This window comes from Sciurus carolinensis, chromosome 4, assembly GCF_902686445.1.
Source record: "Sciurus carolinensis chromosome 4, mSciCar1.2, whole genome shotgun sequence".
NCBI lineage: Eukaryota > Metazoa > Chordata > Mammalia > Rodentia > Sciuridae > Sciurus > Sciurus carolinensis.
In genome coordinates, this window is record NC_062216.1 from 59,284,894 (window position 1) to 59,429,072 (window position 144,179).

The 144,179-nt window shown below is 38.6% G+C and overlaps 1 protein-coding gene across 3 annotated transcripts; it reads left to right on the forward strand.

Moving 5' to 3' along the window:
- The first annotated feature begins 1,421 nt into the window (after positions 1-1,421).
- Fut10 (fucosyltransferase 10) lies at positions 1,422-110,490 on the forward strand. Of its 3 annotated transcripts, XM_047550982.1 has the most exons (6): positions 1,452-1,493; positions 8,635-8,680; positions 11,946-12,292; positions 18,877-19,168; positions 72,005-72,840; positions 103,951-110,490. In XM_047550982.1, the coding sequence occupies exons 3-6, from the start codon at positions 12,212-12,214 to the stop codon at positions 104,182-104,184; spliced, it is 1,443 nt and encodes a 480-aa protein (XP_047406938.1). In that variant the 5' UTR covers positions 1,452-1,493; positions 8,635-8,680; positions 11,946-12,211; the 3' UTR covers positions 104,185-110,490. The 3 variants fall into 3 exon arrangements, with proteins under 3 accessions (XP_047406937.1, XP_047406938.1, XP_047406939.1); XM_047550981.1 differs by lacking the exon at positions 8,635-8,680 and having other exon boundaries at positions 1,422-1,493; XM_047550983.1 differs by lacking the exons at positions 1,452-1,493; positions 8,635-8,680 and adding an exon at positions 3,559-3,579.
- Positions 110,491-144,179: the final 33,689 nt, after the last annotated feature.

Sequence of the window (144,179 nt, forward strand, 5' to 3'; positions counted from 1 at the left end):
AACTCTAAACTGAAACTCTTAACCTCTGCTTTTGTGTTCCTACAAAAGAAAATTTAAAATCAGACACCAGAAGTCATACAAGAGAACTTTATTAGAAGTGAAAATAAAAGTGAGACTTAAGCAAAAAGCACTCTCAAGGGAGAGAGTGGACATTTTCCAGGCAGAGAATGACAAAGGAGACAATGTTGTCCCCAATTTTATTATTATTTTATGGTTAACTTGAAAATTAGGGTCCTCCTTCAGCAACCTTCACCAATCAGGTATTTAACTCCTTCTTCACATTGGGTGGTGGAATTTTTAACCTTAGTTGGTCCACTCCAAAACTGTCATGGTGGCCATCCTATTTAGGAAGCCTTCGTCTACAATTCAGTCCCATGTTAATGTGGGCATTGGGGTCAGAAGTTACCTTAGTGTGCCCGCGCTACTAAAGGAATCTTCCTTCCCAGACAAATGGAGACACTTTTAGCCGTAATTCCTAGCTTCACACCAATCTCAGTGGACCCTGTCAAGAATTGGTCCCATTAAGCCTTTTCGTGTCTTCCCATTAGCTCTTTTCTTCTGTTTATCTGCTACAAATTAACTACCACACTTTGCTTTCACATATACTTTGAAAGTAGTTTAAAGAAGACCCTAAAGTATTTTAAAGAACACTTGTGACCTTGCCTGTATTTCACTGCTCATTGCTAGCTACTTATCTAATACCCAGACTAAGGAAAATATTTTTAATTGGATTATCTGGATTTGGAACTCAGTAGCAATTTTCCTTTATCAGTGTTGTAGTCCATGTGGCTGCTGTAACAAAGTATCTTAGACTAGGCACCTTATAAGCGACTGAAATGATGTTGGAATCTGAATACTGGACTGTCAAAGGTGGAAGCTCAGGCGGACTTCCTCAGGTGATGGTAGGACCCCTGCCATCTCTGCCAGACTCCGCCCTCTTGACACCACTGTACTACGGATTCAGACTCAACAAGAATTTGGGACCACAGCAACCAGTAATACCAACTAAATGATCCTCTAGTTCATCCTTGAAACACCGAGGAAACTGATTAAAGGACTCGGATTTACAAAAAAGACTCACAATTTTCTTACATAGTAAAATTTGAACTTTAGTCCTTGTATAGTTTGGGAAGCAGAGTTTCCTGTGATTTAAGAGGACCTGAGGAGCTTCCCTTTTTAGAAGGTTTTCATGAAGAACTTTCCAAGAACTTTCAAGAAGATCTGGGTCTTTGAGCGGACTGCGCTCAAGGCGCACCAGAGAGGAGCAGACCAATGTTCTTTGAAACAAGGCCCCACTTGCTTTTATGTAAGGCATGAGTGAAAACCTGGATCCAGGATCTATCATCCTGAACGCGGTCTGAAGAATCCCTGGTAGCTGTCTCTGCCATTCCGAAAGCCTTTCCAGGTCTTCCCCCAGTCCAAGCGGGGTCTCAAACTGAAAGTGAAAAGCAGCCTGTGCAATCCGTTTAGCGAACCTCCAACGCTTTGGCGAGGTGAGTGTGGAACTCTGGGTCTTCTCTAGTTTGGGTAATAGCTTGGTGGAGGTAGGGGTTTGATGCAGAGAAAAGAAGAGACTTTTCTGGTGCCCATGGAAACTGCTGGAGCCACAGCTGGAGGAAATCTCTGTGCCAAGAAGGGAATGTGTTAAGAGAGACCGAGTTGTGCGCTAAAAGAGTACACGTCTCTCTGAGAATAGAAACCTTGGGCAGCCCTTTCCAGAGCCATGGCCTGAGATTTAAGCCGATCTGGGTGCTGAGATAACACAGATGGGTGGCTGGTGACGTGCGGGGAAATACCCGGGAATCCGGAGGAGGAGCGTGTGGTTCTGGAGCTGCTGCTGAGCTCGCGGTGCCTCTTGGACCAGGGACCTCGCGTTCTTCCCCCTGCCTGCCACGGTCTACTCCCATAACTTTGTGTAGTGTGCATTGCTTCAGTGCACTTGGGTCTTCACTGAGAATCACTTGTTGCTAGAATTTTGTGCTGAACTAGCAGCAATCCTGACTTTCCAGCCGTGGAGATTCTTATGTATATAGTAAAGTAGAAATCTTGGGAGAACCCCCAGAAGAGCAGGCTTTGGTTATCTATGTGCAAGCCATTTTTTAGGTGTTTTTGTACCCAGTTAACTCCCTTAGAGGTATATTCTATATTTTATCTAAGACATAGAATATTGTTGTGATAATAAGACATTTTTGGGGGGATCATTTCACCCTCCTCCCATACTGGGATTTTTGAACCCAGGGCTGCTTTCCTACTACATCCCCAGCCTCTTTTGTTTTTATTTTTTATTTTGAGAAAGGACCATCCTAAGTCTCCCAGGCAGACCTTGAACGTGAGATCCACCTGCCTCAGCCTCCCAAATGACTGGGATTACAGGTGTGCACCACCACACCAGTCTCGGGATCTTTTAATAATTCTTTAATACTTAGTAAATACTATGGAAAACTATTGTTTTTCTTAACATTGCAGCTCCAACTCATTGCCACTCATTGTCACAGTACCCAGAAATGTTGGGTAGAATATTTTATGCTTGAGGTGACTTGGATTGTTCATTTCATTTGTAGAATGCATGCAACTCTAGTTGGGTACAATTTTGAATAAGGAAAATTGATCTTTGGGACCTCAATGTCTTCATACATCATTCCTTCTCTCAAATGAGATCCTCCTTTCTGCAGAAGCTCATGACCAATTGTGGGCTTGCTGGTGATTTTATATAGTAAACTAGGGCCTTGTTTTTCCACAGGTCTTTTAGGTGGGGCCTGACCATCTGCATCGAATAGGCAGTCCTGGTATTAGCACACTAAAGTTTCTAAGAAACTAATATAGACAGCATCCTAGCCTCAGTCTTAGGTCTTTCTCCTTTTCTTGCCTCTAAACCAGAGGCCAAAGTTGCGGCATCAGGTGATCATTAAGATCTGTGCAAATTTTGAAATGGCTACAATAATTCTTCTTTTGCTAGCTTCCTGCTAGGTGGCAGTGTGTAACAGTGAATTAAACACACAACATCAACTGTTACTGTGCTGCTTTTATCTTTTATTCTTCAAGGAGGAAAAAAGGAGTGTGTTTTCAAGTTTTAGCTTACCAACAGAACATTTTTTGACAAAGAAATTCAAATTTGGGTTAAATTTAGGAAATAAAGAAAAAATAGTTTGCATAAACAATGTTGTTATTCATGTATGTATAAATATTGCTCAGTATGCAGACATTTCCAACCTATATTTAAATGTTTTTGTATTTGGAATGTAAAGAGTTGATTTCAGCTAGAAATGCTGAAATCTTACTCAATTATCAACATTCTACAATAAATATGTTAAAGTGTTCCTGGACATAGGTTTTTGAAAATTAAGACAAATTAAACTGGGTGTAGTGGTGGCGCATGCTTGTAATCCAAGTGACTCAGGAAGCTGAGGCAGGAGGATTACAAATTCAAGGCCAGCTTTAGCAAGTTAGTGAGACCCTCAGCAACTTAAACAAACAAACAAACAAAAACCCTGTCTCAAATTAAGAAAAAAAAAACAAACTTTATTTACAATGTTTTTCAGATGCCTTTTTCTTTGAAGATAAAATTTCAGTTTTCAAAAGGTAATGTGGAATTACTAAAAAGGAAAATGGGACTGGGGATGTAGCTCACTAATAGCGTGCTCGCTTAGCATACTTGAGGTCCTGGATTTGATCCCCAATGGGGGGCAGGGAATAATCCTAAACTTGTTACATACAAATATTTTTTTGTTTTATATTTCCAGAAATTTTAGTTTGTGATCATTTAATTTGTCTTGATGATTATCTTTACTAAATTAAACTTTCTTCTCTGGAGAGTTTTTGCACCTGGACACTATTCATGGGAATAGAGAGCTTATTTGGCAAGAAATCTCAGAAGATTGCCTGGTGTAGCCTTTGTCCATAGATGTGAAATATTAGCCATATTCTGTGCTGTTTAAATAGTTCCTCACTCTTGGTTATGTAAATTGCTAAAAGTAGATGAGGTATTTTTATTCATATCTGGAAGGTAGGAAAATTGTCACAGAGTAACCTATAGGGTCTTTTTGGAGAATGAATAATTAATTAGAAGATCTTTTAGGAAAACAAAGATGAAGAATCCCTGCCTTGGGGGATTACAAGTTCAAGGCCAGCCTTGGTCACTTTGTGAGACCCTGTCTCAAATAAAATTAAAAAAAGGTCTTGGGATGTAGCTCAGAGGTATGACTCCTGGGTTCAATCCCCACTATTGCAAACAAATAAACAAAAACAAAGATGAAGTCTCCTTGCCTCTTGAGGAGTCAACTTAGTTCTTAGTGTGATGAAAAACTTCGGCTTGTGCCACAGTCACCCCTTTTAACTCTGTTCTTTTTACTGGTGTTTTTATTCCAGTGGAGGTTATATTATTAACACTGCATAACAGTGTGTATCTGGAATCTAAGGATTTAAGAATGGCATCCCCTTCAGTCCCACAATAAAAATGTGAAAGTGCTTTGGCTGCACCCCCCCCCCCCCCCCCCCCCGTTAATTGCCCATCTTGATTCACATAACTGTCAGTGCCCCTTTCTCACTCTCTAGTCTCTTTTGGCCTTGTCTGAAATGTGTGCTTGGTTGAGCAAGATAACTTTCCCAAATAGAAATCTTTAACCCAAAAGCCTTCTTTATTATAAAAATAATTGCCTAGCAAGATCAGAAGTCCATTAAAGAGCAAGGAAATAAATGTTAATAAAATTGGGTAAAAGTTGAAATTGGAATCATCACATTGTGTTCATCAGATACTCTAGGGACAGTGGCAGGCATTAAAGAAGTCTGCAAATTAAACAATAGGTCAACTGTTGAATGTCCTCAGTTACTTTGAAGCAGCTTAAGATAGGTTTCCTAAAATCCTCCAGCTTCCTGCTTTCTCTCCACTGTCATGATAGTAAAAATGCACAATATGGATCTATAAGCTGACTTGGTCATGGGAGGGATATAATTTCCATTTCAGGTAACCTTGAGATTCTTGGGGAATGGCTGAAACAGAGAAAGAGATTCAGGTGTTCTAGATGGGCAAGAGAGCACAGAAAAGGAAGCTGCATTCCAGGAATAGCTGAGACAAAGCGTGTGAGGAGGACACCAGAAAGTAAGCCAGATTTATAGGGCGGGATACACATCCTCTATCTTTTAAGCTAACAGAGTTTGATCTTTACCTTGAGATCTTTGGAAGGCCATTGAAGGATGTCAGTCAGAGGTGATAGACCTAATCAATATTCTAGGGACATCTCTTTATAGCTGAATGGAGAATGTGTGATGGTCAGACTGGGAAGAACACTGGTTATTGGGTCTTGGGGGTAACCAGGAAGGAATGAATGAGGAGTGTTAATGAGGGGTAGGTGAAAGAAGGTAGTTGAATGTGCCTGAAGAGTGGTCCACAGCCTGCGATGGTTTATATTTGGAATGTACCTCAAAGGCTTATATATTGAAGGATTGTTCTATAGTGTAGCAATGTTCAGACTTGGGACTTTTGAGAAGTGAATTAGGGCTTTGATCTTATCAATGGGATAATCCATTAATAGATTCATAATTGAATGGACTATTGGGAGACAATGGAAATTGTAGAAGGTGGGGCCTAATTGGAGGAAGTAGGTCACTGGAGGCATGCCCTAGAAGGGTATTTCTTGCCCCTGCTCCTAACTCTCTCTCTTACTGCTTTCTGGCTATGGGGTAAACAACTTTGCTTCACCACATCCTCCTGCCATAATATTCTGCTTTGCACAGGCCCACAGCAATGGAGCCAGCTGACCGTGGACTGAAGTCTCTGAAACCACAAGCCAAAATAAATATTTCATCTTTTAAAATGGTTTTACTCAGCTGTTCTGTCATAGCAGTGGAAATCAGACTAACACAGACCCTTTGACATCTTCCCATCAGCCTACCATCTCATCTATTTCTAAGACAACCACCATTTAAAGGATGTCCTTGAGATTTATGTTATAGAGTGACAGCATCTCTTGGGAGAGTCATACTTACTGGAGAAATTATACCTTCATAGGAATAATTTTTAAATGTTTGATAATTAACTATAATATCCCCTCTGAAAGCCCTCCCTAGTATTATATTTAGCTCAGTTAAGAGAGTTGTTTATTAAAACAGTTGACTACAGGTTGCTAGATGAGAAAGAACTGAGCAGAGCAGGCTTCCCAGAGCTCCCTGCCTTCTGCCTCACCTCTTTCCTGGCAACAGGGAGAGGGGACAGGGAGGGACACAGATTGTCATTTTTCAGTCCCAGACATAGGATAGAATCACTTCTTTGTTCCAATTCTGGCCATGCACAGCCAGAATTTGAAACTGGCACCCTCAGACTGCTAATTTTCTTTGAGATACTCGATTTCTTTTCTGTTGATCTTAATTCAAAACGAAGTAGAAAATTTGGAATTACTTTAGGATGACAGCACTGCTGGTTTTGGTGGAATAGCACTTGCAGGAGCATGAGGTAGTAGCACTTAGCTCCAAACCCCACTCTGGGCAGCAGATGGCCAGCCCCGGGCAGTGCATTACAGAAGCTCAGCTTCTAGGGTCAAGAGAGTTGGTTAGTGAGAGAGAGTCCATTTCAGATGTTATCTTCCATGATTTCTGAACAAACACATTGCTGTGTACCAGAAAAAAATAGTTTGGAGCATTCTCTTGGAAGACTCTTAGATTCATCCTGCAGGCAATGCTAAGCAGAAGGGCGCTTTGCTTTTGGAGTGCCATTGAGTTGGAGATTGGTGGTCTCCATGGTTCTCTCTGCAAGGCCCATCTGTCATACCAAATGGACACTGCTGACTTGATGATGGGCTCTGGGTAATTAATACCATATATTAGGTTAGTTGTTACTGCTGTAAATGTACCCTGAGGCTTGGTTGATGGCTACATGCTACAACCCACAGTACTAGTATCTGTTCTTTAGTGGTAGCTATTTAACCACAGCTTGGTCCCTGAGATCTCACTACTCTCCTAGCTTCAGGGGTATAACCTAAGTTGAGATTTTCTAGATGCAAGGGAATTCATAGCCTTAAATTCTTCTGTTGCAGAATTTTCTTTATACAGTTCTATAAAGACCCCACAACTGACCTGAGCTATGGGGTAGCTGTAAAAACATCCCAAATTCAGTCCTCGAGTTCTCTCTCCATCTTTTGCTTTCCTTTGTCCTTGACTCTTTTTGTATTCATAACAAACATTCACTGTTTTCCCCATGTCTTTCCTTTCCTTTGATCTTGGAGTCAGGTGACCTGATTTCTAGACCCACTGTGCCTTAAAAAATATGAACCGTAGGCAAATCACTTAAACTTGCTGAAGCTCAGTTTTCTTATTTGTTGGAACTGGGAATACAAATACCTCCTTGTCTAGCTTACAAAGTGGTTATAAATAAAATTGAGTGGAGTGATAGATCTAAAACTTCTGAAAATGATTTAATTTTATTCCCTTTTAAGCTTATAATATTGTTTTACTTCTTAATCTGGGTGCATTAATTATAAAGAATTGCTTTTGTACCTAAAAAGAAAATTTAATAATTTTTCTGTTATGCAAAGGAAAGAAACAATGATAATTAACAATTATTGTTTATTATAAAAAAACTAAGACTTAGTAACTTGTCCAAATTTATGTTATGTATAAGGGAGAGAACCAGAATTAGAACCTAAGGAGCCAGCTTCACATTTTATATAGCTAATATCTAATTATCATCTACTGAATAGAAGGTAAGGAGCTTTTCACGTTCCCGTAAGATTTTTCTTCTTTTTTTTACTTGCATACTAACTTGACACCTATTCTAGATAGTTTTTGTTATTGTTGTTTATTTGTTTTTTCTCTCCTGTGATTCAGGCATATAACTGGAGTGTTAGCATTATCTGGTAGGAATTTTATAGTATTAATGTTAAAAAATAGAAAAGAGCCACGTGCAGTGGTAAAGGCCCATAATCCCAGTGACTCAGGAGACTGAGATAGGAGTATCTCAGGTTTGAGGCCAACCTCACCAACTTAGCAAGGCCCTAAGTGGCTTAGTGAAACCCTACCTCAAAATAAAATATAAAAAGGTTGTGGGCTGGGGAGATAGCTCAGTCGGTAGAGTGCTTGCCTTGCAAGCACAAGGCCCTGGGTTCAATCCCCAGCACCGCCAAAAAAAAAAAAAAGGTTGTGGTAATGTGCCCCTGGGTTCAATCTCCAGTACAGACAAGACAAAACAATACAATATAAAGAAACAAACAAAAAACCCAACCACAGACTGGTCTTTGGTTGTAGTACTTATCAAAGTTATGAAGTTATAGTCTTGGGCAATTTACCTTGCTGTCTTCAAATTCAACATTCTCACCTTTAAAAGCAAGGATAGTAGTTGCTACTTCATGCAGTTGTTTTTTGGGAGGATTGAAAGAACTTGTGTATGTGACATACTTAGGAAAGCCTTGCCCATAATAGATTATTCAATAAACATGAGCAGTCTCCTTTTCATGGTCACATCTCCTTTAGAAGTTCCAGTTGATGAGACCGCAACATTGAGAATTCTGCTTCACTTTCCATCTAATAAAAATTATAGGATAATTCCTCCCTTTGCTGATTTGCTTCTTTGTTTTTTATCTCTTCGTCATGAAATATTTTGCTGAGAATGTTCTGTAATGCTGGCTTTCTTTTTGTAAATTCTTTTAGCTTTTGTTTATCATGGAATGATTTTATTTCATCGTCAAATTTGAAGGTAAGTTTTGCTGGGTATAAGATTCTTGGTTGGCATCCATTTTCTTTCAGAGCTTGAAAAATGTTGTTCCAGGCCCTTCTAGCTTTTAGGGTCTGGATTGAAAAATCTGCTGATATCCGTATTGGCTTCCCCCTGAATGTAATTTGGTTCTTTTCTCTCACAGCCTTTAAAATTCTGTCTTTATTTTGTATGTTAGGTATTTTCATTATAATGTGCCTTGGTGTGGGTCTGTTGTAATTTTGTGTATTTGGAGTCCTATAAGCCTCTTGGACTTGATTTTCCATTTCATTCTTCAGATTTGGGAAATTTTCTGATATTATTTCTTCAAATAGATTGTTCATTCCTTTGGTTTGTTTCTCTAAGCCTTCCTCAATCCCAATAATTCTCAAATTTGGCCTTTTCATGATATCCCATAGTTCTTGGAGATTCTGTTCATGATTTCTTACCATCTTCTCTGTTTGTTCAACTTTGTTTTCGAGGTTAAATATTTTGTCTTCAATATCTGAAGTTCTGTCTTCCAGCTGTTCTATCCTATTGGTTATGCTTTCTATGGAGTTCTTAATTTGGTTTATTGTTTCCTTCATTTCAAGGATTTCTGTTTGGTTTTTTTTCAATATGTCTAACTCTTTATTGAAATGATCTTTTGCTTCCTGAATTTGCTCTGTTAACTGTCAATTGGTGCGATCGTTCAATGCCTGCATTTGCTCTTTCATCTCATCGTTTGCTTCCCTAATCATTTTAATTATGTACATTCTGAACTCCCTTTCTGTCATTTCTTCTGCCATGCTGTCGTTGGATTTTATTGATGTAACAATTTGCCAATCATACTTCAGATAGAGTGCTAATCTCCAGAATCTATAAAGAACTCAAAAAACTCTACACCAAGAATGTAAATAATCCAATTGACAAATGGGCTAAAGAAATGAATAGACACTTCACAGAAGAAGATATACAAGCAATCAACAAACATATGGAAAAATGTTCAACATCTCTAGTAATAAGAGAAATGCAAATCAAAACCACCCTAAGATTCCATCTCACCCCAATTAGAATGGCGATTATCAAGAATACAAGCAACAACAGGTGTTGGCGAGGATGTGGGGAGAAAGGTACACTCTTACATTGCTGGTGGGGCTGCAAATTAGTGCAGCCACTCTGGAAAGCAGTGTGGAGATTCCTTAGAAAACTTGGAATGGAACCACCATTTGACACAGCTATCCCACTCCTTGGCCTATACCCAAAGGACTTAAAATCAGCATATTACAGAGATACAGCCACATCAATGTTCATAGCTGCTCAGTTCACAATAGCCAGATTGTGGAACCAACCTAGATGTCCTTCAATTGATGAATGGATAAAGAAAATGTGGTATATATATATATATACAATGGAATATTACTGAGCCATAAAGAATGATAAAATTATGGCATTTGCAGGCAAATGGATGAAACTGGAGAATATCATGTTAAGTGAGATAAGCCAATCTCAAAAAACCAAAGGAAGAATGATATCGCTAATAAGTGGATGATGACACATAATGGGGGGTGGGAAGGGTTAGTGTTGGGGTTGGAGTTGGGTTTAGGGAGGGGGGCAGGAATGGAGGAAGGAAGGACTGTATAGATGGAGGGGAGGGGTGGGAGGGGTGGGGGGGAAGGGAAAAAATGGCAGAATGAATCAAACAACATTACCCTATGTAAATTTATGATTACACAAATGGTATGCCTTTATGCCATGTACAGACAGAGAAACAACATGTATCCCATTTGTTTACAATAAAAAAAACAAAAACAAAAACAAAATTATAATAATGTTTAAATGAAAGGAGAGCGTACATTATACTCCAAGCTCTTGGTAAAAGTGTTTTACCAATCTTTTATCATTCTCACAGTAACTCTGATTAGGTATCATTATCATCTGTTTTGGAAATCACATCATGATGAGCCTGGGTTATGCCAGCTGGGGAGTTGAGATTTGAATCCTGGCAGTCTGTTTTCTTAGTTACCCTATTCTGAGAATTCCCATGGATGAAAGAAGAAAAACACACATTCAGTGAGTCATTGTGTTATTGAGGAAGAAAAGTATCTTGGACTTAAAAGTAAATCAAGGGGCAGGGGTTTTGGCTCAGTGGTAGAGTGCTTGCCTAGCATGTGTGAGGCATTGGGTTTGATTCTCAGCACCACATATTAATAAGTAAATAACATAAAGGTTCATTAACAACTAATAAAATACTTTTTTAAAAAAGTAAATCAGGATGAGAGAGGGGCACACTTTCTAGACCAGAGTTCTATGTCATTCTTATAGTTCTAGTTATATCTTTAACTCTGAGTTAAGAGTCATGCCTTTGGAGCACTGTGAAGCAATACTGCCCTTCTTCTGGAAGCTGATCCGTGCTCCACTCTGACCTCCACAGGGCCATTTGCTAAGATGTGGAACTTGTGGAATCTTGAGAATAAGAGACAATCTACTGGGACCATATAGTTCCTTTAAAAAAACTTTTCAAAAACATCATCCATTCAGATAGGTGAAACCAGTCACATTGCCCAAACAGCAAGCTGCCTTATTGCACTTGCCATAAAAGATTTAAGAAAATAAATTAATAATGAGATTTCTTTATGTTTTGACTGAAGTTGGTTTTCTTGGGGTATACTGGGGCAGTTGATGATTATCCATTATAATTTTTTTTCAGTGTTGGGAATCAAACCCAGGGTCTTGTGCATGCACTTTAACACTGAGCAACACCCTAGACAATCATTATTCATTTTTGATTGAAGCCTGACCAATATTTATTTATTTATTTTTCTAAATTTTACCAGAATGGGTATGTAGTCCTCTCTTTCTTTGGGTACTTTCTTTCTTTTTTTCCCCCCTGCAGTGCTGGGGAGTGATGGAACTCAGGGCCTCATGTGTGCTCTACTCCTAGTCTCTATTCCTGGTACTTTCTGTTCTACTTCTTTTTACTCCTTTAAAACCTAGATATAGGAAAGTGACTTCATGTAAATGGCTTCTGGGATTCAGTCCTCTTATGACAGAGAAAATTAAGTGAAAGAGAATTTTAGATTTGGGACCTGATTGTAGATTTGACATGCTCTTCTAATGGGCTAGGTGACCTAAGGGGAGCCACGTCACTATGAGGTAGTAGGACTACGTGGTCTCAGAGATTCCTTTTAGTTTAAAACATTGGTGCTTCTACATGATAAACCTGTAAGACTACATTTATTAAATCTTGTGCACTATGTCTAAAAGATTATCCATTCATCCGTTACAGAATTTTTTGATGCTGCCTTGTCTGAAGAATTTCCAGCTGCTCTGATGATAGCTTAAGAAGACTGCATGCTGTTCCCTCTCGATGCCAAGCCAGGCGCACTCAGAACCTCAGATTTCAGTCCTTCATGGAGATCAGGTCCCAGCAGGAATGGCAGTGCAAGAAATTGGCACCCAGATGGTTCCTCCGTGTGAAGTTGTCTCGGGCTTTGGGCTGACTGGAGAACACCTGGTAACTGTGCTAGCCCTCTGTCAGTCACCCAGGGCAGCATGGTGCGGATTCAGAGGAGGAAGATTTTGGCATCTTGCCTGTGCATGACAGCTACTGTCTTTCTGCTCGTCACACTCCAGGTACCAAGAATTTGAGTTGCATAATGTGGATTTATTCCTGGGCCTTTGCCATCTCTTCTATGTCCCCAGCTCTATTCTCATTGTTCTCACAGAACTCCAAGTATGTTACTTTTTGCTTAATCTTTCAGGATCAGATGATTTCTATTGTCTAAAGCAGGAAAAACACTTTTTTAAAAAATTTTAATCATGTGGAATTGAGGTTGAGTGAATGGGTACAGTGAACAGGTATGTCAGGTAGAAGCAAAATCATTGAGATTGAGATCAGTGTGTGACTCTTGTAGGGTACTGGTTTTAGACAAACAAAGTTCAGACTATCTCATTGGGTCAAAGTTGAATGGCTTCCTCAAAGTTTCCTATCTGCTTTTAAAAATAGTTTTGGTGGTACTAGGGGTTGAACCTAGGACCTCACTCATGCTAGGTGAGTGCTCTACCACTGAGCTATATCCCTAGCCCTTTTTATTTTACTTTGAGACAGTAATGCCCCCCATTCTTGGTAGCTGGGATTATAGGTCCTAATCACTTTTGAAAGATGGCATTCTTGAAGAAGCAAGGACTATTCTGTGAAGAATATCTAAAAGATATTCTGTGTCTTAAAGTCAGTGCAGAATACAAACAACTGCTTAATAAATTTCCTGACATATATGACTTATTTCCTACAGTTATTCTAAACTGTTTGCTGATTTAAAATTGAAATAAAAATTGCGCCATGACGATAAAATGTAGCAGATACATTCTGTCCATTTCAACCTTAAAAAGACTTTTACAGATTGTGGATGTTAGTCTTTGAGGTGTGGGACCATGGAAAGAGGTGTTCCCTGGGCTTTTTGACTCTGCAGTATCCCCGTTCTGATGAAGATTGAATGAGATAAAGATTTTGAAAGCACTTTGGCAAACACTCTGCAGCCAGATTGGGATTCTGTTTAGAGGAAACATTTGACTGCTTCCTTGCTTGTCTTGGAGCTATCTAGGAACTGTTATGTAGGAGGGGCTAGGGTTTTCTGCTCCATTCTACAGAAAGTTATAAGGGAGCTTTGATCTTAGTAAGCATTTACTGTGACTCTTTTCTGCAGTTATGAGGAAAACCTGCATCTAAGCTAAGAGCTTTCTTTTGTTGTCAGAATAAATTGCCACCATATTTTTGATGTGTGTGTCTTTTCTAAGTTCCAGAGCAACAGAAGTGGTATGAATATTGGAACTAAACCTTAGTCTGGCTTAGTTTTGGTTTACCACCAATAGTTTGGTTTGGGTTATTTCCCAGTCTTTCCTGGCACATGGAAATGAATGTGTATTCAGAACCATTCCTGTTTTTACTGGTTTGAAGGGTAGGCAGATGAAATAATTTGCCACTTGAGTAGGGTAAAGGAAGGATAAGCAAAGAGTCATGTCATGGATCCCCTGTTAGTCTGCTAGGTATGTCATAATAAAATAACCCGACATTGGGTAACTTCAACAGCAGAAATTAATTTTCTCACAATTCTGGAGGTTGAGAGTCCAAGTTCAAGGTATTGATAGGTTGTTTCTTCTTATTCTGTCTCCTTGACTTATAGATGGCCATCTTTTCCCTGGGTCTTCATATGTTCTTCCTCTGTATTTACCTATATCCAAATGTCCCCTTTTTGTGAGGACACCAGTCATGTTGGATTGACCTCATTTTAACTTAGTCTCTTTAAAGATCCTACTTCCAAATCAGTCATATTCTAAGCTATTGAGGGTGAGGACTTCAACATATGAATTGTTGGGTGCATAGTTCAACCCATAACAGATATATAACCTATATTATTTAACTAATAATAATCTAAACTTGAAAATGCTAGGTTTACCTATAGTTAAACTAAAATACTGTTATTCTCTGGAGAAAATCATTGCTCTTAGACATTGTTATCCATTCTTATTTAACTATATTTTGTATATAGTGTCAGTAAATTCTCTGTATTTTTATTTATTTTTGAATATTTTGAATATGTAACTAAATGAATGCATATGAAATATTTTAAAGCAAATTCCAGACATTTTGCCCAGATATAGTTTGGTATTAATCTCTGAGAGATAGGAACTTTTAAAAATTTCATGTAATCATATTACTACTCTCTCACCCGACAAAGTTAACAATAATTACTCATTATCTTCTGTATCCTAGGCATGTTAAAATTTTCCCCATTTTCTTAAAAATGTCAAAAAAATTTTTTAAAATAATGGATTGTTTTGAGTCTGGAGTAAACAAATTCTACATATTATATTTGGTTGGTGTGTCTCAGGTTTTTGCTTTGTCTTTTTTTCTTTTGCAAGTTTCTTTTATCCCACATTTTATTACATGTCACAGACATGTTGAAAAAACTGAGTTATTTTTCCTTTTGAATTTTAGATTGTGGATCTGACTGATTTTTATCCTCATGGCTTTAATATGTTCCTCTGTCCCCCCCATATTTCCTGCCACCTGATAATGATATATGGGGCTGACTATAAACAAATGCACAGACACACACACACACACACACACACACACAGTTACACACATATACTGGGGATTGAACCCAGGGTCTTGCACATGCTAGGTAAGTGTACTACCACTGAGCTACATTCCCAGCCCTATCCCATGACTTTTTCTAAAAATTTATCTTTATTGTAAACAAATGGGATATATCTTGTTTCTCTGTTTGTATATGAAGTAGAGGCATACCATTTGTGTAATCATACATTTACATAGGGTAATAGTTTTGACTCATTCTGTTATTTTTTTACCTACCCCTCCCACCCCTCTTTTCTCTCTATATAATCCCTCCTTCCTCCATTCTTGCCTCCCTCCCACATCCCATTATGTGTCATCATCCACTTATCAGTGAGATCATTCATCCTTTGGTTTTTTGAGATTGGCTTATCTCACTTAACATGATATTCTCCAGTTTCATCCATTTGCCTGCAAATGCCATAATTTTATTATTCTTTATGGCTGAGTAATATTCCATTGTGTATATGTACCACAGTTTCTTTATCCATTCATCAACTGAGGGGCATCTAGGTTGGTTCCACAATCTGGCTATTGTGAATTGAGCAGCTATGAACATTGATGTGGCTGTATCTCTGTAGTATGCTGATTTTAAGTCCTTTGGGTGTAGGCCAAGGAGTGGGATAGCTGGGTCAAATGGTGGTTCCATTCCAAGTTTTCTAAGGAATCTCCACACTGCTTTCCAGAGTGGCTGCACTAATTTGTAGCCCCACCAGCAATGTATAAGTGTACCTTTTTCCCCACATCCTCGCCAACACCTATTGTTGCTTGTATTCTTGATAATCGCCATTCTAATTGGGGTGAGATGGAATCTTAGGGTGGTTTTGATTTGCATTTCTCTTATTACTAGAGATGTTGAACATTTTTTCATATGTTTGTTGATTGCCTGTAGATCTTTTGTGAAGTCTCTGTTCATTTCCTTAGCCCATTTGTTGATTGGATTATTTGTATTCTTGGTGTAGAGTTTTTTGAGTTCTTTATATGTTCTGGAAATTAGCACTCTATCTGAAGTATGAGTGGCAAAGATTTTCTCCCACTCTATAGGTTCTCTGTTCACATTGCTGATAGTCCTTGCTGAGAGAAAGCTATTTAGTTTGAATCTATCCCAGTTATTGATTCTTGCTTTTATTTCTTGTGCAATGGGAGTCCTGTTAAGGAAGTCTGATCCTAAGCCAAAAGCCATGTTTTTTTTTTTTTTTTTTCTTTTAGGTTAGTGGTTGTACATTTGCAGGGGAAGGTCAAATGAAAAGATAGTGTACAGTTATAAGTCAACTCTGTTCCATCAAGGTGCTATTATTATTATGCTAGTAATATTACAAATTTGCTGAGAAAGCTATCAGCAAGGGTTAGGCTTTAGTTTTCAGGAATTGTTTGGCTGTTTTAATGTGGGCTTTGGTGTCTTATGATTTTTCGAAGCTAAAAAAATTCCTTACTCCTTTTGGAGTACTCCTTGGCTTTCAATCTGTAGTTTCTCCTATTTTTGTTGGCCTTGGATACTTTTGAGAGTCTAATGAAATTTATGGGCCATCTCCAGGGACTTGTAGACTCCACGTCATACATTGGTGACCAGTGATAGGAGTAGCAAGCAAATTCTTGGCTGGTGGGGCCTGATGGCCACACAGAAAATGCCTCTGTGGCTGGCTGTGCAGGAGTTAATGTAGTCATCCCTTGGTGTCCACAGGGAATTGGTTCTGGGACCCTCTGTGGATACCCAGATTGGCAGATTCCCACATCCTTTATTTAAAATGGTATGTTATTTGTATTTAGCCCATATGTTTTCTCTTTTTTTTTATTGTAAACAAATGGAATACATGTTGTTTGTTTGTACATGGAGTAAAGGCATACCACTTGTGTAATCATAAATTTACATAGGGTAATGTTGTTTGATTCATTCTGTTATTTTTTCCCTTCTCCCTCTCCCCCCCTTTTCCTTCTTTACAGTCCTTCCTTCTTCCATTCTTGCCCCACTCCCTAACTCTAACTCTAACCCTAATCCCTCCCACCCCCCATTATGTGTCATCATCCACTTATCAGCAAGATCATTCGTCCTTTGGTTTTTTTGAGATTGGCTTATCTCACTTAGCATGATATTCTCCAATTTCATCCATTTGCCTGCAAATGCCATATTTATTATTCTTTATGGCTGAGTAATATTCCATTGTATATATACACCACAGTTTCTTTATCCATTCATCAATTGAAGGACATCTAGGTTGGTTCCACAATCTGGCTATTGTGAATTGAGCAGCTATGAACATTGATGTGGCTGTATCTCTGTAGTATGCTGATTTTAAGTCCTTTGGGTATAGGCCAAGGAGTGGGATAGCTGGGTCAAATGATGGTTCCATTCCAAGTTTTCTAAGGAATCTCCACACTGCTTTCCAGAGTGGCTGCACTAATTTGCAACCCCACCAGCAATGTATGAGTGTACCTTTTTCCCCACATCCTCGCCAACACCTATTGTTGCTTGTATTCTTGATAATCGCCATTCTAATTGGGGTGAGATGGAATCTTAGGGTGGTTTTGATTTGCATTTCTCTTATTTTTTGATTTGCATTTCTCTTATTTGTTTTCTTCCATATACTTTTAGTCACCTCCAGATTGCTTATAATATCCAACACAGTATAAACACTATGTGAATAGTTGTTATACTTTATTGTTTAGGGAATAATTCAAGAAAAAAAAAGTGTATACATGTTCAGTACAGATGCAAATTTTTCTTTGAATATTTTTGATCCATAGTTTGGAGAACAATTGGTCCTCAGTTTACTGTTTCTGATAGGTTATTGGTTCTCAGTTTACTGTTTCCCTCCAGATTACTCTTTCTAATGACCTGGCTGTTCAGTGACCCAGACTTAGACTATCCTGAAGTAGGTAAAAATGTGGTTTTGTGTGGAAGGGAGTGGCGATCCAGTCCTCAGTGGTTGACTAGGTTGATAACACAGGTTCCAGGGAGTTTCGCTGATATACTTTATAGTGTCAGTGCTATAATAGGTATTATTAGAAATATAACACTCATGCTATGACTTCTTTAATTGTAATAAAGGTAACCCACTGGTAATTTACAACTCTTTTTCCCTGGAGTGTCATCTTTAGTTGTAGACAGGTAAAAAACCCTATCATAGTTTTCAAGGGACAAGACCTTTCCTGGACACTATATATGCCAATGAAATGGAAGGGAAATGTGTCTAAGTGTCTAGTAGAATTATTATTTTGGAGGCTCTTTTCATGTCCCAGTGCCTGGAACCTGTGAATATATCATTTCCCATGGCAAAAGGGACTTTGCAGATGGGATTAATGTGATACACCCAGAGGGACGCGCTTTGGTGTGAGTGTATCTCTTAGAGATCATGTGTTGGGAACTTGGTCCCCAGTGCAACAGGATTGAGAGGTGGAACCTTTAAGAGGTGATTAAGTCATGAGGGCAGATGAGTGTCTTACGGTGGAAGTCAGGGAGTTATCCCTGGTGTGGGTTCCTGATCAAAAGATGAGCTTGTCTTCCTTTCCTGCTCAAGAACCCCTTGACTTTGTACTTCCTAACTTCCAGAACTATAAGAAATACATCTCAATTCTTTGTAAATTACTCAGTCTCAGGTGTTCTATTAAGGCAGCATGATATCTACTAAAACAGGAGATTATCCTGAATTATCCATGGAGGCCCAGTGTAATCACCTGAGTCATTAACAGTAGTCTTTCCAGGCTCTGATCAGACAGAGAAGTATTGTCAAAAGAGCCATAGCCTTCAATGCTGCTGGCTTGAAGATGCAGGAAGGGGGCCATGAGCCCAGAGTTGAGGGCTGCCTCCAAGAGATAGAAAAGGCAGGGAAACTGATTCTCCCAATCTCCAAACAGGAATGTAGCCCTACTGGCCCCTTGATTTTAGCCCAGTGAGTCTCATTTCAAATTTCTAATCTTCAGAACTACATAATAATAAGTGTATGCTATTTTGAAGTAGTAAGTTCATGGAAATTTGTTACAGCAGCAATAGAAAATTTGTAGGGGGCTAAATCATCAAGATGAAGGAGATGGGCTGATGGAAGTTAAGTAATGTGACTCTGATAATAATTGCCTTCACTTTTAGGTTGTGGTTGAGCTGGGAAAATTTGAAAGGAAGACATTTAAGAATTCCAATTTGCAAGATGGACTTAAAAATTCGGAGGAAGAACCTAAACATCTCAATCCATTTTTTAAGAAAGAAGCACTGACCTTGACTAGGAAGAAAAAACTGGAAATCAATAACCCCATTATGCTGTGGTGGTCCCCACTGACGGGGGAAACAGGACGGCTGGGCCAATGTGGAGCAGATGCCTGTTTCTTCACCATCAATCGGACCTACTGGCACCATCCCATGACCAGGGCGTTCCTCTTCTATGGTAAGTAGGGCTTCTGCCTTTCTCCCTTTGCCTGCTACTGCTTCACTCCAAAACTGAGTTACTGCATGTTTCCTGAGGAAGAGAGGGAGGAGCTCCCCTTGAAGACACTTAAGCACACCTGGTTTCCTGTTCACTCTGTGGAAGCCCTGAGCATTTAGCAAATATAAAGTCAAGGAAACCTGACCAGCAAAGAAATTTTTGTCCAGACCAGTTGGTATTTACGGAGGAGAAGAGATTTTTTTCTCATCTTTTCACAGTTAAGTTTTGAGCTTATTGCATCTATTATCAGGGAATTGGGTATTGCATATATGCTGACATGAATTCAAAATATCACTTGTGATGAAAGCCAGAGGTTTTGATTACAGTGACAGATGTCTAATGGTACTTACGCCAAGCATCATGTTCTTCATTTCTTTGATGTCAGATTAATCAGAAATAAAAATAAAAAGATTATTCAGTATCACCTTTCAAAAGTTCTTTAGGCTGATTACCTGTCATGCTGGGATTGAAGGGCAACCAAACCCCAATGGATGGAGTTAGCAGGATACAAGCAGAGGTTGGGAATACAGAGCTTCTGGGTGATGAGAGGTGGGTCAAGGGAGACCATTTAGCAGATTGACCAAATGCATGTGAAGCTAATTGCTTCAGTTAGGAAGTCAATGAAAGGAAATCTGTTTTAGAGTGGTTATGAATGTATACATATGTGTGTGTCTATTGCTGGTTCTGGAGAGGTAGGACTGTCCTCAATGTTCTGCCTAACAACAGTTTAAGTAATACAGAAAATGAGTTCATGAGAAACCAGGTGGAATGTATGCTCCACTAGTTGGTCAGGGCAATGTCCTGCTGAAGGTAAGCATTCAGGGAAATTCCAGATACTTAAAAATCAAGAGAAATTCCAAGTACAGGCTAAGTATCTCTTACCTGAAATTCTTGGGCTCAGAAGTGTTTCAGACTTTTTAATTTTCTCAGATTTTGGACTGTTTGTATGTACATGAGTATTATCTTGGGGATGGAATCCAGATCTAAACACAAAATTTATTTATGTTTCAGATATAGCTCAGACATATAGCTTAGAGGTAATTTATACAATTTTTTTTTTTTCCAATACTGGGGAAGGAATCCAAGGGCATTATACCACTGAACTACACTCCCAGCCCTTTTTAGTTATTTTGATTTTTTATTAGTTCATTATAGTTATGTATAATATTAAGGTTATTTTTGGCACAATTATACATATGTGGAATTTAATTTGCTCCAAGTCAGTCCCTAGTACTTTACCTATCCCTCTCCTCCTCGCTCTGCCTGCTCCCTTCCCAGGGGGTTCTACTGGTCTTTCTTCTTTTTATTTAACTGGTCTTCCCTTTTTCCATTCCTCCCCCTTTTCCCTTAATCCCCTTCCTTTACTCCACTGATCTCTCTTCTATTTTCATGGGATTCTCCTGTCTCCCACCTTTTCCCCGCCTTATTTTGCTCTAGTTTCCACATATGAGAAAAAATATTTGATCCTTGATTTTCTGTGTCTAGCTTATTTTTTTTCATTTAAAATATTTTGTTCTTTTTAAGTATACATGACAATAGAATGTATTTTGATGTGTTATAAATACACGGAGTGTATTCTAATTAGGATCCCATTCTTGTGGTTATACATGATGTGGAGTTACACTGGTCATTTATTCATCCATGAACACAAGAAAGTTATGTCCAATTTATTCTACTGTCTTTCTTATTTCCAACCCCCCCTTCCTTCCCTTCCTTCCCCTTTGTCTAATCCAGTGAATTTCTATTCTTTCCTCCCTGACCCACTTATGTGTTAGCATCCACATATCAGAGAGAACATTTGGCCTTTGGGTTTTTGGAATTGACTTATTTCACTTAGCATGATGCTCTCTAGGCTTATTCATTCTTCTTTATGACTGAGTAAAACTCCATTGTGCTTATATACCACATTTTCTTTATCCATTCTTCTGTTGATGGGCATCTGAGCTGATTCATAACCTGGCTATTGCAAATTGTGCTATTATAAACATTGACGTGACTGTATCACTATAGTATGCTGATTTTAGAGTTTTTGGATATATAGCAAGGAGTGGGATAACTGGGTCATATGGTGGTTCCATTCCTAGTTTTTTGAGGAATCTTCATACTGCTTTCCAGGGTGGTTGTACTAATTTACAGTCCCACCAACAATATATAAGTATACCTTTCCCCCGACATCCTCACCAGCATTTGTTATTATTTGTATTTTTTTTCTTTTTATTTTTACAGACTGCATTTTGATTCATTGTACACAAATGGGGTACATCTTTACGTTTCTATGGATGATGATATCATTTGTATTCTTGATAATTGCCATTCTGATTGGAGTAGATGAAATTTCAGTGTACTTTTGATTTGCATTTGCCTGATTGCTAGAGATATTGAACATCTTTTCATTTATTTTTTGGCCATTTGTATTTCTTCTTTTGAGAAGTATATGTTTAGTTCTTTTGCCCATTTATTAATTGCTTTATTTAAAATTTTTTTTTGTTTTTTATTGTTAGGCTTTTAGAGTTGTTTAAATATTCTTGATACTATTCACCTGTCTGAGGAGTTGGTGGCAAAGATCTGCTCCCATTCTGTAGGCTCTCTTCATGCTCTTAATTGTTTCCTTTGCTCTGCAGAAGCTTTTTAATGTGATCCCATCCCACTTATTGATTCTAAGTTTTATTTCTGGCACTTTAGAAATCTTGCTAAGGAAGTCAGTGCCTGTGCCAGTAGTTAGAGTGTTGGAACTGCACTTTCTTCTTGCACTTGCAGAATTTTCTGGACTAATTCCCAGGTCTTTGATCCACATTGAGTTAAGTTTTGTGCAGGTTGAGAGATAGAGGTCAAATTTCATTCTTCTGCTTATGAATATTTAGTTTTTCTGATACCTTTTGATTAAAAGGCTATCTTTTCTCAAATGTATGTTTTTAGTATCTTTGTCATGTATCAGATATCTGTATCTATATGGATTTTTGTCTTTGTGTCTTCTTTTTTAGTCTCTTGGCCTTCATGTTTGTTTTGGTGCTAATACCATGCTGTTTTTGTTACTATAGCTCTGTAGTATTATTTGAAGTCCAGTATTGTCATGCCTTCAACATTGCTTTTCTTGCTTAGGATTGCTTTGTCTATTCTGGGCCTTTTATTCTGCCAAATGAATTTTAGGACTATTTTTTCTAGTTCTGTGAAGAATGTCATTGGTATTTTGGTGGGGATTGTATTGAATCTGTATATTGCTTTTGGTAGTATGATCATTTTGATGGTATTAATTTTACCTATCCAAAAACATAGGAGGTTTTTCCATCTTTTAAGGTCTTCAATTTCTTTCTTCAGCATTGTATAGTTTTCATTGTAGAGGTCTTTCTTCACCTTGGTTAGATTTATTTCCAAATATATATACATATATATATATATATATATATATATATGTATATATATTTGAGGTTATTGAGAATGGGATAGTCACCATTTTTGGCATAAGTCACAAATATTCCTAACTTGGCACCATTGTTTATCCAGTTTCTATATCCTAAAGTGTCCTTTTATATTTGTCCTATCAGACTAATCTAGGGAATACCCTTCATTTGTTTGGCAATGTAGGTTAATAATATAACTTTAAAGATATTACCCAGCAGTACTGCAGAGCCAGTCACTATATGTACCACAAGAGAAACGTCATCAACTCTTTTGGGATTTCAGAGGTGGGAGGGAGCGCACATGATTGGAGGAATTAAGAAACGTTTTATAAAAAAAAAAAAAAAAGAAAAGAAAAATGCTTTTTAAGGTCTCCTTCAGAAACTAGGAGAAGGGTTAAGGGTATAACTCTATAGTAAAGTATGTGCTTAGCATGCCTGAGGCCCTATGTTTAGTCCCCAGTACCAAAAATAAAAAGTATTTGTACATACACACACACACACACACACACACATACACACACTCTCCTCCATACATATGTGGCGAAATTTGAAATTACCCTGAGAAATCATGGAATTGGACCATATTAGGATTGGTGGGTATTTCAGTATGAAGAAGAATGGCATAAGTGGTGCTTGGAGGGAGGAGTGAAAAGTAATATCTGAAGTATAACAAGGAGATTGGCTAGAGCATAGCTCTATATAAGGGAAACATAAGGATCGAAAGATATATTGAAAACAGAGCATGGATAAGCTTGAATGTTGGCTTATGATTTTGCTTCCAATTAGAGTATTGGGGAGTTAGTGAAAGTTGAGCGACCTTTTTAAAGTATTTGAAACTTACCTGATTTAAGATGAAGTCTCTCTTCTCTAAACACCCATAGGGCATGTATATCATTTAATTGAATATCTACTATATACCATGCACAATTCCAGTGATGGAATAGAGAATCAGGAATAGAGAGGATAAATGAAGTAACTGTGTCATTTGGTTTTGTACAGTATGACCTTCTCTTCCCTAATAGATGATGGGGCAACATCAGTTTATACTTATACCTCTTCCCACCCTCATATCAAGCACAGTGCTTTGTATGGGATAGGTGCTCAGAAAATGCTCGTAGATACTTACAGCCATAAAGGACCATGGAGTCTAACCTCTTCTTTGTAAAGAAAAGACTGAGGCTCTGGAGGCTTGGGAATGTGCCAAGATTGCACAGCAGTTGGCAGCAGAGTTGGGCAAGGCACCAACCCACTTTTCTGTCTGAGGACTCCGAATTCTTATTAAGTAGGTCACTTAAACTGCAGTGGGACTCTGGTGTAGCAGGATTGAAAAGGAAAAGGCAGAAAGAATGATTATGGTATTAAAAGCTGACCTAATTAAGAGAAAAGGAAACTCGAAGGATTATGTGATCTCAAAGCTTCTGTTAACCAGAACATCTTTTGTTTGTCACCTTTGTAGCCTATTTTCTCTTTCTTCTTCCTTGAGGTGACTTATTTGCTTAATAGAAGTATATTTCTTGTGGCAAGAAAGACTTTAATCAGTGAAATATATTGAATATTGGGTCTGCTTTGAACCATTTGAAAAATGTAAGGATTTAGCTGCATTGACAATTGACTGAAAGAAAAATTATGTGGTCACAAGTGAATAAATTAGGTTTTTTTTGGGGGGGGATGTTGGATATAAAAACCAGAGTCTCACGTTTATGAAGCACATATTCTACCACTGAGCTATATGCCCCCAGCCAGAAATGGCTTGTGGTGTTGGGGAAGACTTCTTGAAGGACATGAGTCATGAGGAAGGGTTTATAAAAGAAGTTGTGGATAAAAGAGGAGAGAGTGGATTCAGACATGAAATATCACCAGCAAGGCAGCAAAGACCAGCATTAGTGACAGGTGACAGAACATGTTAGTGTTTTGGTTGTAAAGGTCCCCTGAATGTTGTTATCTATACCATATATGCATTTCTAGTTTTTAGAGAGTTATGCGATTCATTTAGAATAAACGATAGCAAATACAGGAGAGGCTTTCTTTGTTTCAGGGGATACTTTGGGATTTCTCAGTGTCTTGGTGTAATCATTATAGTTAAAGAGAGGGAGGTAGCAGGAGAGCCCAGCTGTTCAGACAGGGTCACTCAAGGTTAGTCCTCTGGTGCAATCCTCATCCCTCTATGTGTAGTCTTTTTTTTTTTTCAGTTCACCAAGAATCTATCAGACCTTAATCAACTTGAATTGTGTTGATCTAAACAGGAGATTCATGTTTACAACAAAAAACTGATTTACTGGTCACAGGAGTCCTGTTCATTGTTCAAGGAATTTACTCCTAATGATCAAGTTAGTTTGCAAATGGAATTATGATCATTTGGTTGCTTAGTGATCTTGAAATTATAGTAAACAAAGTCTTGAGCGATAGATCATCCAAAATATGAGAAAGCCTCCTTAACTTCCTCTGTCCCTAACAGAATAGTGGGAGCCCTCATCACTGTCAATAATCAGTATATGCTCTGTGCTAGGCATAAAGAAACACTCTCCATGTATTCTTTTATTTAAAATGTCCATAACACCTTGTATTACCCTAGGTATGATTACCATTTTAGAGAGAGGTAAGTATTTATAGAGAATGTCAGTGACTTGAATAAGGTCACATGGATGGTAAATGCCTGGACATGTATCCAAATCCGAACATTTGATTCTATAACTCTTATTTTAGCTATTCATATTTTACCACACCAGTGCAGCAGAGGCCATAAACATGTGTATCAGTCCCAGTGTTGTTGAACTTAAGTGTCCCCTAAAAGCTCATGTGTTGAAGTCTTGGTCCCCATCCAGTGGTGCTATTGGGAGGTAATGGAACCTTTAGGAGGTGGGGCATAGTGGAATTATGTTAGGTCATTGAAGGTATGCCCTTGTAGGGGATATTGGAACCCCAGTCCCTATTTGCCTCCCGGTCACCTAGAAGTGATCAGTTTTGCTCCACTACGTGCTCCCTGGTGTGATGTTCTGCCTTGCCACAGGTCAAAGTGATGGACTCAAGTGACTTAGACTGAAGCCTCTGAAATAAATAAGCCAAACCAAATCTTTTCCTCCCTATATGTTGCTTTATCTTAGGTATTTTATCACAACTGCAGAAACCTAGCACACCCAGCATCTTTCTCCTTTGTAGCTGTTAAACAGTGAATTCTGTTCCTGTTTATTTCTCCCTCATTTGGGTTTCATGCAAGATATTTTTTTTATTTATTCATGGCCTGTATGATAAGCGAACATGATGTGTAGAATAAGATCAACACACATTCTTTGTGTTTTTAATTTTGTGCCTTTAAAAATATCAAGGAAGTTAATTCACCTCTCCAGAATTAATTTTCAACTCTAGCTGATCTCCTGCTTTTGTGTTCCCTCTTAGGAATGACAATCTTTTGATCACTTTAAATTGCAAAAACAGTTTCAGATTTAGTAAATGCAGTATTCAGTCTCATGTAGAATCCAAGCTTCAAGCATGCCTAGTTGTATGTTCTTGTATTTCCCAGCTCAGATCCCTGTATTCTGGAAGACTGCTTTGGACTTTTTGCTCTGTCCTCACTCCTTGATGCTCTTCTCTCTTCCTCACTAGCTGCTTTGTGGAGCCAACCAGAGTTGCAATGAGGAAAGCTGGGGAGAATAGGGTATCTCTTACTTAGATTGGTAGCTTCATGTCCTCTGACTCTACCAGATGGTTAAAGCTGATATCCTCAGAGGACCTGGCAAATGATAAGAGTGTACTTTTTTCCATTCTGGGTCTTTTTCCTAATACTTAGAATTTCCTTTTTGGACTTCTACCTTTTTTAGTTTCCTTTCCCTTTCTGCTCTGGGTAGTCATGTGGGAAAGCTTCCCAGCTACTGGCATCCTGTAGAACACACCCAGCATTTTTCTCTGGAGCCCTTGTTGTCTCTCCCAGTACTTTTTTAGGAGGACCAAGACCCCCCACATGTGCCTGTAAAACGTGCTCACCTACCTCTCACACCCACCAGCTTTGGTGGCTCAGCAATCATCCTGGCGTCACCTTATTCCCTCCGCTTTCCTGAGAAGATGTGCCACGCCGCAGTATTCCTGAGCTGCATCAGACATGTAGGCACCAGTCCTGTCTCTGCACTGCACAATTCTTTAGGTAGCCCCTTTGAAACCAGGGATTCAAGGCCGGGCAACAGCACTTTCCATGGAAACTCTCCCTGGTCTCCTCACAGACTCTTCTCTCCCACCCTTTCTACATTCTTGACCTCATTGAGCAATCTGTGAACTGTGGAATAGGTTCTCCTTCATCCTTTCTATAAATTCTGTGAGTGGAGGCAAGTTGGAGTTTCTGTCTCATAATGACCTTGAAACCTTGATATTTGTCTGCTTGGTTCGTTCCGATATCCAGTTTTGTCTCTTTTGAGAGTTGTCACTTGCCACCAAGCCCCTTCTATGATAGAGATGCATGGAAAACAAGCAGATACAGTACCACAGTTCTTTTATTGTTGATACAGTGCCAGCTGTGGTAGATTGCTTATGCTTCTCACCCTGGTGGGTGTCTCCAAAGACGTATCTATGAACCAATCTCAGCGACTGATCTCACCCATTGCATACACTAGTTTTTCACTCCAGAGGTTAACTTTATCTCAAACTCTGTGCATTATTAAATGCAGATAGTATATAATTGTCAATAACATGCTTGATTTATTATACCTTATTTGGGAGATGGTAAAGAAATGGGCTGAACTGGATTGTTGGTCAGTAACCAAACTGAACATGGAAAAGAAGGTCCTAAGTGAGTGATAGATTCAACCTATCTGCTATAATCGAACCCCTTCTTTTAAATAGATATTCCATTTTAACTTACACAAATGATTATGTGTTGTTTTAGTTAACATGATTATCTTCACTGGGTCTTGAGATGTTATATAAGGTAATGCTCTCATGAAGCTCTACTCAGAACTTCTCCAGTGATCTCCCATCTCATTAAAACTCCAGGTCTTTGCTGTGGCCTGTGAAACTCTGCTTATTGTCCCCCCAACCCCTGCCCTGACCTACCCCACTGCACCACACTACATTCTTCAAGTTCCCTTCCAGGTCTTCCTCCCTTGCTCACCCCACCCTCCACTGCTTTACTGAGCCTCTCAAAGATAGACATGCAGGTGTTCTCTAGCCTCAGAACCTGTCATTATCTTCCTGCACCTGGGATGTGCTTCCAGCTTGCTCCTTCACACTAGCCACACACAGCTCTACCTAGATGACACTTTCCTCACCTCCTTTCTGGAATAGTATTCTATTTCTGTAGTACTCTCTGATGGTGTAAACCCTTACCCTGCTTAATTTTTTGTTTCCTAACCCTGTCTGTCACCCACTGAACTTCTCTTTCTCATTTGCTGACTGATTTGAACTGGGCCTCGGGTTCATTGTAGTAGCTCTACTGCTGAGAACTGTGCCTGGCGTGCATCAGGCTTCAGGCAACATTGTTGAATGAGTGAGTGAATAAGTGACCCGGCTTGATCCTCACATAGAGTTGAGGAGGAGATGGGAAAATTTTAAATTTTATCTTCGTTGGGGTTTGAGATATTCCCTTAGTTATTGTACCTGACATTCATCACACAGGAGTTCATCAGACCCTATAACTAAAACCCTGTTTTATTTAAATTGTATTTTGCTACACTTATTCACTTATGAAGTTGAGCATATGTTTGGGAATAAGGCTTATTTCCAGCAAACAGATTAATCTGCTCCTGTTTTCCAGTCCCTAGAAGCAATCATTTTCAATTCTAGTTATTTTCTAAGTAATATCTTATATTACTTATAAGAACTGAGCTTCCCAATACCTTGTCTATAAATGATCACTTAATTCTTTTTTCAGCACTGTCCTCCTGACCTTAACTGGTCATTGAACCTGCAGCCCAAGACCCCTTTCTTTTGCCTCCTAAAGACCAGGTTGGGGAAGTAACTGTTGCTCACGTGCATGAAATTTAGTTGTCTGTTAAACTAGCATTTAAAAATTCTTTGTACTTAGTCCCATCATCACCTGTACTTTTGGACACAGCTAATGCTTCCAGATTCTTGAGCATTGGTGGGGGACGTTTGGGTAGACTAGGTTGTTCATTGGCCTTCCCCACTGTGGGTTTTAGATTCATCCTTCTTGAGTCTGGCAAGATAGTAAATCCTACCACTGTTCTTTTCATAGAGATCATGTGTAGTTACCCCTTCTTATCTCTCTGGGCTTATATCTTTAAAAAGCCCACAAAAACCCTCTATCACTAACTGAGCATGGTTGGTGCATGCCTGTAATCCCAGCTACTCTGGAGGCTGAGGCAGGAGCATAGCAAGTTCAAGGCCAGCCTGGGCAACTTGGTGAGACCTGTCTCAAAATAAGAAATAAAAAGAACTAGTGATGTAGCTCAGTGGTAGAGCATTTGCCCAGCATATGAGAGGCCCTGGGTTTGAACCCCAGTACTGCAAGAATAAAACAAAATGAAAACATTTTATTTTCAAAACATTAGCATCAAACCTATTTATTCATGATTTATCTGACAAAATAAAGACCCAAGAAGATATGAATGGGCTCCTGAAGTCTTGTAAGAGGAAGACTGCCTCGGGATCTGGATCCACAACATGGATGCCACACACTTGGCATTGTGCTTTTGCGGTTCAACGAGGCTGCTGTGGGACTGGTATTATAGTCCATATTCTATCAGTTGGATGTGATTATCATTTTAACTAGGTAAAATGTGTCAGCCAAGAGCGATCCTGTGAGGGAAAGACTGTCATGAGAACCTAGGCATATAATCTTTTTTTAAAAAAAACTTTTAGTTGTAAATGGGCACAATGCCTTTATTTTATTTATTTTTATGTGGTGCTGAGGATTGAACCAGTGCCTCACATGTGCTAGACAAGCACTCTACCACTGACCTACAACCCCAGCCCTAGGCATATAACCTTAACATCCAACATGAAGCAGGTGCAAACATAGTGGTCATCCAGATGTTAAGGTAGCTAGTGGAAAGTAAAGAAATCCCAACACTGGCCCAGACTTTGGTTCTTGGAATAGTTTTGTTGAATTTTGTTGCTCGTTCATGTAACATAAAGCATGAGTCATTCCTTGAACTTGTGCCAAAATCATTTCTGTGCCTAGAAAGTTTCTCCTGGTGATACTAGAAGGGCAGAGAACTGAACCCAAATCCTCTGTCATTTTAATTTCTAAAATTTAAGAGTTTATCAGAGTCCTAATTTTGCTATAGATGAGTGGTTCCCAAACTTAGCTTATCCTAGGATTATAGTTTAAAAACAAAGAAATAGCTGTGTGCAGTCATACACAACTGTAATCTCAGAGACTCAGGAGCCTGAAGCAGGAGGATCATGAATTCAGCAATTTAATGAGACCTTGTATTAAAGTAAAAAAAATAAATAAATAAAAGGACTGGGGATGTAGCTCAGTGATAAAAGTGCCCCAGGGTTCAATCCCAGGTAACAAACAAACAAAAACCAAGAAACACTTTGTTTGTTAATTCTCTGGGTCCCACTCCAAACTTATTCAGAATCTCTGCTTTTGAAGTTTCAAACTGTGTCAGAAATATGTCAGTTTGTCCTTGTGAAAGATTGATTTCTCTCTTGCTCTCTTTTTTTCCTTTTGTTGCTAGAGCTGGAACCTAGGACCTCATACATGCTAAAACGTGCTATGTCATTGAGTTACACCATTGAAATATATTTTCAAGGAAGAAAATGTAATTGTAATGCTCTGGTTTAACTCAGTAGTAAATAGTATTTATACTTTTTTTTTTTGTACATTTTTTTTTTATTGTAAACAAATGGGATACATGTTGTTTCTCTGTCTGTACATGGCGTAAAGGCATACCATTTGTGTAATCATAAGTTTACATAGGGCAATGTTGTTTGATTCATTCTGCCATTTTTTCCCTTCCCCCCCTCCCCTCCCACCCCTCCCCTCCATCTATACAGTCCTTCCTTCCTCCATTCCTGCCCCCCTCCCTAAACCCAACTCCAACCCCAACACTAACCCTTCCCACCCCCCATTATGTGTCATCATCCACTTATCAGCGATATCATTCTTCCTTTGGTTTTTTGAGATTGGCTTATCTCACTTAGCATGATATTCTCCAGTTTCATCCATTTGCCTGCAAATGCCATAATTTTATCATTCTTTATGGCTGAGTAATATTCCATTGTATATATATACCACATTTTCTTTATCCATTCATCAATTGAAGGACATCTAGGTTGGTTCCACAATCTGGCTATTGTGAACTGAGCAGCTATGAACATTGATGTGGCTGTATCTCTGTAATATGCTGATTTTAAGTCCTTTGGGTATAGGCCAAGGAGTGGGATAGCTGGGTCAAATAGTATTTATACTTTTAATAATGAAAACACTGGATACAGATTTAATAAAAAATGGATGAAGTGAAGGACAAATGTGTGGGGCCCATGGTGATATGGGACAGTTAAAATCTACATCTTCCATAATAGCAAAAAATAGGTATTATTAAAAAACTGAGAAATCAAGAAATAGCATGTTATTCAGATATTTTCAAAGCATAAGTACAGAAGAAATACCTGGAAGAATTAGCACATCATCTGGCCTATGGAAATAGGGGATGGGGATGTCCTTTGTGATCTCCTGATAAAACTATGTGGGGTATTTCACTTAAAAAGCCATGTGTGGGATTTGGAGAGTGCTTACCTAGCACATGTGAGGCACTGGGCTCGATCCTTAGCACCACATAAAAATAAACAAATAAAATAAAGACTTGCTATCCATGTACAACTCCAAAAAAAAAAAAAGGAAAAACTGTGATTTTATTTGACACAAATAAAATATTAACAAAGACATTTTGTCTTAAAAGGTAGTTAAATATGAAGTAACAGAAATTACTAATAAATTATATGACTCCTAGGCTGTTTTGCTTTATAAGATACCTTTAAAGAAAAGTATTGGTTATGCAAAGAAGTTAGTATTTCTTATAGCTAATGTACTCATTTCTTTCCATGAAAATATTATCTATTAATGTAAGTTGGTTTCTAGTCTTTCCAGTTTAAAAAAAAAAAAATCAACAGAGGTTTGCTCCATTTAGTTTGATGTAAGGGCAAGGCTTTAATGAACCTCATAATATTTAGTTTTAAGGGTTATTCATTAAGGGCTAGGCCTTCTCTTGGTCTTTTCCCTGACTTAGCATCTCCCTTCTTTTTTAAACCCTCTCTGTTCTTGTTTTTTCACATGGGAACAAAAGGATGAAAGAAAGAGCAAAAGTGGATGGAGGTCTGACTGCATTTCTCAGGTTGACCTTAAATATTGGAAAGAAATCAGAGAAATGATGAGTTCTCAAGTCAGGCACTTCCCCTCTGTCTGGCAGCAGGAGACAGTGGACAGATTTCAGGACTGTGGTTTCAACAATTTGGGCCAATGGAAATGCTGGCTCCAGTCCAGTTCCAGGAAGATTCTCTAATACCCAGAAATCCTCCAAGACAAGCTGGCAACTCCATTCTTCAGACCAGATGACACAGCTCATGGACATATAGAATATAGCTATGTAGCTTTAGTTGATGTGTTTCTCTTTGTTCTTGAAAATTAAAACAAAACAAATTAGACCGAAGAGTGAGGGTGGTAGGACTTTGTTCCCATAAATTTTACATTCACAAGTTGATTCACTTATCTAAGTCGTTCTAGGGCACAGATTCAGGTCACTTGACCTTTGCAAGATGCTAAGGAGAGTCACCTGCTTCTTGGGTGAGATCAACTGTTTCTCACCTGTCTTGCATTATATACTTATTGCATTTGATGAAACTCCTTATGATCTGGGAGAATTTGAGAGTATGTCAGGGTGTATCTGTGGTCCATATTGAGTTCTGCTCTCTTATTTCTTTACACACCTGGTGTCTAAGAGACATTATATGTATATCCTTGGGCCAGGTGCTGGGATTATAAAACTAAACAGGCTGTCTTACAGAGCTTATGAAATTCATAAATAGGATGTTACCAGATAGGCATAGGCTTTTTTTTTTTTATTATAACAGACTACATTTTGATTCATTATATACAAATGGGTACAACTTTTCATTTCTATGATTGTACATGGTATTGATTTACACCATTTGTGTAATCATACATGTACATAGGGTAATGATTTCCTTTCTCCACCTCCTCCCCCCATTTCCCTGTACACAATCCAAAGTTCCTCCATTCTTCTCTTGCCCCCTCCACTCTCTTCCCTCTCCCCATTATGTATCATTATCCACTTATCAGAGAAAACACTTAACCTTTGGTTTTTTGGGTTTGGCTTATTTCACTTAGCATGATATTCTCCAAAAGATCCATCCATTTACCAGTAGAAGTCATAAAGTCATTGTTTTTTTATGGCTGAATAATATTCCATGGTGTATATATACCACAGTTTCTTTATCCATTCATCTATTGAAGGATAGTTTCTTTATCCATTCATCGAGGTTGGTTCCACAATATACTATTGTGAATTGAGCAGCTATAAACATTGAAGTGGTTGCATGACTGTAGTATGTTTATAGTAAGTTTTAAGTCCTTTGGGTATAAACTGAGGAATGGGATAACTGAGTAAAATGTCAGGTCTATTCCAACTTTTCTGATGAATCTCCATACTGCTTTCCAGAGTGGGGCTGCACCAATTTGCAACTCCACTAGCAGTGTATGCGTGAGGCACAAGCATTTTGATTTTAGGCTGAGCTGCCAGGGAGGCCTTTCTGAGGACTAACTCTTGAAATTGAGAGTGGAAAGCTGAGAAGTATAGTGAGGTTTGAGGGGAAACCTAGGGAGGGCCTATAGGCTGAGATTTCCATGGCAGGCAGGAGCCACGCAGCTAATCACGGGTTGTCAAGGGCTTCATCACATGGAGAAGTAAGTGTGTGTGTGTGTGTGTGTGTGTGTTACATGTTTTGGTTCTTTTTTTTTTTTTTTTGTGTGTGTGTGTGTGGTGCTGGGGTTGAATCCAGGGCATCATGATGCCAAGCCAGGGCTCTACCACTGAACTCTGTCTCCAGCCCTAAGAAGTTTGATATATGCTCAGAGCTGTGGGAAAATATCAGAAGGTTTTTAGTAGGGATGGTGTGATATGATCATTATTTTATTTGGTTCCAGCTTACGTTTGCAACTCTCATAGGGTAATGATGTCTATCTCAGTCCACTCTCTCTGGCTTCTCTGGAGAATGGATTGGAATGTGAAAGTGTAAAATAAGTGGAGGTGATGGTGCCCTGGATGAGGGTGTGGGCAGTGGAGAAAGAAAGACATGGGTAGATTTGAGATTTGTTTGAAGACAGCATGGATGGCTTGCTTATGGGTTAATGGTATCTCTTCATATATGTGGGTCCAAGGAGAAAAATTAACTCAGCATCTTCATTTAACTCCTTGGCCTCTCAGACACTTTGTTTGACCTCATCTTTTCAACTTACCACAACTATGATGCATAAGAAATGTAAACTGAGTTATTCATTTCCTTCCCAACAGGTGGAGAAAAAGTAAATTATTGATCACTGAATATTTTGCTTTCACAGGCATATAAATATTTAATCCTTAATGTTATTGAAATCTTCATATTTTACTTTCCCAAGTATGGGTATCTAAATTTTACATCCAAATCATTGGTAACTACATATTTCAGTTGCATGTGAGGACTAGTGATTAAAATCTAAATGTGCAGCTGATAAGAAGTCTTATTCGCTACCCAAAATGTTTAGCATCTAAAAATGTAAATACAGATTCTTTAGATGACTTCATTTACTGATGAAGCCATTGGCATTTTAACCAGTACATCTAGGAGAAAAGTATCCAGAGTCATCTATGCATGTTTTAAAAATTATTACTTTAATTATACAAATTTATGTTTTTTTTCCCCCACCAGGAGTCTTTTGAAAGCACATAGTCTTTGTTTCACTTCTAACTGAATCACTTACTTCTGTGTCTAATTCTTTACCCTACTCTTTGTCTTAGCCCATGTTCCCTACAGCTGGACCTCATCTGGGAGACAGTTGCAGGGAGCAAGAGTGAGGGCAAAGGGAGGTGGTGACTGGAAGGAAGAAAAGGAAGCACAAGATGGTACTTTTCACCATAAGACATCTTTGTGAGAGATCATTGGAGGGCCCATGTGAAACATGTGTCTTGGAACTAGGAAGAAGGAAGAACTTATTTGCCGGTTCCACCCTGTCTGCTTCTGTCTTAAGGTCTGAGTTTCCCCAGGGAACTTTGGATCATGTTATTTGGTCCCTGGGATAGACTCTGGGTAAGCCAGATCTAATGACACCCCTGCACTTTAGCCAGCAAGCTAGCCCGTGGGTGAGTATGCCAGCTGACATCTTGGCACTTGCTTGGCAACAGTGGCAGGGAAGCCCCCTAGAGGAGGTAAGGCCCTGTCAGGTTATGTGTGAGTCCCTTAGGAAGTCAGGAGCAGCTCTGCAGTGGACCTGTGTGGCCTTGCAGGATGATTGCCACCATGGAAGATGGAGATGGATGTCACTAAGACTTTCTCTGAAGTGGGTCAGAATCTCCTCTCTCAGGCCTAGGAGAATATACTGATGCCAGATGGACTTATTCACTGACACCCTTCAGAAAACCAAGGTCTGGTGTCTCCCTGTAGAACTCAGTTTCTAAGAAGTGTGTGAGTAATGAGGGGAAGAAAAAGGAGGTAATTAAATTGCATTTTTTGTTTGTTTGTTTTGGTACTGGGAATTGAGCCCAGGGGCACTTTACCACTAAGCTACATCTCTACCCTTTTTATTTTGAGACAGGTTCTTGCTAATGTGCTCAGACTGGCCTCAAACTGCAATCCTTTCACCTCAGCCTTCCAAAGAGCTGGGGTTATAGGCATGTACCACTGTGCATGGCTGTCTACCTTTTATGTTTATTTGGTTTGTTTTGGTTTTAAAGTACCCATGGAGCTGAATTGAGCACTAGGCCATAATTAGTAGGGTCACTGAAGAAGAATTGGAAGTGGTCTTCCCCACTGGCCATTTCATTCTCACTTGCTCCAGAACTGCCATATGTGGCTTCTTTTCCCCTCTGTGGTTACCCTAGATTGTTCTGGAATGGTGGGTGTGGCCAAGGTGCATTGGTTAGGGTTGGAGAGAAAAAATAACTAGGAAGAGCAAATACAAGAAGATGAATTAAGAGCAGATTGAAGAGACTGCTGTAAATACAGTGCTTAATGACCTGCTGCAGGACAACTATGAAAAGAATGTTCAACAAATGCTTTTAAATGCATCAATATGCTATAAGGACATTTAATCAAAATTTAAAGCAATGTAAATTTCTTTTGAAGGATTTTGGAGATCTTGGCTATCCTATATATTATCCTGAAGATCCTTTTATAGTTTTAAAAATGCAAATGGAATTAGCCAAAATAATTTAACCTTTATGACAACTAAATATTACTATTTGGGCAACTTTATAACAAGTTGTACTTTTTAATATATTCTAATACTATAGTTTTTAGTATATTTGTCTTTTTGAATAAGCAACATATTCAGGATTTCTAGGCTAGCAGGCATTGTGGTGTGAAAAGAGCATTGATCCAAAAATTAGATCATCTAGGTTTGAAGTCCAACTCTGACCCTAGTCATGTGACCCGTCTTTAGAGTAGCAGTTCCCAAATCCAAACGTATATCTGAGCTACCTGGAAAAATGAAAATCACATCATTTTTGTTTTCCACTCCATGCCACATCAGCCTTCTCAGTAATGAGGTTCAAGAATCTGTATTTTCTTTTACCTTTCTTTCTTTCTTTTCTTTTTTTTCTTTTCTCCTTCCTTCCTTCCTTCTTTCCTTCCTTCCTTCCTTCTTTCCCTCCATCCTTCCTTCCTTCCTCCTTCCTTCCTTCCTTCCCTCCATCCTTCCTTCCTTCCTTCCTTTCTTCCTTCTTCCTTCCTCTCCTCTCCTCTCCCTCTCCCTCTCCTTTCTTCTTCCCTCTCTCCCCACCCCTCCCACTTTCTTTCATACTGGGGATTAAACCCAGGATTGCCTTTACCATTGGACTACATCAGCAGTCCTTTTTATATTTTATTGTGATATGGGGTGTCCTGCATTCTTGAGGCTGGCCTCAAACTTGTGATCCACTGTCTCAGCCTCCTGAGTCACTGACATTACAGGTCTGCCCCACAGCAACTGGTAAGAACCTATATTCTTTATCAAGCTTCCTTGGCCATTGTGGCCAGTCTGTGGTGAGGCACTAGGGACAGTTCCTAGATGATCTCTAAGGTGGCTTCTATTGCTAATGTTTCATGATTTAATATAAAACTTCCAAGTTTCATTATGGGAAGTTGGTTTTATCTCCTGTTGTTACTCTCATATGCTTATGATTTATTTGGTGCTAGTCTTTGATAACGAAATATCCAATTATGTTTTCTGAAAAATAAAATTATCTTGAAGACAAGAATAGTTTGTGTTGAAAACAGAAAAATATTTCTCAAAATGTAAATTTTGATAATTCCTTCAAAGGAATTATGCTATTAGGGTATTCTTTTAGCCACATGGGAATAATTTGGTCTTTGAGGAGCACTTCATTGTTGGACTTATACAAAACATATTAGCTTTCCATCAGTGTGACAAAATACCTGAGATAAGCAACTTATAAGGAGGAAAGACTTATTTTGGCCCATGACTTGAGAGGTTTCAGTCCATGGTTTCTTGGCCCTATAGTTTTGGGTCTGTAGTGGCACAGTGCATCATGGAGGGAGTATGTGGTGGAGGAAACAGCTCTCCCTATGATGTCATATTTCCATATATGACATCCAGCAGTTTGCAAGCTGTTTAGTTAAATTGTCCTATAGTTTGATGTAAAGTCGAATGGTCACACTCATTTCCCAAGTTGCTACTTTTAGCCTATAAATTCAGTTTTTCAACACTCCTTGTTTGGAAGTGTTTGGCAAATATGTGGAGAGGAGTTGAAGGCATAAAGAAGTGGTGAACGTTTTTCTTTTTCTGGCAATCAGGTTTCTTATGACAACTGGGAGGCACAGAGAGAGACCAGAAGGGTCTGGGATCCCAATATCCTTTTAAAGGATGTGTTCCCAATGACCAAACTTCCTTCCGTCAGGTGCTACCTCCAACAGGTTCCACCACCTCCTAATAGCTGCAAAGGCTGGAGACCAAGCCTTCGACACATGGACCTTTTGGGGACACCTGTTGAAACCATAACACAGAATCTGGTGATTTCTGAAAGGGTTAGAACCAGTGGCCTCTGCTTAGAAAAGAATTCTTAATCTTAGCTGAGGCCAAACAAAAGCATAGATCCAGGAGAGATGAGGTAGAAATCCTCTCTGCCTTCTCTGCCTGGAAGAACACAGACCCAGAATGCAGTTTTCAATGAGAATTGTGCATGTTGCCATAAAACCACAAAACTTTTGAGACTTTGAGAGGATAGGGGACCTTCAACTTAGCTTTCTTTTACAGTACTTGAGTTACTAGTTTTCTTTAAAACAATCTTTTTAAATTCCCCTACGACCAAGCACTGTAAAGCTCCAATTTCCAAAACTCAAGTCTTTGACAAATGATTGGCTTCAGCTATCTGTATTCCTTTTATTCTCAAGGTATCTAAATGCTAGTTATTATTTCCATATATGACATCCAGCAGTTTGCAAGCTGTCTAGTTAAATTGTCCTATAGTTTGATGTAAAGTCGAATGGTCACACTCATTTCCCAAGTTGCTACTTTTAGCCTATAAATTCAGTTTTTCAACACTCCTTGTTTGGAAGTGTTTGGCAAATATGTGGAGAGGAGTTGAAGGCATAAAGAAGTGGTGAACGTTTTTCTTTTTCTGGCAATCAGGTTTCTTCTGCTTCTGCTCATCCTAGACCTCTGATCCCCTGGGCCAGTGCTCTGTCTGCAAGGCTAGCATTGATGTTTGGCACCAGTAAACCATTATGTTCATACGAGTGATTGGTTTTCTCAGCCACCATCAGGGTGGTTGGGAATGGTAGTGGTGGTATGGGGGGTAGTAAATTTTAGTACATGCCAGGTTTAAATATGAACCAGATTGAGGTTTATTTTGTATGTATGTTTTCTGTTTTAGTTAAGATCAAATGCTTCTTCTTATTGCCTATACCCATATCTCCTCCGTCTTTTTTACAGATCAGCATTTTGTGGGTGTCTGCCCTCCTTTCTCTTCACCTACCCCCTCTTCCTCCTTAGTCTCCTCAATTGCTGGCCTTTTTGTCATGGATTATAGAAAGTATATATCTTGTTTGTGAACCTCATTATGCTTTATTTTATATCACATTATTCTTGGGAAGCAAAAGGCTAATAATTGTTTCACATTAGCCAAATTGCTATTAAACATTCAGACTGACAGAGCTTCTTTTATGATGAATGAAGTCTGGTCTAATTTTGGCAGGGAGAGAGGTAGGTGAGGTACACCTTAACTAGTCTTTATACCCCAAAACTGCTTGAGAAATTCAGTGTGGTCTGAGTTTCTAGTGCTGCACTGAATTCATCTCCACCAGTCTTTAAATCTGTAATATTGGCACCACTACTTAATATCTCCATATATCTTTATTTGTAAAGTGAAGATAGTAAAACAATTCTTTATGTTTTTGTGAAGTGTAAAGATAATGCCCAGAAAATGTCCATCTTAGCACCTGAGACATGGCAGAAGCTTAATAAATTGTGCTAGAGACTAGCCATCATACTATGTTCAGATGAACTGCCATATAGTTAAAGAACAATATTAAAAAAGTAAACTCATTGAGTTTTTTTGTTCTGTTTTGTTTTGTTTTTTGTTTTTGGTACCAGGGATTGATCCTAGGGGCATTTAACCACTGAGCCACATCCCTGACCCAGTTTTGCATTTTGTTTAGAAACAGGGTCTCACTGAATTGCTTAGGGCCTTGCTAAATTGCTGAAGCTGGCTTTGAACTCACAGTCCTCCAGCCTCAGCATCCTGAGCTGCTGGGACTATAAGCATGGGCTACTGAGCCCGGCTGAGATTTTTTTTTTTTTCTGAGTAGGTTTTTGTCTCCTTTGTTGGCCCTGTTTTGGGGAAGACTAGGACAATTACTAAAGATAAGTTTGATGTTTGTAGTCATCTTTTATATTTATAACTGGATAGTTCCTGTAAGATAATAATAGCCTTCTAAAGTCGCAATGTTCTATCCCGGAGGTTTTCTTTTCTTATTTTAAAATCAATCAATCTTTCTTTCTTTCTTTCTTTCTTTCTTTCTTTCTTTCTTTCTTTCTTTCTTTCTTTCTTTCTTTCTCTCTCTCTCTCTCTCTCTCTCTCTCTCTCTCTCTCTCTCTCTCTCTCTCTCTCTCTTTCTCCTTCCTTCCTTCCTTCCCTCCTTCCCTCCCTCCTGTCTCTTTTTCTTTCTTTCATCATACTAAGCAAAACCTTTACCACTTAAGCTTTATCCCTAGCCTGAGGGGATTTTCTAAATTTCTTTAGCTACCCCTTTAACATAATAAGAAGTAAGACTAGAGTACACAGTTCATAGGTATCTCCTGTTGAGAAATATTCCTTCTAATTGTGACAGCTTCGTGACAGCCCTTTCCTGTTCCATGACAGAAGAAAGGGGAGAGAGCCCCATGCCTCCTAGTCCCAAGTGTTGATGGAACAGAATCAGGAAAGAGAAGAGAGTGCATGTAGAAGCCAGTTTTATATCTGCCCTTGTCAAATGTAATCCTGCTTTGGGGTTAAATTTTGAAGAGGGTACTTTAGAAATATTTTTTGTTCTGTTTTGTTTTTGTTTTTGATGTTGGGGATTGAATCCAGGGCACTGTGCATACTAGGCAAGTACTCTACCACTGAGCTATACTATCCCCCAGTTTCTAGAAATATCTTGATAAATTGAGGAAACCACAAAGACAGCAGGTTCTAAGCTAAAATGTGGGGCACAGTATAGTTACTTGGGTAGACAGGTGTGGCCAAGGCAGAGGGCTTTCCAGGCTTCTGTGTTCTCATGTTGGATGTTTGTTAAAAGTGAAGATATAAGGCAAATACCAGGGCCAAAGCTTGGGCAGAGCGGCAGAGACTCAGCAATAGGGTGACTGTGCATTTGCTGGCCCATGATAGCCGAGCTTTCACCCACAGTCCCAGCATCTTTTCCAGTTGGTGCCCCCAGTCACTCTACAAAGGGTCACAGTTGCACCATAAATGATATGGTTGGTTATGCCAGAAGGATGTATTCCTAATGGGCATTGAGGGGGCTGAGTTATCAGTGGAGCTTCCCCTGAGTCCTGGCAGGACCCCGTGCCAGATTATAAGTGATTAAATGCTGACTACAGCTACAAAAGCAGGTGTTCACTTGAGGTCAGGAATCTAGAGGCAAAAAAAAAAAAAAAAAAAAATACCACCTGCTGCCCATGATCCCAACTTTCATCCCTTTCTTAAAGACTTCAACCAACCTGAACTACTCTTAAAGGAGGGAACCCAGCCCATCAGTTTCCATTGAAGATACAAAGGCCACATTAGCAAACAGATCTGTAGACAGATCTTTTTCTTAAAAACAAAACCTGTAACAAGAAATAGCCTCCTATTCATCTTCCTGTTGCCTCCTATCATTTCTCCTTTATAAAAAAAAAATTCCTCAGGGAGCATACCATAGCCATCTCCATCTTTCTACCTCCTCCTTTACTCCTCAACTCTGCCAGGCTCTGTCCCATTCCTCCACTGAAACAGCTCTTGCTAAATTATCAGACATCCCTGTTGCCAAATCCATCACATGGTTAAATAAGATGAAGACATTTTTCAGTACATGTCCCATTAGACTTCTCAATGATATTTGACATCGATAACTAAGTCCTCCCTCCTAAAATGCTTTTTCTTTGCTTCTCCTACCCAACATTTATGTTTTTTTCCCCCTACTCCTTTTTCTGCCTTTGCAAGACTGAACTTCTCTAGCTGGCTATGGATGACTCAACCCAAAGCATTCTGTTTCTTACTTTAGATTTCCTGGGCTGCCGGTTCATAGTCCCATCAACCTAAATGCCTATTTTTACAACAATTTGCAATTAAAATACATAATGCCCTGTTTGTAATATAAAGGAAAATAAATTAAATTTAATAAGTATTTTAATATGTGTGTACTCGAACTTGTAGAAAGCATCACCAAGAAGCCAAATATTTGTACCTCTGTGTAGAATCATCAAGGGTGAATGCAGGCATTTTTACATAGAGTTCATGCTATAGAAGGATAGAGGAATGTTGTACTGACACTCATTTACCATGAGCACTGATGTGGTTTTCTTAATTGGTGAGTAGCTCTAAATACTAAAGAAGAGTCTGCTTTTCACTTAATTTACATGGTTCTCATATTACTGGAAAATTCAGTATAAATTGAACTAGGCAAGAAATATAAGCCTTGGTGTTTATATGTAAGATGAGTTAGAATTCAGGCTCAGATAATTAGAAACAGATTTTTAAACTTTCATGACATGTGGAACATGGACTATTTCTTCTCTGAATTGTACTGTGCTTTGCAAGATGCCTGGCATCCCTGGTCCCCTCAGACTGAATGCAGTTAGCAATCCCAAATCATAGTCATATCTTCCCTCTTCTGAAAAATTTCTAGAAGCCTCCTGGATGTCTTATTCCCCAGAAGACCCCCAGGAATCTGCTGTAGTTCGAATGTGTCCCTAAAAGTCCATTATTGGAAACGTAGTCCCCAGTGCAGCCTAATGAGAGGCAATTAGTTCCTGAAGACTTTGCCCTTATGAGTGGACTAAAGCCCTTATCTAACAGGGATGGGTTAGTTATTTTAGGAGTGAATTTGGCCCTTTCTTGCTCCACCCTCATGCATGTTGTCTCTCCCCATGTGATGCCCACTACCATGTAAACCTAGCACTAAGGCTGTTACCAAATGTGGCCTCTCCATCTTGGACTTCCTGGCCTCCAGAACTGTGAACCACCCAAATTTCTTTATAAATTACCCAGTTTGTGGTATTCTGTTTTAGCAGCACAAAATGGACTAAGATAGGTTCCTATTAAGCAGGGAGACTGCTGCCCTAGGAGGCCTCCTCCATGACCCAGCTGGCAGCCTACATGCAGATAACACATGCACTTACACCTTTACTCTGACTCTCTTCTGTGCTCCACATCTGAATATCTTATTGTGTACTCAAGTTCCACTTTAAGGATCACTCCAGTCTCAGATCGTGGGTATGCACGTTTATGCACGTCAGAAAACAAAGTATCATCCTCAGAACCTTCCTCTACCTTAGCTTTTATGGATATCTAATCTATTACAAGATTCTTTTAATTCTATAGTGTTTCCTAAACATGGAAAATAATTTTTTGCATGTTTTTCCAAATCTCTTCTCTCAAGCTTTGCTGTGACATCTCAACTCTAAATTGCCATAGTCTCTTGCTTGGACTCCATAGCAGCCTCCAACTCACCCCTTTACAGCCATGTCTACTTCTGCTGCCCCTCTTTCTACTCTCCTCTTTCCTTTGCCTACAACTTAATCTTTTTTTTGGGTCCCTTGTAATTACCATGCTCCCTCCTACCACAAACTTCATAACACACGGCTGCTTCCCCTTCTGGAACATTCCTTCTTCCTCTGTCCTGTTTATTCTACTCACCCTGAAATCTCAGCCTTTGATACCATCTCCAGAAGCCTTTGACCTCCCTGACAAGGTCAAATTCCCTAGCACAGGTTTGAAAGCATTTTATAACACCTCTGAGTTCCGGTGTTTCATTTACTTCTATGATTATTTGATCAATACAGTGTAAATTCCATGAGAGCAAGGGAATTTTCTGATTTTGCTTGCTATTATGTCTTTAACACTGAACACAATGCCAGGCACACAGAAGGTTCTCAATAAATGCTTCATATTGCCAAAACCTGGAAGATTTTTGTGACAAGAGCAGTTCCACTTTTTGACAAGAGGGGGCAGCAGAGAGCTGCCAGAATAGAGGTCTCTTGTCTTTAAGGTTAGTAAATCTAGCTTGTCAGGCTGTTTAATCAGGAACAGAGAAGCAGAGGGAGAAATGTCAAAGTGGAAACTTGAGAAATGAAGGAGAAGAATAGTTTATCCAGAAGAAAAATGGAGTGAGAGTGAGGAACTTCTAGCTGGAGTTCGTGAGGAGGCTGGAGAGAATCTAGCTGTGAGTGAAGCTGCAGTTGGTGGTAGTACCTACCTTCTGCTTCTCACTAGGTCCTTCTAGGGTGGGAAAGGATCTTGTCCCCACATACATGAAAGCTGTACCAATGCAGAACAGTAAGGGGAAAGACCAGTTTCTTCTTGCTGGCAACAACTTTGCTTTGGAAGCTTTTGGTACATCAGGTGGTGGCAGTTCTATCCCTCCATGGGATATAGAATTAACAGGTTGGACCTTGGGAGGAAGGAGGGAGAGGGCTAGAAACTATTATTTCCAAAATGCCATCTATATTACAGGCACATGATAGGATGAGGGCAATATTTTCTTCATTTAAAAGATGACGGAGCTGTGGCTTAGAGAGTTACAGCAAGATACTTAAAATAATATTCATGTGGCTAAACTAAATTTTTAAACTCTAACTTCATTGGCTAAAAATAACAGATCTTTCCAATATATTCTAGTGATTTATTAAAGATTTTGTAATGACTCTTTTTTTACTTGCTGTTAAAGAGAAAAATACCTTTTCAACTATGTGTCATATAGGTAGGTTCAAAATTTATAATTGAGGGGCTGGGAGGATAGCTTAGTGGTAGAGATTTTGCTTAGCATGCTTGAGGCCCTGAGTTCTATCCCTAATACTGACAAACTAATTTTTACTGGAGCTATTTTCCCTGTTTATATACTTGTTGGACTTTTGCAAGTTAAGCAAACCATAAATATAAAATATCGCATTTTATGTTAAGAATTGGCAATCTCTAGTTGCCAACAAAGACTCAGAATTTGAAATATCCAACCTCTATGTGGCTTGTGTGTGAGGGTCAAAAATGGCTGGAATTTTCCTCTTGATTTTATACTGAAGGATGAAAACTTAATTGTGAATTTTCTTGGTCAAGATGTTAATCAGGTAGATACCAATGTAGGAAATTAGATCTCTGCTTACAAATCATAAGTAGTCTAAACTACTTTGGAGCTGAAGTATTTCTGATCTTGAACATAGCCTAGGAGTTTTTGTGAGCTCTTCCAAGAGAATACTTCTCAGTAGAACACATACCACCCTTGCTGTAGGCGTTGACTACCCCATGCCTTGAGCACCTAGCCCAGGACACTTTTGTTCTGAATAGTGAGGTGAATGTGGATGGGGGTCCCCAGCCTGGAGTGGAGGAGCATATTTGGAAAACCTAAAACTGGTAAAGTTGGGGGAGACACAGGATGCTCTCTCTGTTACCTAATAGCAGAGGAAAAAATCTTGGAACTGAACCTGCATTAACGTTTTGGCAAGGAGAAATATGTGATTTTATCAAATAGTAAAAAATGCTTAGAAACAAATGACATTCTTCTCATTGCAAAGAAAAGAGTGTGGTAAAAAGCAGGTGGTTATTATTTATTTATTTATTTTTCTTTATAAATTTCTCCCTTCCCAGCTTTTCCTGGAGGGGCTGGGAGGCATCAGGTTGGACCTTTTGTCATTTAATCTTTCCATATTCCCTCCAGGAATGATTTAGATCATATCATCTGATTTGCCTTGTCCATCTTGGCTAGATAATTTGGTTTAAGCAATTATTAATGACAGCAATATCAGTGTCCTATTAAAAAATACCCCAGGTTACCAACGCATAATAAAATGGCTTCTGAAAACTACCCATTGCCTGATTCATTTACTGTTCTTTGAGCATCCCCATGTGTTAGACTTCTGCCCAGCACTACATTTGATTCCAGAAGCATCTGTTCTCAAGAAACTAAGCACAAAGAGTTCTTTTCTCCAACCAAGAAAATCATTGTTTGGAACTCAGAACATATTTCTTGATTAACCATTACCTAGGTTCTAGGATCCTCCATCAGAATCTCTTGAGTTCATAATGAAGCAATACTATAAAATTATAAAATAAATTCAAGCCTGAATTCTGGGTCCTAGAAGTAGACTGATCACATGGAGAGAACAGAGGATCCAAGAAGTGAGATTGTGGCATTTAAAGATTTAAGTAAATTTCTAGATGTTTTCCAATGAGGTGACACTAGAGGGCAGTGTGCACAGTGAAACCTTGGAGCAAGCTATTGAATTTTATCATTTCCATTTAAGCTTTTTAGAAACGACGCATCACCCCTTAATTCTTTCCATTTGATTACCTAAAGGGAAAAAAGGCATTGAAGTTATATTCATAACAAAAATATCTTTAGAGGATGAAGGATTTTATTAATTTTAAAGTAATACTTTAAAAAAATCAAATGATATTAATTTTTTAATTATAAAAAAGCAGTTCCTATTCTATCCACTTCTCTTTCTTGTAGTTTCTTATGGAACTTATGTTACTATTTTAAATAATATGTAAGTTTATTTCTTGAAGCAAATGATTATTTGGTTTATTTGTAAAGAATTTCCCCAGACACATACATTTCTGTAGCCCACAAATCTAATATAATCAAATTATATTACACTAGAGATCATAGGTTACAGTACAATTGTTATAATCTTAATTTTAATCAAGTTATAATCATGGACATTTTCATATGCAAATAAGAGCAGATGGAATGAGAAATGCCCTTAAAATCTTTGTAAGCTTCAGCAACTGTTGATTTCCTCTTGTTTGGGTTTGATTATTCCTGAACACATCCCTCCCTTACCTTAAACAAATTCTAAATATCATACCATTTTATTAGCATATTTACATTATTATTACAAAGAAGATATTACTAGACATAGAGTCATATTTGTGTGTTTTATTTACCTAAAACTAGTAAATAGCTCAGAATTTCTTATTAATTTAATAGGCTTCCTTCATATATCAAACACACATACACATGTATAAATTTTAAATAAATGGTCTACATAACAGGTTATGTACCAATTTTATTAGTTCTGCAGCTCCCTCCTCCTTCTTTAAAACTAAATTTGTTGTTGTCTAACCCTGATGAATATTCTTGAATATTCTTATCCTGGAGTTATCCTGAGGAACTTTATTTCACTTTTGCTTCTTTATGATGGATTCCCTATTTCCTACTGTCTGACATTACTGTCTGCTGTTTTGATTTGCTCCCTTTGAAAGGCTGCAGTCACTCTTCTAATCATTTCCTAAGAAGGGCCAAAGGGATGTTTGGAATTGGGGCTGAACACCATCTTCCTCAGAACTTTGAAGGCTTTGGTACATTGTCTTCCAGAAGTCTGAGGCCATTCTGCTTCCTTTTCTTTTGTAAGTAAATTTGGTGACTAGTAGTTCACACTGGCCAGTTTAATTAAGGGACATTAGATTGTCAATTTGGCATTGGTAACAGTGCTCTGTTCTGTCTTTAAGGAAAAAGGTGCCATTTTTACTGACCAAATACTGGTGTTTGGAACTGGGCTTTTTTTCAGGTTATTATTACTCTTTGTATGTTGTGGCATTTCACTTCCCATTTCTTTTCTTTTTTTAAAATATTTTTTAGTTGTCAATGGACCTTTATTTACTTAATTAATTAATTTATATGTGATGCTGGGAATTGAACCCAGTGCCTCACACATGCTAGGCAAGTGCTTCCTGAGCTATGACCCCAGCCCCGCACTTCTTTTTAAAACCAGTTTTCTGAAAATTCTTACTGATGTAACTTGGTGTAAGTCTTTTTCTGCCATGGAATAGGCAGAAACCTATTAGAGCCTTTTAGAGCCTGTGTGTTTCAGCTCTGAAAGCATGTGTCATAGTATTTTCTTTTTTCTTTTTTGGGTACTGGGGATTGAACTCAGGGGCACTTGACCACTGAGCCACATCCCTAGCCCTATTTTGTATTTTATTTAGAGACAGGGTCTCACTGAGTTGCCTAGTGCCTTGCTTTTGCTGAGGCTGGCTTTGAACTTGAGATCCTCCTGCTCAGCCTCCTGAGCCATTGCAATTACAGGCGTGTGCCACTGTGCCTGGACATAGTATTTTCTTGATCACATTCTCTTTTCTGATTTCTATTTTTGAAACTATGTTCAGTGAATAGCCATTGAAACTCCTGAATTAATTCTCCACATTTAGAATTTCAAATTATTTTAAATGAGAATAAATTTCAATTATTACAGTTCCCCCCTGCATTTCCATTTTTTGTTTAATTCTCTCTGGTAGGTTTTGGGGGAGGCTCATTGAATCTCCTTTCCCCTGGGGGACCATTGAGAATTAGTTACTGTTGTGAGGGTCATTTCTTTGGGCTGCTCAGTTTCCAAAGGAAAGTGTTTGCACCACATAGACGTGGCTACCAACATTCTGAGACCTGAGGGACTAGGTCCTGGGGCTTTAATTCCCACGTTTTCTCATTTATAGTTTTTTTTTTTTTTTTTTTTTTTTTTTTTTTTTTTTTGCGGTACTGGGGATCGAACTCAGGGCCTTGTGCTTGCGAGGCAAGCACTCTACCAGCTGAGCTATCTCCCCAGCCCTTCATTTATAGTTTTTGATCTCACCTGATCTCAGTTATACCTAGTACAACCAAGTCTGGAGATTTTAATTTCAAATCTATGTACAAAATAACTGTCTCTTGACTGGGAATGTATTGATCACAGACTACGTGAAGAGGGAGTGTACCTTGTATTTACTTGCTCCGTAATTAGATTTTTCATTATTCTCTATCTTTTCATCCCTCATCCCTGTCTTCACAGTCACTATTACTGTCCTTTCCTGTATTGTTCAAGTGTCCCCAGGCCCAGTTGGCCCCCTCCTCCAGAGCACCTTCCTTCCTTGGGTCCACCAGCTCCATCATTGAAAACATTTATTTAGAACTCTCATTTGATTCATGAGTCAGTCTTTTCTCTTGTTCTGTCTTCTTGTAAGTTTGTATTTTTTCCCCTTTGTGGTTACTTTTAGGGGTTTGGGAATGAGGAAAGAGATGAACTTGTGTTTAACCAGGAGACTGAGGAATGTTTAAACTAGTGAGCCAGGCACTGAGTTCAGTTTTTCACTTACCTGGCCTGAAGTGTAGGTGTCCAACTCCATTTCTGGGGCTATATGTAAATACATAGAGAAGGAAATAAGGCAATGTGTTGATGGGAATAAAAGAAGGAAGAGTATAGTTAAGGGAGATTGTTAGGTTTGGATTGATAAATGTTGAGCTTTATACCCTTTTAAGAAAGGATAATGCAAAGGTTTGGATCTTAGTAGCCCCCCAGAGGCCCATGTGCTAAAGGTTGATTCTCAACTTGGTGCTACTAGGAAGTGGGGCTTATTGGGAGGTGGTTAGTTTATGGGGGATGTGCCATCAAATGAGACAGAGGGACCCCCACCTCTTTTTCTTTCTTTCTTTCATTTCCTGGGTATGGGGGAAGGGGTTTTGCTCAACAGGGTCAACCAATCACAAACTGAAACCTCCAAAACAGTGATAAAAAATAAACCTTTTCTTTTTAGAAGTTGGTTATCTGAGATATGTTATAGTAATGGGAAGCTGATGAATATAGGTACTTAATAAATAATAAACAGGAAATATGTTCATCTTTAGATGAGATTCTAATTAGCTAATTTTCTTTCTTCCTTTTTGTAGTATAGTACTGGAGATTGAACCAAGGCCTTATACATGGTAGACAAGTACTTTACCACAAAGCTGTATCTCCAGACCTTAATTAGTCCATTTTTGAAGATAAGATGTACTGATGGTGTATATACATTCTTTATATGTATTGGAATCTTTTTTGTTTTTGATGGGGTATTATGGCAGAGTGCACTAATACCTTTATGTAGTAGCATCATTGTTACATGTTCACTTAAACTCTTGCTGACTTATTTGGTACAATAAGTACACTTGCTAGAGGAGAAAAGGACAGAGATGATGGAAAAAGATAAGAGGACACTTCGTAGTTTTCCAAGATATGAGAGTACCTTAGTCACTTTGGACTGCTATAACAAATTACCATAGACTGAATGGCTTTAACAACAGGCATTTATTTCTCACAGTTTTGGAAGTTGGAAGTCCAAGATCAGGGTCCCTGTATATCCCATGTCTGGTAAGAATTGTCTTTCTGGTTTGCAGATGGCCACCTTCTTGTTGTATCCTCACATGGAAGAGAGAGCAAGAGCTCTGGTGTCTTTTCCACTTGTAAGGACATTATTCCCATCAGGGAGATGCCACCTTCATGACTATCTAAACCTAATTACCTCTCAGAAGTCCAACTTCCTAATATCTTTAAATGATGGCTTCAGCATAAGAATTTGGTGGTGGTGGGGAAATAAACATTTGGTCCTTAGCATAGTGCCACTATTTTGTTTTAAAAAATATAAATGAATAAACAAATGAAAGAAATAAAATAAACAGAATGATCATGATCTTATTTGCTTAGGAAGTGAAGTAGTCTGTCTTTTGTGATTTTCCATCCCTGTATTCATGGACTCATTACTGCATTGCCTTGGTGTCCAGGATCTCCTAAGATGGCAGTGCAGAGATATCATGAGTAATTTGAGAGGAGGAAAGAGTACTTTCTACTGGGTAGCTTCACAGGCTGCACACCGTGGCTCTCCCTAGACCCAGGGCAATACTAATGGCTCAGACCTAAGCAGCTGCTGGTGCTGTACTACCACAGCAAGGCTGATACCCTGTGGACGACAGGGACAGTGTTTTCTGATTGTTACCTTCTTGCGTGGCTCTGTGACTGAAGAGTGAACTAAAGGGATTAAATTACAAATTCCACTTGTATAGCTTTTGCTGAGTGTCAGTTTTTGAGGCCTTTTCTATTATTCATCCTTGACTTATTCTTCATTCCCACTGCTTCACTTTTGTTTTCCTTGGGCCTCTATTTAAAGATCTTAAATTTTGAGATATTTGGAGGCTTCATTCAAAAAAACTAATTTGGTAATGTTGATTTCAAAGGTGCTGAATTTCATGAGTATTGAGGATTTTTCTGTCCTGGTTCTTTAGACTACAGGACATGAAAGGGTGTATTCAGTAAGGCTGGGCTTAAATGCAGTGCCCTGTTCTTTAATCGATGTTCATATGTTGACTCTGTTGGATGTTTGTGTTGCCTAAGTTATGTGCATGAGGGATTTGACTCTTGATGTCTAGTCTGTGAAGGAATTTAGAAATTGTCAAATGCCTCTCTTGACCCTGAAATGGTGAATGTCTGAGCACACAGTTAGGAACTTTTGAGATTCAGAGCTCTTGATTGCTGCCCACTGGAATTCAGGGGTGCTTCATTTAGAGCTGTTCTAAGACACTGTTCTAGATTACTCCCTCTGAGGTTGGCATATTATTTAAAATCTAAAATAAATATGTATTTTTAAAAGACATAGAATCTATTTTCTAGTGAATGGTGCTGTGCAATTTTCCCTTTTGAGATGGAGTCATTCAGTAAGTTTGAATGAAACCAACACATCCTCTTTGGCCTATCTGCTAGGGAACAGATGAATAGAAGGTAAAAATATGACTCCTTGGTTCACTTTGGCCTGGTTCCAGCTGTTGTGTAGATTAAAACAAGTTCAGCATTTCTCTCTTCACCTTTTCATCCTCATTGTGTGTTATTCTATCTTAATTTTCTTACCTTGGATCAGTGAATGTGGTACTTTTCTCATAACGTCATTCACCAGTTCTAATCCTCTAATTCTTTTCATGCAAGCTCAATGATATCTCTGTGGTGCCATTATTTTTCCTGAGTACTAGCCCCAAGTTACTGGGGGAGGATTTATTTTCAAGGTTTGGCATCTGAATGGCCCAGACCATAACACCCAACATCTATCCACTGCTCATTATTAGACAGAGGGGACCTGACAGTTTGGTAGGAAACCTGAGTGCAGTGACTGTTAGGGGTGGTCATCAGGGACAGGCAGCCTGCCTGAGGATCTGGCTTGGGCAGACAGTGCTATATTGGGGCCCATGCATGCCAACCCAGCTCTCAGGTTGCAGAGGATGGAATTGTCTCTGATGTTTTACTGGGCCAGGATTTCTACTATGCACCAGACTTCATTACATACCATTAGATGGAAGAGTCAATCCAGTAACTTTCCATTTCCCAACCGGGAAATAATTCTGAGAAGATGTTTGGCTCTGCTGGTACAGTGCAAAGAGTCACTTTGCTAGCTAACAGGAACCAGCAGGCTCTTGACACGTGGAAATGTAGGCGCATGCACACGCCCATAGGCTCATGAGCCTTATCCTTTGCCAAATATGTATCAAGTGAGAGACTGCTGGCTTTTTCACTTCAGAAAATTTCAGTGCAAGTTCATAGAAGGTTCCCTGTGGGCTCTTTAAAGGTTACACTGCTTTCTTCTCTCCTGGTTAACTACCAGCAAGCAATTCGGCTCTCCTGTGGGTGCTACACTCTGTCTTGGGGCTGCTTAGCAACCCAGTGGGTTCCATCAGTTCCAGCCTGTCATGCCAACTATTCATAGTGCATACCGATCCTCTGGGCAGCTTTAGGACCATGGAAGAGGCAAGGAACTGAAAAATGAATCAGAGCAAGCTAGTGCTCTAAAAGTCAAACATCCAAGGACGATTTCCTTGTGGAAGGGTTGTCTGATGTGCTGAAGGACATTTGTTCCATCACCAAAGGTGTTTTTCTCCTTCAGTCATGGAGGTCTGTATCTCAGTTCCCTAGTACCTTGCCAGCTCTCAGATATTTCCATGAAGTAAGCAGATAAAACGTTAAAATCAGAACAGTGACCAACTCCTGAACCATTTTACACATTTTTATTAGATTAGGTACCCACATCTGGGACAATTCTCTGTACTAGAAGCTCTTTGTATTGGACTTTTCAAAGGTGCCAAAATCTAGACCACCTCCCCTTCAACTGTGTGTCTTTTCCTCTAGTCTTTTCATGAGTTTGTAGATATAACAACAACAAAGTCACATGAAATGGGGGAACGTTAGCTATGCTTTTCCAGAGAAGGAATCTGTATAATTTCCTGTGTTGAAGGATTACATGAATTCTGAGACTATTTTGAATTGAGTGAATTTTGAATTGATTTTAGAAAAGGGAGAGGGGTAATGTGCTTGCCCCCCTTACAATCTTGTAAGTGTTGGGTTGAAAGTGACCATGGCTCTTTGATCTGCCCAAACCATCTAACTCAGGAATCCTGCCAGTGGTATTCCTGAAAGATCCTGCTCCAGTCTGTCTTGTGTCTCTTTGGTGATGGAAGATCCTACTCCTCTTTTTCAAATCAGTGCTTATTTTTAAAATAAGTTTATATGAAACTAGTAAATGAAACATAAAATTATGCATTTAATGGCATGCCATGTGATATTTAATTTCATGTATACATTGTGTACTCATGTCAGGTTGTTTAAATCAAGTTAATGTTTATTTTTTTTTTGGTACTAGGGATTGAACCTAGGGGCACTTTACCCCAGAAATATGTCCCCAATCCTATTTATTTTTCATTTTGAGATGGAGTTTTGCTAAGTTGCTTAGGGTCTCGCTAAATTGCTGACTGGCATTGAACTTGCCATCTTACTGCCTCAGCCTCGCAAGTCATCGGGATTACAGGTATATGCCACTGTGCCTGACAGGTTAATGTTTAAATCAAGCTAAACATATCTATTCTCTTTTTTATCATTTCTTTATGGTGAAAGGATTTAAAATCCTTTTTTTCTAGTTTTAAAAAATATATAGCACATTATTTGTTATCTGTAGTCACCCTGTGGCACACCAGAACTTCTTGCTCCTACTTAACTGTAATTTAGTACCCATGGACAAAACTGTCATCAACTCTTCTTCCCCACTATTCTCTCCAGTTTCTAGTAACCACATTCTACTTTCAACTTCTATTAGATCGACTTTTTTTTTTTTTTTTTTTTTTTTTTTTTAAGCTTGCACATTTGAGATAAGGGGTTTTCAGTGGTAAAACTGGAAAAGTCCTGGGCAGTTGAGATGAACTAGTCACCCTCTTCCCCTTCGGAAGTACTATAAAGTACATTAGGACACTTGTAGTAGGAACTTCTAACCAATGGAGAAAGGGTAAGAAAAATGGGCATTTTATGCTTCTTTACCTTAAAACCCTCAGTTTTAAGGGGCCCCTACTCTGGGAGAAGCCCTCTAGAAGCTAAATCCAGCTAGGGGGTTTGCTGATTGCTTAGGCGTCACATACCTGATTTCTCAACTGTTAAAACAATTTTTTCATCCACTTTATAGTTTAGTTTCCTATTTTATTATGGATATATTATGTTTTATTACTTTCTTGCCTTCCAGAATACTATTTTAAGAGCTACAACATTGCCAGTATTTGGTTTTTAAATATAATCAAGATTTTGAAATACATATTTAAAAGTGCTAAGCTTGACAAATTAATAAATGTTATTATTTCAAGGTGCTTGATTTGGTTGTTATCAATTTGCTTTTTTTTGGTCAAATTTTAATTTTTAAATTCCAGCCAACCTTTAAACTGAATTGTTAAGCATTGTTCTGAAGGGGCCTCTGAGAGGATGTAAGCGCATCTCTATCTGAAATAATTCATTAGGTGGATGTTAGCAGAACACATTCACCTGCTGATGTTTAAGTAAACTATAATCTGCCTCTTTCCCTTTTGTGGTAGATCTAATTCCTTGCAGTTTAATTTTTTGCATGAAGTTCAAATTGTGATACTCTTATAAAAAAAAACCAGACAGGAGTTCTAGGGCATTATGACTTAAATATCACTGAGATGATGTGGCTGTTTTAGGAGTGTATTTGTGAGTCTTGACATATTTTACCAAATATGTGAGAATCTTTAAATTTTTCTCTTTAGAACGGTTCTTTTCTTTCTTTAACATTTTGGTTTTCAAAAATTATTCAAGAAATGCATGAATATATCACATGGCAAAATTAAGACAATAGTCTCCCAGGAAAAACTGAAATTTAGTCTTTATGTTCTTCTGTGCCATGTCAGTCAGATTAATGGCTTTCCTTCTAGAATTTTTATGTATAATTGAGTTCATCATGGAGTTTTGCCTGCTTTTTTTTTTTATGAATCCCACAATAGATATTGATTTCTCCTTGTTTTTCTTTCCATTTAAAAATTTTCCCATTTAAAAAAATTTTATTGGTGTTTATTAATTATACAGAATTAATTATACAGAATTGTGACATATTCATACATGCATATTACTTAATTTGATCAATTTCTATTTAAGTGTTTCAAAAATCTTTTTCATGTTATGTTATATCGATTTACTTTATTATTTTTAAAGCTATGTTCATTCCATAGTATGGATGTATCTAAATGTATCTAACCATTCCCCTATAATTGAATTTTTAGATCCATCCCTTCCTTCTTTCTCTTTCTTTTGTTATATAACTGTGTTCATGAACTTCGTTGCTGGTACGAATAGCCTGAGCTAAACAAATAAAATGGAGAAAAGACAACTTGGCTCATGGTTTTAGATGTTGTAGGTTCATGGTTGATTGGCTCTGTTGTGTTTGGGCTTGTGGCAAGGCAGTGCATCATGTTGAGGAGCAGATGGTGGAGCAGAACTGCTCACCTCATGGTGACCAGGAAGCAAAAGAGAGAGTAGGGATATCCCGCTAATGACTAACTTCCTCCCACTAGGCCCCACCTCCTAAAGGTTCTACTACCATAATGTCATAGGTTGGCAACCAGGCCTTTAACCCATGAGTCTTTTGGAGATACTTCAGATTCAAACTATAGCAGTTACTATAAACATATTATATGTCTATGCTCATATGTGCTATTATTTCTCTAAATATCTGAATTGCTGTGTCAGCACATAAGTTAAAATTTTTACACATGCTCTTAAATTGGCCTTTGGAAAGGCTTTACCAATTTTACCTACAAGTTTGAATGTTTTTAACACTAGAAAATTTTAAAGCAAAATAAAAATGTATAACTAGATGTTGCAAGTTCAAATAGCAAATTGAAAATATTATCTGCTTTTTATGCAATTGTATTTATTGCTTACTTATATATTTGATTCATATAAAGCTTCTCAGACAAGCTTAAGACATTGACTTGTAGATTTGTCAGTTATAACTTCATGGACTTCACATGAGCTCAGAATTAGAGTGAATCTTAGTGTTTCCTCATGACTGACTGCTAAGATGTTTTCATGTAATAAACAATAATGAAATGTGTTCAGCATAGAATAATCAAGAAATTATCTCCAGTTAGATCTCCTGTACCAAAACTCAAGTTAAATCTTCTAGTTCTTTAGCCTTTCCTGAATGTCTCATTTCTATTCTCATAACTCATTCTTTCTTTCTCAAATTATTGACTTTATATATGTTTTTGCAAATGGTTAATAACTGAACACCAAAGTTTTGCTTATGTTTTATTATTATTTTTTAATGAGTTAGTAGTCTACCATGAAAAATTATTGTAAGTAATTAGAATAACACTATTAAGTGTGTCAGAGTAAATCAGGCAGGATAAAGTTATGAGACAAGGTAGTCATTTTCTTACCAATTTGTTTCATCAGTTTCTAATTTAATATGTTATTTTTTGTTCAAAGAAACCTGTTGACCTCGTTGGGTGGAGATCCAAGTCACAAAATCTAACAACTAGGAATTTGAACTGAAATTCTGTTTTTTTTTTTTTTTTTTTTTTTTTTTAGCGATGAGACTGATAAAACTTCCAGATGACACTTGTATAGAGGTTGTCCCATATTTCCATGCTTAAATTTAATTTCAGTGGATACATATTTGAACTTGGTACTTTCTGTTAGCATATGATTTCTAATTTCACTTCTTGCTTACTTTCTATTAGCTTATTATCAGAAAAAGCTAAGGCCTGACTTTTTACAAAATAAGACTTCAATGTGTTTATTATTTCTTGGAAAATATATTTATCAATAGGAGTTGCCACTTGAGTGTGGTAATCTTTGGAGAAATATATATTATATATATATATCCATATATATATAATATTTTTAGGGGGAGGAGTGGGAATTCAACAACCCAGGGGTACTTTATCACTGAGATGTATCCCCAGTCCTTTTCATGTTTTAATTTTGACACAGGGTCTCACTAAGTTGCTGAGGCTGACCTTGAACTCACGATCCTCCTTCCTCAGTCTCCCAATCTCTGGGATTATAGACATATTCCATCATGCTTGGCTATACTTGAAATATCTTTGAGAACCTCAGTGTAGTTGGGTTCTTCAGGCAAAGATGAGCAACACTTGGCTTTTGAAAGGTTCCCTCACTGGTGGGGAGTTAGACAGATGTACACATTATTGCAGTTGAGAATGATAAATGCTATATATAGCTCAGGTCCATTACAAAAAGCCATGAGATAACTGAATAGGGAAAATCAACTTGGAAAGCTGTTCCTGAAAAAGCCTTTGTTTCCTAGAATCCCCATTGGCAGTAGTAATTTGACGTTTTAGAAAAAAAGGCCAGCAAGGTTTCCCTTCCTACATTGTTTTTAAACACCCATATGCAGACTTCCCAAACATTAGGCCACAGTCTAATGTTATCATCATTCAAATGCATTAGGCGGAAGTATGAAAAACCTAACTAAAAGTGGCTTAGCAATAAAGACATTAATTTACTAAATGAGCCAGAAGTCTAGGGCAGACAGAACTGTTTGTTCAGTAGTTGAATATGTCATTGAAGACACCCCTCTACTCTGCCATTTCTCCACATGTTGGTGAGGCCATTTCCACACATATGGTGATTGTAGTAGCTGAAGGGTCTGAGGCCTTACCTATATGCACAACACCCAACAACCCCCAACATTGTATGATGAGATTCTTCTTTGAGAGTCTTTCTTTCCTTCCCCATATCCTGTTCCTCTGCTCCTGTGTACCTGCTTGTTTCCTGACTGGCTTCATGTTCAGCTGCACACATGTGCTACATACATTTCACATGCACTACAGCTTTGAAGATAGGGGTAACTTAGCTGGGAATAAAGAAACTGTGACTGTTAGGCTTCCCCTGCCATTGTTAGAGTATACATGGAGTTTTTATTTCTTACTTCGTGGCCCATTCTGTTTCTTCTTTGAGTCACAGTGTAACCAGAGTTTGAGATGGAACTAGATTCTCTGCTTCTGCTGGTGGGTTGCATCCCCATAAGCTGCAGGCCTCTGCAGCTGAGAAAGCCTATTGTAGTGTTAGCTAATCAAGGTGGGGGTTCCTACTTGTGTCAGCTCTGAGAGTCACAGCCTGTGTAGCCCAGTTCTTTTCCACTATGATTAAGTGACCTATTGAAGCTCTTAATGGCATACCATGCCCTCCAATGTTGCAACAGACCCTAAAAACTACCAGCTTCTTTCCAGGTTCTTGCCCCATGAATTTGAACAATAAAATCCACAGACAAAGAAGATTGAGTGCAAAAGAGTAGGATTTATTCATGTAGGGGAAAAGAGAGACAGAGCTCTTAAAGGGCAGGAGGGACTCAATAGGGGTTGCCACTTGAGTGTGATAATCTTTGGGTTTATATAGCACTTAAGTCAGTGTTATTGATTCAAGCTTAATCTAATCAGGGTTTGGAAAAGTACCACTGCTCTTGGTCAGCCCTGCAATCCCATTTAGATCTGTCCCACTTCTCTTTCTTCTCCCCTCAACCTTGTTAGGAAGCAGGAGTTGAGGTTGTGGGATCATGGATGCTTGGGGTTTCCGGGCTATGGTGTTGTTTGGAGTGGGCATCTGCATTGGATTTGGGCTAGCTGCTTTTGCATGACAGGTGGGTGCACCCTGGCTTGCCTCTGCCGTAGCTCACCACACGTGTATGGTGGGCTCATGTGACTGAGGTCTTTGTTCACTGCCTGTGTTCCAGCCTACCCACACTGCCCTTCTGGTACTCCACCACTGCTTCATGGCAGAAATTGGTGGACTGACTAAGCACCTTGGCAGCTGTGGAGCCATGTAAATAAATAGTCTTTACAGAATATGGTTTTGGCAACAGAACTTACTTTACATATAAGTAATATAGGATACACTAATTTTACCATGAATTCTTTTTCTCAAGACATATGTCAGTAGTTAATACATTGTTAGGTTGAAATCAGTGTATTCTTATTTAGCCTTACACCCATTTCCGCATCATAATACATTCACGTACACACATGTGCACTCTCTCTCTGTCTCTGTCTCTTTCTCTCTCTCTCTCTCTCTCTCACACACACTCTCTCTCTCTCTCTCTCTCTCTCTCTCTCTCTCTCTCTCTCACACACACACACACACACACACAAATTCATACTCACATGGGGAAAAGCTCCCATTGTTGAATGTTGCTTTTCTTTGGGAATTTGGGTGATACTTCTCCTCTTATTCTTTTCTTCCACCCATTTCCTTTTATTTTGGGGGGTTAATAGAATGTCTTATATTGAACATTATGCTATTATTAGAAATTTGATGAAAACATTTTAAATAAAGAAAAATTATTGGAAATGTGTATGTCCTTTGCTTAATGTTTTTATCATTTTGCTATTGTTTGTACTGCCCTAAGAGAGTTGGACTGTACTTGTTTTCAGACCTTATTCATGAATAGACTTGGGCCTATCAATTACAGTTCACATATTTTGCATTACCAATGATTATTTTTGTTTGTTTCTTTTGGTGGTGCTGGGGATTGAACCCAGGGCCTTGTGCATGGTAGGCAAGCACTCTACTAATTGAACTATAACCCTGGCCCCTGCATTATTAGTGATTCTTAATGTGGACCTGATCCTTGACCATGTGTTGTTTCACTGATAAAAGCATGTACATGAGAAAATCAAGTTGGGAACATCCTAGACATGATTAGCTTTATTTTTGTCTATTTATTTTCTTAATTATTTTGTTTTCTTAGATATACATGACAGTAGAGTATATTTTGACATATTATATATACATGAAGTATAATACATTCTAATTAGTATTCCTTTCTTGTGGTTGTACATGATGTGGAGTTACACTGGTTGTGTATTCATATATCAACAGAGGAAACATTTTGTCTGATTCATTCTGTCTTTCCTATTCCCATCCTCCTCCCTTCACTTTCCTTCATTCCTCTTAGTCCTATCCAATGAACTTCCATTCTCCCCTTCCTTATTGTGTTATCATTTGCATATCAGAGAGAACATTCAGCTTTTGGTTTTTTGGGATTGACTTATGTCACTTAGCATGGTCGTCTCCAGTTCTATCGCTTTACGGGCAAAACTCATAAAGTCATTGTTTTTTAAGACTGAGTAATATTCCATTGTGTATATATACTACATTTTCTTTATCCATTCATCTGTTGAAGGGCATCTACATTGGTTCCAGAGCTTAGCTGTTGTGAATTGAGCTGCTATAAGCATAGATGTGGCTCATTTAGTATGCTGATTTCAAGTCCTTTGGGTATGTGCTGAGAAGTGGGTCAAATGGTGGTTCCATTCGAGTTTTCTGAGTAGTCTCCATACTGCTTTCCAGAGTGGTTGCACCAATTTGTAGTCCCACCAGCAATGTATGAGTGTACCTTTTCCCCCAAATCCTCACAAACATTTATTGTTACTTGTATTCTTGATAATTGCCATTTTGACTGGAGTGAGATGAAATCTCAATTGTAGTTTTGATTTGCATTTCTCTAATAGCTAGAGATGGTGAACATTTTTTCATATATTTGTTGACTGATCTTATTTCTTTTGTGAAGTACATGTTCAGTTCCTTTGCCCATTTATTGATTGGGTTATTTGTTTTTTTGGTGTTAAGTTTTTTGAGTTCTTTATATATCCTGGAGATAATGCTCTATTTGAGGTGCAGGTGGTAAAGATTTTTCTTCCATTCTGTAGGCTCTCTTTACATTCTTAATGGTTTCCTTTGTTGTGAAGAAGCTTTTTATTTTGATACCATCCTATTTATTGATTCTTGATTTTGCTTCTTATGCTTTGAGGGTCTTATTGAGGAATTCAGTTCCTAAGCCAGCATGCTGGAGAATTGGGCTTACTTTTTCTTCTAGTTAATGCAGAGTCTCTCATCTAATGCCTAGGTCCTTGATCCACTTTGAGTTTCGTGCAGGCTGAGAGACAGGGGTTTAATTTCATTCTGCTGCATATGGATTTCCAGTTTTCCCAGCACCATTTGTTGAAGAGGCTCTCTTTTCTCCAATGTATGTTTATGGAACTTTTGTCTAACATGAGATAACTGTATTTAGACATGATTAACTTTAGAGGACAGTGCTTTATTCTCTGCTGTTACTCCCCTGAGTAGAGAGACTCTAAGATGATTAAATGGAGTGGAAAACTGCTGGTTTGGGGAATAAGGCATTTATTCTCCAAATCATAGCTTCCAACTGGATCAAAAGTGTAGTGTATCTACTTGGTGGATAAGCCTGGTTTAACAGCACAGTTGGCGTTTTGTTAATAATTTCAGAGGATTAATCTTTGATTTAATAAGCTTAGAATCTGACTGTTGTATTCAGCATTGACTTCTGAAAAAGTCCCTCTAGACAAGGGTTTAAGACAGACACATTGATAGTGTGCATTGAAATATTAGTTGCTATTGAAGATATCAGCTAGTATTGTGTGCCTTAGGATTCAGTGTAACTTAGAAAATTTGGTGTTTCTTGACCCAACTTTTGTTGTATAGATTTAGCCCCACTGTATTGGAAAATTGGGAGAATATTGAAGAAACTACACATACACACTAGGGTAATACCATGTGATCAATAAGGAGAATAGGGTAATTCTATATGCACTGGTATGGAGTATCTCTGTGGTATTTACATGGATAATGCCATTTTTAGAGCTGTGTCTATGTTTTCACTTATTAGGAAAAATTTCCTTAATTCTAGAAAGTTTTTATTTTCAAATTTCAGCATCTTTGAACTCGGCATGTGTTAGCATTTGATAGCTGTTGTGGTTTTGACTTGGAATGCTCCCCAAAGTCTTATGTGTGTAGAGGTGGGGTTTTTAAGCAATGAGTGGATCATGAGGGCTCTTACCTTATCAGTGAATTAATCCATAGATAACTGAATGGACTGTCTGTTAGAAGGTGGGACCTAATCGGTCACTAGGGTCATGCCCTGAGATTTATCTTTTCTCTTTCTCACCGCCCCCACCTTCTCCCCCCGCCTCTCTGTTTTCTGGCTTCTATGAGATGAGCAGCTTTCCTCTGCCATGCTCTTCTGCCATGAGAACTGTACCTCACCTCAGGCCCAAAGCAATGGAGCTGGCCATCCCTGGACTGAATCATCTGAAACTGTAAGCCAAAATAAATCTTCCCTCATCTAAATTGTTCTTATCAGGTGTTTGGTCACAGTGATGAAAAACTAACCCAGTAGTCGCCTATCTTTTTGTCAGCTGGGTGGCAGCAGTGATATTGTACAGTTCTTACTGGACACCAACTGGGTTCCCCTCTAGCATGATGGGACAGTGACAGCCTTTGGGAATTTCCATTAGCAAAGCATTTATGAACTACTTAAGGAAACTAATGTGTAGAAACTTTCTTTGACGACTTCTGATGACATCAAGGAAGCATCAACATTAAAATTTGGGGCTGGGGATCAGAGGCTTGAAAGAAATTCTCAGGGACAATAGCAGAGCACTCTTGGAAGCAAAGCTGTGTTACCAACGGTTTTAATGGTTCAGAGCAAAATATCATTTAGGAAAACATAGATGTTGAAGATTTAAAAAGTGATTCAGAAGAGTTAGACTGAAACAATTTTGATCTTTAACAAATATAATTTTTCCAAGTATTCACAAAAGTGATCAATGGTAAAAAATCTGTAAGTGAATCTAAAAGAAGTTTTTCAATAAGTACAAATAAAAAATCTAGTTGACTGGGCATGATGGTGCTACCTGTAATCGCAGCTGCTCCGGAGGCTGAGACAGGAGGATCGCTAATTCAGAGCCAGCTCAGCAAAAGTGAGGTGCTAAGCAACTCAGTGAGACCCTGTCTCTAAGTAAAATACAAAATAGGGCTGGGATGTGGCTCAGTGATCGAGTGCCCAAGTTCAATCCCTGGTACCAATCCTGCAAAATCTAGTTGTAGGAAATCATTGTATCATAGATCCCTCCCTCTCTCTCTCTTTTCCTCCATTCCTTCTCCCTACCTTTCCATCCAATTTTTAAAAAATATAGAACATATAAGAAACTGTCACCTGTTTGGCAAAGTATGGGAGACTTATTTTTCCATACAGTATTTGTTTACTTTATTTTTATCACAGCTATACAAACTCCAGTTTTAGGTAGTGAATGGTTCTTTTTTTGCATTGTATTTTTAAAGTGTGAGTAATAACACACATTAATTGTACAGGTTAATCAGATTCATTGTTATATTTCCATACATGCGTACATTATGCATTGATTATGTCCATTCTCCCCCAACCCCTGGCACCCTGCCAAGTCCTTAGTAACCTCTCTTCTGCTCTTCTACTTTCAGATGGTTCACATTTGAGAGAGAACATGTAGTAATTGTCTTTGTTTCTGACTTTTTTTTGCTTAACATGATGTCCTCCAGTTCCATCCATTTTTCTGCAAATGACAATTTCACTCTTTTCTTCCTTGTGTATTGCAGTTGTACATAACGGTGAGATTCATTGTTACATATTTATATATGTATGCGATATACCCTATAATTTGACCAAAATCATGTCCTAGTATTTCCCCTAATTCCTTTCTTATATATATGTATACATATATACACCACTACCACTGACCTACATCCCAAACCCAGCAGTCTGTTTTGGTTATTATTACTGGACCTATAAGTAACATGTTGATATTACTAGTATTAAGCATAATCTATTGTCTCTGTGTTGGATTATGAGCATTTGCTTATTTACCCTGTCCTTTTCAACCTGCACATTCAGCTTTCCTGTATTCTGCCCTCCACTTACATTACCATGTTTGAAAGATCAATATCCACTCTTTACATTATGATAACTATACAAATGATATTCATAGATGAACTAGAGAATGCGTGATTATTTTCTTGTTTGTCTTGTGTTAAAAATTGAGCCTTCTTTTTTTATTGCTGGCTTTTCTATGTACTTATTAGTAATTCACAGTCAAACTCTGCCTAGTCAGAAATAATTACTTCTTTCTTTTTCCCAGCATGGCGATATGCATGCATGTTATTCTAGTTTGAGTTTGAGCTAATGGTTTAACATTTATATTCATAATCATAAGTTCCCTTGGGGCTTATTTTGCTCATCTTTGAAGCTCCAGAGTTCGTAACTTAATGTTTTCCAAATAGTAGGACTTAGTACCATTATGCTTTTTAGGAATGGCTGAGCATCTCTGAATTAGTAGTATGGTCTCCTATCTCCAGATATATTGACTGTAATCAAGTAACCAGAATGTGGTATGTAGAATTATGCATGTGACTTTTAATGATTAGAAATATTTTTTTTTCACATGTTTTGAGAGATACTCCCAAACCCTCCTCAGGGTTAAGCAGTCTTGCCCTGAAGGTTTATTGTTGGTGTTGAGTGGAACATTATGGGACTCTTTGGACTGGCTTTGCCAGCCTCTTGATGCCATCTCAGCTGCTGTTTTTCTTTGTGGAGGGCAGTGCTTCAGGTTGCAGTTGAAGCTATCACCCTCTGTTCTGTTTTGAGCTTACTCTTGTCTTCTTCACAACACCTATTCTCACTTTTTCTAATTGTTAAAAGAGAGTGAATTGGTTTTGTGCTTGAATTTAGAACCTGTCAGAAGTAATTTGCTTTCAGCTTCTGTGGACAGCACTAACAGGGAGGTGGCACTTTTAATAGTTATCTCAAACATTGTACGTTGTTTGAGCTTTGTGAAACAAATGATTTAATCCAATGCAGGAAATGAGAAAAACTCAGAGAATCTCTGCAAATTTAGTTATAGCTGAGGGGACTTAAAATAGGTGTAATTTATGATCTATTGCTGTCTGCTACAATAGTCATTTTTGAAATGGTTTAATAAACTTTAACATCTTATGGCCATGGAAGTTTTCATTTTGTATGGGTTAAAGCTTCTGTAATAAAATCTTTTAGGAACAAAAATGTCCTCATATCTTTTTACATTGTCCAGGAACAATGGACAATGTTTTGTAATTTGTGATAAAATGTGGGATGTGCTCAAGCACAATTTTATTGGAGAACTTCTGTTCCACCTGATTATTCATTGTAGCTACCTGGGTCTTAATATTCTGTATATTTTATTTTATTTTTTCTTTAAATATATTTTTTAGGTATTGTCAGACCCTTATTTTATTCATTTATTTATATGTAGTGCTGAAAATCAGACCCAGTGCCTCACACATGCTAGGCAAGCACTCTACCATTGAGCCCCAACCCCAGCCCCTGTGTATTTTATTTCATAGCTCAGAGGAGTAGTTTGCAACCTGTACCTGAATAAGGAATGTGTTCTTGTTTTCAGGTGATTTTATGGTCCTTTTCTTAAAAGGAGTCTAGTTTTCCGATTTTATATTTTTCATTCTTAAATAGGAAGATTGCTTTTTTCTGTTTCCATATTCTCACCAGATGGACTAAGAGAAATATACAGGAAGGTGATTCTCTGAGAAGAAAATAGAAACCTGGGATGGTGATAACAAGGGGACAAATTCATGGAAAAAGAAAAAAAAAAAAAAAACCCAGAGAATTTTTAGAAAATCAAAGATCCAGAAAGTAAGAAAACTTGGACTAATTAGTTGCAATCAGAAGTCCTGAGCTTTTGCAATGGGCCTCTTTATTATTCATATTCTGGTAGGAAAATAGAATTAATTCTAGACATTTCAAACAGTAGGATATTTTTTGGGAGGGATTGGATCCTAGGGATTGTACTCAGGGACACTGAACCACTGAGCCACATCTCCAGCCCTATTTTATATTTTATTTAGAGAAAGAGTCTCACTGAGTTGCTTAGTGCCTCACTTTTGCTGAGTCTGGCTTTGAACTTGTGATCCTCCTGTCTCAGCCTCCCAAGCAGCTGGGATTATAGGTGTACACACCGTGCCCAGCGAGACTTTTTTTTTAAAGAGAAAATTCTTTCATGTACATAATGTTTTATCCCTCATAGGAATTCAGAATTGTTACATTTCAAGTCATTGAAAAATATGAATTTAAGAAGCAAGTTTATCTAACTGTACATAGTATTATTCCAGCATGTGAAGGTTTAAGGGATTACTCAAATTTCTGGGGCACTGTCTATAAATGGCAGCTCCTAAATATGTTCTGGAGTCATGTGTTAGAGTTAAGAAGAGGTACATTGCAAGAGTTTAGATAGGTTTATACTTGCATTATTGATGTAGAATTACCCAAATTCTATGCAACTGAGGTATGTTTTCAATGGGGGAAAACAAAGAAAGAGGTATGCTCAGAAGAGGAGCACCTAAGAGGTTCAAATTGTCTTTGGTGGGGATAGCCAGGGAGAAAAAGAAGACAGGAGAAGGACCAGATTTGGGAGGAAGATGACAGGTTTAGTCATGGATTAGTTAAGCATTATTTATGTTTGTCTGTGGAATATATAAGTGGACTTTTCAAGTAAACTCGCAGGATTCTGGTTGAAGCTCCAGGTAATGGTCCAAATGAAGTATTAATTTAGGATTTAGTTGAAACAGAGCACTTTAGAATAAAATAAATAAATTTTAGTTCACTGAAAAGGAACTACTTTGGGAGAATGCACTAAAGGGAGATCATTGTCCTTGCTGCCCCTTTCTTTGTCCAATCGCATTGGATATAGTTGCTGAGAGATTTTAAAACAGAATTTGTGCTTGTGATTTAAGGACTCACTTACGCACATCAGCCCTATTTAGTTCAGTGCATGAATTACAACTGCAAGTAACTGTGCTTGGGGAAGGTGGTTGACAACTTAAATGGGACAATGAAGCCTATAAACTTAGCTAGGAGCGTCTAGTCTGGTTTCCTTCAGTTATGCCCCTTCACATAGGAGAACGTGTCCATGGGCCAGTTCTATGCTCACTTGTGGCCAGAGAGCCTATACCCGCTCCTCAGGGGAGGATATCACATCCAAGTACCAGAACCCCAAAATTCCCTTCCCCAAACACCTGGCATGTACTTCTAGTACCTGCAGTGGCCTTTTTCCTGGTTTATTCTCTGGAGAAAACTGGGCTGCTAATACACACCCTAGGGCCTGATGTTGGGCCAAGGGTAACAGTAAAGGTGTGAACTATAAAAGAAAAGTTTTATACCACACATTTGTTAAAAACAGCAAGAAATTTTATTTGTGCTACTGTAGTAGGGGAGAGACTTCAATATAAAGCTGAACTCAACTCTGAATACAACAGAGACAGTTGTGGATTTATGGTCAAGCAGCAGAATCAGGGGGACAAGCATATGGAAAATTTCTAAAGGCAAGCCAAGGGCTTAGATGTGGTATGTAGGTAGTGGGGGACTTGATCAGATATCAAAGGTGGAGATTTTTTGCTAAAGCTGGACTCAGCATGCCAAGGTCAAAGGTGCGTTAGAGGAGTCTGACTATACTTGGTTCAAGGAGGGAGTCTTGTTGGGATTGAAGTTGGACTTGTAGGGTGGAATATCCATATTTATGACAGACTCATCCCTCACAGTGTGGGTCAGGGCTTGGGGTGCAAGGAGAAGGGGACCAGGCACCACCACATTCTGGTTTAGAACTCTGAGAGGTCGGAGAGCTTTAGATTTGTATCTGGTTTTCCAGCTGTAGGTTCCTTTGAGAAACTTAAAAGACAGATACCAGCAGGGATGGGGCAGAGGTTATCTGTGGGGATTCTTTCAAATGAGGAGAAACCTCAGAGGCAACACACTCATGAACTTTCTCAGGCATCTGGACAGTGAGGGGAAGAGAAGATAGGAGTTTGAGCTGTAGTGGCCCTGAGTGAAAGGAAGGGAAGATTTGAGGGATCAAGTCAGGGTGAGTCAGCAAGGAAGAACCCTCTCTCTTCTCATATTTTCACCCAAGCCAAGTCCCAAAGACAGCCATCATCTTTGACAAAAATGGAGTATAATTTTTTATGTTATTAATGCCCTATAGTTATATATATTAGTGGGGTTCATTTTGACATATTCATAAAAGCATATTACATAATTTTCTCCATTTAAATCCCCAGCACTTTCCCTTTCCCTTCCCTCTTCTCGCCTCTTAAAAAATCAAAAATAGAAGGGAGATCACTAGAGGAGAGGTAGTAGATCAGAGGGATGTTCATTTTTAATATGTGTTATGCACAGTTATTCATTGTAGACTACAGCTTTGCACACGTTTGCACTCACACATGCACACATAATACTTTCATCATGAAGGTGTACATGCAGTGGTGGAAGGATAAAACAAAAATCTAACAGCTTGTTAGATTGATTTATGGCTTTTAAATATTTAGGCATATGGTACACAGGACTCTATTTATACTCTTGCTTCAGGCTCTGCATATGTTAGAAGGGGGACTGCAAATTTATTGACTGGTCTGTAGCACAGACTCAATAAGGGGGCTTAAGAAATTTCCACGCCCAGAGGTAGAACATACCTGCCTAATGAACATGTGCAATTGAGAGAGGGCTGATTGATGTAGAATTGATTAAGGGGCAGGCAAGAGGACTCTCTGAAATAATGGGAGAAGAGGGAGGAACATGGGTTCACAAATTAGTTTGAGAACTCTTTGAATCAAGTGACCTGTCAAAGTCCCTCTGAGTTGACTGAAGCCAGGAAATCTGCAGAAGTGTGTGTGGCTAGTTCCTTTGTTCAGAATTTAGCCTCTAGTAATAGGAATTATCCCTTTTTTACCAGCACCATTCCTTCAGATGATTTTTAGTTAACACTCAGAACCTTGGAGAAAATAATTTGATGAAGTCGTGTGGATAAGTCAAAAAAATTCATGCTGAAAACACTTTTAAAAATAACAGTGAGGGCTGGGGATATAGCTCGGTTGGTAGAATAATTGCCTCACATGCACAAGACCCTGGGTTTAATCCCCAGCACCATGGGAAAAAAAAAAGAAAAAGAAAAAAGAAAAAAAAAGCAATGAACTCTGCAATTGCTAGATGATAATACACAAGGTAGCCCTTTTGTCTGCATTACTTTTCTCAAAAATTTTCTCATTGAAATTTTTGATGGGACCACACTTTATAGGACCTATGATTGTAAAACTTTATGATGGGGATTCTTTTTTTAAAATCGAAATTGCTTTGGAGGACATTTTATGAGAGTACTTCTCTGTTCCATGTTAAGGCATGCCATCTCCCAGAACAGACTGTGGTTTCCACATCTTCAGTATGCTAAAAGCTGGTGGTGAATATTTTGGGGCATACTTGAGAGTGCCAGATTTGGTCATTCATTCAAGAGAATCAACATCATAGTAGGGCCATTGATCCCTGGGGTCCTTTGCTATTGGCCAGTCTGAAATTTTGACCCCACCTGGGATATGTAGCTCTGGATAAGTGATTCACACTCTGTTTAATAGAGTGGGGTGAATCATATGTGTTGCCTTCTGTTTTCCCCAGTCTGTGTGGGAATAATGAAAGAAGCATGCATGCCCCTGCAGAAGGAGAGGGGCACATAAACACATCCTGTAATTTATGTTACTCCTCTGCTTATTGCTATTTTAAATTCAGCCTTCATAGTCAGCAATCTGGCATCATTTCCCAGCATTAATTTCATTCCATTTGTATTCTAAGTTGTAATTCCCTTTACAGTGCACTTTAGTGCTTAAGTTCTATTTGTCAGCTGTTGTTTAAAGGAACAAATAAATTTGTCAGTATTCAGTAAACACAGAATAACCCAGAAAAATGAAAGTCTGAATCTAAAGTTGTTAAATGTTAAGAGGCAACAAAGATGACTGTCTAAACTAGTGAGCCAGCTGCATGTAACTTAGTTCTATTTTTTTGATTTACCATTGGTGAGTTTCTTTAAACACTTGAATTCCAATTCTTGTTATAGTAGACATTCTTTTGGAGGTAAGGACACCTAAATCACTTAGTTGTTTCATGAGCCACATCCAACACCTTTTAGAAATTGCCCCACCTTGACTCTCATTTTGTAGGCTAGTGTAGTAGGTTAGGTCCGTTGTGGTTCTAATTTCGTTATCCGGGTGTTTCCCATCTGAAGCTCTTTGTTCCAGAGACAAGTTTACAGGACAAAATGATACATCTTCACCAGAAAATTTTAGTTTGAAAGAATCTAACATAAAACCCATTTTCAATGTGATAGTATCTACTCACTGCAAGTGGGTAGATTGTTTTGTGTATCTCAGGGAAGGATTTTTAAAAATCTGGAAAATATTCCTGGAAAGATAGACCCTTTTAACTATTAAAGAGACATCCCCCACTATTTAAGATACCACCACTTTGAAACTCAGCAGAATTCAGATGGGTATGGGAACATCACACTTTAATTTTTAAGGTGTTGCTTCTTAATACATGTACATAAATATTTCTTGCTTAGATTCTGTGGTGTGTTTTGCTACTCTAGATTGCATGTGTGAGGGACCCCATTCTCTTCTTTCTTTCAATGTCAAGATTCTAATAACCACTTGGCTGGAGGCATAATGAACCTATAAACCTGCAGTTACCATGAGTGACAGGCTCATTATAACTGCAGCTTTCAAGTCCCACAAGTCGCATCACCTGCACAACCTGAGTGGACCTACATAGTGCCCACAAGAGTCATGACATAGCCATTTTTACATTTTTAGTTCCTGCACTTTGCTGATGTAGATGAACAGAGATGGAACTCAGGCCGGCTCCATTCTCTGAAGCACTGTAGTATGAATTGTCTCTGCTTCCCTGGATCTTTGTTTTGGTGTACCCACAATGAGCCAAATTAAGAATCACCACATGCCACCAGCAGTTAGCAAGAGACAGCGAGAGGTATTAAAGTCGCTCATTCAAAACACCTGTAACCGATCTTGTGTGGTCAGGGGGTGGGGGCACTTAATGCTGGACCTCCTTAGTTTTAAGTCTTATCTGATTCAGCCTCTAATCTTACAACTTCAATTCCTGCCTCTGATTCCCATGAATTGCACTTTGTACTTTCTCTGCTGGTAAATGACCTTGGTTTCTGTTATGCCATAGGTGGAAACTTTATGTTCTAACTCAAGTTTTTTGAGTTCCCATTCCCATCATTGGCCACTGACCAGCCTAGACTCTTTCTGAGCAGCAGCTGCTTCAGTGCAATGAATTACCTTTTGTCTCAAATTCTCTTTCATGTCTTCCTGTTTCTCTCTCCTAATGAGAATTAACTTTTGCCAACCATCCAGTTCTATTTGTCATTACATTTACAGGTATGGATGAGTATTCTTTTTGATGCTAAAAGTCAAATATAGCAAATGTCAGATAAACACATGTATACCCATTTTTACATGTCACTCATTACTGATGACAGAGGCATTTCTAAAAGCAATTTCCCAGAGATCATTGTGCTTCCTCTGCCGTAATCTTATCTAATCTTTAATTTTTAAAAAGCCTTTCTTGATTAATTGATTTCTCATTGGATGTGTTGTTACCAAAGAGTTTATATTTGAGAGAGTGTTCACTGACTGGCATGAAATAAATGATTTTTATAAGCTTTACCAAAGAATGTGGGTTTTATTTTTGCTATATTTATTTATTTATTTGCTGATCTTCCCCCCTCCTCTCCACTGCAGGTGCTGAAAGATGGATTTTCTCCCCCATTTGCTTACATTTATTTTTAAAAATTCAAATCAGGGCCCCCACAAAATCATGTGTCAGGAACATTCAGAAACTCCACATTACTTATTGTGATAATGTCTTAATTCTTCCTCCTTAGTCATAGAATTAAGTTCTTCCTGAGTGGATCTCCACCCACACAGTCAGGAAACAATTGCTTCCCACATCCATCACTTCTGCCTCCACATTATCATGTTTCAAAGGTTTTCCAATGAATCCTGTGGAAGCTAGAATCACTCCTAATTATAATCCTGTTAGGCCTCTTTATTTCTTGATGTGCTTGTTAATTCATGTCCACCCGCAATGGTCTATAACATAGTGCTATTATCAGCTCTTTTGTCTGTAAAAGCCTCTGTCTACAGTTTTGACAAAGATTGATTAACTGCACTTTGTTGAAATTGATCATTTTGGATTAAAAAAAAAATCTATCTTGTATATCTCTTCTTGCTACTTTTGCATGATTTTGCTGTTTTTTTTTTTTTTTTTTTTTTCCCCCAATTAATCAATCCGCCAACTTGGTTGCTTTTTCCTTTTAGGCTTCCTTTCTCTTGCATTTTCTTTTTAAAGAAATGTTTATCTTGATCTCTTATTTCTCCTGACCTCCCATGGACAACACCTCTCCAATGAAAACCCAATTGCAGGAGGCGGTGGAGTAAATTCTCCTTTAGCATCTGGCCTGACATTACTCCCATTTCCTTTAGCAAAAATGAGAAGAATATTCCTTCTAATCAGTGATCCTGTCCTTGAGCAGTTTTGGGGGTTAAAGTCTTAATGATTGACTGCCAGGCACTTTACAGTGACAGTGTAACATGTTCCTTATTTATAGCCTCAGACTCTGAATTCTTGTCTTAACTGTAGATACCAAAATCCTTTTGGACATACTAATTAGTATTTTCTTTCTTTCTTTCTTTCTTTCTTTCTTTCTTTTTTTTTTTTTTGCCTAGGTACTGACTTTAACATAGAAAGCTTACCTCTGCCTCGGAAAGCCCATCATGACTGGGCCCTTTTTCATGAAGAGTCCCCCAAAAACAATTATAAGCTCTTTCATAAGCCAGTCATCACCTTGTTCAACTACACTGCCACTTTCAGTAGGCATTCCCACTTGCCACTGACTACCCAATACCTGGAGGGTGTGGAAGTCCTGAAGTCACTCCGATACCTAGTTCCTTTACAGTCCAAAAACAACCTAAGAAAACAACTTGCTCCTCTGGTGTACATACAGTCAGACTGTGACCCACCGTCAGACAGGGATAGCTATGTTCGTGAGCTGATGACCTACATCGAGGTTGATTCCTATGGTGAGTGTTTACGAAACAAAGATCTCCCTCAGCAGCTGAAAAATCCAGCCTCCATGGATGCTGATGACTTTTATAGGATTATCGCACAGTATAAATTTATCCTTGCTTTTGAGAATGCAGTTTGTGATGACTACATCACTGAAAAGTTCTGGAGACCACTGAAACTGGGAGTCGTCCCTGTCTATTACGGATCCCCCAGCATTGCAGACTGGCTTCCAAGTAACAGAAGTGCTATTCTTGTATCAGAATTTTCTCATCCCAGAGAACTGGCGAGTTACATCAGACAACTGGATTATGATGACAGATTGTATGAAGCCTACGTAGAATGGAAGCTGAAGGGTGAGATCTCTAACCAGCGGCTTCTGGCCACTCTCAGGGAACGGAGGTGGGGAGTGCAAGACATCAATCAGGACAATTACATCGATGCATTTGAGTGTATGGTGTGCAGCAAGGTGTGGGATAACATTAGGCTACAGGAAAAGGTAAGTGAATCAAGATCTGGCCAAGGGGGCTAGGCTGGCAATTTCCAGGGTCTCTGCCATACTTCACGGTGTTGCCCTTCCTTTTGTGACTGCTGCCCATCACTGTTCTTCATTCCTAGCAGGAGACTGAGGTCTGCAAAAAAGGTTGAATATTTCATTAATATCTTTGGGACTGGTAAAAAGTTTACAAGTCATGTCCTTAGAAACCAAACCCAAACGAAGCAAAACTAAACGAAACAAACAAGTTATGTCTTTTTTCCTGAAGTCCTTCAAATTTCCTTACTCATTTCTTCTGGAAGATCCCCATGCTGCAGATGCTGGGGCCTACAGATGGAGGGAAGAAGCCTTAAAAATAAATTAAAAAAAAATTATGGCAAGCACGATGTCATACACCTGTAATCCAGTGACTTGGGAGGTGAGGCAGGAGAATTGCAAGTTTGAGGCCAGCCTCAGCAATTTAGAGAGATCTTGTCTCATAATAAAAAGGGATGGGGATGTAGCTCAGTGGTAAAGTGTCTCTGGGTTCAAGTCCAGTGCCAAAAATAAAAAATAAGTTCTGTATATCAGCCACACGTTGATCCTTTCACCTCTTCATTGATACTATGATGAAGGAGCATGGCAATTTCTGCCAGATTCTGATTCATGCCCCACAGTCTGCCATCCTGAAACTCATTTTCATTTCCTGAACACAGTTTCTTACTACCAAAAACCTCATTCTTGCATTCTTGCTCTTTTTCTTTCAGGCATATGTATATGCTGCTTAATACAGATTGAGTATCCTTTATCTGAAATGCTTGGGACTGGAATTATTTCAGATTTTGGAGTTTTTCAGGTTTTGAAATATTTACATGGACTTTACCAGTTGAGCATCTTTAATCTAAAAATTCAAAATCTGAAATGCTCCAAAATATGAAATATTGTGAACATTATGTTGGTGTTCAGAAAGCTTTAGATTTTGGAGCATTTCAGATTTTAGATTTTTGGATTAGAGGTGCTCAGCTTGTATGTAGAGGGACTATTCAGATAGTGATGGAGATAATCATTGAAAGACTTCTTTTTCTTAAATTATTGTAAAGTTCTTAATAATGTCTTTAAGTTTCTAGATTTCTCTTGACATTTCTTTGCTTATTTATAATGTGAATGGTTATATATAACTAGATTTGTTAAAATAAACAGAAGAATCAGTTTTAACTTCTTATGAAATTTTGAAGAAATGAGATAACTCACACATACCAATTGCCCATCACCTCTCATCCCCTTGCCTGACTCCCATCTATACTACTAAGTTCTCTGAAGGCAAATAATTTTTGTTATATATTTAAATGTTTATTTTGGCCATTATATTAATTTCAGGTGAAACATACACAGAAACAGTGTGTAAAATTATTTTTCTGTATTGTGTGTGTAATATATGGGGCTTTTCACATATTAAATCTGTGTATTGTGTATATGTGTGTGTGCATACACATTCTTCTATCTGGTTTTATGAAATACATTTTAACTCATAAAATTATTTAATATGCTACCTATCTTGGTCAGCAACAGGAACACTAAATATTACATCATTCTTAAAATGCATCCTGCTTTCTGATGATTTCCTTTATGATATAATTTATAGGGGCACATCACAGGAAAAAATAAGATACCTCACACACACACACACACACACACACACACACACACACACAAAGAGCTACAAAAATATACCAGAGCTGACACACATTAATCGCCCATGCTATATCAATTATATGTAAAATATATAAAATCAGAAAACAGAATTTCTGAAGGTAAAGGTTTGTTTGGACTATCTTGTGGATTACATTCACAGAAAACTACAAGAACTGTGCAAATTCTGACTCCTCCCCTGTCTCATGGAAGCCCTCTTAGAAGGATTATTGGGTACCAGGAGAGAGGATACAGTGACACTGGTAGATAGCTTTTAAAAAGATATCGGGGAATACATACATTCCTGCCTTTCTAACAGAAACAACTGATTGTGCTATTTCAGATTGCCCAAAGTGGCACAATTGAATATCCTTCTACCAGCTTGAACTTACTGAGGAAGAACAGGTAGAAGAGATAGCTCTTATTCCTCTCAGAGAGGTTGTCAGCAAAGGTGCTTAGAAGCCTTTGCTTGCATTTCAGTGAACTAGTTACAGTTCTAAAAAGCAAGTATCCTCATTACTGAAAAACAGAACAAACATGTCATTAAAGTATGTTAAAGGACACTAGACCAATTGTTTTCATTTGCACTTATTTTATAAGATTTGTTATAGCTTCTATGTGGCATGACTTAAACTACTTAAGTGTAAGTTTCTTCATTTTTTGTATTTCAGCAAAAGAAGAGCTTAAAGACATAGTTTGATTTCCTTTCTTGATTTTTATTTTGTGGTTGATAATAGTTTGAATTGTTATGCTTGGGTGTAGAAAATATTTTTACAATATCATATCCATTTCCCATCCTTCTTCTCTTCTTTCCCCTTCATTTATAGAACCTTATAATATCTCTAACCTCATGGCTTAAAACAACATATATTGGTCATCTCAGTTTCTGTGGGTCAGGATTCTTGTTGTGGCTTACCTGGGTCCTCTGCAAGACTACAATCAAGGTGTCATTCAGGGCTGTATTCTCTTCTGGAGGTTTGCTTCTAAACTTGAGCCTTTTGGAAAATTCACTTTCTTGAGACTTAGTTTGAGACCTTGTTTTCTTGCTGGTAGAAGGTTGGAAGCCACCCTCAGCTCCTAGAGGCCACCCACGGTTCCTTGCCATGTGAGCTTCTACAACATGGCTACTTATTCCTCAAAGCCAGCAGGAAAGTCAGAGACTCCAGAAAGACCAATGTACTGGCATGTACATAATAATATACATATAATAACATGCACCCTGCCACCTTTTTTGCATTTTATGGGCTAGAAACAAATAAGAAGGAATCACTCAAGAAGCTGTGTATTGCTTGTTTATATCCCCCCCAAATTCATATGTTGAAATCCTAACCCTCAAAATGTGATTGTATTTGGAAGTGGGGCCTTCAGGATGTAATTAGAAGTAATTAAATCATGAATGTGGAACCCTCATGAGTGGGATTAGTGCCCTCATAAGAGACCCCAGAGAGGTCTCTTGCTTCTTTCTGCTTGGGAAGGATACAGCAAGGATACATAGATGGCCATCTGTGAACCAAAAGGAAGGCCCATCCTAGACAACGTATTTTCTGGTGTCTTGGTCTTGTACTTCCCATCCTGCAGAATTGCATGAAAAGTTTACTATTTAAGTCACCCAGTCCATAGAACTTTGTTACAGACCTGAATAGAGTAAGAGCCAAGGACAGGGGATTACACAAGGGTGTTAATATGAGGACACAGGGATCATGGGGGACCATAGTCTATTTCTGAAGTATGGATATACCAAAATTTACTTATTTACCTACATGTTGGTAGACATTTGAGTTGTTTGCAGTATTTAGCTATTAAAAATAAAGGTGCTATAAACATTCATACAAAGTCTGATGTACAAGTCTGGATGTTCAAGACATGTTTTCAGTTCTCTTCTGCAAATATCTAGGAGTGTAATGTCTAAACTGAGTGGTAGATGTATTTTTAACATTTTGAGAAACTGTCAGATTGGTTTCCACTCTCTTTATGTCCTATATTCTCACCATCATTGTATGAGAGTTCCACTTGGTGCAATCAGTCTTTTAATTTCTGACTTTCTGGTGGATACATAGTGTTATCTTACTGGGTTTAATTTATATGTCCTTAATGACTCATGATATTGAACATTTTTAATTGCTTATTTGCTATCGAGATCTTCTTTGATGAGGTATCTAAGTCTTATCTTTGCTTTTAAAACATTTGGTTGTGTGTTGTTGAATTTTAAGAAGTCTTTACATAGTTTTAAAACAGAGTGATTTTTAATTATATAAGTGCTGTGTTTTATTCCAGTCTGTGGATTGTCTTTTAATTTTCTTTTAGTCTTTTGAAGTGTGAAGTTTTAAATTTCGATGAAGCCCAACCTTTCTGTATTTCTTTTGTTCATGAATTTTGTGTTCTACTTAGAAAAATCTTTGTTTAACCCAGATTCACTAAGAATTGTTTTCTTCTAGAAATTTTATAGTTTTAACTTTTTCATTTATGCTGTGACCCACTTAGAATTAATTTTTATAATGCAGAATGAGGCAGGAGTTGAGATTCATTTATTTGGATATCCTTTTGTAGCAGAATAATTTGCTGGAAAGGTTATGCTTTATTGATTTAATTACCTTGGCTTCTTTTTCAGTAATCATTGTCCATACATTTTTGTGTTAATTTCTGTACTTATCAGTATGTTTGTATTTATGCCAATACCACATTTCTCAACTACTATAGCTTTATGGAAAGTCTTTATGAGAAAGCTTTTCAAAAGGCCCTTATGAAAAGTCTTCCAACTTTGTAATTTCTAAAAATTATTTTCACAATTTGGAATTTTTTCCTATAAATTTTAGATACATTTTGTCAATTTCTACAAAAACCTTTGGTGGTATTTTTATTGACATTATGTTGAATCTACATATCAATTTGGGGAGAATTGACAATGAGACACTTAATCCATAGACATGGTTTATTTGTCAATATATTTAGTTCTTTAATTTCTCTCAACAATATTTTGTTGTTTCTGGTATATATATTTTATAACTCTTTGGTCAGATTTATCCCTAGGTAACTCATATGTATATATGATTATTTTTGTTGAATCACAAACAACTCTCTTTTTTCTTCCATATTTTTACTGGTGAATTATAGTTGTACAAAATGATGGGATTCATGGTTACATATTTGTACGCGCACACAATATAACGTACTTTGGCCAATATACTCCCCAACATTTCTCCTTTCCCTTCCTTCTTCTCTCTCCCTGGTCCCTTTCCTCTACTCTGTTGATCTCCCTTTCATTTCATGAAATTCTTGTCCCCTCACCTTTCTTTTCCTTTTTCCTTTCTAGCTTTCACATATGAGAGAAAACATGTAATCCTTGACCTTCTGAGTTTGACTAACTTCACTTAACATAAAGTTATCAAGTTCCATCCTTTTTCTTGCAAATTACACAATTTCATTTTATTTATGGATGAATAAAAATCCATTATATATAAAAATATTTATCTAAATCACATTTTCTTTATCCATTCACCCACTATGGACACCTACACTGGTTTCATAGTATGACTTTTGTGAATTGTGCTGATATAAACTTTCCTCTTAGAACTACCTTCATGGTATTCCAGAAATTCTGTTACATTGTATCACTATTCTCATTTGAGTCTAAGAATTTTAACATTTCTCTCTTGATTTCTTCTGTCACCCATTTTTTATTCCATAGTGTATTTGTTCAATCTTCATGTATTTATATAGTTTCTGTAGGGTTTTGTCATATTGATTTCTGACTTCATTCCATTATGATATAATAAAGTGCAAGGAATTATATCAATTTTTTTAATTTGCTAAGAGTTGCTCTATAGCCTACTTTTTCTGGTATTTTCAATACAATTCCATTCTGTTACAAGAACATATATTATGGGGAGTTTCAAGATGGTGGATTAGAGGGTGACTGCATTCCATATCGCTCCAGGACTCAGGATTCAAGAAGAGGAGGTATTGAGAGACTTGGGACCAGCTCAGAGCCACTGGATGAGTTTTCCCTGCCTGGTGAGGCTTCCCTGCCAGAGTGGTAGGACCAGAGACCCAGGCCCAGACTAGCCAGGCCTAGCCCCAAGTCTAATGCCCTTTTGGCTGACCATCAGTCAACATGCCTCTGCCCACTAGCAGGGAATATACCCCAACTGGAGGCCACCACACCTAAAGGGGCAGCTTCCTTTGTGGATCACTGAATTATCAAGATCCTCCAAGACTTCAGGCTGCTGAAGGATAGGAAGTGAGTTATTGGAAACCTACAGGGACACTATATGTCAATAGGGGGAAAACTGCAATATCTCAGATTTTTACTTCTAGAGGGGAAAATACCTGAGCAATATGAGAAAACAAGGAAAGAAAATGTCCCAAACAAATCTAGATGCTACATCAATAAAATCCAATGACAGCACGGCAGAAGAAATGTCAGAAAGGGAGTTCAGACTGTATATAATTAAAATGATCAGAGAAGCAAATGATGAATGAGAGAGCAAATGCAGGCATTGAATGATTTCACCAATCAACAGTTAAAAGAGCAAATGTGGGAAGCAAAAGATCATTTCAATAAAGAGGTAGAGATTCTGAAAAACAAACAAATTCTTGAAATTAAGGAAACAATAAACCAAATTAAAAACTCCATAGAAAGCATAATCAATAGGATAGAACACCTGGAAGACAGAACCTCAGACAGTGTAGAAAAAATATTTAATCTTGAAAACAAAGTTGACCAAACAGAGAAGATGGTAAGAAATCATGAACAGAATCTACAAGAATTATGGGATATCATGAAAAGGCCAAATTTAAGAATTACTGGATTTGAGGAAGACACAGAGAAAGAAATCAAAGGAATGAAAAATCTATTCAATGAAATAATATCAGAAAATTTTCCAAATCTGAAGAATGAAATGGAAAACCAAGTACAAGAGGCTTATAGGACTCCAGATGCACAAAATCATAATAGACCCACACCAAGGCACATTATAATGAAAATACCTACCATACAAAATAAAGACAGAATTTTAAAGGCTGTGAGAGAAAAAAATCAAGTTACATTCAGGTGAAACCAATACGGATATCAGCAGATTTTTCAATCCAAACCCTAAAAGCTAGAAGGGCCTGAAACAACATTTTTCCAGCCCTGAAAGAAAATGGATGCCAACCAAGAATCTTATACCCAGCAAAAGTTACCTTCAGATTTGATGATGAAATAAAATCCTTTCCTGATAAACAAAAGCTTAAAAGAATTTACAAATAGAAACTACAGAACATTCTCAGCAAAATATTCCATGAGTAAGAGATGAAACAACAATGTAAATCAACAAGGGGAGGAACTACCCTAAAGAAATAGCCAATTAAGGGAGAAACCAAGTCATGTTAAAAAACAAAAATGAGCGAAATGACCGGGAATATAAATCATATCAACAATAAACCTGAATGTTAATGACCTGAACTCATCAATCAAATGACCTAGACTGGCAGATTGGATTAAAAAGAAAGAACCAACAATATGCTGCCTTCAAGACATTCATCTCATAGAAAGAGATACACCCAGACTAAAGGTGAAAGGATGGGGAAAAACATACCATGCACATGGACTCAGCAAAAAAACTGGGGTATCCATCCTCATTTCAGATAATGTGGACTTCAAGCCAAAGTTAGTCAGAAGGGATAAAGAAGGACATTTCATACTGCTTAAGGGAACCATAAATCAGCAAGACATAACAATCATAAATATCTATGCCCCAAACAGTGGCTCATCCATGTATGTCAAACAAATCCTTCTCAATTCCAGAAATTAAATAGACCACAACACAATAATAGTAGGTGATTTTAACACACCTTTCTCACCAGTGGATAGATCCTTCAAACAAAAATTGAACAAAGAAACCACAGATCTCAATAACACAATTGATAATTTAGACTTAATGGACATATATAGAATATACCATGAAACAAAGAGGGAATGCTCTTTCTTCTCAGCAGCACATGGATTCTTCTCTAAAATAGACCATATATTATGCCACAAAGCTATTGTTAGCAAATACAAGAAGATAGAGATACTACCTTGTATTCTATCAGATCATAATGGATTGAAATTAGAAATAAATGACAGAATAAAAAACAGAAACTACTCCAACACCTGAGATTAAATAATATGATATTGAATGATGACATCAGGGGGGAAATAGAAAAATTCTTAGAGGTACAGGAGAACAAAGATACAACATACAAAAATCTCTAGGACAGTATGAAAGCAGTACTTAGGAAAATTTATTTCATGGAGCACATTCAATGAAAGAAGAAAAAATCAACAAATAAATGACCTAACACTACATTTCAAAGCCCTAGACAAAGAAGAACAAATCAACACCAAAAGTAGTAGAAGACATGAAATAGTTAAAATCAGAGCTGAAATCAATGAAATTGAAACAAAAGAAACAGTTGAAAATATTGACAAAATAAAAAGTTGGTTCTTTGAAAAAATAAACAAAATTGATAAACCCTTAGCCACACTAACAAAGAGAAGAAGAGAGAAAACTCAAATTACTAAAATTTGGGATGAAAAAGGGAGGATCACAACAGACATGATTGAAATACTAAACATAATTAGAAGCTATTTTGAAAATCGATACTACAGCAAAATAGAAAATCTCGAAGACATCAACAAGTTTCTGGAGACATATGATTCACCCAATCTGAATCAGGAGGGTATACACAATTTAAATAGATCAGTTTCAAGTAATGAAATAGAAGAAGTCATCAGAAGCTTACCAACAAAGAAAAGTCCGGGACCAGATGGGTTCTCAGCTGAGTTCTACAAAACCTTTTAAGAAGAGCTCATTCCATTACTCCTCAAAGTATTCCATGAAATGGAAGAGGAGGCAACCCTTCCAGACTCATTCTATGAAGCCAATGTCACCTGATACCTAAACCAGACAGAGACACATTGATGAAAGAAAATTTCAGACCAATATCCCTAATGAACATCGATGCAAAAATTCTTAACAAATTTTTAGCAAATCGCATACAAAAATATATTAAAAAGATAGTGCATCACGATCAAATGGGTTTTATCCAAGGGATGCAAGGTTGGTTCAACATCTGGAAATCAATAAATGTAATTCACCATATCAACAAACTTAAAGTCAAGAATCACATGATTATTTTGATAGGTGTAGAAAAAACATTTGATAAAATACAGCACCCCTTCATGCTGAAAACACTAGAAAAAATAGGGATAGTAGAAACATTCCTCAACACTGTAAAGGCTATCTAAACCCATGGCCAATATCATTCTAAATGGTGAAAAACTGAAAGCATTCCCCCTAAAAACTGGAACAAGGCAGGGATGCCCTCTTTCACCACTTCTATTCACTATTGTCCTTGAAATTCTAGCCAGAGCAATTAGACCAAAGAAATTAAAGGGATATGAATAGGATAAGAAGAACTCAAACTATCCCTATTTGTGATTCAGTATTTAGAGGAGCTGGGAAATTGCACCAGAAAACTTCTAGAACTCATAAGTGAATTCAGTAAAGTAGCAGGATATAAAATCAGTGCTCATAAATCTAATGCAGTTTTATTCATAAGTGATGAATCCTCAGAAAGAGAAGTTAGGAAAACTATCCCATTCAGAATAGCCTCAACAAAAATAAAATACTTAGGAATCAATGTAACAAAAGAGGTGAAAGACCTCTACAGTGAGAACTACAGAACACTAAAGAAAGAAATTAAAGAAAACCTTAGAAGACTGTAAGACCTCCCATGTTCTTGGATAGGCAGAATTAATATTGTCAAAATGGCCATACTACCAAAAGTGCTATACAGATTCAATGCAATTCCAATTAAAATCCCAATGACATACCTCACAGAAATAGAGCAAGCAATCATGAAATTCATTTGGAAAATTAAGAGACCCAGAATAGCTAAAGTAATACTTTGCAGGAAGAGTGAAGCAGGGAATATCACAATACCAGAACTTTAACTATACTACATAGCAATAGTCACAAAAACAGCATGGTATTGGCACCAAAATGGACAGGTAGATCAGTGGTACAGAATAGAGAACACAGAGATAAACCCAACTAAATACAGTTTCCTCAAACTAGACAAAGGTGCCAAAAACATGCAATGGAGAAAAGATAGCTTGTTCAACAAATGGTGCTGGGAAAACTGGAAATCTATATGCAACAGAATGAAACTAAACCCCTATCTCTCACCCTACACAAAACTCAACTCAAAATGGATCAAGGACCTCGGAATCAGACCAGAGACCCTACACCTAGTAGAAGAAAAAGTAGGTCCAAATCTTCATTATGTCGTCTTAGGATCAGACTTCCTTAACAGGACTCCCCTAGCACAAGAAATAAAAGCAAGAATCAATAACTGGGATAGATTTAAACTAAAAAGCTTTCTCTCAGCAAAGGAAACTATCGTAATGTGAAGAGAGAGCCTACAGAGTGGGAGAATGTCTTTGCCACTCGTACTTCAGATAGAGCCCTAATTTCCAGAATCTATAAAGAACTCAAAAAACTTTACACCGAGAATACAGATAACCCGATCAACAAATGGGCTCAGGAAACAAATAGACACTTCACAGAAGATCTACAAGCAATCAACAGATATATGAAAAAATGTTCAACATCTCTAGTAATAAGAAATATAAATGAAAACTACCTAAGATTCCATCTCACCCCAATTAGAATGGTGATTATCAAGAATACAAGCAACGATAGGTGTTGGCAAGGATGTGGGAAAAAAGATACACTCATACATTGTTGGTGGGGCTGCAAATTAGTGCAGCCATTCTGGATAGCAGTGTGGAGATTCCTTAGAAAACTTGGAATGGAACCACCATTTGACCCAGCTATCCCACTCCTTGGCCTATACCCAAAGGACTTAAAATCAGCATATTACAGAGATACAGCCACATCAATGTTCATAGCTGCTCAGTTCACAATAGCCAGAGTTGTGGAACCAACCTAGATGTCCTTCAATTGATGAATGGATAAAGAAACTGTGGTACATATATACAATGGAATATTCTCAGCCATAAAGAAGAATAAAATTATGGCATTTGCAAGCAAATGGATAAAGTTGGAGAATATCATGCTAAGTGAGATAAGCCAATCCTAGAAAATCAAAGGACAAATGGTCTCACTGATAAGTGGATGATTGTACACAATAGTGGGTGGTAGGGAGGTAAGAATGGATGGAGGATGGACTATATAGAGAAAAAAGGGATGGAGGGAAGGAAAAATAACAGAATGAATCAAACATCATTACCGTATGTAAATGTATGATTACACAAATGATATGCCTCTAGTTCATGTACAACTAGAGAAACAAGTTGTATCCCATTTGTTTACAATAAAAAAAAAGAAAAATACATAAAATAAAAATTTATATAAATATTAAAAAAAGAACATATTATGTGACTTGCATCATTTGAAATTGATACTAATTTTATGGTCCTGAATATGGTCTACCTTGGTAAATATTTATGTATACATGAAAATTATGTATATATTGTAGTTGTGAGGGAGAGTGTTGGTGGATACTGTTGCTCAAGTCTTTTTAAAATATTTTTATATCTTTATTTATTTATCCTGATGTGGTGCTGAGGATCAAACCCAGGATCTCTCAGGTGCTAGGCAGGCACTCTACCACTGAGCCACAACCCCAGCCCCCTGCTCAAGTCTTCTTTATCTTTTGTGATCTATTTACTTCTGATATTCATTGAGAGAAGTATTGACTCATCAACTCTAATTATGGATTTGCTGATTTCTTATTTCACTTCTATCAATATTTGCTTCAAGTGTCTTCAGGCTCTGTTATTAGGTAAATAATTATTATTCTTGTGTCTTCTTCATCAATTGACTTTTTATCATTTTGTTTTCTAAATCTCCTTCAGGGGAGGTACTGGCTCTGTTGCAAGTGTTCTGTTTGCTGAGTGGAAAAGAAAGCTATGTCTGCCAGCATTCACTATTGAAAGTTGCGTATTATACCCCTGAATTTTGAGTACGTGTAATAGCTGAGATTTTCTCCATACACACCCGAATATCGCCTGAGCTATTATTTTATTATTGAGTTTAATCCCAGTGAGGGCCAAGGAGGGTAAAGCAGGAAAGGAAGAAGAGCTAACACAAAGATGCCTTATTTGGGCTAGCCACTATTAAGTGTACTTGGTTGCTTAATCTGCAGAAATGTGCTCCCAAAAGTCTAAATACTTCTTAATGCCTGTAGGAAGAAAGTGGGAAGAATTGATCCACTGGTTCCTGACTCCCCTTGGTCATAGGTTTGTCCTATGGTGTGTTAACTTCCCTATACTTCTTTTTTTTCCATCCAAAGTTCCTTCATTCTTCTCTTCCCCCTACCCCTCCCAGCCCCCCTTTATGTATTGTCATCCACTTATCAGAGAAAGCATTTGACCTTTGGTTTTTTGGGCTTGGCCTATTTCCCTTAGTATGATATTCTCCAGCTCCATCCATTTACCAGCAAATGTCATAATTTTATTCTTCTTTATAGCTGAGTAATATTCCATTGTGTATATACCACAGTTTCTTTATCCATTCATCAATTGAAGGGCATCTCGGATGGTTCTACAATCTAGCTATTGTGAATTGAGCAGCTATGAACATTGATGTGCCTACATCATTGTAGTATGCTGATTTTAAGTCCTTTGGGTATAAACTGAGGAGTGGGATAGCTGGGTCAAATGGTGGGTCCATTCCAAGTTTTTTGAGGAATCTCCATACTGCTTTCCAGAGTGGCTACACCAGTTTGCAACTACCAGCAATGTATGTGTGATTCAAACTAAAAAACTTTTTCTCAGCAAAGAAAACTATCAATATTGTGAAAAGAGAGCTACAGAGTGGGAGAAAATGTTTTTCCACACACACTTCAGTCAGAGCACTAATCTCCAAAGTTTATAAAGAACTTAAAAAACCTTATACCAAAAACACAAAGAATCCAATCAATAAAAGAATCCAATCAATAAATGTGATAAGGAACTAGGCAGACACTTCACAGAAGATATACAGGTGATCAACAGATATATGGAAAAGTGCTCATCATCTCTAACCACCCTAAGATTTCATCTAAGTCCAATTTGAATGGCTCTTATTAAGAACACAAGCAATAATAATTGTTGGCGTGGATGTGGAGGAAGAGGCACAATCCTGTACTTCTGGATATATGTATGTGCATTTCGGCTTCCTGTGTGATCTCAAAGCAATATCAATATGGAAGCCTTGGGGTGGGAATGAAAGGCCATAGCTAGTGTTCTTGCAGGTTATGTCTCTGTGAAATCTGTCAAGCACATGCAGAAATGGGATGAGAGTCCACCTATGGTGAGAGGATCTGAAATGATGAAATGAAAGATATTTGATGTCATCCATTCTTAATACCACCCACATTCCCTTACCTTTCCTTTGTGTCCAGGTCTCATACCATAGTATTTAGCAATTATCAGAGGGAATGCCATCAGTTTTTTCCCTGAGCAAGGAAGAATAATTCCAATTGGTCAGGCAAGCTCTCTGAGTGACCTCAGACAAGAGGATTAATGAAATAGGTTCTAGACCTCATTGCTGCAGGTAACCCAAAGGCAACGCTCTTCTCCTCTACAACTCATTCTTTATTTACTTCACTTTTTGCCAGTAATTTGAATAGTCTGGGTTGTTTGCCTGATGTGGTGACCAGACTTTCCTCCCATAGGAATCTGTAGTTGCCTTGCTCCTCTTAGGCTGTGATTACTACAATTACACTTTGTTGGACATACCCAGTTTACTTCCACTGTATAGCAGCAATGTTAGCTATTATTATCCATTATTATCACCACTACAGTAATTTATTTTTCCTGCTGATCCACTGCCACTAAGAACTCAAAGTGACCAGGTAGTAGTTGTAGTTCTGTGGATTCGAGTTTAGTGGAAACCTTCCTATGCTCCTGGAGGAAAAGAATCCCATTTCCCCCTTTACCTGGGAACCCAGAAAAGACTCAAGTTGTAGGAATGAAAAACACAAAATAAGCAAATAGGTTACAGATTTATGGTGAGGTTAGCAAAACTACTTCAATTTTTCATTTCCTTGTTTTCCTAGAACTTTTTAGTCTAACTACTTGGACTGCAATACTAGATATCAATAACTGATTTAATAAACCAGTATTATCCTTGAGCTGGTACTTAGGCTGACTCATTAGCAGACTGTTCTAACTTATTTTTAGTGATGGAGTCACTGAGGTAAAAGAAGCAAATCCTGTGCTCTCTGTCATACTGCCTGTTGTTACGAGTCAGGTGTCCATTGATAGCTCCTTCAATATGCAATCGGTTCTTAGGTCTCTCTTAGTGTTGCAAGAGATATCATGTTGCTAAAGAAGGTATTCTGTAACCCCTGGATTGTTAGTGCTGGCAGAGGCATGGGGGGAAAGGAAGTCAATTATGTATCTAGAGTAAATGTCAATCTCAGCAAAGACAAATTGCTGCTCCTTCTTGGTGCAAGGATTTTAGTCTGTCAATAACAGTCTTGATGTTTTCCTTCAAAAAAATGGTGCCTTATCCAAAGTCCATAGCATTGATCATTGTTGCTGGTAGGCAAGGTATTCAAAAACGGCAATAATGAATTCTGCCTTCATGTTTGGGAGCCCAAACTTTTTGCTTCATACATACATAACCTGCATCATTGCAATCACGTCTTCTCTGTTCATGGGCCATGGAACCAGTAATGGGTAACAGCATGGAAGCTAACTGACATCTAAGGACAAATCACATTACCTACCTGCTTGTTAAGAGCTTCTTCTCAGTGGACAGTTATTGGTAGTCATTAATGTCAGATATTGGTTGGAGTAGTGTTGGTCTTATAAAGACATGACATTCAGTAGGGCAGCAGTGGTTGGTTCACTATTAGGTTAAGGTCAAAATATACCCCGTCTTCTGCCAAGATTTAATTTGTTTTTGTCAGTGAATTAAATGGGGGTGAGTGGGGATCATGAGGACAGCCCCTCAGTTTGATACAGGTGTTGATCTCTGAAGTTTCCCCAAGGATATGGTGTGGCTTCGGAATCACTGTCTTGGCTAAAGGGGACAGTTTTAAGGGATTTGTCATGACTTTTTTTTTTTTTAATCATGGTATCTCTTAGATCCTCAGATTAGGGAATTTATGTGACGTTTCCTCCAGCTGCTAAGTATAATTACCCCACATACTCACTCAGGAATCAAGGAAATAAACACAAGATGTATTTGTAGAAGCATTGAAGCTACCAGGCATAGGTAACAACTTCATTATCTTCAGGTCACCACGTGCTCCTCCTCTAAACAGAGGATCCTGATATAGTTTTGAGCCTCTGGTAACGGTGTCAACTCATACCCTGTATCCAGAAGTCTTTGAAAATCTGAATATTCTGCTTTTCTTCTCAAATGAGCAATGAACGTTAGCAATAGCCCTTTCAGTCAGTGCCTCTAATCTGTGACCTAATTTTAACTTTTGAAGCAGTGAGTTCCATTGTGGTAATTACCATCAATTTTCTCTTCATGATTTCTCCTTTTTGGTTATACAATCTGAGCAATTTAGTTACCTGGACCATCTGTCTCAGCTGTAGAAATGCTACAAACCCGTGAGTTGAGGCTGCTCCAGTCTGGCATTCCTAATCCTTCTGGTAGTTTCTTGCTCTTTGCCTCTGTTAAGTGCTGATATCTGGTCTTGCCACATTTTGGAGCTGCTTTCTTAAAAAAATTGTTTTATTTTTATTTTTATTTAGAGACTCTGTTTCCAGAGGGACATCTATAAAAATCCTTCTTCTCTCTTGAGTATTTCCCATACTGAAGTTGTAATGGAAGTGTCCTCTTGGCCTCTCAGTGTCCTTTTGGTGGGTTCCCAGTCTTACCTGGTAATTCCATCCTAACTTAACCAGCTCCTGAGCTTTCTTCCTCATATTATGCCAAGTAAGCTTTGCCATTTCTGTCTCATTTACGGGACACCCTCATCATGTCCAAGTGTCAAGGAGACATTCAGCAAATCATTAGTACCTGCTTCAGGTGTTCTTGCCAGAGTATTGAATTTCATACTATAAGAAGGTCCCGCCAGGCCCATAAAGTTTTTCCTATTTATCCTCATATTTCTCTCGCCCTGATCCAAATGCCTCAAGATATACCCTACATGTGCTTCCCCAGTTCTTGGCAGTGTGTCCTAGCCAGAGCTTCCTGGGGCTTTTTTGGCATCTAAGTTATTTCTCCTTAGAGCAGGCCCTGCATTTTTCACTCATGTGCAAAGTGATAGGTGATATCCTTATTAGTTTTAGCAGTTATTTACCACTAGCAATGGGTCTTTTATTGTCATCAGTTGAATAATACCTGTTAGGGCCACTCCTAGCACCAACTCTTTTAAACTGGGTTCCACAAGACAGAAATGGAAACAGAGGCATATGTGCTATAATTTTATTAGGGAGTATAATCCTAGAGAGTTGGAGGGAGGAAGAGATGAGTGAAGCAGTGAAGGAGGAGGGGAAAATATAAGAATGTGACTGAGTTGAGTGCTTTGATGAATGGTTGGTTAACTTTTCACTCTTCCACTGAGAAGTATATAGTGCATCTCAAGATTGGGGTAAGGGAGGGGGTAAATGTATCCATTGGCTCCAATCTTCTGTAAGTAAAAAATGTTCCAACTGGGTTTAATTCTCCCCTTATTTTTGGCGTGCACATGTGTGATAAGTTGCTGAGAAGAGTTTGTAGTGACTTCAGCAGTTACATCCTAGGGCAGGAAAGGAGTCACACGGAAGAAGGTGATGTGTGCAATTGTCTCAGACCACAAAGCCACACTGTTACAGCTGAGAGAGGTGAGACTGAGGATCAGGTACATAAGAGGTGTCTGCTAGAGTACAGGGCCCTCACCCTCCACTGTGCCCACTCTCCCTAAATCTAAAGACCCACCATACAAGATTCTTTGGAAGAGATCCTTGACTTTTTCTGGGGTAGAGGAGCATCATTTTCTTGTTTGTGCAGAGTGATCTGTGACTTCTGTTGCTTCTTGCCAAAACAAGTCCCTTTTCTGGTTTTAGCTGCATCTTTGTACCCACTTTCAGAGATTTCTTATGCCACCAAATTCTAGAATGTCTTTGGATATCATAGTGTTCAGAGTTGCTTTTTTTTATTGCTTCTTAGAACTTACCTTTTTCATATCAACTAAGTCATTGTCATCCATCTATTGACTTGCCATTTCCAAAATTTTGTTACTCTTTCTCCATCATTTTGTCTTTCCTTGTGAGACTATGTCATAATAGAAAACTTCTTACTGTCATTATTAAAATGTATGTTTAGTCAACCTTTTATTTTTTATTTTTTTAATTAAAAATTATTTTTTCATACATGTGTATAGGGTAATAATGCCTGTCGCATTCTACCATCCTTCCCATCCCCACCTGCCCCACCTCTTCCTTCTTTCCCCTCTGTACAATCCAAAGTTCCTTCATTCTTCCCTACCCACCCTCCACTATGGATCAGCATCTGCTTATCAGAGAAAACATTTGGCCTTTGGTTATTTGGGATTGGCTTATTTCATTTAGCGTGATATTCTACAGTTTTATCTATTTGCCTGCCAATGTCATAATTTCATTCTTCTTTAAGGCTGAGTAATATTCCATTGTGTATATATACCACATTTTCTTTATTCATTCATCTGTTGAAGGGCACCTAGGTTGGTTCTATAGCTTAACTATTGTGAATTGACTGCTACAAACATTGATGTGGCTATATCACTGTAGTATGCTGATTTTAAGTCCTTTGGGAATATACTGAGTGGGATAACTGGGTCAAATGGTAGTTTCATTCCCAGTTTTCTGAAGGAATCTCCATACTGCTTTCCATAGCGCTCACACCAATAGCAGTCTCAACAGCAATGTATGAGTGTACCTTTTTCCCCACATCCTCACCAAAATTTATCATTGCTTGTATTCCTGATAATTGCCATTCTGACTGGAGTAGGATGGAATCTCAGTATGTTTTTTTTTTTTTTTTTTTTTTTTTTGTAAACAGATGGGATACATGTTGTTTCTCTGTTTGTATATAGAGTAAAGGCATACCATTTGTGTAATCATAAATTTACATAGGGTAATGTTGGTTGATTTATTCTGTTATTTTTTCCCTTCCCCCCACCCCTCCCATCCCTCTTTTCCCTCTATACAGTCCTTCCTTCCCCCATTCTTGCCCCCCCTCCCTAACCCTAACTCTAACCCTAAAACTAACCCCTCCCACGCCCCATTACGTATCATCATCCACTTATCAGCGAGATCATTCTTCCTTTGGTTTTTTGAGATTGGCTTATCTCACTTAGCATGATATTCTCCAATTTCATCCATTTGCCTGCAAATGCCATAATTTTATCATTCTTTATGACTGAGTAATATTCCATTGTATATATATGCCACAGTTTCTTTATCCATTCATCAACTGAAGGGCATCTAGGTTGGTTCCACAATCTGGTTATGGTGAATTGAGCAGCAATGAACATTGATGTGGCTGTATCTCTGTAGTATGCTGATTTTAAGTCCTTTGGGTATAGGCCAAGGAGTGGGAGAGCTGGGTCAATGGTAGTTCCATTCCAAGTTTTCTAAGGAATCTCCATACTGCTTTCCAGAGTGGCTGCACTAATTTGCAACCCCACCAGCAATGTATGAGTGTACCTTTTTCCCCACATCCTCTCCAACACCTGTAGTTGCTTGTATTCTTGATAATCGCCATTCTAATTGGGGTAAGATGGAATCTTAGGGTGGTTTTGATTTGCATTTCTCTTATTACTAGAGATGTTGAACATTTTTCCATATGTTTGTTGATTGCCTGTAGGTCTTCTTCTGTGAAGTGTCTGTTCATTTCCTTAGACCATTTGTCAATTGGGTTATTTGTAGTCTTGGTGTTGAGTTTTTTGAGTTCTTTATAGATTCTGGAGATTAGTGCTCTATCTGAAGTATGATTGGCAAAGATTTTCTCCCACTCTCTAGGCTCTTTCTTCGCATTGCTGATAGTTTCCTTTGCTGAGAGAAAGCTTTTTAGTTTGAATCTATCCCAGTTGTTGATTCTTGCTTTTATTTCTTGTGCTATGGGAGTCCTGTTGAGGAAGTCTGGTCCTAAGCCGACATGTTGAAGATCTGGATCTACTTTTTCTTCTATAAGATGCAGGGTCTCTGGTCTGATTCCGAGGTCCTTAATCCATTTTGAGTTTAGTTTCGTGCACGGTGAGAGATATGGGTTTAGTTTCATTCTGTTTCATATGGATTTCCAGTTTTCCCAGCACCATTTGTTGAAGAGGCTATCTTTTCTCCATTGCATATTTTTGGCACCTTTGTCTAGTATGAGAAAATTATATTTATTTGGGTTTGTGTCCGTGTCCTCTTTCTGTACCATTGATCTACCTGTCTATTTTGGTACCAATACCATGCCATTTTTGTTACTATTGCTTTGTAGTATAGTTGAAGTTCTGGTATTGCAATACCCCCTGCTTCATTTTTCCTGCGAAGGATTGCTTTAGCTATTCTGGGTTTCTTATTCTTCCAGATGAATTTCATGATTGCTTGTTCTATTTCTGTAAGTTACGTCGTTGGGATTTTAATTGGAATTGCATTGAATCTGTATAGCACTTTTGGTAGTATGGCCATTTTGACAATATTAATTCTGCCTATCCAGGAACATGGGAGATCTTTCCATCTTCTAAGGTTTTCTTGAATTTCTTTCTTTAGTGTTCTGTAGTTCTCATTGTAGAGGTCTTTCACCTCTTTTGTGAGATTGATTCCCAAGTATTTTATTTTTTTCGAGGCTATTGTGAAGGGGATAGTTTTTCTAATTTCTCTTTCTGAAGATTCATCACTTATGTATAAAAATGCATTAGATTTATGAGTATTGATCTTATATCCCGCTACTTCACTGAATTCACTTATGAGTTCTAAGAGTTTTCTGATGGAATTTCCTGGTTCCTCTAAGTATATAATCATATCATCAGGAAATAGGGATAGTTTGAATTCTTCTTTTCCTATTCGTATCCCTTTAATTTCTTTGGTCTGTCTAATTGCTCTGGCTAGAGTTTCAAGGACAATATTGAATAGGAGTGGTGAGAGAGGGCATCCCTGCCTTTTTCCAGATTTTAGGGGAATGCTTTCAGTTTTTCACCATTTAGAATGATATTAGCCATGGGCTTAGCGTAGATGGCCGTTACAATGTTAAGGAACGTTCCCACTATCCCTTTTTTTCTAGTGTTTTGAGCATGAAGGGATGCTGTATTTTATCAAATGCTTTTTCTGCATCTATTGAAATAATCATGTGATTCTTGACTTTAAGTCTGTTGATATGGTGAATTACATTTATTGATTTCCTGATGTTGAACCAACCTTGCATCCCTGGGATGAAACCCACTTGATCATGGTGCACTATCTTTTTAATATGTTTTTGTATATGATTTGCTAAAATTTTGTTCAGAATTTTTGCGTCGATGTTCATTAAGGATATTGGTCTAAAATTTTCTTTCCTCGATGTGTCTCTGTCTAGTTTAGGTATCAGGGTGATATTGGCTTCATAGAATGAGTTTGGGAGAGTTCCCTCCTCTTCTATTTCATGGAATACTTTGAAAAGTATTGGAATGAACTCTTCTTTAAAGGTTTTGTAGAACTCGGCTGAGAACCCATCAGGTCCTGGACTTTTCTTTGTTGGTAGGCTTTTGATGACTTCTTCTATTTCATTACTTGAAATTGGTCTATTTAAATTGTGTATATCCTCCTCGTTTAGTTTAGGCAATTCATATGTCTCTAGAAACTTGTTGATATCTTCGAAATTTTCTATTTTGTTGGAGTATAGATTTTCAAAATAGCTTCTAATTATGTTTTGTATTTCAATTGTGTCTGTTGTGATGTTTCCTTGTTCATTCTGAATTTTGGTGATTTGGGTTTTCTCTCATCTTCTCTTTGTTAGTGTGGCTAAAGGTTTATCAATTTTGTTTATTTTTTCAAAGAACCAACTATTTATTTTGTCAATGTTTGTATTGTTTCTTTTGTTTCAATTTCATTGATTTCAACTCTGAGTTTAACTATTTCCTGTCTTCTACTACTTTTGGTGTTGGTCTGGTCTGTTCTTCTTTTTCTAGGGCTTTGAGCTGTAGTGTTAGGTCGTTTATTTGTTGAGTTTTACTTCTTTTATTGAATGTGCTCCATGAAATAAATTTTTCTCTAAGTACTGCTTTCATAGTATCCCAGAGATTTTGATATGATGTTTCTTTGTTCTCATTTACCTCTATGAATTTTTTAATTTCCTTCCTAATATCTTCTGTTATCCATTCATCATATAATAGCATATTGTTTAATCTCCAGGTGTTGGAGTAGTTTCTGTTTTTTACTCTTTCATTTATTTCTAATTTCAATCCATTATGATCTGATAGAATACAAGGAATTGTCTCTATCTTCTTGTATTTGCTGACATTAGCTTTGTGGCATAATATATGGTCTATTTTAGAGAAGGATCCATGTGCTGCTGAGAAGAAAGTGTATTCACTCTTCGTTGGATGGTATATTCTATTAATGTCTGTTAAGTCTAAATTATTGATTGTGTTATTGAGATCTATGGTTTCTTTGTTCAATTTTTGTTTGGAAGATCTGTCCAGTGGTGGGAGAGGCATGTTAAAATCACCTATTATTATTGTATTATGGTCTATTTGGTTTCTGAGATTGAGAAGAATTTGTTTGACATACATGGGTGCCACTGTTTGGGGCATAGATATTTATGATTGTTATGTCTTGCTGATTTATGCTTCCCTTAAGCAGTATGAAATGTCCTTCTTTATCCCTTCTGACTAACTTTGGCTTGAAGTCCACATTATCTGAAATGAGGATGGATACCCCAGCTTTTTTGCTGGGTCCATGTACATGGTATGTTTTTTCCCATCCTTTCACCTTTAGTCTATGGGTATCTCTTTCTATAAAATGAGTCTCTTGTAGGCAACATATTGTTGGATCTTTCTTTTTTATCCAATCTGCCAGTCTATGTCTTTTGTTTGATGAATTCAGACCATTAATATTCAGGGTTATTACTGAGATATGATTTGTATTCCCGGTCATTTGACTCATTTTATTCATTTAGTTGTTTATTTTTGACATGACTTGGTTTCTCTTTATTTGAGAGTTCCTTTAGGATAGCTCCTCCCTTTGCTGATTTGCTTCTTTGTTTTTCATCTCTTCCTCATGGAATATTTTGCTGAGAATGTTCTGTAATGCTGGCTTTCTTTTTGTAAATTCTTTTAGCTTTTGTTTACCATGGAAGGATTTTATTTCATCGTCAAATCAGAAGGTAAGTTTTGCTGGGTATAAAGTTCTTGGTTGGCATCCATTTTCTTTTAGGACTTGAAAAATGTTATTCCAGGCCCTTCTAGTTTTTAAGGTCTGGATTGAAAAATCTGCTGATATCCGTATTGGTTTCCCCTTGAATGTAATTTGGTTCTTTTCTCTCACAGCCTTTAAAATTCTGTCTTTATTTTGTATGTTAGGTATTTTCATTATAATGTGCCTTGGTCCGGGTCTGTTGTAATTTTGTGTATTTGGAGTCCTATAAGCCTCTTGTACTTGATTTTCCATTTCATTCTTCAGATTTGGGAAATTTTCTGAAATTATTTCATTGAACAGATTGTTCATTCCTTTGGTTTGTTTCTCTAAGCCTTCCTCAATCCCAATAATTCTCAAATTTGGCCTTTTCATGATATCCCATAGTTCTTGAAGATTCTGTTCATGATTTCTTACCATCTTCTCTGTTTGTTCAACTTTGCTTTCAAGGTTAAATATTTTGTCTTCAATATCTGAGGTTCTGTCTTCCAGGTGTTCTATCCTATTGGTTGTGCTTTCTATGGAGTTCTTAATTTGGTTTATTATTTCCTTCATTTCAAGGATTTCTGTTTGGTTTTTTCAATATGTCTAACTCTTTATTGAAATGGTCTTTTGCTTCCTGTATTTGCTCTGTTAACTGTCGATTGGTGCGTTCATTCAATGCCTGCATTTGTTCTTTCATTTCATCATTTGCTTCCCTTATCATGTTAATTATGTACATTCTGAACTCCCTTTCTGACATTTCTTCTGCCATGCTGTCAATTGGATTTTATTGATGTAACATCCAGATTTGTTTGAGGCATTTTCTTCCCTTGTTTTCTCATGTCGTTCAGGTATCAGTGGAGTGCTGAGATGTTGCAGATTTCCTCTATTGACTTATAATGTCCCTGAAGATTTCTAGTATATCCCCTCTTATCCTTCAGTAGCCTGAAGTCTTGGAGGAAGTTGATAATGCGGTGCTTCCCAAGGAAGCTGCCTCTCTAGGGGTGGTGGTCTTCAGGTGGGGTATATTCCCTGCTAGTGGGCAGAGGTGCCTCCACTTGTTGACCAATGGTCATCCAAAGGGGAACTACACTGCGGGCTGAGGCAAGGCCTGTTTGGGCCTGTGTCTCTGGTTTTACTGTCCTTGTGGGAAAACTTCACCTGGTGGGGAAGACTCACCCGGTGGGGAGGTCTCGCTGGTCAGTTCCCCTCCTAGAGGTTCCCCTCAGTCCACAATTACCGCCTGGGCAGGGCAACCTTCCCAGGCAACATTCCCAGGAGCCCGGACCTACCTCCTGGGCCTGGGAGCTTCACCCTTCGCAGACGAGTCTCCTTAGGTGGCCCCTCCTCAGAGAAGCCCCCCGCAGTCCTCAGCTTGTCTCTGTGTAGCTCTTTCACCAAAAGGCGCGTAGGTCCCCGGACCTTGCTTTGCACCTAATCGCCTGGCTATGTGACCCCTCCTCTGAGGAGCCACCTGGAGCCTCGTACATATGCTCCAAGCCCCAGTGACCCGCCACTCGCCTCTTCCTCCAGGCAGCCACCTTTTGTTCTGTGTGGGCGCTTGGAGACCAAGCAACTCACTGCGCACCTCCACCTCCTCAGGACGGCCCCCGCCCTGTTGTTCAGGACGTTGCACTGAGTCCAAACAGCTTGCTGCCCATCTCTTCCTCTGGCAGCCACCGGAGCCCCGACGGGTTGCTCCGAAACCAAGCGCTGTGCTGCGCAGCCTCCTCTGCAAAGTTCCCCGCTGTCCATGTTCACTGCTCCAGCAGGGAGAAGGATATCTTGCTGCCTGGGCAGGGCAGCCTTCCCAGGCAACGTTCCCTGGGGCCCGGACCTACCTCCTGGGCCTGGGAGCCTCACCCTTCGCAGACGAGTCTCCTTAGGTTGCCTCTCCTCAGAGAATCTGCCCGCAGTCCTGGAACCTTCGCTCCGCCCCTCAGCTTGTCTCTGCAGCTCTTCCACCGAAAAGCTGCATAGGACCTGGGACCCTGTTCTGCACCTAATCGCCTGCCTATGCAGGCCGTCCTCTGGGCAGCCGCCGAAGCCCAGCGGTTTACTCTAAAACCAAGCACTGTGCTGAGCAGCTTCCTCTGCAAAGTTCCCAGTGGTCCGTGTTTACCGCTCCAGTGGGGGGAGGGGTGTCTCGCCCGGCAACTCTACTTCACAAAGTTCCCTGCGTTCCGGGGCTACCGCCCCATCCGGGACGCCTCCCCAACGGGAGAGACTCACCCGGTGGCTTTGAGTTGGTCTCAAGTCATTCACTATCTCCTCTTTTGAATCCTGAGTCCTGGAGCAACATGAAATGCAGCCGCCCTCTAGTCTGCCATCTTGAAAAACCTCAGTATGGTTTTAATTTGCATTTCTCCAATTGCTAGAGATGCTGAATATTTTTTCGTATATTTGTTGACCATTCTATTCTTCTGTTAAGTGCCTTTTCAGTTCCTTTGTCCATTTATTGATTGGGCTTTTTGTTTTTTTTTTTGTTTTTTTGTTTTTCTTAGTGTTAAACTTTTTGAATTCTTTATATATCCTGGAGATTAGTGCTCTGAAGTGCAGGTGGCAAAGATTTTCTCCCCTTCTGTAGGCTCTTCACGTTCTTGTTGGTTTCCATTGCTGTGAAAAAGCTTTTTAGTTTGATACCATCCCATTTATTGATTCTTGATTTTACTTCTTGTTCAGGAAGTTGGTTCCTAAGCCGACAAGAGAGTTGGTCCTACTTTTTCTTCTAGTAGGTGCAGGGTCTCTGGTCTAATGCTTAGGTCCTTGATCCACTTTGAGTTTTGTGTAGGGTGAGAAATAGGGGTTCCATTTCATTCTGCTACATATAGATTTCCAGTTTCCCATCACCGTTTGTTGAAGAGGCTGTCTTTCTTCCAATGTATATTTATGGCACCTTTGTCTAGTATGAGATAATTGTATTTATGTGAATTTGTCTCTGTGTCTTCTGTTCCATTGGTCTTCATATCTGTTTTGGTGCCAATACCATACTGTTTTTGTTACCATAGCTCTGTAGTATAATTTAAGGTCTGGAATTGTGATGCCTCCTTTTTCACTTTTCTTGATAAGGATTGCTTTTGCTAATCTGGGCCTCTTACTATTCCAAATGAATTTCATGATTTCTCTTTCTATTTCTATGAATAACATCATTGGAATTTTAATAATGTCATTGAAATTGCATTAAATCTGTACAGCACTTTTGATAGTATGGCCATTTTGATAATATTAATTCTGCCTATCCAAGAACATGGAAGATCTTTCCATCTTCTAAGGTCTTCAATTTCTTTCTTAAGTATTCTGTTGTTTTCATTGTAGAGGTCTTTCACCTCTTGTTAAATAGATTTTATTTTATTTTATTTTATTTTAGGCTATGGTGAATGGAATAGTTTTCCTAATTTCTCTTTCAGTTGATTCATCAGTGATGTATAGGAATGCAATTGATTTATGGTTTTTAATTTTATATCCTGCTACTTTGCTGAATTCATTTATGAGTTGTAGAAGCTTTTTGGTGGTTTTTTGGGTCTTTAAATATAGAATCATGTCATGGGCAAATAGGGATAATTTGAGCTCTTCTTTTCCTACTTGTATCCTTTAATTTCTTTCTCCTGTCTAATTGCCCTGCCTAGAGTTTTAAGGACTGTGTTGAATAGAAGTGGTGACAGAGGCCATCCCTATCTTGTTCCAGTTTTTAAAGGGAATACTTGTAGGTTTTCTCTATTTAGAATGATGTGGGCTATGGGTGTAGTGCATGTAGTTTTTACATGTTAAGGCATGTTCGTACTAACCCTAGTTTTTCTAGTGTTTTGAACATGAATGGATGCTGTATTTTGTCAAAAGCCTTTTTTGCATCTATTGAGATAATCATGTGATTCTTGTCATTAGGGCTATTGTTGTGGTGAATTACATTTATTGATTTCCATATGTTGAACCAACCTTGCATCCCTGGGATGAACCCCACTTGATCATGGTGCATTATCTTTTTAATATTTTTTATGTGATTTGCCAGTATTTTATTAAGAATTTTTGCATCTATGTTCTTCAGCGATATTGATCTATCTAAAGTTTTCTTTCCTTGATGTGTCCTTGTTTGGTTTTGGTATCAGGGTAAACTAGCTTCACAGAATGAGTTTGGAAGGCTTTCTTTCCTCATTTTATATTTATGAAAAATTTGAGGAGGATTGGTGTTAGTTCTTCTTTGAAGGTCTGGTAGAACTCTGCTGACAATCTGTCTGGTCCTGGGTTTTTATTTCTTTGTAGACTTTTGATGGTGTCTTCAATTTCATTGCTTGAAATTGATGTTTAAATTTTCTATGTCCTCCTGATTCAATTTGGGCCATTCTTTAAGTTTTCTTCTCTTACCTTCTGATGTGATGATCTCAGAATATTAGAGTGGAAAGTAGCTTAGAGATCACTTAATGTAACATCTCTGATTGCTGAAACCTGGCATTTCCATTTAATCCTTTCTTTATATTACATCTCTTTGCTGAATTTACTCTTATGTTCATGTATGTTTTCTACCTTCTCCACTATAATTTTTAATAGTAGATATTTTGAAGTTCCTGCCGATAGTGCCATCATCTGAGTCTGTTTCTGTTGATTGTTTTAGCTGTTCACATCCTTTTTAAAAAATGTGTCTTTTAAAAAAAATTTTTTTTTGATGGATTGCTGGATATCATGCACACGAGTATACAGACTGAGGTAAATAGCATTTGTGTGTAGAAAGGGGCAGGTCTTTTCCATCAGGCTGTTGGTGGGTAAGGGAGTTGAGCTAGATTTGGGATTTATTACCTTTAGTGCTCCACAGTCTTCAATTTTTTTCAGTAATAACATTTATCTAGTAACTAAGCCTTGCTATTGCCCATGCTTACAGTGGGACCTAGAGTGCTAAAGAGTTTTTTCTCAGTGTTTATTCTCCATCCTCAGCTTTTATTGATTCCTGCATTGTTCCTCATGCTGTGTAACTGCCATTTCCTGTTACTTAGTGGTAGGCTCATGTTGTGAGTATGGCGGCTTCTTTGTTGTTTGGCAACCCCAGGCCTGGGCAGGCCCTCAATCCCTAGGTCTTGGTGGTGAAGCTTTTCTACCGTTCCAGCCTCTACATCCCATGGCAGCTAAGCTATGTGTTTTTTGTTGGATTGGGTGGGAGAGAGTTTTTTGTCCCTCACCAGTGTAGGTCACCTCTGGTATCACTGTGGGATACTAGGCCCAAGATAGTTTCGAACTTTCTCCCAACCATGAGAAAGAAGAGTTTTGCTTTGTCCCCCTCCCCTAGAAATAATAGATTTTTCTCTTGGAACTGGAGGCAGAAGAATTTCTTACTACTTCTACAGTGGCTTAAGGCTTTTTCACTTTATTGAGAAAAGGGTTTGGGGAGGTTGAAGAGACTTATTGAATATCTCTCAGCAGAATTTGATCTCCCCCTGCCATTGCACTGTGCCAAAGCGGGGGGCCCTTTCCAGTTTCCTCCCTGTTCTCATCTTCCTTTTTGGCATTGAATGAGAGGCATAGAAAAGAGCTCTTGAATAAGTTAGAACTTTCCTTTGGCAACTGGATCTCCCAGCTATTCCAAACTGACGTGGTAGCCAACACTAACCTTTAAGAATTTGTTAAAATTTTACCTGATTTCTTATTACCTATTTGTATGGTGACCACATTTTTCTCCTTTGTTCTGCCAGAGGTGAAGCAGATCATGTATCCAATCTCTGCATGGAAGGGTTTCTCACTCTGGAATTCAGTTCTCCAAGTAGACTCAAGAAAAGTTTATAATTTGAGGATTATCTGAGTTTTTCCTCATTGTTGAAGAAGGAGCCATATTCTCTTTGGAAGGAATATCTTTTAAAATCATGTTTTAGAAATAGCTTGTTTTTCTACTCAAGATCTCAGCTAGAAAGAAATACTGAGGGTTAGTTATTTCTAAAAAATGCCATAGTGATTTCATCAAACACACTTCCTTCAGGTCATACTGTGAAATATTTTTGTCAGAATCTCAGAGTGAAAGAGTTCATTTTATAGGATTCTTTCCTTTGTTATCTCACCTTCAGATGGAACCTTATCCTGCACTGTTGAGTGGAGTCTTCTTAAATGGACTGTCAGTGAAATAAACTGTCATTTCCAATGGTCTCATGTAAACAGTTATTACAGGGTGGGGATTGAGAAGGCCATTGAAGGTTATGTGATGAGTCTTAACTCCCAGCTGACTGATGATTCAAATATCGTGAGCAAGTTGTGTCCTAATTTGAGCATTTCCAGCACTGATGATTTCATTGATTTTAAGGCAGCATATTTTATCATTTGCCAGATTGGACAATTACATTGTTCTTTATATTGAACCCCAGCTTCCCCTTTCATAGTTCTTAGCTACTTACATCTGATTCTTCAGTTCAGCAGCACACTGCCTGACTGCCTTTGTACTTACCACTCAATAAAGATGAACAATGCCCTCTCAAAGCTGTTTGTGGTAATCACCTTGGGACCTCCTTACTTGATTCTGTTCTGCTTTAGTAGCTACCTAAAAAGAGGTGTTTGGGAGAGTATATAAAAAGGTCTTAATTCCACTCTAACATTTAAGCAATAGTTTGAGTGTAAACTATGAAAGTAGACGTCCCTAAGAATTTGAAGGCATTTTGTATTGCCTTTCAAAAATGTTTATTTTGAAATAATTTGTTTATAGAAGAATTAAAAAGGAAACTCAGAGTTCTATATACCCTTCACCTGGCTTCTAATGTTAATTTTTCATGTAATCATGGTACATTTTTCAACACTAATAAATTAATATTGGTTAAGCTATAAACTTTAGTCATTTTTCATCGTATTTCCCTAATAGCCTTTGTCTCCTCCAGGACCACATCCAGGTTCTAGGGTGTTTCTAGCCATCATATGACCTAAGTCTCCTTCAATCTGTGATCTCCATATTCCTTATTTTTAATAACTTTTGAACAGTGCTGGTCATCTGGTCATATTTCTATAAAATGACCCTCCGTGTGGTTAGTCTGATGTTTTCTTTCTCAGGTTCACACTGGGCTATAGATTTGGAGAAATAATACTACAGAAGAGAAGTATCCTCACTGTGTCTAATCTCAGGGGGTACATGATAGCCACATAACATTACTGGTGGTATTAACTTTGGTCCCTTTATTAAGGCTGGTATCTAGTGGATTTTTCCACTGTGAAGTTACTTTTTTTTTTTCACTTAGTGAGTCACTAAGTCCAGCCCAGATTCAAAGAAAGAGGAATTAAACTTTATCTCCTTAAGAGAAGAATATCAAAAAATTTGTAGATATGTGTTCAAAGTACCAGACCACCAGAGTAATTAAAAGTACTTCTGTGGAGCAGTTTGAAGATATGCAGATATCCTTTTTCTCCGAAGTTTTACTCTCTAAACTTTACATTCATCAGTGAATCTCACCATTGCTTCTTAACGTCTGGCATTGCTGTCAGAAAATCTAAAACCATCCTAACTTCTGATCCTTGAATTGATCTTGTCTTACCAGGGAGGTTGTAGAATCTTTTTCTTCTGAAAATTTTATAAAAATATACTTTGGCAAGAAACTCTTTGTGTTTGTCATGCTGGGCCCTCATTGAGGCTTTTATATCCGAAAGTGAGGTCTTCCATCTTGGGGGAATTGCCTTGCATTATTTCCTTGGGCATTTCTTTCCTTCCCTCTTGCTTTGATAGAACTTTTAATATTTGCATTTGGACCTCCTGGATTGGTTGTGTGGTGTTGAACTGATCCTAGAGGTCCAATATTCAAATACTTTTTCCATTTATTTACTCTTTTCTTCTACTTTGTCAAATGTTTTTCAGCTTTTTCTTTCAACACTTGAACAGACTTTCTATTATTTTAAATTTGTTGCCCCTCTTATTCTTTGCCTCCTTATTCTTTGCCTCTCTATTGCCTCTTATTCTTTGGGGTTCTGCAGTGTAAAACAGGCTGCTTTTCATCTCACACTTCTGCAGCTTCTCTCTTTACTACGCTCTCACCTGTTTGTTCTAGTGCCCAACACGTTACTACTCTTCTGCTGTCTTCTCTTAATTCTTACAGGTTCATAACTTTTAAGGACAATCATTTTACTCCTATGTTAATGGTGTTTCATGAGCAAATGAAATTAGATGTGTATGTCCAGTCTTTAGTCTCTCTCTCTCTCTCTCTCTCTCTCTCTCTTTCCCTTTCTCCCTCTCTCCTTCCCTTAGAAAATTCTTAGAGGGAATCTGGAACTTGTAGGTCATCAAAAAACTTAGAATGCAAAGAACTGCTGAGTATAGACTGGCAGGGGATCAAGGATGAATCAGGATCACTAGTCAGGTGACCATGGAAATAAACCAGGAAAGGGCATGGATCAAGCTCATAACAGCGTATGTCCACATGAAAGCATTTTGATACCAAGATTCTGAGGTTTGCAAATGTGAGGTTTTATTACTGTTTGTTAGAAACATCCTAGTGTAATGGACAGTTGAGTGCAGTGGAAATACATTAAAAACAAGGGAGTAGATGTGTGAGTTACAGCATGGGTAGATAGAGGTAAAGATGATTCTTGGTGAAAAAAGTAGCAAAGAAAATAAGATATATAACATGAAGTCAATCAAGAACCAATGACCAGAGAATGAGAATGTTTTACCAAAGGACTTTGAAATACCATGAATTGTATTAAACACATTAAAAAGTCTTTCTAAGGGGAGGAAGATAGTGGCAGTGGCAAATACGCAAATAAATACGCAAATAAAGCACAAACTGATAACAAAAGGGAGGAGAATTCTTTAGACTCTGGAGAGAACTAGGTTAAATTTTAGTTACATCAGGATTTGTTTGGGATAGTTTTTATAACTTGGAACCTTAGTTCCCACCTCTGTAAAATAAGGTAGTCGTATTTATTTAATTTGCATATCATAAGAATTAAATGAGACAAACCATGCAGCTGGCTAGCAGTGTGTGTGGTACCCAGAGTAGTTTCCATAAGGATTAGATACTTTCTTTCCCTTTCAACTGTCCAGCAGTGTAACTACTGAGACCCTGTGAGGGAAGATATTTACTTTAGGGAAAGTGTGTGTAGTATTTTATTATTATGAGATGGAAACATAGGAATTGGGCTTCTTTATCCTATGTCTTAAGTTCTTTTTCTTCCGTCTTTTGCAGGGTTTACCCTCTAAAAAATGGAAGGCTGAAGTTACGCACCTGAGTTGCCCAGAGCCAACCATGTTTGCTTTCTCATCTCCAGCGCCTCTGGCTCCACGTCGGAACTCTCTGCGGGAGATGTGGATACCAAGCTTCCAGCAGTCCAAGAAGGAAGCCCAGGCACTGAGGTGGCTGGTTGATAGGAATCAAAATTTTTCAACTCAAGAGTTTTGGGCTCTAGTATTTAAGGAGTAATTTCAAAAAGTATCAGAATAACACAGACTAAATAGCCTTTATGAGGTTTATTTTATAGGTTGCCTTAATGTTTGACTCTAATAGCTATTCTTTTGACTATCCTTTAGGATAAGCATTAGTTGCTGTAGCTTTCATAATGAGCCCTATCAAGTAACAGATACGAATTATTACCCTTAGGGGTTGCTTCTGTATTTTTTATAGTAAAAGAGTAAATATTTTTTATGGACATTGACCATCTTCAGTTTACATGTTTGGACCCACAAACTTGCTGCTTTTTGTAAAAATTCACCTAAATAGAGTATTTTCCTTGCTGCAGTGGAGGCAGAGTATCTCGCTATGGATTTTTGATATTCTCTCCCCTATGTATGTCTTAAACTATAGGCAATATACTGGTATTTGGCAAGTCCAGTGTTTCAACATTGAACATGAACATGAAATGTGTTAGAATTTGGCAATGAGAGATTCCGTCTGTTTGTTTCCAGGGATGTGCCTGAGTAAGAAAAACTGTGTCAAGCTAATTCACCATCTGCTTTTTAGTCAAAAGAACATATATTCATAGCTACATTCTCTGTGTTCTCAGTTGCCTTTCTGACCTTTCTTATATTCACCTTGCCCTAGGCTGCCTTGTGTCTTCCCTCCGAAGTGGAATGTCTCATAGATGAGTAATTTCTCCTTGTGTATTTTGATCAGGGGGATTAACCAGTTGTTCCTTATACTTCTGAACAGAATAATAAGAGTTGTCTGGTTTGACCGGACAGCCTGTATGTTTCCATCAACATGAAAGTAGAACTGAATGCCCCAGGCACTCCAGTTGTGTTGAAGCTTATTTGTCTTTAGGATGATGTACAGCCTGTCATGGCAAGCAGCCACAGGCGTTCAGTTTGTGAGCATTTCCTGGTTTGTGATCCAGTTAAGGGTCAGCTGTCTTGTCTGAGGTATCTCCTGGAGTTCCATGAAAGACAGGGAGAAGCAACACTGGCTTTCATTTCATAGATGGTGGCCAAGTGCCCTTGATGTGCCTAGCAATGGAGCTGTGTCTTCCTTTCACAGGGTTCTCTCTGACGTGACACCAGTGTGCGAGGTCACCTTGTTGAGTGGGAGAAGGTGTCTATGACTAGGTTCTTCCCAGACCCAGGTCTGCCATAAATTAAATGTGATCTTGGACACATCTCTTAACCTACCTGAGCCTTGGGATTTTTTTTTTTTTTTCTGTTTTATTTCTGATACTGGAGATTAAACCCAGCACCAGGGGCTCTTTACCATTGAACTACATCCCTCATACTTTTTATTATTTTTTTATTTTTGAGGCAGGGTCTCACTAAGTTGCCTTGAACTTGAAATCCTCCTGCCTCAATCCCTGAACTGCTCTTTTAAAAAAATTTTTTTTATGATGCTAGAGATGGAACCAGGGTCTTGTTTCTGCTAGGCAAGCACTCTGCCACTGAGGTATACTCCCAGCCTAGTGGGGCCTTAGATTTTGCATCTACAAAGAAGTGATGCGGCTAGTCTTTGAAGTTTTTTGTGTGTAATATTCTTTAATGTACCAAAATATAAGAAGTTTAATTTAGTAGGTACAAGACAAAGAGTTGACTTATGCCTCCAGCAAGATATTATGGTAGCTTAAGTTCTCTCCATAAATGCCTTAACAAATATTCAGTGCTCATATATATATAGCATGTATGTCTTAAACCTCAGTAATTCATACACTTTTGTCCTATCCTAGTTCTTTATGAAGAGTTCATAGATGAAATCCTTCCTAAAGTTTTCTGAATTATGTATCCCCAAACAAATTTAGGGAATTAAAATCATGCAATGCAGTCTAAGGGTTTTGTGGGGGAAAAGGATGGTGAAAAGAGAAATCCCCAGGCTTGGAAAGTGGATGTATTTCAAAGAAAATAACTTAGGGGTTCTTCGGGACTCTGAGTATCTACCCACAAATTGGAGATTTATTTTTTTGCTTAGCATGTGCTTCTTTAACAGTGTTTGCATTCATGAGACAATGCTGTCTTGTCTGATAATCACTGTTACAGGGTGAGAAGTGTGTCCCCATATAGCAAGATTCTTATCTGCAAATATGACTACACTTTGTGAATACAATTGTGTGCATTCCATCATGCCACACCTTGCTCTTCACTTCACTGTCTTCATTTGTGAAATATGATTGACAAAGGGGCCTACATCACAGCACTGTTGACTCATGGCTATGAAAACTTTGTACAAAACAGCTTTCTATTTAGTGCTTCAATATATTTCACTTGGATTGTTCTCAGGACCAATTTTCAAAGAGATAGGACAAGATGGACAGAAATCTTTCCAGAAATGTTGGAGACAGTGACCCCTAATGCTAGTTAATAGCCTTCTTGTCTTCACCTGAAAATGGAGGCAACTCTGACCTTCAGTCATGTACAAATATTTCATACCCCAAGTGCTGACTAGCTTATTTGTTGCTGTTAAGGACTAATTTATAGTAACTAGAAGAACTAGTTTATAGTATCTAGAGTGTCAGTTGGGGTCATTAGCATTATTGTAATAGAGTGAATGCATGAGTATGCTATGCACTGCTCAGAAATAAAAGACACAAGAAAGAATGAGTATCATTCTTTCAGTCATACATTGACTATTACATGCAGGAGAACCAGCTCCGAATCGAGAGAACACTGTGTGAATCCAAGCATAATGCAGAGCTGAAATGGAATGCCTGGTGTCATATTGTACATTTTAAAAAGCCATTGGTTGAACATAATTCCTGCTAAAGATGACAGTTCATTAGGAGAATTTATTTGTCTTTGTCTAGGCTGCTGTAACAGAACACCATGAACTGGGGTGCTTATAAGCACAGAAGATTTGTTCAGTAGGCTGAGAAGCCTGAGATCAAGGTGCCAGCAAATTTGGTGTCTGGTGAAGGTACACTTTCTCTTTTACATATGGCCATCTTCTTGCTGTGTCTTCACATGGTTGAAGGGGTGAGGGAGCTCTCGGGGGTCTCTTATAAAGGCATTAGTCCCATTCATGATGACTGCACCCTTGAAAGTATTCATTCACCTGCTAAAACCATCACCTTAGAGGTTAGGATTTCAACTATGAAGTTGGGGGAAAACACACGTTCAGTTTATGGCATTTTGCCCCTGATGCCCCAAATTACATATAAAATATATTCATACATGCAACCAATCTCAAAAGTCTTCATGTGTTCAAGCACCAGCTCAAATGTCTTATGATCCAGTCTCATCTAAATATCATCTAAATCAAATATGAGTGACACTAAGATTGTTTTATCCTGAGATGACTGTGAAACCAAGTAAGTTCTGTGCATCCAAAATATAAGGGTGGGATAGGTGTAGGATGGGCATTCCCATTCTGAAGGGAGAAATGTAGGGGGCAGATGTCCCAGGAAAGGCAAAACCTAATGGGGAAAATTCCATTAGACCTTAAGGCTTGAAAATAAGCCTTTTAGATTCTCATTGTTCGTCCCTCCAGGACCACTGGGTGGAAGTGTCACTCTTAGGGCTTGGTGTGACAGTTCCACAGCACTTTCTGCAGCAGTCCTTCCCCGACTGCTGCAGTTCTCCCATGCCAGAGTTTTGTTCTGCATCCCTGGCTCCAGGTACCTCTGTCCTTTGAAACCCAGGTGGAGGCAGATTTTCTATGCTACCCCATGTCCTTTGCTCTCTGTGGGCCAGTGCAGATTGCACTGTGTGGATGCCACAAAAGATGGCTACCTGGGAGGCACATGCTCGCAATCCCAGTGACTCAGGAAGCTGAGCCAGGAGCATCACAAATTTGAGACCAGCCTTGGTAACTTAGAGACCCCCTGTATCATACAAACAAACAAACAAACAAAACCTAGGGATGTAGTTCAGTCGTAAGGTGCCCCTGGGGTTCAATTCCCAGTACTGCAAAAAAAGATAAGAAAAAGAAAGAAAAATAAGAAAGAAAAAGAGGAAGTGAGAGAGAGATTGCTGCCTGCACCTGGGTGGCTGAGGAATGGTGCCAGAGTGCAACAGTGAAGCCTATGATGTGCGATGGTGCTGAGCAGCTCAGGCCCAAGGCCCTCAGGTGCCATGGTCGCTTTCAAACTGCTCTGCTTCTCTCTAATCTCCCTTGTGCCTTAAATGATTGATAGGAGTAGCAGCTCTATCATTCTTCCATTGTTTTGGAAAACAGATCTTGGCTTCTGTTGAAATATCTGATCCACACTAATCTCCTTATCAAATGGTCAGTTGGGCACACCCTTAGTGTTCTCTCTCTCTCTCTCTCTTTTTTTTCTTGATGTAGGATAGACTGAGAACTTTCTCAATCTTTTGCTTAACAATTCTGTCTTTAAGTCACATCTTTCTTTTCACATTTTATTATAAGCACTCAGGAGGAGCTGTTATACCTCTAACATTTTGCTTAGAAATAACTTCAGGCAGGTATCTAATTTCATCACTCACAAGTTCTCCCTTCCATAAAACTCTGGAGCACAAACTTGATTTAGCTAGATCCTTTGTCACTGCCTAACAAGGATCATCTTTTCCACACTTTCCAATAATATAATAATATATTCCTCATTGTCATATGAGGCTTTATCAGATTGGCTTTACCATCCATCTTCCAAACAACTTTCTGTTGAGGCATTCTTTTTATTGAGGCATTTTCTAAGAAAACTGAAGCTATTTCTACAGTTGTTCTTTCTTTCTGGACTCTCACCAGAATCACCTTCCACCATTCATGGCAATGCAGGCTTTTTTCAGCTTGTGCCTCAAAACCCTTCCAGCCTCTACACTATACCTAGTTCCAAAGCCACTTTCATATTTAGGTACAGTACAAACCACTCCTGATATCCATTTGTGTCTTCATCCCTCTGGGTTGCTGTAATAGAATTCCATAGACTTGGTCGCTTACAAACACCAGAAATTTATTTCTCACAATTCTGGATGCTGGGAAGCACAACAAGTTCAAAACAATGACAGGTTTGAAGTCTGGTAAGAGGCCCACTTCGTAGTACATAGATAGCTGTTTTCTTGCTTTGTCCTCACATGACAGAGTGAGTGAGTGAACTCTCTTAGGTCTCTTAAAAGGCCACTGATCCCATTGATAAGGGTTTCACCCTCATGACCTACTTACCATGGGGCCCACTTGCTAATGTCATCACATTGTGATTAGAATTTCAACATAGTAATTTCAGGGGAACACAAATGTTCAGTCTGTAGCATCAGTGTAGAGTTAAAATGTGGCCCTGCTAATTTCCTAGACCTTAACCCATTTAATAGCAATGTCGGTGGTATTGGGGGTGGGGGCTTATTAAGAAGATTGGCAAGGGGCAGAGGTGTAGGGAGAGGCAGAGGGACTCCAGGATTTTTGTCCTCTCAATTCATTGGTTTTAATGGTCAAGCTTCTGGTTAGTCAGAGGTGTAGCTGTATCCCACAGGGTATCTGACCAGTTGTGAACAACAGAGACCTCCTTTCATCTCCCTGGGACCTCTTTTCTGACATCTGTCCTTGCCCCTTTGTATTCCCCTGGGATAATGACATATGTAGTTCAGTTATTACCTCTGAACCTTTGAATTGAGTCAAAACTGAACATTGAACATTGATTCATGCTTCCAAGGACATTTTGAGCATAGGGCAAAAATCTATACTTTATGTCTTACCATGCAAAATGTGACCATCATCAAACCTAGCTCACCAGGGAAGATTATACAGCCAGCCCAAATAGGCCATTATGAATATTCAAAGTTTTACTATTGAGAACTTAATATTTTTTTATAAAAACAGATTGAGAAGATAAAGAAATTTAAAGACCGTGTAGATAGGGAGTGGTATTAATGATTTTGATGCAGGGACATATCCCAGGAGTCTTTGGAATGAATCTAACTAAGGTTGTTTCTTCTCTGTTTAGAGGAAACTTATTTGATGAGTCTGTTCACAGAGGGAAAAAAAGCCAGTTTTATGTACGAACATCCTTGATGAAACAATAAAAATAATTTTATTAAATCCAAACCTTTGAGTACATATTTTTTGTGTGAAAAAATTGGGTCCACATTAAGCAACTGTGCTACACACCGAAGTATAGCAGGAGTCTTGAGGAAAGCCTCGTGTGACTGAGTCATGAACTGACCTAGCCATGATTGCTGTAGAACACCATTTTTACTCAAAGAACATCTGACAAATGATGCTTATTCAATCTTGGGTTTTTATTGGTCATTTTTTATGAAAACAAAGTGATCCTGTTTAAGAGACTGATTGTTGCTAGTGATACAAATTTTACTTCAAGTAAAAATTAAAGTTTTAGGAAACTAGGATCTAGCCGGGCATGGTGGTGCATACCTGTAATCCCAGTGAGTGGGGAGGCTGAGGCAGGAGGATTGCAAGTTAAAAGCCAGCCTCAGAAAAAGCGAGATGCTAAGCAACTCAGTGAGACCCTGTCTTTACAAAATAGCTGCTGGGGATGTGGCTCAGTGGTTGTGTCCCTGAATTCAATCCCTGGTACCAAAAAAAAAAGAAAGAAAGAAAGAAAAAGAAAACTAGTATCTGTCACTTTGAGACTGACAATGTCCCAATATTAAAAGACTTTCTTGATGATATTGGTTGTAATATGAACAAATACTGCTTTTGACACTGAATAAAAGTAGAGATGACAGCATGTAAGGATGTTCTTTCTTTTTTATTTTTATAATTCTAAGGAAGGAAGAAAAAGTGTTATATCTTAGAGAACATTTTTAAACACACAGATACACACACACACATATACACATACATTAGTTGAAGAGGTCTGTGTGTGAAGAGATTTTTTCCCTTTTATTAGTATATTGAAGTTATACATAATACTGGGATTCATTGTTACATATTCATATAATTTGGTCAGTTTCATTCCCCAGTTACCCTCTCCTTCTCTCCTCTCTCTGCTCACCTAGTCCCCTTCCTATACTTTACTGGTCTCCTATGTTCATGAGATGCCCCCCTGCTCAGATTTTAAATAATATTGGTTATTTGACAACTGTGGTAAAATAAGTGATAATCAGAGCTATCAATGAGGAAAAGAAATCTTGTTTTTTTAAGTGGGAAACAAGAAAAACATGAATCAAGGAATAAGAAAAATGTTTTAAAAATATACACATATATTAAAAGGTATCAAGGAAATTGTCATTTGGGGTCAAGAGATATAGAATTTGTTAATATATTTAATACATTTTATTGAGCACTTACTGTATTTCCAGAATAATTTCTTGGCTATGGGGTTACACTAGTGAATGGAACTGACAAAGCCCAGTTACCATAGTTTCTAATTCTAATAGGGAATTAAAATTAAAAAAAACTTTAGAAAAATGTAAAGCACTTCAAGGAGGCTTTTCTTTATTTTCTAAGAGGCCTATGAGATGGAATTTACCTCCGAGTCTCTCCCACTCCATCTGAAACATGAAATGTGATTTAAATGAATTATATTTATAGACTGTATTAAATGGACTCTGTTAGCCATAAGATGTGTTACAAGTACTAAAAGTTCAAATCCAAGTGAGTTGGCAAGTCTAGAAGCAAGTCCTTTCTCTGTTCTTTTCATTCTTTTCTCCATGTTTATTCCTGTTGCCTGGGAGAAGGGGCATTTCATCTGTCACCATCTGGTGATTCTTGACTAGAACTCCGACAGGAGGGGTGGAAATGTCTGTGGTGAGCCCACCTGGGCAAGCAGTTTTGCTCTGGCCCATCTACATCTGTTCACCTCAAGTACAGAGGCTGGGGTGAGTCAATATTTACTTACCACAGTCTCTCAAAAAGGGTAAAGAGTTATCTTGGCAGCAACCTTCATTCATTGCTGATACAGTTCATACGCCATTATTAAGAAGACTGATTTCACCACTGAAATAATCTGCTGGTCTCAGAGAATGTGGATCACTTAACTGAGCATCTTTGAATTTAAAGTTTAATCACTGATGTTTTTTCTTCATCCTGCGTTCATGGTCTAAAATTCCAACTCGAGTATGCAGTTAACCTGGAAGCAAAAACAGTGAAAATGAACAGCACCTGTGTGCCACACCCTCTTCCCCATTTGTGTATTTATTTTTCCAGTAGCTCCAGGGATGCTGTTGAAACACATTTTGATGACCATTACTCAGAAAGAACAGAAAAGCTGTTTGTGCCCTTAGCAGCATATGTTTTCTGGAGTGAATGAAAATGGGTAAGGTGGTCTTATCATTTATCATCAAATTGGAACACTTTGAGGGTGGGGCCTACTCTTGATTAAGCAAGCATCACCCCATGCTTGAGGATGGTGTAGGGGAGCACATGGTGTTTTAGCAACACTGTTTGGCATCAGTCCCTGAGAGCAAGGTGCTCAGATAAGGAAAGGTGACTGATGTATAATAAGGGTGTCATGTACTGGGCACTGGGATAGATGCTATCATGTATAATGACAATTGTTATTATAGCTTTTGGTTTTCCCTGAATTTATAATATAAAATAAAACCATAGTGGGATAATTTTTTAACGAGTGAAAAATCACTTGAGAAGCTATTGTGATAAGTTTTACCAATAACTTCCTTTTCTAGCAGTAGCGATTGCCAAGGATCCAGGGTGGAGATGATCTTGCTCCAGCAAGAATTTTGTGAGCAGTTCTTTTACCAGGGTGATGTAGGTACTCAGGCACTCTTCCTTCTGGAAGAATTAAGTAATTTTTTTTTTTTTTTATTCTTGGAAAGAATAGTTCACCTTCTCCAAATACCTTCATTATGGAAAAGTTGCATCAGTCCATTTTCTGTTGCTCGAAATACACAACACCCACAGTCTGGGTTGGTTTTAAAGAAAAGAGATTTATTTTGGCTTGTGGTTCCTGTTCAAGATGAGGGGCCACATTTGACAATGGAATTCTTGCTGGAAGAGACCCAAAGTGATGAAGAGCATCACATGCAAGAGATGGGAAGCATGTGTGTGTCCTCTGATCTCTCCCTCTTCTTTTAATGCCTCACATATTCAACCATGGGCTCCATCCCAATGACCATAATCTAATCCTAATCACCCCAAAAGGTCCTTGTAAATACCATAGTTTGTTTCCACTCTTAATATCTCACAATAGGGATTTAATTTCAACATGTTTTCTGAGGAGACAAGCCATATTCAAACCATAGCAAAAGTATAGAAATTTGAGAATAGATGCTGCAGTCTCTCTTGGGAGGAGAGACTTTTTAATTATTTTATTTTTTATTTGTTTTAATTACTTATTCATGACAGCAGAATGCATTTATGCATTTTGATAAATCATACATAAATGGAGTATAATTTCTTATTTTTCTGATTGTACATGTTGTAGGAGCACATCAGTCATGCAGTCATATATGTACATGAGGTAATAATGTCTGTTTCACTCTACTATCCTTCCTACCTCCATACCCCTTCCCTTCTCTTCACTCCCTTCTACCTAATCTAAAGTAACTCTATTCTTCCCAAGCGCCCCCTGCCACTTACTGTGAATTAGCATCCGCATATCAGAGAAAACATTCGTCTTTGGTTTTTTGACGTTGGCTTATTTCGCTGAGCATATTCTCCAGCTACATCCATTTACCAGCAAATGCCATAATTTCATTCTTCTTTAGGATTGAGTAATATTCCAATGTGTGTGTGTGTGTGTGTGTGTGTGTGTGTGTGTGTGTGTGATCAGTTTCTTTATCCATTCATCTTTTGAAGGACACCTAGGTTGGTTCCATAGTTTGGCTATTGTGAGTTGAGCTGTTCTAAACATTAATGTGACTGCATCACTGTAGCATGCTGATTTTAAGTCCTTTGGGTATAAACCAAGGAGTGGGATAGCTGGGTTAAATGGTGGTTCCATTCCATGTTTTCTGAGGAATCTCCATACTGCTTTCCAGAGTGGGTGCACCAATTTGCAGTCCCAACAGGAATGTATGAATATTTCTTTTACCCCCTTGTCAACACTTATTATTCCTTGTATTCTTGATAATTGCTATTCTGACTGGAATGAGATGAAATCTTAGAGTAGTTTTGATTTGCATTTCTGTAATTGCTAGACAAGAAAAAGCAATCATGAAATTCATTTGGAAAAATAAGGGAGACTCAAAATAGCCAAAGTAATCCTTAGCAAGAAAAGTGAAGCAGGAGGCATCACAATACCAGACCTCAAACTATACTACAGAGCTATAGTAATAAAAACAGTATGATATTGGCACCAAAACAGACACATAGACCAATGGTATAGAGTAGAAGACACAGAGACAAACCCACATAAGTACAGTTATCTCATACTAGACAAAGGTGCCAAAAACATTCACTGGAGGAAAGATAGCCTCTTAACAAATGGTGCTGGGAAGAATGGAAAGTCACATGTAACAGAATGAAATTAAACCTCTATCTCTTACCCTGCACAAAATTCAATTCAAAGTGAATCAAAGACTTAGGCACTAGAACAGAGACCCTGCTTCTAGAAAAAAAAGTAGGCCCAAATCTTCACTATGTCGGCCTAGGATCTGACTTCCTTAATAAGACTCCTGTAGCACAAAAAGTAAAATCAAGAATCAATAAATGGAATGGATTCAAACTAAAACGCTTCTTCTTTGCAAAAGAAACAGTAATATGAAGAGAGAGACTACAGGTCGTGAGAAAATCTTTATCACTCATACCTCAGATAAAGCATTAATCTCTAAGATATATAAAGAGCTCAAAAAACTTAACACACACACACACACACACAAAAAAAAAAAAACCAATCAATAAATGGGCTAAGGTACTAAACAGACACTTCACAGAAGAAGAAATACAGTTGATCAACAAACATATTGAAGCCAGAATTGGGGACAGGCAGTTAGTGTAGAAATAGGAAATCGGGTCAGATCAAGAAAATAGAGGCCATCAAGCCATCTGCCTCTGGAAGTTGGAGACTGCAATGGGAGAATGGAATATCAAGGACATGCAGAACCCATTGATAACCAAATTTACCTGCCCTTGCCAGAGACTGCAGGCAAGAAGGTGCTAATCAATGCCCCCTGGGCCCTTGCCTGTCTGAGACACCTTGACCCTCCCTCTGCCCCATCCGCTTTTCGCTTTTTACATTTCAAAACCAGGCCTAATCCCGCAGGCAGGAAGGGAAGAGATAAGGGGAAAGAATGGGAGAATGAAACCCATAAAAAGAACGAGATTTGCTCATCCCACGGATTCCGCCTTTGGGTCCCCTTCTTCCACCCGGGAGAAGTCTGCTTTTCCTTTTCTTTAATAAAGCTGCATTTTCCACTCTACATTTGCCTCGGCGTGCTTCTCCGGCATTATACTTCAACACCTGAGGAAGCAGGACTCGTCACCGGGTAAAAAGCGGTATCAGATTTGGAGGTCCCACCGAGATCTACGCCGAGGTAAGTGAGCTTTTCTCTTCACGCACCCCAATCTGTCCGAGGTGCATCTTTCTGTCTCTTTCTTTCTGGAGGGCAAAATGGGCACCCGTCGGCTACTTAAATGCAACTAGTGCAGCCGCCATTCTTAAGACTCGGGTGAGAGGTTTCTCGGCTCAGGCAAGTTTCCAATCCCCTGCTCTGCAGGCACGTTGGGGCTCTGCTGAAGCCGTTTCCTACTTTTCTGTCCAGGCCCGGAGCGCAATTGCCGTGAGTACACAGTGTCCCTAGTCCTGATCTGCCCAGGATGCGTGGAGGCGGAGGAAAGGTTGGAGCAACTGCGGGGTTCTCGGCCCGGGCTACTCTCGGGTGGACCCCAAAGGTTCCTTCTCTGGACTCCCCCTCCCGACCGCCCTAAGGGGTATCCAAGGTGGATCAGTAGACAAATGGCACCGAGGGAAAGCGCCAATTACATTTGCCTCCGTATGGGCCGCGCAGCACACCGCACGCATCCATTCCCTCCTGGATGTTTTCCCTTCGCTCGCCGATCAGACATTAAACATTCAGATAGTAGGATCATAGGAAAATCAATAGGAAAGTACTCAGGTTATCTTTGTTTGCATATTTAGCCTTTGTTAGTTTGTTTAAAGTTTTCCTGTGCTTAAAGGTGCTCAGTGTGTTCTAAGCTGCAAGGAGGATGTATACTTTAATTCAACCCCTCCCTTGAATCCCTCAGAGAACAGGGTATTATATGTCTAACAATCAATAGGTGTCCCCCTCACCCTTTGGAGATCCCTTTAGTCTACAAAATAGGCAAGAAGATGTACAATTCTTCTTTTGTTGTAGGAATTTATAGTGGCAGGGAGGAAAGCAGTAATGCCCTTAAGTCTGAATCCTCCAAGGGTCTCTAGCACAGGGCAAACTAGAGCCCCAGCACTTTGCCAAAGGAGGCCAGAAATACTTTGGCAAAGCCAGGTAGTGAGAGACGGGTTTTCTGGACCGGATTGAAGCTCAAACTTAGGGAGACGTCCCTGCACATAGTCTCCGGCGCGGGCGCCTGAGGTCTATTTTTCTTTTCTTCCACTTAGATGGGAGCTTCACTCTCAACAGTATTGCCAGGTTCACCACTAGCCTGCATACTGAAAAACTGGGACAAATTTGACCCACAGACACTCAAGAAAAAGCGCCTCATTTTCTTCTGCCGCCAGACCTGGCCTCAATACAAACTCTCTGATGGAGAATCTTGGCCGCCAGAGGGAAGTACAAATTTTAATACCATTTTACAGCTTGATAGATTTTGCAAAAGGGAAGGAAAATGGTGTGAGGTACCTTATGTTCAGATCTTCTTTATTCTAAGGGAAGACCCCAAATTATGCCAACAATGTAAAATAGATTCAGCCAGAACCACTACTCTAAAGGAAGAAAGCCTTAAAGAGTCACTACTGAGGGAAAGGAATTTTCTGCTAAAGTCCATCAGCAGGCCTCCTGTCCTCCATACCCTGGTCCTTCTCCATCTGCCCCAATGGACAGATCAAATGTACTACCTCTCCAGGAGATGCCGGGAGGAGAATTTGGACCAATTAAAGTATACAACCCTTTCTCCCTCCAAGACCTAAGACAGATAAAAACAGACCTAGGGAAATTTTCAGAAGATCCAGATAAATATATTGAGGTGTTTCAAAACCTATGCCAGGTGTTTGACCTCACCTGGAAAGATATTATCCTGTTACTTAACCAGACTTTAACCTCCAATGAGAAGGAAGCCACCCTGAAAGCAGCTGAACAATTTGGGAATGACCTACACCTTGCTCATGCCCCAGGAGCCCAAACTAGATCTAAACCCAACTATCCATCGGGAGCACAGGCAGTTCCAAGAAATGACCCCGACTGGGACCCAAACGATGAACAGGATGCTTGGAAGATCAGACACTTCCAGATGTTAGTCCTTGAGGCCCTTAGGAGAATCAAACAGAAGCCTATTAACTATTCTAAGGTTTCTGAAATTACACAAGGTCCCGAAGAAAGCCCGGCTATTTTCATGGAGAAACTCAGGGAGGCAATGAGAAAACACACCACCGTGGATCCTGAATCCACAGAGGGCCATTTACTTTTAAAGGACAAATTTATCATTCAGTCGGCCCCAGACATTCGGAGGAAATTACAAAAATTGGCATATGGCCCTGATCAATCCTTAGATGATATCCTCCGACTTGCAACTTCCGTTTTTTATAATCGAGATGTAGAGGAAAAGAAGGAAAGAGAGTGTAGAGACAGAAGAAAAACTGAAGCGCTGGTCTTAGCCCTAAGAGGAGTTAGCTTCCCGGGTGATGAAGAAAGAAAATGGAATGTACCTCAGGCCACAAAAGGGATTTGTTTCCGTTGTGGAAAGGAGGGACATTTCAGACAGGAATGTCCCCAAGCCAAACGGCCACCACCAAAGCCCTGCCCCAAGTGTCAAGGCAACCATTGGAAAAGTGACTGTCCTCAGGGGCGTAGGTCCTCGAGGCCAGACTCTTCCACACAGGCCTGACGGGGCCCGGGGCCAATTCTAATGGCTCCCGTAACTCCTATCACTACGCATGAACCCCGGGTATGCTTCTCCGTAGGGAGCCAAGAGGTCAACTTCCTCTTAGATACTGGCTAGTTTTTCAGTGCTCACCTCTTATCCTGGACCTCTTTCCTCTAATACTATAACGGTGCAAGGGGTGTCTGGACGGCCTATTACCAGAAAGTTTACTCCCCCACTGAGTTGTGAGTGGGATGGGATGATGTTTTCTCATGCATTCCTGATAGTGCCAGAATGCCCTACCCCTCTATTGGGAAGGGATTTACTTTCAAAACTTCAGACTTCCATTACAATGAATTTGGGACCACAAGGATCATTATGTTTACCTCTACTAGAATGTGATATAAACCCTGAGGTATGGGCGGGCAAAAAGCACAATCCCAGTTAAAATAGTCTTAAAGGATCCCTCTGTCTTTCCACATCAGAGACAATACCCGCTACGCCCAGAAGCAAAAAAGGGCTTATTAAAAATCATCCAGAACCTCAAACAGCAGAAACTTTTAGTACCTTGTAACAGCCCATGCAATACACCAATTTTGGGAGTTCAAAAATCAAATGGGGAATGGCGTTTAGTCCAAGACCTCAGAATAATTAATGAAGCAGTTGTTCCCCTCCACCCAGTAGTTCCTAATCCATATACTCTGCTATCTGAGATTCCAGCAACTGCCGCTTGGTTTACTGTGTTAGATTTAAAAGATGCCTTCTTTTGCATACCTCTGGATTCTCAGTCTCAGTATCTGTTTGCCTTTGAGGAACCAGATAGTGGATCTCAACTAACCTGGTCAGTACTCCCCCAAGGATTTAGAGATAGCCCCCACCTATTTGGACAAACTCTAGCTAAGGACTTAGCAGAATTCAAAGATAAGACAACTGCAATTGTTCTCCAATATGTGGATGACATCCTGTTATGCGCCTCCACCCAGGAGGAATGTCAAAAAGCTACTACAGAACTCTTAAACTTCTTAGCCAATCAGGGTTATAAAGTCTCAAAAAAGAAAGCTCAATTATGTCAGCAACAGGTCCAATATTTAGGATTACAACTATCCCAAGGAGTCCGCAAATTAGGACAGGAAAGAATAGCTCCCATAGGACAATATCCTCTGCCTCAGACCCTAAGGCAACTCAGAGGCTTCCTAGGAATAACTGGATACTGCAGACTTTGGATTCCTGGGTATGGAGAATTAGCTAAGCCTCTTTACAGTCTTATAAAAGAAACTTTGCAACAAGGAACAACCAACCTAATATGGGAACCAGAACATATTAAAGCCTTTGAGACATTAAAAAGGGCCTTACTCCAAGCCCCTGCCCTTAGTTTACCTACTAAGGAGAAATTTAACCTGTTTGTCACTGAAAGAGGAGGAATAGCCCTAGGAGTGGTAACCCAAAAGAATGGGCCTATTCAACAACCAGTAGCCTATCTCAGCAAGGAACTTGATATGGTATCTCGGGGATGGCCCCACTGTTTACGAGTAATTGCAGCTGTAGCTCTACTAGTCCCTGAGACAATCAAAATCACCCTGGGAAGAGACCTTATTGTCTACACTTCCCATGATCTCTCAGGAATTTTAAACTCAAAAGGAGGACTATGGCTTTCAGATAGTCGCCTTCTAAAATATCAGGCTTTACTTCTGGAAGGACCCATAACTCAAATAAGGACTTGTTCGACTTTAAATTCAGCTACTTTCCTACCAGAAACATTAGAGGAAAGTCCTGAACATGACTGCCAACAGGTCCTAGCCATGAATTACTCAGCCCGAGAAGACCTTCAAAACCTTCCCCTGTCTAATCCAGACCTCACCATGTTCACTGATGGAAGTTCCTTTGTGGAACAAGGAGAACGCAAAGCTGGATATGCTGTGGTGACTTTACATGACACTTTAGAAGCGCAATCTTTGCCCCCAGGCACAAGCGCACAACTTGCAGAATTAATAGCCCTAACAAGAGCCCTGGAACTAGGGAAACAACAGAGAATTAATATTTATACTGACTCTAAATATGCCTACCTAATCCTGCATGCACATGCAGCAATTTGGAAAGAAAGAGGATTTCAAACAACTGAAGGAACAGCTATAAAAAACTATAAACAGATCTTAAAACTATTAGAAGCTGTCCATTTACCCAAAGAGGTAGCAGTAATCCACTGCCCTGGACATCAAAAAGGAATAGGTGAAATAGCAGAAGGCAACAGACGAGCAGATCAGCAAGCCAAAGAGGCTGCTAAGGGAACTTTGCAACAAATAGCGACTTTAGCCCCTTTGATATGGACAGGCCCTCCCCCAGAGATAAGGCCCCAATACACCCAGGAGGAAACACAGCAGGCTTTATCTAGAGGAGGTAACCTCTTGCCCTCTGGGTGGATTCAAATGGAAAATAACAAACTCTACTTACCTGCTAACTCCCAGTGGAAGATTTTACACACCCTACATCAATCCTTCCATCTGGGAGAAGAAAACACTCTCAAATTAACTCAAGAGATATTTGAAGGGAAGCATATTTCAAAAACAATCCAACAAATAGTCAAAGCCTGTGAAACGTGCCAAAGGAATAACCCCCTTAACTCTACCAAAAAGCCCCCAAGGCTACAAAGAACAGGACAATTCCCTGGAGAAGACTGGCAACTTGATTTTACTCACATGCCAAAAAGTAATGGATTTCAATATTTATTGGTTATGGTAGATACATTTACAGGGTGGACTGAGGCCTATCCCTCCAGAACTGAACAGGCAGGAGAAGTAGTCAAAGCCTTATTACAGGAAATAATTCCTCGATTTGGTCTGCCCCGCAGCCTCCAAAGTGACAATGGAGCTGCTTTCAAGGCTGCTGTCACTCAGGGAATATCCAAAGCCTTAGGCATAAAGTACCATCTCCACTGTGCATGGAGGCCCCAATCCTCAGGAAAGGTAGAAAAAACTAATGACATCCTAAAAAGGCACCTAAGAAAACTCACTCAAGAAACTCACTACCCATGGCCTAAAATGCTTCCTCTAGCCCTACTCAGAATCAGGAATACCCCCAAAACATTAGGTCTCAGCCCCTTTGAGCTCCTATATGGAAGACCATTCCTAAGAAATGATATCCTTAAAGATCAGGAAACTGCAGATTTAGTGGCTCATATCACAAAGTTGGCCAAATTTCAAACTGAGATCTGTAAATACCCTGCATCTGAGCCAATCACTTCTCCACCTCTGTATGAGCCTGGAGATCTAGTCATGATAAAAACCGTACCTTCAAGTTCTCCAAATTTAGACCCTATTTGGAAAGGACCTTTTCCTGTAATCTTATCTACCCCCTCTGCAGTAAAAGTGCTGGGACAAGAGAACTGGATTCACCACTCTCGAGTCAAAGCCTGTCATCCTGAGTCGACTCCCAAAGAAACTTCCTCCCAAGGAACTGAGGAGCGATACTCCTGCACTCCAATAGAAGACCTAAAGTATCTCTTCCGCAGAGACAATGGTGATATGTAAACTTTTTCTCCTCTCTTTCTTTATTATTGAAGGCAGATCCACTGAAACTAATTCTTTCCTAAGTTGGGCCCAGCAATATGCCACTAAATTACAAAAAGATAATTGCTGGATATGTGGACTATTACCCCTTTCCAGCACCTCTGGACTACCTTGACCGCCCATCTCTCAAATGACCCTCCAGCCTATTACTCTTCAACCAGACTTTTACCGTGGACCCCTTGATCGACCCGATTTCTAAGAAGGAACTCCAAGCTGCTTGCCCCTCGCCGTCCACTTTCAGCTCGAAGAAGTCAGAGCGGTCATCGACCCCCTTCCCCAGCAGCATGGAGTTCCTAAGATTAGAGGGGGGAATGAAGCCAGAATTGGGGACAGGCAGTTAGTGTAGAAATAGGAAATCGGGTCAGATCAAGAAAATAGAGGCCATCAAGCCATCTGCCTCTGGAAGTTGGAGACTGCAATGGGAGAATGGAATATCAAGGACATGCAGAACCCATTGATAACCAAATTTACCTGCCCTTGCCAGAGACTGCAGGCAAGAAGGTGCTAATCAATGCCCCCTGGGCCCTTGCCTGTCTGAGACACCTTGACCCTCCCTCTGCCCCATCCGCTTTTCGCTTTTTACATTTCAAAACCAGGCCTAATCCGCAGGCAGGAAGGGAAGAGATAAGGGGAAAGAATGGGAGAATGAAACCCATAAAAAGAACGAGATTTGCTCATCCCACGGATTCCGCCTTTGGGTCCCCTTCTTCCACCCGGGAGAAGTCTGCTTTTCCTTTTCTTTAATAAAGCTGCATTTTCCACTCTACATTTGCCTCGGCGTGCTTCTCCGGCATTATACTTCAACACCTGAGGAAGCAGGACTCGTCACCGGGTAAAAAGCGGTATCAATATGAGATCCTTCTACTTTACAGAATCCTTTATTTTTACCCAACTTTCTTATTTTAAAATAATTTTAGAACTACAAATAACATATAAGAATAATGTAATTAATGCCTGAATATTCTTCAGTAACACTCATCAATTGATAACATTTTGCCAGACTTGGTTTACCTTTTTTTCTTTCTGTTTTAATGTTTTGCCATTCAACAGTAAGATGCAGACCTTGTGACATTTTATCCTTTTGTCTTCCATAAAGGCATTTGTCTTAGGTCATTTAGGTTGCTTTAGGAAAATACTACAAAGTGGAGGCTTATAAACAGCAGGACGTTATTCCTCACAGTTCTGGAGCCTGGGAAGTCCATGGTCATGGTGCCAGTAGACTCAGTGTCTGGTAAGGGTTTACTTCCTGGTTTATAAGTGACCATCTCTACTATAACCACACATGGTAGAGGAGCGAGGGCCTCTGGGTTCTCTTTTGTAAGGGCACTAAATCCATTCATGAGGCCTGTGCCTTCATGACCTAATCACATCCCAGTGACCTCAAACCCTAACACTCTCATCTTAGGAATTAGTGTTTCAACATATGAATTTTGCAGGATGGGGAAACACAAACATTCAGACCATGATAGTATTCTTTTGAACAATCATTATACCATTATTACACCCAATAAGTGAAACACTGATATTATAATATTTAATACACAGCCCATATTCAGTTTCCCAGTTGCCATTATGATGACTTATTGTGACTTTCTTTTTATCCAACCCAAGATTCAGTTGAAGATCACACATTGAATTTATTCTTTTATATATCTTTAATAGCTTTTAATCTAGAACAATTCTGATTTTTACTTGTTTTATTTTGCCTCGTTTTGGTCTTTTGTAACCCTGACATTTAGGAAGAGTCCAAACCAGTTGTCTGCTAGCATATACTATAATCTGAATTCATCATTGCCAAGAACTAATAGTCCCCTAAAGTTCTTAGATTTATCAGAATACTTAGGAAGATTAAAGAGCTTTTTTTGAGATAGAGAAGATGGAAACATATTAAAAGAAATGTGCTTTATTGTCTAGGATGATGAATAAAAGTTATGAATATCAGTTATATGCATATCAGTTATATCCAGTGTTATACACAACTAATGACAAATGTGAATTCCAATCCAAGATTGTTCATGATAATATGTGATGTCTAGTTTTATGTCTTAACTTAAACTAAGCTAAGGGTAGCTGGTAAAACATTTCTATTATGTCTGTGAGGGTGTTTCCAGATGAGACAGGGTTTGAATCATTGTTCTGAGTAAACAGCATCACTCTCATCAGTGTGGGCAGGCCTCATCCAATTTATCTAGGGTCCTGGTAGAACTAAAGGGCCAAACAAGGGTGAATTTTCTTTCTCTTCTTGGTCTGGAACATCCATCTCCTGCTCTCATACATCGATGCTCCCAGTTCTTGAGCTTTTGGACTCTGGGAATTCGCCTGCCATTCTCAGGCTTTCAGACTTGTACCAGGAATTGCATCAGCAGCTTCCCTGGATCTGTAACTTGAAGATGGCAGATATTGGGACTTCTTGGCCTCAACATGTTCCAATTCCCCTAATAAATTTAATCGATGGCCATGTCTATAAATCTATCTGTCTCCTGTTGATTCTGTTTCTCTGGAGAACAGTGACATGGCTCTCCAAAATTCATATTATGCCCCATCTCTTGAAAAGCCAATATCCTCAAATAAACCTTATTTTACAGATGTTCCTTGACTTAGGATGTGGTTACATAACTATTGTAAGTTGAAAATATCATAAGTCGAAAATGTGTTTAATATGCCTAACCCGCTGAACCTTACAGCAACAGAGCACCCTGAGGTACCGGTTGTTTCCCTTTGTGATCACATGGCTGACTGGCAGCTGTGGCTGCCTCCTATCTCCAGAGAGTATCCTATTGCATATCCCTAGTGTGGGAAAAGATCAAAATTCAAAATTCGATGTACAGTTTCTACTAATGTGTTAATTTCACACCATCATAAAGTTGAAAATTCCTAAGTTGAACCTTCATAAGCTGGGGACCATCTATATCATAATAAGAGGCTGTCAAATTTTCAGTAAGTTTTAGGGAATGACAGTAACATGGAACAGTTAGGTATGGGTAAATGAAGAAAAAAAGTTTAAGAACAACTCTTTCTGAGGAGATATATAAATAGTGTTAAGTTGGTGAGGCAGATTGCATGGTGACGCTGATGCACACAGTCACTTCCAGAGCAAAAGGTTTCCCATGGGTTTCTTTTTAGAGGCCAAAGTCTGTATTTCAGTTTCAGGAAATTCCCAAACAGGAAATAAGATGTTGCAAGCTTTGGGCTTTTGGGAAAGACTCATGAGAGAGATAAATTTCAGCAACCTAAAAATTGCTCTGTGACTTCTCAGCCTCTAAAGACAAGTAACAGAGCCAAGGTGAAGCCACCCTTCCTACCTCTGTCTGCAGCTGGCTCAAGTGCCCTCAGTCTTAGTGCCCATTGTTCCAGAACTGGTGTTTGATCAACACAAGCACATTCCTCAGGTCCTCACGTGGCCTCCACTGAAGCTGCTCAGTCCTTTAGCAAACCCCAGGGTCATTCACAGAGGGCATGGAAAACAAAAAGAGAACAGCTCCTAATCTTGTGTGGACTAGAAAGAATCTGTTTTGGCAGGAGTGAGGAGGGGAAGCTGCTGTAGAACTCAGGGGTTTAAACAGTGATCTCAGCTCTGGCAGCCTCTGGGATGACCTTGGAAAAGATTTTTAGTCTGTGTCAACTTGATCGGAACCTCCAGACAAAACACTTGAGTTCAGCCAGACAATGTTTCCAACGTTTGCCTGTTGGACATCATTTAGGCATAGTCTTCACTGCACTGGGCTTTGGTTTTACTCCCAATCTATTGTGAGGGAACCCCCTATCCATCTTCCTTCTCTCCTTTTCTAGCACCTGCAAATAAATAATGGGTAAACATTCGACCCATAATTTATTGGCGGGTGCAATTCACATAGCACCCAAAATGTGGCAGTGTGGGGTTTGGATGAATTTGGAGATGACTGGAAGGTGACACTAAGGACTGGGAACCTGAATGTATCTACCAGGATTTACCAATCTGAAATGTTCTCATGTGTGCTTGCTGCTTCCAGTGAAACAGAGAACTCAGACTCAGGCTGTGCAGAGCTTCTTTTGTGTTTGCATGTGCCCCATATATTTCCTCTGGGCATTGCCCACTGGGATTATTGATTAATCTGAGATAGTCATTAATTGTTTGATGTCTGTTATGTAGGAGGATAGGATGGTCCAAGGCAAATCTAATTTGAGAATAGCCAGGAGTGAGTGACAGTATCTGTACTTTTTCATCTCCCACTGACTCCAGACATTCAAAGTAAGCTTAGCAATTATCTAAGAAAGAGAAGGAGTGACATGTGGCTTTTCCCATTGGGGGATTTCATTGTCCATTTGGGTCCCTATGTTTACTGCATCTCGAAGAAACCATGACAACCATATTTGTCTCTGTTTCCTCTTCTCTAAATGCTTCTGGTTCCATCTGTTAGATATTCACTGAAGGCAACTTTTTATTTTTTTCTTTCTCATTATAAGTAGAAATACACGTATGTAAGTTTATATTTTAAAAAAATAAAATAAAAATTTAAACTTGGTACTTGGCTTGGTAAATTATTAAATAACTTCTCCACACTTCCTCTTTCTTAATTTTCATTGGCATTCAAACATGCTTTTTATTTGATTTGTCAGGAAGTTCCTGCACAGTATGCAGAGATGTATCATCACAGAGGGGGAACAAGGCCTGCTTTGTAGGTATTTGTGTGAAAGAAACATGGCCTCCTCATTCTCACGCCTGGAGGGGCAGATCTTGTTTCTTTCAAACTCCAAAATCTTAAGTCATGCCAGCCAGGAGCACCTCTCTCCTTTCTTTTAGGTGATTTTGCTTTCTAAATCCTTATACAAGTTTGTAGGGTCACATGACTATTTCATAAATACACCATACAGAAAGCAGTAACTAGAGCATATGACTCAATCTCAGTGGGTCACAAGGGGCTTCTTTTTGTGACGTGAGCAGTCCAAGATGGGACCATCTCAGACCCAGGAGTCCTGGCTTGTGTAGATTTTCCTTTGTTATTGACTACGTTTATGAGCTTGAGCAAAATATCTTACCTCATTATGAACCTCAGTTTCTCCATGTATCAAGTGAGTTGGGACCAGATGACATATAAACTCCCAAAGAGCTTTAAAATGGTAGAGTTTTATCATGGCTAAATAAACACTGGTAGGCAATTTGGCTGGTTTTCATTTCCTACCCATTACATACAGTTCTAGCCTCTATTCCCTTCTTACTTCACTCTATCACCATTCTTATTTGTTCTTTTTAGATGTACATCACAGTAGAGTGTATTTTGACATATCGTACATATGTGGATGATAACTTATTCTAATTAAGATCCCCTTTTTGGTTGTACATGATGTGGAGTCACACTGGTAGTGAATTCATACAGAAGAATAGGAAAGTTATACCCGATTCAGTCTTCTGTCTTTCCTATTCTCAACCCCCATCCCTTCACTTTATTCCCTTTTGTCTAATCCAGTGAACTTCTGATATACCCTCCCTTGTTGTGGGTTAGCATCCACATATCAGAGAGAATATTCTGCCTTTAGTTTTTGGGGTTGCTTATTTCACTTAGCATGCTATTTTCCAATTCCATCCATTTACTGGCAAATGCCATAATTTCATTCTTTTTGACTGAGTAATATTTCATTGTGTATATATAACACATTTTCTTTATCCATTCTTCTCTTGTAGGGCACCTAGGTTGGTTCCATAGCTTAGCTGTTGTGAATTTAGCTGTTATAAACATTGATGTGGCTGTGTCACTTCCTATGCTGATTTTAAGTCCTTGGGTAAATGCTGAAGAATGGGATAACTGGGTCAAATGGTGGTTCTATTCCAAGTTTTCTGAGAATCTCCATTCTGCTTTCCAGAGCAATAATATGTAGTCCCACCAGCAATGTATGAGTGTACCTTTTTCCCTATACCCTCACCAACATTTTTTGTTACTTGTATTCTTGATAATTTCCATTCTGTCTGGAGTAAGATGGAATCTCAGTGTAGTTTTAATTCGCATTTCTCTAATTGCTAGAGATGTTTAACATGTTTTCATTTGTTGACCAATTGTATTCTGTGAAGTGTCTGTTCAGTTCCCTTGCCCATTTATTGATTGGATTATTTATTATTATATTTTCTGATTTTTTTTAGTTCTTTATCTGTAGTGGAGATTAATGCTCTAGCTGAGGTTCAGGTGGTAAAGATTTCTCCAATTTTTTAGGCTCTCTGTTTATGTTCTCGATTGTTCTCTTTGCTGTGAAGAAGCTTTATTTTGATACCATACCATTCATTGATTCTTTCAATTTTACTTCTTGTACTTTCAGAGTCTTGTTGAGGAAGTCAGTTCCTAAGCTGATGTGGTGGAGATTTGGGTTTACTTTTTCTTCTAGTAGGTTCAGGTATCTGTTATAAAGTCTAGGTCCTTGATCAACTTTGAGTTGAATTTTGTAGTCCTTAAAACTCCAGCCAGACCAATTAGAAAAAAGAAAGAAATTAAAGGGTTACAAATAGGAAAAGAAGAGCTCAAATTATCCCTATTTGCCCATGACATGATTCTATATTTAAAGACCCAAAAAATTCCATCAGAAAACTTCTAGAACTCATAAATGAATTCAGCAAAGTAGCAGGATATAAAAGTAATACCCGTAAATCAGTTGCGTTCCCATATACTAATGATGAATCTGCTGAAAGAGAAATCAGGAAAACTATCCCATTCACAATAACCTCAAAAAAATCTGGGAGTCAATATAACAAAAGAGGTGAAAGACCTCTATAATGAAAATTACAGAATACTTAAGAAAGAAATTGAAGAAGACCTTAGAAGATGGAACGATCTCCCATGTTCTTGGATAGGCAGAATTAATAGTGTCAAAACGGCCATACTACCAAAAGTGCTATACAGATTTAACACAATTCTTATTAAAATTCCAATGACTTTCTTCATATAATTGAAAAAGCAGTCATGAAATTCATTTGGAAAAGTAAGAGGCCCAGATTAACCAAAGCAATCTTTAGTGAGAAAAGTGTTTCAGGAGGCATCACAATTCCAGACCTTAAATTATGCTACAGAGCTATACTAACAAAAATGGCATGGTGTTGGCACTAAAATAGATATGAAGACCAGTGGAACAAAGACACAGAGACATACCCATATAAATACAGTTATCTCATACTAGACAAAGGCACCATAAACATACCATGGAGAAGAGATAGCCTATTCAACAAATGGTGCTGGGAAAACTGGAAAGTAATGTATAGTAGAATGAAATTGAACCCCTATCCCTCACCCTGCACAAAACTCTATCACCATTCTTAACAATCTTGTCTATTTCTCATTAACATATTTATGTTTAAAATTTTTAAGTATTTCCTGCATTGTAATTACTTGAAATGCCATTCAGCCATTTTAGACTCACTGAGTTCTTTCAAATGTTTATCCATCTCCACAAACAGTATTTTGAACTTTTATTCACACCAGTAAATCCCTTTGCCCCCCTTTATAGTCAATACTCCTTGTTTCTTGTTCCAGACATCTGATATCAAACATGTTTTCTTCTCAAAGCTATGTTTATAATCTTGATTGTAGTTTCAATTACCCACTGGGTGTCTTGTATCAAGACCCCTTGACCTTACAAAGTGGAAATCAGGATCTTTCTCCATTAACTCATCTCATCACCAAAATTACATATCTATGAGTCATCCTGTATTCCTTCCTTGCCTTCTCTCTTCCCATGTTGGTCCAGATTAGTTGATAATATACTTTCTAAATTACATACCTGGCACCAAAAGGAGAATGGTGAAATGGGAAAAGCTACTCTTGAAATGTCTATAAAAGGTCTTACATTGTTATTTTTAGAATCTGTTTACATGTGTCTCCTGCAGACTGAGTTCTTTGAAGGGATGGTGTCTTATCCTGTATATATCCTAGTCCCTAGCACTGTGCAGAATGAATCAATGAATGAATTTGTGAATTTGAATTCTGCCTATACTTCCATTACCAAAGTTAATGAGTTATGTAAAGTAGCATGTTCTGCCTTAATTAAAAACCTGCTCATGGGCTGGGGTTGTGGCTCAGTGGTGGAGCAGTCGCCTAGCATGTGTGAGGCACTGGGTTCGATCCTCAGCACTGCATAAAAATAAATAAACAAAATGAAGTTATTGTGTCCATCTACAACTAAAAATATTTTTTAAAAAACCCTGCTCATGAACAAATGAAAATGTGTTTGAATATCTACAAATATGTTTGAATTTTGAACATCTTCTCATTTAAAGTTAGCAAAGGCATGGGTAATCTCATGTACTGTTAATTTAATTAAATGCATTATACTTTAAAATAGAAATTAAAGCTAAGCCTGAATAATTAATATGAATAATTTGTCAAGTCTTATTGCTGGTGTTAGATGCATAGGCATAATATATAGGTGCTATGGTACATTAAAATGCAAGAAAATAAGCTATCAGAGAAAATGCAACCAAACAAGGTATGCTTTTTTTTTTTCATTAGCACTTTCAAAAGTATCTGCTGTTCAAAGTGTTGATTGTGGAGATTGAGGTGGGGTTGCATATTTTCCTCCAGGTTTGGAGGAGCCTGGAAAGAAGCTGTGATCTCTGTGCAGATGGTGACAAGGCCAGGAGAAGGAACACTTGAACATCAGTTGGTTTTTGATAAGTGTTTTGAAGGATAGGTTGTATTACTAAGTTTCAGAGTTGGTAAACCATTTGAGAGGTCCTTTGAAGACATATGAGTCTTACGAATCCAACAGTGTATTCCAATTTTAGATTTGATGGATGGATCACATTCCTTTCAAGGGCTGGAATCTCTTGGAAGTTTCTTCTGACTAACCTACTCCATACTTTACTCTTGTTTGCTTTGAGTACTATAATGTTCACTTGGGTTTTGTCTATTCAATATATATATATAATATTAATATGATGCTTTACAATAATCCCATATCATATCTCACCTACTAGATTATCTTGTCTTAGGGATTCATGTCTTTCTTTTCATTCTCTATAACTCAATGTATATATACTATGTTTCAAACATTTTTATGTAAGGCTATGATGATGAGAACTGAGCCTTTCTGTAAGGTGGAAATATTATCATTCTGATTTTTGTAGATGGGAAAACAGATGCAAAGTTTTAAGTAACACCCAAATTTGCATGGCAAAGAAGTGTCAGAGTACAGATTTAGAGCAAAGTTCATGATCACTTTGCAATATATTTTTTAAAGAAATAGAACTATTCCAAATGGTATACTTAGTGATCCTTCAACTGACTGATAGTCATGGAATTGTCATTTTTTTGTGTGTCATCTGATATTTTGTCCATTCCACATTGCTTATTCACAGGGTATGTATCCCAATGTTCTGCTTTTCATTGGTGCTTAATTGAGATGGGGTTATAGACTGACAGAGTGAACCAAAGGCCCACATAGTAGAAGGTTATGGGCATCACTGATCTCAAACCTGTCTTTTAAATGGTATAAATCAAATATATCAAATATACTTCACTCTCAAATTCATTTGAAATTTAGTGTTTCAATCACTGTATGATAATATCGCTTTTTTTTAGAGTAATTTAATAAAAAGATATTACTCCATGTATTTTTTAATTGCACTGCTTTAAGTAAAATGGGTCAATATAGCAAAAGAGTTCTCCCCTGAATCAACTGTAAATGTGCTTTTAAGAAAAACTAGACTAATGCATAAGAAATCTACTGGAGCAACAAATGCTCATGAAAAATATGTCCTGTTGGCTATGCTGTGAGTCCCAACTGCATTAGACAATTTCACATAAAATCTTTATTTTGATGTATCTTATTATTCTGCTCTATTTATTTCTGGGACCCATGTACGGTATCACAGTTATAATAAAAATGTCATAGAACCAGGCCATAAATGAAATTATCTTTAGGTACAAAGTAACTTATCCGTGCATGGAGGTAAATTGTACTGTTAACTTATACTGAGCAAGGGATTTGGTAGGTTTTTTCTTGAATAATTTGGCAGCTGTTATTTTTACCCTCTGCCCTTTCAATATGTCTGTAGTCTCTAAGACACCTTAGATTTTAGTTGGAACACAATCTGTGACTCTGAAGTGAGCTAATTTACTTTCCTGCATCACAACCTTCCTCTGTGTTTTTGTTTTGCTTCTGCAAAGTGAAGGGGAAAAAAAAAATCCAGGCATTAGTCTCTCCCTCCATTAGGAGGATGCATTTCCGTTTTCATCCAATTAGCTGCTGTAATTTGAAGCTTAGGTGCCTGCTGATAAAGTTGGAGGCTGGCAACAGCAAAGGCCATGGGAAGCTTTCAGAGGGCACACTGTGAGCTGTTACCGCCAGTTTCACTCTAAAGATCAAGTGTCAGAGCTGCTCAAGTCAGCCAGGTCCTCAAATCCTCATGTATTCATTAACCATCAGTATGTGGTTACTGAGGGACCTTAAGTGAAGCTTCAGACTGTCGGGTCTCAAGGCACACAGGACCAAAGTAGCCAGTAATAAATTCAAATCCCTTAGCACAGCTCGTTCTCAGTGGTGAAGAGTTTAAAAAGCTGGCTTCTTTCCCTCTTTAAAAAACATAAGCACATCAAGACCTGGATATTTTAATTTGACTTTATTTATTCTTGGTAATATCTTTGATAATATTAGCAGGGCAAAGGAACTAAGAGGGGAAATGGAATCTGTTAATTCTGGAAGCCTGAAAAGACTCCTGTAATTGCTAGCATGTTGGGGTGATGAGTTGTGTAGGCAGTGGGCCATCAGGAAGGGAGAGCTCACACCTCACTTTATGACTCTCTTCTACTAATTCCTGAAATGTGAGAAAATAAAGGCACTTCCAAAAATGAGACAAGACAGATCCTTAGGGTCCTTTAGCCTGACTTTCAAGATGATGAAAGAAAATAGGGTTCCTGCTTCAAATTTTGGGGTTGAATATATTCTCTTCTAGAATGACCATCTCCCATTTTTCTAGGACACCATCAGCATCAAGATGTTTCTGAGGAATAATTGCACAAGTGAGATCCTTTAGACAGAAGAGAAAAACGCACTGATTTGAAATATGTAGTTAATTACTTCTGAGAACAAGGATGGACTTGGCAAATAGAAAAGTCAGATAGTAAACTCAGGGCCTGTTCCTATTTTACTTCTTTGGTTTCCTCATTTTTATAATAAAGGGGTGTGCTTGGTAATTGCTAGTACCTCCTGGGTTTGAGTATTCCTGATTTTTCTTACACTAGTCTTTCAACTATGATGTTCTGTCTCACCTCAGGCCCAGAGGAATGGAGTTTACTGACCATGGACAATACCTCTGAAACCATGATCCTCAAAACCTTTTCATGCCCTAAGTTGGTCTTGTAAGGTATCTTGGTTACCACGGTGAAAAGCTGATGAATATAGTAGTTTTTAGTTTTATTGCACTAGAGATATTAAATGGAACTCAAATAAAAAAAAAACAAAACACAACGGATAATAAAAAATAAACAACTCAGTTAAAATTTATGGGAAAAAATTTTAAAAGTACCTACCTTAATTTAAATGATTTATTACTAAAATGCTAATGATCATCTGAGACTTTAGTGAGTCATCTTTTTTTCTCATGGAAGGTCTTGCCTCAGTGTTGGTGGCTGTTGACTGATCACGGTGGTGGCTGTTGAGGGTTCAGGTAGCTGTGGTAATTTATTACAATAAGACAATTTTTATGGTTTGGATTTGAACTTTCCCTTAAAGGCCATGTACTAAAAGCTTAGTTGCTAGCCTGTGGTACCACTGAGAAGTGGTGGAACCTTTAGGATGTGGACTCAGGGGAGAGAAGTGAAGTCACTGGGGGTGTGTCCTTGAAGAGGATCTTGGGACCTTAATGCCTCCCCTGTTTTTCTCTCTGCTTCCTGGTTGCTATGAGTTGAGCAACATTGCTCTACCACATGCTCCTATCATGATGTTCTGCCTCACAACAGACTGGAAGTGATGGGGCCAAGCCATCATGTGCTAAAACTTCTAAAACTATGAGCCAAAATAAATCTTTCCCTTTTTAAAGTCCATTTTTCTCAGGTATTTTGTCATAGCAACAGAAAGCTGACTAACACAACAATGAAGTTTACCACACTGAGCTGGGCATGGTGCTATATACCTGTAATCCTACTGACTCAGAAGGCTGAGACAGGAGTATCCAGACAGGCCAGCTTTGGCAATTTAGTGGGCCATTCTCAAAATGAAAATTTAAAGGAGTGGGATTGTAGCTCACTGATAGAATGCCTTTGGGTTCAGTCCTTAGCACCCCACTACCACCAAATTGCCATATTGATTGATTCTTCCTTTCGTTAAAGATATCATTTGTTGTCCTTCAACAACATTCTCAGCTTCTCCACCAGTAGTAGATTCCACCATGAGAAACATTTTCTTTCTCATCTGTAAGAAGCAGCTCATGAGACTGCAGCAGTTCAGTTCTATTTTCAGGCTTTGCTTATTGTAGCTCTCTTGCCGTTTTACCGTGCTTATGGTTACTTCCTCAAAGTTGTTAGAATCAGCTTCTTTCAAACTCTTATTAATGTTAGTATTTTAACCTCCCATGAAACATGAAAGTTCTCAATGGCATCAAGAATTGTAAATCCTTTCTAACGGTTTTTAATTTACAATATCAATCAGAGGAATCACTATCTGTGGCAAATATAACTTCACAAAATGTATTTCTAAAAATTTTTTTTCATTGTAAACAAATGGAGTACAACTTGTTTCTCTGTACATGAAGTAGAGTCATACCATTTGTGTAATCACACATTTACCTAGGGTAATGGTGTTTGATTCTTTCTGTTATTTTTTCCTTCCCCCACCCTTCCCACCCCTCTTTTCCCTCTATAGAGTCCCTCCTTCCTACATTCTTGCCTCCCTCCCACCCCCCATTATGTATCATCATCTGCTTATCAGTGAGATCATTCGTCTTTTGGATTTTTGAGTTTGGCTTATCTCACATAGCATGATATTCTCCAGTTTCATCCATTTGCCTGCAAATGCCATAATTTTATTCTTCTTTATGGCTGAGAATATTTCATTGTATATATGTACCACAGTTTCTTTATCCATTCATCAATTGAGGGGCATCTAGGTTGATTCCACAATCTGGCTATTGTGAATTGAGCAACTATGAACACTGATGTGGCTTCAACAGTGTAGTATGCTGATTTTAAGTCCTTTGGGTATAGACCAAGGAGTGGGATAACTGGGTCAAATGGTGGTTCCATTCCAAGTTTTCTAAGGAATCTCCACACTGCTTTCCAGAGTGGCTGCACTAATTTGCAGCCCCACCATCAATGTATGAGTGTACCTTTATCCCCACATCCTCGCTAACATCTATTGTTGCTTGTATTCTTTTTTTTTTATTGTAAACAAATGGGATACATGTTGTTACTCTGTTTGTACATGGCGTAAAGGCATACCATTTGTGTAATCATAAATTTACATAGGGTAATGTTGTTTGATTCATTCTGTTATTTTTTTCCCTTCACCCCACCCCTCCCACCCCTCTTTTCCCTTTATACAGTCCTTCCTTCCTCCATTCTTGCCCCCCTCCCTAACCCTAACTCTAACCCTAACACTAACCCCTCCCACCCCCCATTATGTGTCATCATCCACTTATTAGCGATATCATTCGTCCTTTGGTTTTTTGAGATTGGCTTATCTCACTTAGCATGATATTCTCCAGTTTCATCCATTTGCCTGCAAATGCCATAATTTTATCATTTTTTATGGCTGAGTAGTATTCCATTGTATATATATATACCACAGTTTCTTTATCCATTCATCAATTGAAGGACATCTAGGTTGGTTCCACAACTCCGGCTATTGTGAATTGAGCAGCTATGAACATTGATGTGGCTGTATCTCTGTAATATGCTGATTTTAAGTCCTTTGGGTATAGGCCAAGGAGTGGGATAGCTAGGTCAAATGTTGGTTCCATTTCAAGTTTTCTAAGGAGTCTCCACACTGCTTTCCAGAGTGGCTGCACTAATTTGCAACCCCACCAGCAATGTATAAGTGTACCTTTATCCCCACATCCTCGCCAACATTTATTGTTGCTTGTATTCTTGATAATTGCCATTCTAATTGGGGTGAGATGGAATCTTAGGGTAGTTTTGATTTGCATTTCTCTTATTACTAGAGATGTGGAACATTTTTTCACATATCTGTTGATTGCTTGTAGATCCTCTTCTGTGAAGTGTCTGTTCATTTCCTTAGCCCATTTGTTGATTGGGTTATTTGTATTCTTCGTGTAAAGTTTTTTGAATTCTTTATAGATTCTGGAAATTAGTGCTCTATCTGAAGTACAAGTGGCAAAGATATTCTCCTACTCTGTAGGCTCTCTCTTCACATTTCTGATAGTTTCCTTTGCTGAGAGAAAGCTTTTTAGTTTGAATCTATCCCAGTTATTGATTCTTGCTTTTATTTCTTGTTCAATGGGAGTCATGTTAAGGAAGTCTGATCCTAAGACGACATGATGAAGATTTGGACCTACTTTTTCTTCTATAAGATGCAGGGTCTCTGGTCTGATTCCGAGGTCCTTGATCCATTTTGAGTTGAGTTTTGTGTAGGGTGAGAGATAGGGGTTTAATTTCATTCTATTGCATATGGTTTTCCAGTTTTCCCAGCACCATTTGTTGAAAAGGCTATTTTTCTCCATTGCATGTTTTTGTCCTCTTTGTCTAGTATGAGAAAACTGTATTTATTTGGGTTTGTGTCCATGTCCTCTATTCTGTACCATTGATCTACCTGTCTATTTTGGTACCAATACCATGCCATTTTTATTGCTATTGCTTTGTAATAGAGTTGGAGATCTGTTATTGCGATACCCCCTGCTTCACTCTTTCTACTGAGGATTGCTTTAGCTATTCTGGGTTTTTTATTCTTCCAGATGAATTTCACAATTGCTTGCTCTATTTCTGTAAGGTACATCATTGGGATTTTAATTGGAATTGCATTGAATCTGTATAGCACTTTAGGTAGTATGGCCACTTTGACAATATTAATTCTGCCTATCCAAGAACATGGGAGATCTTTCCATCTTCTAAGGTTTTCTTTAATTTCTTTCTTTAGTGTTCTGTAGTTCTCATTGTAGAGGTCTTTCACCTCTTTTGTGAGATTGATTCCCAAGTATTTTATTTTTTTCGATGCTATTGTGAATGGGGTAGTTTTCCTAATTTCTCTTTCTGAAGATTCATCACTTATGTATAAAAATGCATTGGATTTATGAGCATTGATCTTGTAACCTGCTACTTTACTGAATTCACTTATGAGTTCTAAAAGTTTTCTGGTGGAATTTCCAGGTTCCTCTAAATATATAATCATGTCATCAGCGAACAGGGATAGTTTGAGTTCTTCTTTTCCAATTCGTATCCCTTTAATTTCTTTGGTCTGTCTAATTGCTCTGGCTAGAGTTTCAAGGAAGATGTTGAGTAGAAGTGGTGAAAGAGGGCATCCCTGCCTTGTTCCAGTTGTTAGGGGGAATTCTTTCAGTTTTTCACCATTTAGAATGATGTTGGTCATGGGCTTAGCATAGATAACCTTTACAATGTTGAGGTATTTCCTACTATCCCTATTTTTTCTAGTGTTTTGAGCATGAAGGAGTGCTGTATTTTATCAAATGTGTTTTCTGGATCTATCGAAAGAATTGTGTGATTCTTAACTTTATTTTTGTAGGCGATTTGCTAAAATTTTGCTAAGAATTTTTGCATCGATGTTCATTAAGGAAATTGGTCTGAAATTTTCTTTCCTCGATGTGTCTGTGTCTGGTTTTGGTATCAGGGTGATATTGGCTTCATAGAATGAGTTTGGAAGGGTTCTCTCCTCTTCTATATCATGGAATACTTTGAGGAGTATTGGAATGAGCTCTTCTTTAAAGGTTTTGTAGAACTTGACTGGGAACCCATCTGGTCCCGGACTTTTCTTTGTAGGTTTCTGATGACTTCTTCTATTTCATTCCTTGAAATTGATCTATTTAAAATGTGTATGTCCTCCTGGTTCAGTTTAGGTAATTCATATGTCTCTAGAAACCTGTTGATGTCTTTGAGATTTTCTATTTTGTTGGAGTATAGTTTTTCAAAATAGCTTCTAATATCTTTTGTATTTCAGTTGTGTCTGTCGTGATATTTCCTTGTTCATTCTGAATTTTAGTAATTTGAGTTTTCTCTCTTCTTCTCTTTGTTAGTGTGGCTAAGGGTTCATCAATTTTATTTTTTCAAAGAACCAACTTACTATTTTGTCAGTTTTTTTGATTTTTTTTGTTTCAATTTCATTGATTTCAGCTCTGATTTTAACTATTTCCTGTCTTCTACTACTTTTGGTGTTGGTCTGTTCTTCTTTTTCTAGGGCTTTGAGCTGTAGTGTTAGGTCATTTATTTGTTGATTTTTTCTTCTTTTATTGAATGCAGTCCATGAAATAAAATTTCCTCTAAGTATTGCTTTCATAGTATCCCAGAGATTTTGATATGATGTGTCTTTGTTTTTTTTTGCTTCTAAGAATTTTTTTATTTTCCTCCTGATGTCTTCTGTTGTCCATTCATCATATAAGAGCGTATTATTTAATCTCCAGGTGCTGGAGTAGTTTCTGTTTTTTATTCTGTCGTTTATTTCTAATTTCAATCCATTATGATCTGATAGAATACAAGGTAGTATCTCTATCTTCTCTATTTGCTAACTTAGCTTTGTGGCATAATGTATGGTCTATTTTAGAGAAGGGTCCATATGCTGCTGAGAAGAAAGTGTATTCCCTCTGTTTCATGGTATATTCCATATATCCATTAAGTCTAAATTATTGATTGTGTTATTGAGATCTATGTTTTCTTTGTTCAATTTTTGTTTTAAGATCTGTTCAGTGGTGAGAGAGGTGTGTTAAAATCACCTAGTATTATTGTGTTGTGGTCTATTTGATTCCTGGAATTAAGGAGAATTTGTTTGACGTACATGGATGAGCCACTGTTTGGGGCATAGATATTTATGATTGTTATGTCTTGCTGATTTATGCTTCCCTTAAGCAATATGAAGTATCCTTCTTAAAGCCAAAAGTTAGTCAGAAAGGATAAAGTCCACATTATCTGATATGAGTATGGATACTCTGGGTTTTTTGCTGAGTCCATGTGCATGGTATGTTTTTTCCTATCCTTTCACCTCTAGTCTGTGGGTATCTCTTTCTATGAGATGAGTCTCTTGCAGGCAGCATATTGTTGGATCTTTCTTTTTAATCCAATCTGCCAGTCTATGTCATTTGATTGATGCGTTCAGGCCATTAACATTCAGGGTTATTATTGAGATATGGAGATATGATTTGTATTCCCAGTCATTTGGCTTTTTTTTTTTTTTTTTTTTTGACACAACTTGGTTTCTACTTTACGTGGCTATTCCTTTAGGGTAGGGGTGTTTCCTCCCTTTGCTGATTTACATCATTGTTTTTCATCTCTTTCTCATGGAATATTTTGCTGAGAATGTTCTATAATGCCGAACTTCTTTTTGTAAATTCTTTTTAGCTTTTGTTTATCATGGAAGGATTTTATTTCATCATCAAATCTGAAGGTAAGTTCTGCTAGGTATAAGATTCTTGGTTGGCATCTGTTTTCTTTCAGAGCTTGAAAAATGTTGTTCTAGGCCCTTCTAGCTTTTAGGGTCTGGATTGAAAAATCTGCTGATATCCGTATTGGTTTCCCCCTGAATGTAATTTGATTTTTTTTCTCTCACAGCCTTTAAAATTCTGTCTTTATTTTGTAGGTTAGGTATTTTCATTATAATGTGCCTTGGTTAGGTCTGTTGTAATTTTGTATATTTGGAGTCCTATCAGCCTCTTGTACTTGATTTTCTATTTCATTCTTCAGATTTGGGAAATTTTCTGGTATTACTTCATTGAATAGATTGCTCATTTCTTTTGTTTGTTTCTCTGTGCCTTCCTCAATCCAAATAATTCTTAAATTTGGCCTTTTCATGATATCTCATAATTCTTGTAGATTCTGTTCATGATTTCTTAGCATCTTCTCTGTTTGGTCAACTTTGTTTTCAAGATTAAATGTTTTTTCTTCAATATCTGAGGTTCTGTCTTCCAGGTATTCTATCCTATTGGTTATGTTTTCTATGGAAATTGGTTTAATTTGGTTTATTGTTTCCTTCATTTCAAGGATTTCCATTTTTTTTTTTCAGAATCTCTCACTCTTTATTAAAATGATCTTTTGCTTCCCACATGTGCTCTTTTAACTGTTGAGTGGTGCGATCATTCAATGCCTGCATTTTCTCTCTCATCTCATCATTTGCTTCTCTGATTAATTCAAGTATGTACATTCTGAACTCCCTTTCTGACATTTCTTCTGCCATGCTGTCATTGGATTTTATTGATGTAGCATCTAGGTTTGTTTGGGACATTTTCTTCCCTTGTTTTCTCATATTGCTCAGGTATCAAGTGTCACTGTAGGTTTCCAATAACTCACCTCCTAGCCTTCAGTAGCCTGAAGTTTTGGAGGAACTTGATAATGTGGTGCTCCACAAGGAAGCTGCCCCTCTAGGGGTGGTGGCATTCAGATGTGGCATATTCCCTGCTAGTGGACAGAGGCGCCTCTACTTGTTGACCAATATTCAGTCAAAGGGGGACTAGACTGCTAACTGGGGCATGGATGGTCTGGGCCTGTGTCTCTGCCTGTACCACCGTTGTGGGAAGCCTCACCTGGCGGGGAAGACTCACTCAGTGGGGAAGTCTTGCCAGGCAGTTCTCCTCTGAGAAGTTCCCTTCAGTCCAGAACTACCGCCTGGGCTGGACAGTCCTCCTTTGAGACATTTCTTGGGTCTGGACCTACCACTTGGGCTGGGGAACCTGGCCCTGTGAGGGACTCTCTTGCTGAGTGGTCCTCCTGTGTGATGTTCCCTGGAGACCGGACCTACCGCCTGGCCCAGGGAGCCTCGCCCTGCACCGAAGTCTCTTGCTGGGCGGACCTCCTCCGAGAAGCTGCCTGCGGTCAGTTCCTGCCATCTAGACCTGGGACCCTTGCTCTCTGCTGAAGCCTCTCATAGGGCGGCCCTCCTCTACAGTGCTCCCCATTGTCCAGGTTCATGGCTCCAGTGGGGAAGTCTCACTGGGCCACTCTACTCCATGAAGTTCCCTGTGTTCAGAGACTACAGCCCCGTCCAGGGAGACTTGCCCAGTGGGAGAGTCACCTGGCGGCTCTGAGTTGGTCCCAAGTCTCTCAATACCTCCTCTTCTTGAATCCTGAGTCCAGTCAAAGGGCCTCCCATCTCCTGTAGGTGTCTCAGGAAGGGAGCCACCCTTCCGATGCTGATGGCCACACCCTCAGGAATAATTCAAAGTGCCTGCACCAGCCTCCAAAGAAGCTGGGGAGCCCCAGCGAGGGTGCGCTGAGTCAACACAGAGGCTAGTGCAGTGTCCCTCAGCAGTAGGGGGACAGGCAGGCAGGCTCAGTGATGGCGTCTGACCTCAGTGTGGGGGTCCGGTGGGCTGTCTCCTCCGCTTGCTCTGCAATAGTGTCCGATTTCCATGTGAGGGTCTGGTCGACTCTATTTCTGAAATTATAGACTTGAAAGTTAAAATTACTTCATGATCTTTTGGGCTACAGAATAGACAATGTGTTAACAGGCATGAAAAGAACAATAATCTTGTATATCTCCATCAGAGCTCTTGGGTGACCAGGTGCGTTGTCAGTAAGCAGTAATATTTTGTAAAGAATACTTTCTCCTGAGCAATAGGTCTCAACATTAGACATAAAATATCCAGTAAACCATGTTATAATAGATCTCATCCAGGCTTTGTTGTTCCACTTATAGAGCATAGGCAGAGTAGATTTAGTATAATTATTTTTGTTTTTGAGGTAGTATAAATCTTAAGGGTCCTAGGTCTTTTAGAAGGGAAAAAGAGCATTGATTTCAACTTTTAAGTTACCAGTTGTGTTAGCCTCTAACAAGAGTGTCAATCTGTTAGCAATGTCTGAAGCCAGACATTGACTTCTCCTCTTGAGCTATAAAAGTTGTAGATAAGATCACTTTTCAATTGAAGGCAGCATCTACATTGAAAATCTTTTGTTTGATCTTCATCAATTGTCTTAGATAGACTGGGATAAATTGCTGTATCTTCATCATCATCATTTGCTGCTTAGCCTTGCACTTTTATGTTATGGAAGTGTCTTCTTTTCTTAAACCTCAGGAACAAACCTCTGCTAGTTTCAAACTTTTCTTCTTCAGCTTCCTCACCTCTCTCAGGCTTCATAGAATTGAAGAGAGTTAGGGCTTTGCTCTGTATTAGGCTGTGGCTTAAGGGATTGTGGTGGCTAGTATGATCTTTTGTCCAGATCAATAAAATGTTGTCCATGTCAAGCAGTAAGACTGTTTCACTATCTTATCATTCATGTGTTCACTGGATTTGCACTTGTATTTCCTTTAAGCATGTTTTCTTTGTATTCACAACTCGTCTGACACAAAGACCTAGATATGGCCCATTTCAGTTTTAACATGGATTCAACATGCTTCATCATTTTCAGCTTTTGATTCAAAATGAGAAACATGCTACTTTTTCTTCCTGTTGAACACTTACAGGCATCATAGGGGTTATTACCTACTTTCCGTATTGTATTTTTAGGGAATAGGAAGTCTGAGGAGAGGGAGAGAGAAGGGGAATAGCTGGTCAGTGGAGCATCAGAATACACACATTTATCAATTAAGTTTGCTGTTGTATGTGGGTGCAGTTCTTGGTGCCATATAACAATTACAAGTCTTCAACTGCTAAGTTAACCAAACCTGCAGTCCCCTCATTGCTCGACCTCTGGTTATGTGAGATAATAAATGTTCTTCATTGGCTTTAAAAAAAAGATCTCCAATCATAGATCACCATATAACAAGCATAATAGATATAAAATATTGAAATGTTGTGAGAATTACCAAAATGTGACACGGAGACATGAAGTGAACACGTGCTGTTGGAGAAATGGCACCCATAATCTTTATTGGCACTGGGTTGCTACAAACCTTCAATTTGTAAAATAGCTCTATATCTGTGAAGTGCAAGAAACTGAGCCAAAATAAAACAAGTTATACTAGTAGTTCAATTTGGGATCAATGAATATTAAACTTTGTGTATTGCCATTTTTTTTTTTTTTTTGCTGGTTATATCCACGAGGATGCTGCTAATTAATAGTAATTTTCCTGCTAACCCTGGATTCCAGAGTCTTAGAATCTTTCTCAGCACAGAATTTAGAGTAGCCATTATTCTTCAGATGAAGGCAAAACTTAAATGCCATTCCAGATGTGATAGGCAGGTGTACAGTGAAAGACAGAGGACCAGATAGAGATCTTGTCCTATGTCTTTACACTTTTGTGTAACCCTTGAGAAATTTAATATTTAAAAATTAAACTTGATATATGCTTTTGTGTGAAAATAAGTTTAATTTCTCTGGGATAAATGACCAGATGTGCAATTGCTGGGTCATACCTTAGTTGCATATTTAGTTCTTAAAGAAATTGGCAAATGTTTTCAGAGTGGCTATAACATTTCTACTAACAATGTATGGGTAATTTTTGCTTTTCTGCATCTTTTCTGCATCTAGCATTGTCACTATTTTTAATTTTAGCCATTCTTATACAGTGTGTTGTGACAGCTCATTGTGGTTTGAATTTGCATTTTCCTAATAGGTAGTGCTGAACATCTTTCATGGGCTTTTTTGCTGTCTGTATATCTTCTGTGAAATGTATCTTCATATCTTTAGCTCACATTCTAATTGGATTGTTTATTTTTTACTGTTAAGCTTTGAAAGTTCTTTATATATTCTAGTCCTTTGTTGGATAAATGATTCTCAAATATTTTCTCCCACTCTGTAGCTTATCTTTTCATCACTTTAACATTGTCTTTTACAGAGCAAAGCTTTTTGAATTCTAAAGTCCAATTTATCATTTTTTAACTTTATTTTAAACCACATATTAGTTTTTCTTTCATGATTGTGTTTGGTGTCAAGTCTAAGAATTCCCACCTAGCCTTAGATCCCAGACATTTTCTCTTACCTTTTTTTTCTTCCTAAAAGTGTTATAGTTTTGCATTTGATCTTTAAGTTCATAATCTATTTTGAGTTAATTTTTATATAAGGCATAAGATTTAGATTGAAATGCATTTCATTTTGCCTGCAGGTATCTTGTTCTCCAGTGTCATTGGTTGATAAAACTATTTTTCCTCCATTGAACTACTTTTGCACCTTTATAAAAAATCACTTGGGCTGGTGGAAACCAATCCCCAACTTGGAGCAGTAGCCACTGAGGAGTCTGTGGCTAGTGTCACCCCACCCTTCCACAAGAATGGGGAATGTCTTTGGGCACCTCTTCAAGAGCTGTTTTGGCAAAAAAGAAATGTGTGTTCTTGTGATGGGTTTGGATAGTCTGGGGAAGATTATGATTCTGCATGAAAAAGCTCTGGGAAATCATGACCACATTTCCACAGCAGGTTTCACAGTGGAGACTGAACAGCATAAGAACATCAGCTTCACCATGTGGTACATGGAGTCTAGGGCAAGACCATCTGCTATTTTGTCACTATGTCCAGAACACCCAAGGCTTTGTCTTTGTGACAGATAGCAGTGACAGAAAATGTGTGACAAGGCCCATGAGGAGCTCACAAAGATGCTGGTGGAGGAAAAACTTGGG

Coding starts and splice junctions, on each gene's coding strand:
- Fut10 (XM_047550981.1), top strand. CDS start 12,212: ATGGTGCGGATTCAGAGGAGGAAGATTTTGGCATCTTGCCTGTGCATG. Junction 19,169..72,004: donor CAGGGCGTTCCTCTTCTATG/GTAAGTAGGGCT, acceptor TTTTTTGCCTAG/GTACTGACTTTAACATAGAA. Junction 72,841..103,950: donor ACATTAGGCTACAGGAAAAG/GTAAGTGAATCA, acceptor CGTCTTTTGCAG/GGTTTACCCTCTAAAAAATG.